This window comes from Sabethes cyaneus, chromosome 1 (genome assembly GCF_943734655.1).
Source record: "Sabethes cyaneus chromosome 1, idSabCyanKW18_F2, whole genome shotgun sequence".
In the NCBI taxonomy this organism is placed as follows: domain Eukaryota; kingdom Metazoa; phylum Arthropoda; class Insecta; order Diptera; family Culicidae; genus Sabethes; species Sabethes cyaneus.
This window is the reverse complement of record NC_071353.1, coordinates 73114592-73258770: the sequence shown is the minus strand read 5'-3', so window position 1 is coordinate 73258770 and position 144179 is coordinate 73114592. Positions and strand designations below refer to the sequence as shown.

Below are 144179 nucleotides of genomic sequence, written 5' to 3'. Positions count from 1 at the left end.
TTAATTTGCTTCAAAAAACTATTGTTTATGAAATATGACAAGTGTCCATCTTTCCCGCCCTACTATAAAAACGTACAAGCGAAGTGAAAAATCAATTTTTGGTTGACCCCCCCCCCTCCTCCGAATACAGCGGGTTTAATCTAAATATGACTTGCATAAAAAAATTGTGAAAATTTTGACTATCTCGATCATTTTGTCTTATTTTGTCATCAATCATTTGATTGATTAAAAATAATATATTAAGACGAGAACGGGAAAAGAAACAATTTTGCTGCGGAACAAATAAAACCTCTACTGCTCATATTTGGTAATGCTGTTTTCGTTCTTATCACTTCTAAAACAATTATAGACATTGACTCGGTCATTTTGTGGCATGTGTTGACTGGAACTACTGATTGGGATTGTTGGTATGAGCTTGACTGGGATAGGCTATAGGAAGTGGAAGATGTCTTCAAAGTGATATTTCTTATAAGCAGAGGTGGACACAGTTCCGCTAACCCGCTAACAGCTAATTAGCTCAGTTAACATTTTGGTAAGCGGTTAGCGTTTTCGTTAACTTTTATAGCCGTTTGTTACGCTAAATTTATGTACCGCCAACTTTTTTTAGCAGTAGGAAAATTGTTGAGAAATATGAAAATGTTCCTTTAATTCTACTATTTAGCTGGCTTATTATCGCACAGGTTTCAAAATTCCAAACTTTTGTACGTAGACTCAAATAAATCCATATTTAAAAAATTAGAGGTCTCCTTCATTCGCAAAAAACATCACAAGAGATTTTTCGATTTTCTCGGACATCACTTATTTTATAATTACATTGGGCCAAGCATCAATGTACATAATAAAGTTTTCTCAATAACCAAGGAAAATTAGTTTTTCATAAAACTTTCCACGGAAGCGTAAAACTCCAAAACAAATATTAAAGTAATGTTCTGTATTTATAAAAGTATATACAAAAGTTTTTAGAAAGATTTATTTATAAGAGTTTTTAGAAAGATTAAGAACGTTACAATCATATGCATGCATGAAATCATATGGAACAACCCACAATGAATCCGGATTGACTTTGCGGCTGAGTACTAAACTGTACTAACGCAACATTTACCGCAAAGTCACCCGCAAGATTTGAAACATCTCAAATCTTGCGTGTAACATTGCGGCAAAAGTGCTGCCGTTTCTTTTGCTGTTCGTGGTGATTAATGAAACGAAAAAAACGAAATGATGAAAATCATGTTTTTTTATCAAAATAATACAAAATTATAGATTTCTATCTAACATTATCTAAATATATCACAGTGGTGGACATAAGGGAATCAGCACTGGGGGTTTATAATGAGGGGGATCCCTAACAGGGGGAGATCCGAATAAGTAAAATGAGACGCGTTTCTCTTGCATTCAAACCGATTGCAGTTGTGCAAGTGACTTCGAGAAAAGAGGGGGGTTCCACCGAGGAGGAATACAGTGGACCCCCGTTCGTTTGAACGATTCCTCATGCAAACTAACGGGGTTAGTTTTTAATTTGAACAAATGGCAACCCTAAATATGCTGGAAATTGTGTGAACTGGTCACCCTACTCTTTGTTATTGTTTTGGTGGTTTGATTCAGTTGGAATTTGGAAGCAGCAAATATTTCATTCATCGATCGGATTACTATCATAATCGTTGGGAAAACGCAATGTGAAACAGATTAAACACGCTAGATCAATACAAACAAATCGCGTTTCTGCGCATTGTCTGCTTGAGCAAATGATGTCATGTTGAGAATGACATTTGAACCATTTTTAATTTGCACGTCGTGCAAACCAACGGGGTGCAAATTAAAAAGTGTTCAGATTACAAACGGTCAAACGAACGGGGGTCCACGGTATATGATAAAAAAACCTTTGTTTTCTTTCCATTATAGGGATTTTCATAGAGCAAACCGACGCATAATTAGTTACGTGAGTGAAGGGGGAGCTGACTGAGAAGAAACCGACAGGTAAGGCAACGAGAAACGTGAGTATCAATGAGTGCTCCGTCATAGTTCCACACGTTCTGGCTGTTCTTCATCAAACGTTTGTCAAACACATGTTTTTTGACATAAAAGAATTAGCGCAGGGGGGTTAAAAAAAGAGAGACAGTCTCTTACAAGGAGAGAGAAAGGTTCAAATGGGTAAAGAAGTGCGTTTCTATTGCATTTGGAACGAAAGCAGTTATGGCAAGTGGCTGGATTTCTGAAAGATGGAATACGGTGGCCACTAACAAGGAAAAGGTTCAAAAACATAAAAAAAATTTTGTCGATTTTTACGGATTACCGAGAAGAAGACAGATTTACAAGTGGCTGAGGAACAACATGAAGCAAACTGACAAAGGAAGTAGACAAGAAAAGCGTTTTGTTTCTTGCATTATGAAAATTTTCGTTACAATAACAGATGTACGACAAAGGGGCCAGGAGTAAGATCAAGCAATCAGCCAGTCAGAAATAAAAAAATCGATCCACGCTGTTTGACTAAAGGTAGAGGTATAAAGGTAAAGTCATCAAGTAAAATAACAAAAACTCACTTCGTTTTTGAGGAAAACATCTAGAATTTAGATGATATCAATCGATAAACAAAGCAGAGCCTTGGATATAATTTCCTTTGAGACTGGACCCTTGTTTACCGACAGACTTCACAGCAAGTTATTAGCGTACAGGGCAATTACGAGGTTAATGCCACAATTCTAGTGACTCTCGATTGACCGCCCAGCCGAGAGTTGAATTTATAATGACTGGCATATTAGGCCAGTATATGCATTTAAAGGGTTTCATGTTTGACCTGTAGGAATAATTCATTAATAAACTGCTAAATCTAGGCGAAATCTGGTGATATGGTAACGCTGCTTTTCTGGTGTCATCGAACGGATTGATTGTGTGTTCACTTTCCGTTTTGCGTCCGTTTTTAAATTTAGTACAAAACGGATCAAACGGATAACTAGCCGTAAACTCCAACGCTACCATAAAGTATTAATTGTGCGCAGCCCTTTACTAGATGCGCCACTACTGGTACGCTTATCCTACTGCTTTGAAAATTCATATCTCAGGAACCAATCATGTAGTAAAGCAAATATTTTTTAATGAAAAAGTAAATAACTTTTTTTTCGCAATTCAGAAAAAATATCATTTGGAAAAGCTTTCACAAGTTTTTTGACAGTGATAGAAAACTCCAATAAAAAATCGAAGTTGCTATGTCCTGCCACACAGAAATGTTTAATAGATTTTGTTTACACTTTTTAATGTGTTGTTGTGGTAAGTGGTATTATTCTTTACACATTTTTTGAGAATGCCTGCAGTTTTTTTCACAGAATTAATTCGATTAATTTTCCAGATATATACTTTTGACGTAGAACTACGTCTTTGTTTACTATACTGGAACTGGGTAGCACTTTTTGAAAACGAAAATAGAAATGTAACGTTTAAATGAACAATTTCGAATGCTAATAACTACTAAACTGCTGAACGAAACTGAACAATTTATATGTCGTTGGATAGATAAAATGATCAGCAATTTTATGAAGGGGGTAAGAGAGCAATATTATGGAGGGCGTAAGAGGGGAGCTCCTATACAAAGGAAACACAAATTTTCTCAAAACTCGAGAACTAATCAAGCAAATGGAACCAAATTTAGCGTGTGGAAATTTTAGAAGGTAGGATTTGTTTCTATGGTGTGCTAAGATCCCTTCGCCTTCTAAGAGGGGGGGCTCCCAAATGAAATACAAATTTCCTCATAAATCTCGAAATAATCAAGTAAATTGATCAAAATTTGGCATGTGAGGTTGTCAGAAGGCCCGATTGTTTTCTATGGTGAATTGAGACCCTTCTTCTCTTTAGGAGAGGGGGCTCCCATATAAATAATATACAAATTTCCTTATAACTCGAGAACTAATCAAGCAAAAGGAACCAAATTTGGCATGTGGCGTTTTTGGAGGCAAGAATTTTTTCTATGGTGAATTAGGACCTTTGCCTTCTTTAAGAAGGGATGATCCCAGACAAATGAAATTCAAATTTGAGTGGTGAATGCCCCGCCGGTTAAACCACTCTATAATAAACTAAACAACAACAACAAATACAAATTTCCTCATAACTCGAGAACTAATCAAACAAATCGAGGCAGATTTGGCATGGGGAGCTTTTGGAGGCATGAATTTATTTTATGATGGTTTTAGACTCCTCACCACAGAGTATGATGATAAGGACTCTCATACAAATAAAACAGAAATGTTTGCGTATGTGCCTTATTTTCTGCTATGTAACAAGCGGTGAGCTGTGAAAGCAAACTAGTAAAACCTTCTCGGAGTAAAAGACAGTGAATCGACGCCGCTAACTTACGTGCCTGTTGCCATGTCATGTCAAAAGAGAACACACATTTGATATTTGAATGACATTTGAATGGAACGTCATATTTGCGATGAACGTGCTTTGGCTTTAATGTTATTTGTAAACAATGGCCCTTTTAAAGGCCTCAAGCGAATTAAAGCAAGATTTTTGAAACATGTCAAGCTACGCATAATCATATTTAATACAATTATCTTCGGGCTGGTCATTCATTACTATTTCAACCTTTGCATCATACAAGATTTCTTTTAAAAATATCTCTATGTCTCAATGGTGACAGGCCGTGTACTTATGAACCCCCGTCCACGTATTTTCAAAGCCACCATTGCATCTCGAGCAGGAGCGAAGAGCAACATAATATCAAAATGTGTTATGGAAATCGAATAACTCATATCAAAATTTGGTCTTGTTTTGGCTGACATAGTTGGTAAAATAACAAAAAATAATATCAAAATTTTGTTCTTTTAAGGCCAAAAGAATAACTACTTGTGTTATGTGAATAACAAAGCAATAACTTGACTGAATTCAGAGTTTCGAATAGCTTATTTTAGTATTATTAAGGTATTGAATAACAAATGCAGTAGCATATGAGATATTAAAAAATCATTTTAGAAAATATTATAAATATCTAAAATCTCTTCATGAAAATTTATGAATTTCATCGTGTTTGCTAGCTTACGCTAAGAAAGTGCTCCATTTTCAAAAGGTGTTTTTTGGTTGATTGTCAACCAAGAAATGCATAATATAGAAAAATTTTGTTAGATACAGTTAGCATTCAACGGAAAATACTGCAATATTAATAGCTTTTTCACAATTAACTTGAATATCAAGCGAAATATGTATGTTTCATATATTCCCACAATTATGAATCAATAATAACTCGATTTTTCTCTATGTGTTCTAAGTAAAGAAAGTCGTCGATGATTCACAAAAAAGTAATGGAAATGGTCTGCGGGCTGACGTATTTATGGCCAAAGCATAGAACTTGAAAAGTGAAGTTGTTTATTTACTCTTTTAATAGTTATTTTTTATTGAAATAATCTTCGGAAGCATATTCGCATATTAACCGGCACAATGACGTTTTAGGTCGGAACTCAAATATAGATGCCGTTTGCAAAAACACTTCAAATTCACAATGAGCATGCTCACTCTGAAAAGGTTTTCATATGTATTATGCTTGCTACGTTGTACTTCCATATCGCTCTGAGCTCCTCCAGATTGCCTTGAAGTGCCAATTCAGAGTTTTCGTGAGCGAAATATTTCACGCTCTCGCAAGTCAGTTCAAAAGCTTTCAACTCAAAATTGTGCATCTTTGTAGCTGATTCTGGGTAGTAGGGGTAATAGGAGCATAATGGGCACCTTAACTTGATGACTGATTTAAGCATCCAAAATGACTGAATTTTTAAAATGTCATCTTTTGCATTGATTTGCAAAATTTAGTATCAATTATTAAACAAGTTTACAAGTTATAAAATAACTGTATATTCATGAAAATTGTAAGTGAAAGTCATGCTTCAAAAACCACAAATAAGTCAGTGTGTGGGGCATAATGAGCACCCTTATAAACACTTGCTTGGGAGGTGTATACAAGTACAACAAGCATAAACACACATATCACACATTATTGACCGCTATCTGGTTGAAGCCTTGCAATCGAGTCGCAGAGGTCTTAAAGCAATTGAAACAAAATTAAAATGACGCCTCTGAAGCACGCAAAGAAAGTTCCGGATGATGCTTCCGGAAGCCACGCAGCCAATCCCAACCAGCTGTATTTTGGTTTTAAAAACATAAAAATCCCATTTTCATCCCTTAGCTAATATGCGAGGCTTCCGATTTCACGGATAGTAATAGCGTAGCATCGAACCTCCATTTCCAAAATACGGTTCACTAGCACTTGTTCTTCAGCAGGAGTGAAAACGGTCTTAAAAGAACAGATTTGGAACACCTTCCGATATTGCCGCTTCGTATCTCTTCACATATGAGGATAGCGTCTGACGTGAAATCCCGTGGTGCTTGGCGGCTTGTTTCGTGGATGTTCCGTCTTGCCTTATTTTGGTCAAGACCGTTTGCAGGACCGATTTTGACCAATTCTGTCTTCCGGATTTTCTTTTATATGTAAGCACCATCACTATAAACAAGTACTGACGAGATGAACAAGAAAATTGACAAGCCTACTAAGATGAATTTGAGATTAGTTTATTTGACATAATGCGCTCGTTTCACCACAGATAGTAGTGCTCATCTCGCCCCTAGTCAATTAGTTAAAGTAAAAACGGATTCTTACACTAATTATAGTATAAAGTCTAAATTTCAACGAAGGTGAAACTTGCGGTACAATGTACACATCATGTTGTAGTGTACGCATAATTGATTAAAATGTTAAAACGATTGTGAAAGCTTATTTGGTAGTATGTATGTATGTATGTATGGGGATAGCCACCATCACCTCAAGGGTTTCCCTATGTATGCTAGTAGAATTACTGCAGAATCAAATTTATTTATCTAGCAATTTTCACGTCAATGCTGTTTGTGAAGAACCAAAAGGGATTGGGTGGATCTATAAGCAAAGTCGCTTACAAGATTCCACGGGAATATAAGATACGCCTTCCAGCCTAGACTTCCAGTTACTCGATAAATAGCTTCGCCGTGCAAACTTATCTTGCGTGATGATTTGTGTGCTAGAAGGGCGCGTCAAAAACCTCTCCGACCTTAAATGACTAGGGCTGGTTACTGCATCCCTCATCCAGTCTTTGATTCATTCGATACCCTGATGCTCCCTCCCTCCCCCTTACGATTGTAGTAGATATATAGATTTTTATGAATATGAATAGGCCAATATGTAAAAATATTATATAATAATGTAAAACGCATATAATCATATATATTACAATATTAAGAACAATAAAATCATACACTGTAATCTATTACGTATTGGAAACTTAAAGTCAAGTTGGTTGCGCTCCCATAGGAATTTGTGTTCAAACTGTCTAAAGGTCATTAATTTGAGGTTCACTGTTAATCCATGTGTAGGGAACGTGCCGAGTTAGATGAATCAGTTTAAAATTAAATCTAATGAAACTAAATTATTTGCTTCAGTGTACTGAAATTCCTTTGCATGTGTTGCGAGAGTTCGTCATACGAACGATAAGAGACAAAGAGAGAAATCATAAATCGTTCAATTTAGCTCTTACGCATACTGGGGCATGATATATTATGCACTTAGACAAAGAGTCAGTTTTTAGACGAACGTAGACTTTAATGGATGTGCTTATTTTGTGCTCCGAAGTGTTTCAGTTGAAATTGAAAGTGGCTGACACTGCCGGACACTACATTGGCGCAGAAGGAAGATGCTCCCAAAGGGTGAGTAAAGTTTCTAGATAGACTGAGTGAATGCACGATGGCGTCTGGCAGACGCTTATTTGACACGGATTAAAGACGTTTGTGCGCGTCTTTTTGCTTTGTAAATCCTACGAAAATTAGCTTTCGCACGTACGCATGCTTGCGTACATCATTCGTCGCCTTTATAGAATACGCTGGTATGCGTAGATTAGACGCCTCTGGGAGGGCTGTTAAAATGTATGATTCGTGCGCCTCTGGGAAGGCAGAATAATGTATTGAAATACGCTGGTATGCGTAGATTGAACGCCTCTGGGAGGGCTATTGAAATTCGTGCCTCTGGGAAGGCAGAATAATGTATTGAAATACGCTGGTATGCGTAGATGAACGCCTCTGGGAGGGCTGTTGAAAATCGCTCATGTGCGTATGAATCGCTTGTGTGCAAGGGACTGGCAACCCTATCCTTACTCTATGTGTTTGACAGTAGCCATCATCTACTGCCGGCGTGGGTATTATTTGCAAAAATCTGGCTAAGATTTGAAAATAATACCCGTCTGCCAGCATACTCGCTTTGCAGAGTGAAACGAACAGAACGTATAGCAGTGTCATTCTGTCTCATTTACGCATATGGTCAGATGTTGACTGCATAAACATGGCTGCCTAGCAGACCTGTGCTTGTGTGCGATAGACGCTTGTGCGCGTCTTACTTTATTGAAATGGTTTGGGTGCCTCTGTGAATGCTGTGAAAATTGCTTCTGTACGATAGCTCCCCTGAGAAGAACCTTCTAGTAAATAACTCGCTTGTGTGTGTCCTTTTTGTCAGCTTTTCCCCATATATTTCTCTTGAGTATTGAGATGAGAAGGGCGGAATACATCGATTTCACAACATTATTCTGGCAAAAGGATGATGCCAACACGATGATAAGGATAACGAAAATGTATAGAGTAATGACGAAATGAGTAATGAGTAATGATGATGGAAATGACGCAAATAAAGATGGTAATCACGAAAATGAGAATGGTAATGACAAAAATGGTTATGGTAATGAAGAAAACCATGAAGGAAATAACGAAAATAATGACGGTAATGACGAAAATGATGATGATGAAAATGGAAATGATGAATATGAAATGGCAATGACAAAAATGATGATGGAAATGACGGAAAGAAAGATGGTAATGACGAAAATAATCATGGTTATGACGAAAATGGTAATGGTAATAATAAAAGTGATAATGATGATAGAACTGACGGAAATGAAGATGGCAATGACGAAAACGAAGATGGTAATAACAAAAATGTTAATGATAATGACGGAAATGGTGACAGTAATGACGAAAATAAAGCTGGTAATCGTAAAAATGAAGATGGTAACGACGAAAATTCTAATGGCTATGAAGAAAACCATGAAGAAATTAACGAAAATGTTGACGATAATGACAAACATGAAGATGATGACGAAAATTAAAATGGAAATGACGAATATGAAGATGGCAATGGCGAAAATGACGATGGAAATGACGAAAATAAAGATGGTAATCGCGAAAATAAAAATGGTAATGAAGAAAACCATGAAGGAAATAACGGAAATAATGACGGTAATGACGGTAATGACGAAAATGATGATGACGAAAATGAAAATGATGAATATGAAGATGGCAATGACGAAAATGATGATGGGAATGACGGAAATAAAGATAGTAATGGTTATGACGAAAATGGTAATGGTAATAATAAAAATGGTAATGAAGAAAAAGGAGATGGTAATGACGAAAATGATTATGGTAATGGCGAAAATGGTAATGAAAATGACGATAATGATGATGGAAATTACGGAAATGAAGATGGTAATGACGAAAACGGAAATGGTAACGACGAAAATGATGATGGTCATGACGAAAATGATGATGGTCATGACGAAAATAAAGATAGTAATGAAAATCATGAAGGAAATAACGAAAACAATAACGGTAATGATGAAAATGATGATTGTGATGATGATGATGATAAAAATGACTGATAGTAAGGAGAATGCTGATGGTTATGATGAAAATTATAGTGATGTTGACGAAAATGATGATGATAATAAAATTTTTTAGGATAATTTACTAGAAGAGTAGAAAAGAGGGTGAATGTAGGGAACGTGCCGAGTTAGATGAATCAGTTTAAAATTAAATCTAATGAAACTAAATTATTTGCTTCAGTGTACTGAAATTCCTTTGCATGTGTTGCGAGAGTTCGTCATACGAACGATAAGAGACAAAGAGAGAAATCATAAATCGTTCAATTTAGCTCTTACGCATACTGGGGCATGATATATTATGCACTTAGACAAAGAGTCAGTTTTTAGACGAACGTAGACTTTAATGGATGTGCTTATTTTGTGCTCCGAAGTGTTTCAGTTGAAATTGAAAGTGGCTGACACTGCCGGACACTACACCATGGTTCATTTATCGTCACATTCAATATCACATCACCATTTTATACACTCCATCCAAGCAGGCAAGCGCTCATCTGCTTCTAACCCTGATTCACATCACATCATGCACTGCTGCTAAATAAGAATCACACACACTGGTTGCCAACACACGCTTACTACAAAAGTCATCATCGTCATTACCCACGGTCCTGCTAGGCAGCCATGTTTTTGCAGTCAACATCTAACCATTTGAGTAAATGAAACAGCATGACACCGCTATACGTTCTGTACGTTTCACTCTGCAAAGTCGGTATGCTGGGAGATGGGTACACTCTAAATATTCTGCACATAACTAATAGTAAGTTTCCATAAGAAATTCCATATGATTGTCATGAGCCGCATATAAACATAATCCTCCAAGAAATACACATAAAAATCATACGCGTATGAATAGTATGTGCAATTATAGAGATAAAAATTATACTCATATGAACAGTATGTGCTAATTTATCGCTTGCACATAAATGAAAACTGTTTGGCACATAAAGATCATTTACTGGGCACATTGCAAAAATCTATATGTGGGACACATAGAAACTATACGAAAAGTTTTCTCAGTGTAGTATTTGCAAATCTTAGCCAGATTTTTACAAATAATACCCACGCCGACAGTAGATGTTGGCTACTGTCAAACACATTGAGTAGGGATAGGGTTGCCAGTCCCTTGTCATTACCAGCTCGCTTTACCTCAATGCTCATACCGCTCTGTTCACGCACGAAAACAAATAAAAACTGCCATCAGCAACACAGTGTCAACATCCGGGACAGAAATCAGATAACGCCTTACACTACCACAGTCGTTTTCTTCACCGTAGCAAACGAATGCAAGCGTTATGCAATCTTCACGCACGATATAAAATCCGTCAGCATTCACTTTTCAAAATAAATCTATTTCACAGCAACCACCAAATGACAATTAAAAGTTGATATTTTGAGACAATAACTTAGCTGGTATTTTCCGCTACATTTCATTTTACATCAAGCGCCTATCGATCTAAATTGGCCGACGCCATTTTGGTGAACAGCACCACTTCTTCACTGCTCATGAAAACTAGGTAAAACCACATTTATTTTTGAAATTTCTAATTCATTTTAAAATTAGATCACTTTCTGCTAATTAGCACAACATGTTACAACACGTTACGCATTGAAAAACTTAATTCAAACAGGTTCAATTCCACTACTTGTACTATCCGGCAAACACGACCGCACTGGCTCACACTTCGAAGCGAACTGATGTAAAAGCTTATTTGGTAGTGCTCCAAAATTATATGTTTTTCATAGCTTGAGAACCACATTAAGTTTTTTAACACATCTCCATGTTTTAAAAGGAGAGATCACTTTTGTTGTGAAAAATAGATACTGTAGTATCTACAGTAGTGTATCGCGTATCACATTTTATTACAAACTAGCTGACCCGACAAACTTCGTATTGCCACAAATTAACCTGTGTTGTACATAAATCATGAATCTCGGATGATCTTTGTCACAATCTCGAGTTTTGCAAGCCCCCCAGTGGGCGGCGCTTCCGACGGCGGGTCACCGGCAACACTCGCGACCGTCTCGTCCTGAATGATCTAGTGTTACTATAGATAGTTTTTGTGGTCTTGTATTGACTAATGTTTTATGGAAGAGTCTCGAATTTCTCGAGTTCGATTAGTTATTGAGTTTCGCAAAAATTTCTGTTTTATTTGTATGAGAGTCCATATCCTCCTACCACAGGGGTGAGAGGTCTCTAACTATCGTAAAATAAATTCAAGACTCCAAAATCTCCCACATGCCAAATTTGGTTCCATTTGCTTGATTAGTTCTCAAGTTATAAGGAAATTTGAATTTCATTTATATGGGAGCTCCCCTCTTAATAGGGGAAGGGGTCGTAATTCACCATAGAAAAAATTTCTGCCATCTAAAACTCCCACATGCCAAATTTGGTTCCATTTGATTGATTAGTTCTCGAGATAAGAGGAAATTTGCATTTCATTTGTATGGAAGCCCACCCTCTTAAAGGGGAGATGGGCCATAACTCGCTTTCTAAAGAAGAGAGAGGTCTCAATTCACCATAGAAAAAAATCTTGCGTCCAAAACCACTTACATGTCAAATTTGGTTCCATTTGCTTGATTAGTTCTCGAGTTATGAGGAAATTTGTTTTTCATTTGTATAGGAGCCCCCCCCCTCTTAAAGTGGAGAAATCCATAGAAAATATACTATAGAAAATATTCTTGCCTACAAAAACACCCACATGACAAATTTGGTTCCATTTGCTTGATTAGTTCTAGAGTTATGAGGAAATTTGTATTTCGTTGGTATGAGAGCCCCCCCTCTTAAAAAGGTAAGGGGTCCTAATTCATCATAGAAAAAATGGTTGCCTCCAAAAACACCCACATGCCAAATATGGTTCCATTTGCTTGATTAGTTCTCGAATTATGAGGAAATTTGTATTTCATTTGTATAGAAGCACCCCCTCTTAAAGTTGGGAGGGGTCCTAATTCACCATAGAAAATATTTTTGCCTCCAAAAACCTCCACATGCCAAATTTGGTTGTATTTGCTTGATTAGTTCTCGAGTTGAGGAAATTTGAATTTCATTTGTATAGGAGCCCCCCCTCCTAAATTGGGTAGGGGTTCCAATTCATCATAGAAAAAATTTTTGTCTCCAAAATCATCCACATGCCAAATTTGGTTCCATTTGCTTGATTAGTTCTCGAGTTATGAGGAAATTTGTATTTAATTTGCATAGGAACCCCCCTCTTAAAGTTGGGAGGGGTCCTAATTCACCATAGAAAATATTCTTGCCCTCGAAAACTTTCACATGGCAAATTTGGTTTCATTTGCTTGATTAGCTCTCGAGTTATGAGGAAATTAGTATTTCATTTGTATAGCCCCCCCCCCCTCCTAAAGTGAGGAGGGGTCCCAGTTCATCATAGAAAATATTTTTGTCTCCAAAAACACCCACGTGTCAAATTTGGTTTCATTTGCTTGATTAGTTCTCGAGTTATGAGGAAATTTGTATTTCGTTTGTATAGGAGCCCCCCCCTTATAGTGGGGAGGGGTCCTTATTCACCATAGAAAATATTCTTGCCCTCGAAAACTTTCACATGCCAAATTTTGTTCCATTTGCTTGATTAGTTCTTCAGTTATGAGGAAATTTGTATTTCATGTGTATAGGATCCCCCCCTCCTAAAACGGGGAGGGGTCCCAATTCATCATAGAAAAAAATTTTGTCTCCAAATCACCCACATGCCAAATTTGGTTCCATTTGCTTAATTACTTCTCGAGTTATGAGGAAAATTGTGTTTCTTTGGTACAGGAGCCCCCCCTCTTAAAGTGGGGAGGGGTCCTAATTTACTATAAAAAATATTCTTGCCCTCGAAAACCTTCACGTGCCAAATTTGGTTCCATTTGCTTGATTAGTTCTCGAGTTATAAGGAAATTTGTATGGAAGCCCCCCCTTTTAAAGAGGAGAGGAGTTATAATTCCCCTTATAAAGAGGGGAGGGGTCTCAATTTGCCATAGAATAAATTCTTGTCACCGAAAACACCCACATGCCAAATTTTGTTCTATTTGCTTGATTAGTTGTCGAGTTATGCAGAAATTTGTGTTTCAATTGTATGGGAGCCCCCCCTCTTAGTGGGGGGAGGGGTCTCTAACCATCACTAAAACCTTTCCTGGCCCCAAAAACCTCTACATGCAAATTTTCACGCCGATTGGTTCAGTAGTTTTTGATTCTATAAGGAACACAGGACAGACAGACAGACAGACAGACAGAAATCCTTCTTTATAGGTATAGATTGCGTACTTTCGTAGAAAAGAGGGGTGTCCATTTCGCCCCGTGTGCTCATTATCCCCCTATGTGCACAAATCACAAGATACAGGAATTTAATGTTGTTTAGGGGCCATCCATATACCACGTGGACAGCTTAGAGGGGGGTGGGGGGTGTAAAAATGTCCACGCTTGTCCACGGAATGGGGGAGGGGGTATGGAAAATGTCCACGTACAAAAAATAGAAATTAAAAACATTGACCATTGATCAGTGATTGTTTTTGAGCTTAACGGGAAATTAGCAGTCATTAGCTTTTCGTCGGAGAGCCCAATTTCGGATGCAGTTCTTGGGCCCAAAAGCGGGATTCTGTTTATACTGCATTCTACTTGCGATTCTGAACACAGCGAATTAATTTTCATGAACAGAATTTTTGTTTCAAACAAAAAAACTTCTTTTGAAATTGGCAGAATCGACGAGGACTAATTATACCTTAAATAAAATTTTATCTTCTGAGGCATATGTTGACCTAAATACATGAACCGAGCATTACGAGAGCACATATCTGACATAAATCTTGTTGAAAAGATTAAGCCTGCGTTAGTACACTTAGATGTTGACTACCTAGCCTGGACGAATTCACGAATATTGTATCGCTTGCACCAAATGTGGATGGCATTTTGCCTCAACATCAAATGCAGCTCACCACAAAAAAGGTATCCATGGGCAACGTATTTCCAAAAGGATTCGCCTTCAGAAAATTTAACGAATCACATCGTCTCGGAAAGATCTTGTGTTGTGTTGAAGTAGACGGTCAAGCTGAAGTGCTCTGGTTAGACAAAGACCCCAGTAGCACACTCTAGGTCCATTTAGTTGAAGCAACCGAATTAAGACTGAAATGAGTCATATTTCGGCTACCACAACAACTTTGTAACAACCGTGCTAGTAGGGGATGCTCTGGACAAAGAAGAATCGTCAAGCGAAAGTTAAGCTGAAACGGACTTTCTTGTAGTCGATAATAATAATTTGCAGTAGAACATGAATTAAGATCCAAACACCTTACATACGGATTTTAAGACATTGAGGAAAATTGACGGAAAAACCATGGAAAAACTCAAATTTCCGCAACGACTAAAAATTGGTATGCATTGTGTCGGTGACTTTAGACTGGAGCTTCCTTTCACGTAAGCTTTTTCAATAAATATTGCATAAATGAAGTTGAAAACCAAACTGTAAAAATGTCCACGTGGACAAACAGGGGAGGAGGGTGGGGGTTGAGCAAATGTCCACGCTTGTCCACGGAGGGGGACGGGGGGGTTGAAAATTGGTATTTTTCTGTCCACGTGGTATCTGGATGGCCCCAAACAAGTTTTTATGTTGCCTTAAAGGGGGTGAAAGCGGGAGGGCTTCAACATTTTCCTACAAAAAGCTTTTAAAAGCTGTATTTTGATTGTTGTTTGTTCAAAAGGAAGAGTACAATGAGACGCGTTGGTTTGGTAGTGCTAGTTTAATAAAGACGTCAAAAACGATGGGTGTTTCACAACCGGAGCCGTTTCCAGGGTGTCGATTTCCTGGAAAACCTGGAAAATCAGGGAATATCACGGAATTCATTTTTGGATCAGGGAAATCAGGGAATTTCGAAATTGAATTATGGAAATTTTGTTTACCCGGCAATATTGTTGATCAACTTTGAAATCAAATCAATTTTCGTGTAAAATATACGCAGATTGATCGGTTGAATTAAAACTTGTTACATGTCTAGTGGCGATTCGATTATCTTTGAGTTTGCCGTAAATTTTTTATTTGTTTTGCGCCGTACAATTGTCAGACTTCACTCGCTGTAGTGCTCGAAATCGGCAATGGCAGGCCTCACGCACTTCACGGTGCAGACATCAAGAGTACAAAGCGGGATACAGACTTATTTACACGCGATCTACAGCGTTTTCACCAATTGCAGAATTTTACACTCAGAAACCCCAAGCATTGATCATCTTCCTTCAGTGTCCATGATTCATGTCCGTTAAGGGCTACCTATAGTTACTATATATATAGTTCGGCGGATAGAAAATCAGGCGAATTGGCATCCCTGATTTTTGAAATTAAATTTGAAATTATGGAGAAATGTGCAAGTTTTTACAGAAAATAATCGCTAGCGGGTGTTGAAAATGACTAGTTCTATGAAAATAAAGTGTGTTTATTAACATTACTCCCACGATTCGAATTTTGAAAAACGTTTGGCTCCGCTTTTGACGTTTGATTGGCTCCCGATTTTTGTATCCGCCGAACTATACACTCAAAATAAATTTCACGTCGAAATCATAGGAAAAGTTATGTGAATATTTTCCATTCAGCTTTTCCTGTACTATTTACGTGATTTTCAGGTAGTTTGCACGCATACTAATGCGTTAACGTGAAAATCAGATAGATGATATTATTTTTTCCAATAACAGTCATCTGAAAATCACGTAACTGCCTGTAGAGAAATTTACGTGATTTTTCACGTTGAAAGGACGTGTGGATTATTTTGAGTGTATATATAATAACTATAGGATTACCGGGAGCATTAACGTTCTGTAGAATTTGCGTTTATGCGAGTTGGCAATTTTTGGGACTGGTTCAGCTGGTTTCGTAATACGCAGAAAGCTTACAAGTTTCTCTGTTCTGACGTGATCCGCAGTGAGCATGCGACTCTTGGCCTGGTTCTTCTCATCTGTCCTTTTCTGGCATTCGACATCAAACAAGCTTTTACGTTCACCCTTATTCTGCGAGGCGAGTGACGTAACTAATTTGGAGTCATCGTCGATTGTCTTTCCCACGTCGTGCCTATCACTTCCCTCGTAGTTGTTGGCGCCATGGCGGATCATCCACATGGCCATGGCGGATCATCCTACTTACGTCTTATTCCCTTTCTTCCTACTGTTCTGCGATTCGTTGATCAAGCTTTCTGGTGTACTCCACTGCAACGTCATATGCCGTAAACCGCTAGATGATGAAATGCAGCATCCTCTCAGTGCGAGCCTTCGCCGATTTCGATAACCTTGCGTGGATCTTACGACGAGATAGTGGTCAAAGTCGCTAAGAAAAGACTGTATATTGATGACTTCCAAAAAGTATTGACCGTTAAACAGGATCGATCTGGGAGCTAGAGTCTTGAATTTTCAAGTCGTGCGCACCCCATAAATCCTTTCGAACCTGTCATAGAATTCATCCCTAGCAAAGCAAAGCAAAGTCTTGAGCATTAACCGTCACTAGACATTATTCTTCTTTATCGACAGACTTCGCAGCCGGCTGTTAGAGTACAGGAAAATTACGGGGTCAGTGCAACGATCCTACTGATTCTATCTAACAAAAACCGGCTAGCCGAGATTCGAACACAACTGGCTTGTTAGATCAGCATCGTACCTCGAAGCTAACTGGGCGGTTCAATTCGTCCCTAGTATCATCGAATTTATGATTTGTTGGTGACTATACGTTGATTAAGCTGTAGTTGAAGAATTTGCCTTAATTCTCAACACCCATATACGGTCATAGGACCGAACGGCCGACCACCGAACTACCTTCGAGTCAATGTTGCTCTCAAGCCTCGATAGTTGCAATCGGAAATCTTGATACACAGCTTTAGTCTTAACGTCGCATACTGTCCACCATTGAGGGTTAAAATATTTGCCATTTGGATATTTTCTAACAATACATCTAGCTAAAGTTTTGCCGTACCTCGAAGCCAGCAAAACGCACATTTTTATACTAAAAATCTTTGGTGAATCATCTCCTTAACCCCATACTTTTTGCAGCAAAGATAACAAGCTGAAACTTCCAGGAAAGTTTTGTTTTAGTTTAACTGAAAAACCGCAGACATGTGTCCACCTTCCAGCGGCAAAGTTACTAGTTTGAGCTGACTGAAATTTAGCAAGATTTGTTATGTCTACACGGCTGTAATTTTGTTGTATGTAACATCTTAGCTTTGTGCAAAAACAGGTCGATTAGATTATTTCTCAATCTTTGTTTCTTTGGATTCAAGTTGATACCTCAAACATAACCGTGCCTAGACTCGATAGAAGAGGGCGTTCTCGAAACGCTGGTAAGAAATAATTTAAGAATCTTTGATATGTGTTCTTAAAACATGAAGAAATCTAGCTTTAGTTTTCAGCAGCTCGCATAAGCCATGCTTAAAAACTTAAGCCAGAAATCGCCCAAATAAGCTTGATATTCGAATTTTGAGGGTCAGGGAAAAATATTTGAAGCATCAGGGAAAATCAGGGAAAGTCAGGAAATTTTATTTTTGGATTTGAGTCGACACCCTGTTTCACAACAAGGGACAGTTTTGGACTAAAGGGTAGAGTTGCACCAAATTTCGTACATGACTATTTTTGTATTTCGCACAGAATGGAATGGATAAGATTTGATTCTTCTGGTGTTTCGATAACATTTGGAAGCTACTTGTGTTAATTTCCCGGATGGCAAAGGAAGTTCTATATTATTTAATTAGCTTTTATCACGATTTTTGGGAATAATATGGCAAAATGGACCACTTCCCGAAGTCTGCACAAGACCATCACCAATAGATTCCTTGGGGGGCTCCGTAGCCGCAAGGTTACCGAATCTGCTTTGACAAGCGAGTGGTCGTGGGTTCGAATCTTAGTAGAATCAAGCCATTCGATGTCAAGTGACTTTAGCATGGGTTTATTCTCAGGCCCCTCCAATTTACCCTTCCTTCGTGCTGAATTCTATATTTACCCTCTGAAGCCTCTTGACAGTGCAAATGTCCCTCCTATAGTTAAGTGTACTGGTCAGAGGTACGAATGAGTCCTCACCAGGGACGGCTATAATATGGGATAGTGCTGGCAGCGAGGAATAAGTGGGTAAAGTAGATCAAGCTTTGAAGGAAGAGTAAACCCCAATACACACAAGCACGCATAAAAAAATTCAATAAGCATATCGCTTACTCAATAGCGAATATAGCAAATAGAAATACAGTGCAGGTCATACAGCAAACACCCGGGCGATATTACAATAGATCAACTGTACTGGTCAAAAACTGTACTGGTACTGGAACTGTACTGGAAAAAAATAGATTCCTTGCATTTTTTACGGAGGAATAGGTATCTTGTAAGATTCCAAACTAGCAGCTGCTAATTATTGAAATTACGAGCTCGTTTTTGCCCATTGTGCGCTGGGTGGGGTGCAATCGGCGCCAAACTTGTGATTTTTGTTTTTGACCAAAAATGAACAATTGACCATAATTTGTATTAAATACGAAAACATTATGAATGTGTATGAATGTATGAATTTTGAATCAAGAGGTGTACATTTTGTACTCGATTTTTATAGAATTAATGTTAGCTTCCTGTCAGTCCAAATCATGTTAAAATAAGCAACATATTGTTAAAAGAAAATATGACGAACTGCATATTAGGGTATGTTGCTGCTTCGTCGTAATTGCCTATTCCCGTCCTATCCAACACAAATTATTAAAAATATCAGCATTTTTATGACACACAATGCAAAACTAGTTATTCCCTAATATTTTAGTTTGTTGTCTATCATACGCGATCAATCAAAGTGAGCTGTATTCTATTTAAAAGCTTTAAATCATTAAAGATGTGCTACCAGGAAAATTTCCGACGTTTTTTATGCGACGAAAAAGAAAATGTCGACTAATCGTTTTAATTTCCGTCATTCATAAATGAAAATAACTCACGCAAGGCATTGTCGTTATGCTGCAGCCAGGAAAACTTGCCTGACCTGCAGAAATTTTGCAGAATAACATTTGTCATGCCGTCCTACACAAATACATGCGCGTTAGCTTCGTAAACATTGTTGTGATTTTTAGTTCGGACGATGAAAAATTTCGATGGACGAATTTTAAAACGGTACGACGTATTTAAGAAATAAAGTCAGTTGCGTAATTTCAATAATATGCTTTAATAATCGTTTTTCAGTGATTTCTAAGTTCACCGATCGGAAGGTAAGTGTGTTTTAGTCAAATCAGCATAAGAACTTTTGGAGTATTCATTAAATCCACCCAACAAATGATGAAAATTAGAATGGCTTTACTTACTACGACGAGAATTAGATATAATCCCTATCATGAACTTCCTGCAGTACAACACAACGCAAGATTCATGATTTTGTGCTGCTTTATATGGCAGTATATTTTATTCATGGTATCGGAATCGAATTTCTTTCCGTGCACTGCCGTTAGTCTGCAGCCGGGAAAACTGACCAGCAGAATTTTTGCAGAATAACATTTGTCATGATGTCCTACACAAATACATTCACGCTAATTTCGTAAACATTGTTGTGATTTTTAGTTCGGACGATGAAAAATGTTGACGGACGGATTATAAAACAATACGACGAATTTAAGAAATAAAGTTAGTTGCGCAATTTCAATAAAGGTGCATTGATCGGGAAGGTAAGGGTGTTTGAGTCAAATCAGCACAAGAACTTTTGGAGTCAACGTTAAATTCATCCAAGAAATGATGAAAATAAAGGTGGCTTTACTTACTACTCCGGATATTAGAAATAAGCCCTACAATATCTTAATTTTACATTGATCATTTAAAATCCTCTAGTTCTTAGATGAACGAATTTCGATACCGCACCGTGCACTGTACACTGAGCTAGTAGATTCTCTACGCTCTACACTTTTTACTTCTTGCCAAAATAACTCTATGGTGGACACTTTGCTTTAATCGGTTGATGGGCAGGGATGGCTACGCTCTCTTCTTTAACGGCTTGCTTTCTCAGGACATCAAGTTCGTCTCTAGGTTCAAATGATATGATCGAAAGGAAGAGCTATAGTTCTACACTTTCACAAAATTGTATATTGCTCTAGTACTTATCGAAATACCCAAATAATTCCTGACCGGTTGGGACTGAAAACTTCTGTCACTGTTTTCTCATTCCTCTAGTATGTCCAGTATTACTGTGTGCACACTAAAATCCCTAAAATAGTCATTTGATCAATCTGCCATGCAACGTTAATGCTTGTTTTCTTTCTTATATTTTCAGGTATTCTATTAAGACGATCAAATAAACAATGGTTAATAAATATTATATTCTTGAAAAATGAGAATTCGGCATAGTGTTGCAAATAACTCCATATAAAGAAAAACTTGCAACACCCACATTTTCGGGATTTTCTACAATTTCACGTAATAATTATTATTCCTCATATTTAAAGCTTAAAAGTGCTTAAAAGTTCTCACTACTTGCATTTGAACTGTATCTGTCGTAAGTTAAAGTACCAAGCTCGGACAAGTAACTCCGGATGACGGCATCAAAAGTGATCATTTTCTATTTATCACAATATTTTGATAATTGATTCCTTTCATGAATTCTGACCAGTAGCCCCGGATTTTGCGGATGAGTCTTGGATTTGGATGACTTGTCCCGGATTGATTGATTTTTTTGATCGTGTATTTATTTTTCAACTAGCTTGAAGCGCTCAGAGCAATGCAGGGGAGACAGAATTATTCTGAATTATTGCAAATATTGGCCGAAACGAATAAATACAAATATATGTATTACCACTAAAAATACTGATACTGATACTGCCACTAAGAATACTGATATGCAGTGCAAAACCAATTTTCTGTTCTTTTTTATTTGCCATATAATAGTCCGCATCCATCTAGAAATAATCTGGCCGGTTTATTTTAACGTTACACGTTCCTATACACAAATAAAAACATCAAATATTTCATTTAAATGAAATCATTCTAACGTTCTAGTCTCTATTGAATGGTTCAAATATCCTTCGCAAATGATCTCAGACATAATAGTTCAAACTTACCACATGACTAAAATTGAAAAAGAAAATCGATCGACTTGTGAGGCTAAGCAACTAGCTAAGCAACGTTCGTACATACATAATTGCAGTCAACTCTTAGTGAATGATCATCTATCTAGGAGCACAGTCGTAGAATGTAAACAGCCGAACATGTGTGGTAAACGTACGTCAGAATACACGTACATAAAACCGTCTGCATGCATGTGAAGAAGAAAAGGCAATCGACCGTTTGTCCGACACTGTCACTGGGTTAAGGTGAAGGTCATATATTCTCTATGCTGTTAGTGTTCTTGTCTGCGCCACGATGCCATCTGTTAGTCAGCTTTGCGCGATGCCGGGTGTGTTTCTGCTATTTTGATTTGAGTAGAATTTGTTGTGTGTGCATACGCATTAGTGTATCACATACAGGCATGTGCTGCTGTACTTCTAGTGCATTGCATTCGCTATACCTACATCCATTAAAAGCTCGTGCGCTAGAAATGCCACAACACAATATTATATACTGAAGGATCACCTTGCTTTTTAAATAGTTTTTCGCACAGACTGGTCCATTTTTTTAATACTTTCCCAATAATCTGTGTAGCCTAAATGAATTTTTTATTTTTCGGCTATTTCTGCTGCTTTTACCATTTTTCAACAATTGCAACATATCAACACTACTGGTACTGGTTGATTTTTCCTCACTGTAAATATATGTATGTATATATATATCCTGCAAGTGTCTTTGCTATGTACATACAAATGGTTAAAAGGAAATGCTGAGAGGATTTACTTTGCTGCTTTACGTAGTGAAAAAGCTTTCACATATGTCGGTCGACCTCAGATAGTATGCTTGCACCCTGGTGTATACAAATGTGAACAGGATATGCAATGCATACAGCAATGCATGCGCTGCATGTGCCATGGTTATTTTGCATCGTATTCTAGGCAATCATCCCACCAACTAACACAAATGCTACGAAATAGTTTCACTTTCAACATGTTGACTTGTGGATAGACGTACGGTTCACATGAAGTCAGTGTCCGCATGACGTTTTAGCTTCCTCTGTTGTATCTATGACTTGATAAGATTTTTTTTATAGGTATGCTGGGTACACTGTTTGAACTACATGTTTTAATACCATTAATACCATTCTGTGTTTGATCACTATTGAGTAACGAAATCTAAAAATACTTGTAAAACAAAGTTAACGAATATAACAAATCCTGCTTTTCACATTCACACTTCGGAAAGTAAATTAATGTTTTAAACTATGTTGATATATTACTTTTGAATATGTTCAAAGCTGAATAAGGCCATTACAAATTATTTTTAAAGTTTTTGTCTTCCCCCCCCCCCATCGCCCCCCCCCCCCCCCTGGAAATTGGCTTGAAAAATAAATGAGTACACGAGTGGAGTTAACGCTTCTAATACGAAACAAAAATGAAAATTCGAACAATGAAATTTCCGAAAATCGGCAGTAAATTTTTTCATTCTTGTCTTCCTTTTTGTAGGATTTTGCATGGAAAATAATAAGGCCATTACAAATATTTAAAAAAGTTGTTGTTGTTCCGGTGTTGGGCCACTGAGGAGGGGGCGAAAAAAAAACAAATTTCTTAATCGAGCAAAAAAATATGGATTTTAGGCATTTTTATTTTAAGTTTAAACGTGAAAACCAAATCTATTCATGCTTTTAATATATACGTTGTTAATTTCCATGCAAAAATCTATGAAAAAAAGACAAAAACGAAAGAAAATTTTTTAGCCGATTTTCGGAAATTTCGCTGTTTGAATTTCCATTTCTATTTCATGCTAGAAGCGTTAACTCAACTCGTACACTCATTTTTCAAGTTTTTCAGGTTGTGAAGCCCACAGACAATTGATTTTATAAAAAATATTTAACTCATATCCTACAAATTATTTTTTGCCCCCCGATTTTTCAAGCCAATTTCCAAGGAGGGGGCGACAAAAACTTTTAAAATGATTTGCAATGGCCTAGAAAATTGATTTTTTTTTTCACATTTGAACTTTAAGTAAAAATTCTTAAAACGCATTTTTTCCTCGATTAAAAAAGTCTGTTTTTTTTCGCCCCCCCCCCCTTTCAGTGGTTCAAAACTTTATAAAATATTTGTAATGGTCTAAATAGCTATTATAAAAAGCTTTTTCTGAAGTTGATTTGATTATTATCACCAGTTGATAGCAATATTACACCTATTTCGATTTCGAAGAAGATATTATACTAGTTTGATTAACAAACATCGAGTTTTCCTGTTTCACATAGCAACTGTCTACACATTTTGCCAAATGGAGAGATCTTGCGTGTATATTTTTTGCGAGCAGGTATATTTTATATATATGTGTATGTATATATTTTTTTCGTTGAAAGTGAAACTCGAGTTCTAATTCAATGTGATCTATTTTTGTTTTAGTTTTCCTCAGTGCCAAAAAATGCCAGTCAGTTATACATTCCCTGAGCGCGATGCACATCAAGCAGCACAGCTGAACTTGATGTGTTGAATGATTTACATATTGCGGCAGGGACAATTCAAAATAAAGCTTGTATAGATTATTTTTATAAATGCTCTTGGATGATTTTTTATATTTTGATTTCTATTCTTGAACATTTTAAATATAAAGATTAACACGTTCCGTGTTTGTTAAGCATTGCAGTCGGTAGCTATTGTGTTATAAGATCAAGAATAACAATGCAACTCCATTAGATTAAATGTGGTGGAAACGTTGCGTGTTGTTTCAAAAATGTGGCAAGCCAGAATAATTTGGTTTGTCTAAAAATTAATTATGAGGATGTGACAAGATTAAGACGTTAAAAGCATTTCAGAATAGAGCATAGCAATAAAATGAATTTGTCAAAACTCAACCACTATACCTTTCTACATACATATCAAGACCGAAATAGTTCACCAGAAAAGAAAAAGCCGCGTAAGCAATCTTTCAATGAGAGATTTGATTAGATCATTTTGTATACTTGATTATGATATACATCATATAGGATTCACTTTCTACATACAATAATGAATTTTATTTTATAGTTTGCAGAGTTATTAAACTAGTGCAGTGTTCCAAATTTTTCACTTGTCACCATTTTCTTTTGAACCCTCGTGGTTTGATGTAATTACTGCTTACATTTTAAGCCTTTGAAATATACTTTATATATGGTTACATATATGGCTCTTATATATTTTAACTGAAAATATCTTTTTACGTGGTCAGCATATGTTCTTATAGAAAAATCTTAATGTATATCATATCAAGTGATAGAATTTTTTAAATTAGAAATAATTATTTCACTTAAAAAATCGTGCATACTTTGACCCGCATACATAAATACGCTCAATATGGGCCAAAAAGACAAGTTTACATTCAAAGAAAACCCCGACTAACAAAACATAAATTTGAATAGGGACATACTTTGTATAGAATAGTTAAGATATTATCAAATGTTAGATTTTTCCTGAAAACACTTGAAACCACCAAAGTTTTGTTGTACGTGATGAAATGCTTTAATCTCTATTTGTAACTTACTACCCTTTTGTGGAAACACGTTTGAAAACCATAGAAATAGCGAATAAGGGAATTTAAAAAAAAACTATTTATTTCATTTACTAATAAGCGGACCAAACTCGTGTTTTTAGTCTTTGACCTTGAAATGCGGTCAGGCATTAATATTAATTTTTTTGAAACGATGGTTCTACAATTGAAGGAGGGACGGTAGGGGAAAATAATGAAAATTTTTTGGGAAAGGAGGGGAAAGAGTGGAAAGGAGGGGGGGGGGGGGTAATAGGCAGCTACGCTTAACAAGTTGTCGTTGTGACTCCTACCTTTTGTCCAATGCTGGAAGGTGCATGGGTCGAACCAAGCAAGCTATAAAGCTATAATCAGAGATTATAACCGGATTTGAATCCATAACACCCGCCAGGGCGTGTGGCTCGCTGGTACCCGTGTATCTTTGAACCATAGAGGCGCTGGTCCAGTTATGTTAGCGAAAAAATAAAGGCGCAGCTAGCGACTGGAAACGAGGCCTTTTACGGGCTGCGTTGCCAGCTTTTCTCACAAAACTCACTATCAACTAGACGTTGATTCTTCCAGTAGCCTTCTACGGAACGTTGAAGGAGAGCGACCCACGAGTTCTTGGATTATTCAAATCCTGCGGTCAATACATGGCGGTACTGAAATATGTGGCACAGGCGCATGATCTAAGTACATGCATATTTTTATCATGCTACGATTAAACTCTTCGCATCCGTTGGAGTTGTCAGATGCTAATTCAACACTCAATGCGATATATTTAAAATTAAATTGCAACGAAACTAAAGTAGATAGCCGTTTCAGTCTAAGAACGAACTGTAGAACAGTAGAGAGCTTTAAATTGGTAGATTAAAGCAATCAACTTCATCATATTTTTTAGGAGACATTTTATAAAAACACCACGAGAAACATTTATTTAAAAGCTCATTTATTTAAACTTATTTAAAAGTTACTAAATTTCATGAAGGTTTAATGCCAATGTTTAGTACAATATTTCCTCAGCTTTCGAATGAAAGTAACAGAATTGAGCTAGCTAGCAGAGTTTTTGTACCAGAGCTGTTTTAAGGCGAACAGAACCTAAAAGTAAAAATAAATATTAACTCTGTAACGATTGAGATTTGACCATATGTGTAGGATTTTTTTCATCAAATGTGGTCCTCTATTACCCTCAGAAATATCTGCACTAAGCTGCCTAACACCCGGTATTTAGCTCGAAAGCTTTTTCATTCAATTTCGTATTATGCTTGGCCGGGGTTCTGCCAGAACGAACCAAGCGCCAAAAACATTATTTTGAGTATTTCAAACTTGAACTTTATCGTCCCACCAACTGCTTGCAGCTGACCTAATAAATGATTTTATCACTCATATATTATAAACAGGATGTCTTTTATGCCCTGAGATTATAAAAATCCGTAAAATAGTATGTTACTATCGAAATAATTAACTTTTAGTTTTGGTATGAATGCACTGAGTTCACTTTGGCTGAATGAAAATGAAAGAATATTGTTTTCAGTTCAATCTGGTTGGGTGTGTTTTTACTCTATGTCGTTCTTATAAGGTTAAGAACAACTTATGATGCATGCAAAAATTCCATTTCGGTTTAACTAAAGATTGTTGAAGACTCTCAGCCTCTTTCTTGAATCCGGCTTAAAGAAGGGAGCATCTGGGTGATGGCTATACTTAAGCACTAGTATTCCGTATACGTTTATTTTCCATAATAAAACATCAGCGTGTTTACGTTTTTTGAGCCGAGGCGTCCAATCAATGTTCTTCTGGTGAGAATCCAAAACTTCTTCAGCAGACTCAAAAGTAACGTTTTCCGTTTTCTCCTGTTTCTAAAAAGTTATGTTCGAAGGAAATAAAAAAATTGATCAGTCAAGGTGAACCAGGTTCAGAATTACTTAGAGTATTATTACCTCTTGAATTTCTGTCCTCCATAACGAAGCCAATCTTATATCGCTGACAATTTCCGATTCTAAATCTTAAAGAGAATGAAATCCCTTAAACATTTTCTTTTCAGCCACGCTTAACTTCATTTTCTGTTCAGCCAGGGCGTATTTACCAAATATATGTTAATTATTAACACGGTATCATTATACAACGCATTGGCATTTTGTAACGACTATTGATAATTTTAATATATCTGACTTTTGGTGTTTTTCGCAGCATAATTTTTTAATTAATGAAAATACATTTATTTTAAAACAAATTGTACCTGGTTCCTTTTGGCTGAACGCAAACTTTAAAAATGCAGTACAGTTTTACCAACGCTGTTTTATGCTGCAGCGTAGCCGTAGAGCTGTATTCCAGGCTCCTATGGTTGGTTTTTGGTTCGCTCCGCTTGGATGCAATTTGGTTTGTTCTATAGTCTGCTACACAAAATTCATGTTTTAAAACTGTTGTTATTTGTCCGAATGGAACGATTATTTTATGGTCTATAGATTATCAGTTTTTACATCCAATGGAGTAAATAACTCAATTATTGGAAAATTGGCGCTCGGTTCGTTTTGGCAGAACCCCAACCACTTTGTCTTCAAACAAATTCCTATAAGAGATCTCCGAGGCAACATCGGAAAAAATCAATTGAGAAATGTGTTCCAAAGACACCACCCTTGAAAATTTACGCCTTTTTTACGACATAGCTAATGATGGTGCTTTTGTAAATCGACACCGTTGTGAATCATGTGGAAGATTCTCAATTGTTTTGCTTACGTTTGCTCATACAAAAAATACTCAAGATTTAAATAGTATCGGCAAAGTCATAACTGACATTTGTCACTGTTTTAATACTCGGTATGAAATTCCATGCTCGGTATAAAAAATCCTTAGTGTTGAGTAGAGTAACTAAGCAGAGTGGCAAATATATGCAATGCCTACTTTTCTGCACATGCGTTTGGCAGGTTGCCAGGTCATGCCAATTTTGACAGACATATACTGCCCATAAATGGAAGACAGTCACATCTGCAAAAACGTGCAACTATGAAAAACGCTGTTGAAGCCACGACAATTTTTCTTTATTATTGAATCTATTTTGTAAACAAATCGTCAAAATCGTCATAAAATCACTTGAATGTGCATAACAGAATACTTTTACAAGCAATTTGTTCAAAAGTTACCTAAAATTTGTTCCAAAACTTAGAAAAACTACCGAAGTTACTGATATGCGTTTATTTGTGCTTGAATAAGCAAGAATAAACGCATAACAGTCACAGCATGCCTTGATCCTTGCGTTGCCGGTGACTCGGCAGTATTTTCAAGATCAAGATCACAACAACGTTTGATAATTCACGTGCTCGTACCAATTCAATTGTTTAAAATGTCCTTTTTGACTCAAATCTCTTCCTGGTCTTTTCTTCTTTTTATTGTTACAACAAATGTTATCTTGAGTTTATAGTGAGGTCGCATGATGGGGTTTGTTTGACTCAGAAACTGGTCGCTTTCCTGTGTGTCCGGAACACACCCAGAACGTGTCCGAGTATGACCAGTGTGATCCTGGCCACTATATGTGACAACAAATGAACTTTTTCAAACTAGTTTGGCAATTTCGACTACCGACTTAGAGATGTCACATGTTGTATTTTAGTTAAATTCAGAAACTGATCCCCGTAAAGGTATCTGGAACATTCACGGACATGTTTAGATGTGGCCAATGACGTCTTGAACACTTTATACGACTACCAATAGTCTAGATTTGCAAATCCGTGTATTTATAGGTGTCACATGATGGGTTTGTTGTGATTCAAGTCCCATATATTCCGGAACTTGTTCCCACTGTAACTTCGGAATCGTAGATCCTATCCAAATTCTCCTCAATAGTGTTCTTCTAGGCCATAAAAACTTCCGTTTGGTAGTTGCTACAGTCGAATTGGTCCAAGCATTTCCAAAAAAACAAATGCTTATTGATATAGTTTTACTACTGTGACTGTTATGCGTTTATTTGTAATATGGGACTGACATAGTTTGATATTTTTTTCAACATCTTGGGAACAAACATAACTTTTTTGTTTGAAATATTGAAAGAACAGTTAATTTAAAGATGATTCCCAGGTTTATCTCAAAAATGTTGAAAAGTCAGATGGGACTGTTATGCATTTATGGGCAGTATAGCACCATTAGATATGAGCCATTCTCAATTTTGAAAAACTAACGATAAATTCACATTTGGCGACCGCAAAAACCTTCATATTAACATTTTGGTATAAATAAGTAAATGTAACCCTCCAGTTAGCTTCGAGGTACGATACTGGTCTAACAAGGTTAAATCTTGGCTGGGCGGTGCTGCTAGAGCCAGTAGGATTTTTGCATTAGAGTTCCGTAATTGTCCTGTACCCTAATAACCGGCTACGAAGTCTGTCGATAAAGAAAGGTCATGTCTTAAAGACATTTCTCGGGTAATTTTTCAAATAGACATATGTGACAATGAGAGATTCTCTTCGCGTCTCCTCTCTTCCGCTTTTCACGGCTACATGAATGCATAAAAACCTGATTTAATCCACCAGGAACCTTTGTTATACGGTCTTACTTGCTATTTGAGATAGAAATCGACACGTTTGGTTTACATGAAATTTTTGGAAATTGAATAAGTTTACAAAATTTGAAGCAAATAGAAGCACATATAAATTTTGATAGTTCCTTTTCTCATGAAATTGCTGAGTAAGTTGTTACTAATGAGGGTAAGTGCAAGTAAAAGTAAGTTGTAAGATGAAATATTATTTTTTAACATACACATTGCGTAGTAAAGGTCTAGTTTATAAGTTTTTAAACTATGCATAATTTAAAACTATGCATAGATTGGCATTACTATTTGATTCACAACAATAAATTTCATCAATTTTTATTAACCTACGATTACCCACGCTGTTGTATTTTGTACAACATGTGTAGGTTTTTGAATGCCATATTGTTATAAAGTTACAAATCGTATATTACGTATATACTAACGTATATTCTTCAGTAAACTTGTTATGAGCAAAATGTCAGAATTATTCAATGCATTAATACTTTAAATTGCTAGGAAACAAGATTAGCATAAACCGACATCACAGAAACGAAACAAGTAGCATGTGAGGTGTACCGCAATTGACTCCAACTGGAATTTTCTCTCGTTTCTTCATATGGAAAAATGGTGTCTGTATGCAGCAAAACTACCAGCAATGTAAAATGTTTAAGATGTATCCGTCCGTTGCGTTGGTAATAGAGTAATTCGGGGTCAAAATCAGGTTATTTTTTACAATTAAAGTTCTACAGTTTCTAAACAAGCAAACATAGAGGTATACTAAATTCAGCAAAGTTGTGTATTTTTATTATTTGTACAACTTTGTAATGCATGGAAAAGTCATACAACAATTACAAGAAGAGTTAGAATAGAAAAACTGATTTTACAAATTCATATACAATAAATAAGATTTTTATACCTTCACTGAAGAGATAAGAGGTTACTGTTTTCAGTAAAATTTCTTGTAATAATATGCTCTAAAAGTTTGCAAAACACATCAATGTGTTGTATTGAAACTGAAGAAAAATAACTTTTTTATTTCACTTTTGGGGGGATTAATCAAAATTCAAATTCTACCAGACGATAGAGCTTTCAATTTTAAGAAACTCTTCCAAAGGTTCGATAAACTTAAAACCAAGTTTTCCTAGTCAAAACTCTAGTGCGCACGTTTTCTTTGGTTTTGGGCTATTGTGCGCGCAAGTAACCGTGTTATAAAAGTTGGCGCGAGTGTTCGAGGGTTAATATCTTTTGACCGGTAAAACCAATTCTTATGAAATTTTGCATATATATTCGTAGTGTGAACACCTCTCGTTTGATATTAAAAAAATTGAAATTAGGTAAATTATCTTGGTTAAAATCATTATAAATTATTGTTAATTTTGGTGTGGTGTATTCGATTGCTCATAACTTTTAAATTAAACGTCCAATCAGAAAACCATTCAATAATGATCTATCCGGCTATATTACCTGCCAAATGAAACTAATAGCGCGTAAATCGGTTTGGCCATCTCTGAGAAACAGGCGTTCATTTGTACCTAGTCAAAACAGGTTTTTCAAGGCTAACTTTTAAGAATTTAAGAATTTTAAGAATTGCTGAACAATTTAGCTTTAACAAGAACTTTCATTTAACACTAAGATCGTTGAAATCGGTCATGTAGTTCCGGAGAAAACCGCGTCACGTAGTTTTCACATTTTTGCTTATAACTTTCAAATGAAAAGTCACACCACGAAACCATTTAATAGTGATATACTAGGCAATAATACCTTTCAAACAAAAGTAATAGCGGTCGAATCGGTTCAGCCACCTCCGAGTAACAGGTAATAGAAAATTCGGAGCGAACACACATACACACATACACACATACATACACACACACACAGACATTGCTCAGTTCGTCGAACCCTATCGATTGGTACATGTGACTCGGCCCTCCGGGCCTTGGATCAATTTCGTGTTTTTCGACCAATTTCTAAACCTTGGTTATATAGTATAACAAAGGTAAAAAGAAAATTTTCAAAACATTTAGCTAACTATTGACTATTGCAAGTTGATTGTGATATTACTCAGGTGTTTGCTGTAATCCATACTTCATGTCTTCCCTATAAACGTTATTGAGTGAGCAATATATGCTATTTAATGCGTAACTTGTGTGTATTGCATTTTTCACTCACTCAATAGCGGTTATTGGAAATAGAAATACAGTGCAGATTATGCAGCAAACACAGGCAATATCACAATAGATTAACAATACTGACCGCAGTGATGAGCCCACATGTGAAAAAAATCAGAGGGGTTGTGTATAAGACACAACCGCATATTCAACGTAGGACTACGCAAAGTTAATGTAAAGGTGCGTTTAGAATGGGCAATTCTGGCTACGTTGGGAATGCGATATGTTGCTAGTTTTTGCTCAATGTTGCTTTTGTCGCCACCTGCACATTTGTGGTACGTCGCCATAGTTACTTGGAAACATCAGCAACTGTTAGGAACAATTGCATGCCACTAGTTGCCAATCTAGTCACATCTTACTAAAAACACTTATGACCCATTCCAGCGTTACGGAACACTATCCCTACTATGCAGATCGGTGCCTGTTTCATTAAATCCCTGGCATTCTAGTGGAAAATTTTACAAAATAAATTTAATTTTTAAATTTATTTTACATGGTATTTGCCAGAAAATTGGTGAAACAGGAGGCGATTCATACGTTAACAATTGGTGCTAATTGTGTCCCGTAACGCTGAAATGTGTCTTATGAGAAAATTGATTGCTAATGGAAATCATAATACTCTTTATTGACAGTTATGATGGTTCAGAAAAGAACCATTTTGAAAGTTTAAAATTGACTGAAACGATTGGATTGACTACTTTGTGCAGTAGAGAAAAAGCATAGTGTTAGCATTACAAAAGCATTACATTACATTACATATTGCAGAACTTCGCATCGTATAAATTATAAGCAATCTGGCACATGCTTAACCGTTATTTAGAGCAGCGTGGGGTCGAAATCAGACATCATGATAATGCTGATAATTTAAGTTTTCTGTTTGACACTGTGAATTAAAGTAATGTATGGTATAATCATAAATGACATTCTTTTTCTTACATCTGATTTCCAGTGGCAACATTATCGAGTTGATGTCGCTTGTCCGAATATTTCAACTGAATTGTTTAAAGGGTTCAAGGGAAGAAATCACATTGTCTCTGGTTAACACAGTGGTGAATTAACACTACAGAGTAACAATTATTAAAAAAATTGATTTGGCTAATCAGAAACTCACTAGCCGTTAAAATCAGGTACATGGTGTCATCTCCTTACCGGTTGGTAAGGAAAAGCTCCTGGCACTAATGTCGATATGGAAATAACTTCATTACTGTCCATCTATGTTTCGCTGAGTGCAAGGATATCTGCCTGTCTGAGAACCGCATCGGTTGAAATATCTGCTGAATGTGCGTGCGTTTAGACTCTGTACATTCAGGCTCAGCAGTACAGCAAAATGGCTTACGTTAGATATAAATTCTAGAAGTTCAGTACCCAAAGTAACCAATTTGTGATTTTCCAGGCGCCTAAGTTCGTCCGTAATTCCTGGATTCTCGGTGATGCAGTTCCCTTGGCATGGTAAAACTTAAACATGCCTCTGTTATTCGTCAAGTAAAACCCTTCAATCGATGTAACTCTTGACATTCCCACGTACACCAACTGCTGTTCCTGTCCCTTGCCATACTCGTACGCGATTTCAGAAAATGTGCCGCCTTGACTCTTGTGTACAGTAAGAGCATTCGCACCTACTAAAGGAAATTGGATACGCTTGCACTTAATGCTACTACTTAGCTAAATATTTGCAGATCGCTTTTCAATAGGAGTCCAATCGGGCTGAAGAACGTCATGCTTAGAGTACACAGCGGGCCTCGATTTGACCCGCAAGACCTTTCCAATGGAGTCGTTTTCAAATTTGAGCAATGATAATAAAGCACAGGTTGCGAGTATTTCACATATTAATATTTTGATTTTTTTATAATATTCTATCCGGTAAGTTGAAAGCATGGAATGGTATATCCATAAACAAGCCGAAAATGTTTGATGACTGATCCCGTACCCTACTTTTCACATCTTTTCGGCTTCTATAGGACTCACCTGTTACGTTAGGCGATACGCTGGCCTCTACGTGAGCGGTCACCTCATGCAACACTTCAACGTTGGAGGGACCAGCTATTTCGTGCGATGCACCATCTAACGATGTATTGCCCACTTCAGAATACATTGAATCACTACGATTTCCTTTTCTTCTCAAATGGTAGAATTTACAGTGCTCTGCCACCATCAACGCTGGCCTCTTGCTGGTCCAGTTAATAATGCCTGGACGGATAATCACGGACTCGCTTGCGGTATTTACGCATATATTTTGCTTGAAGCAATTGAGACATTGTAGAATCAGATGCACAAAATCACTCACTTCTCACTTAAATTGATTGTATGTTATTAATAACAATTTCATATGGTAACTATGGCGACGATTGAACGAATACTGTAGGGAATTTGGAAAAATTGTTCAACTTTACGTGGAAATTCCAGAAGTTACATACAAAGTACAATCTTCTAATAAAAACTATACAAAAGGCTGATATTTTGTGATTCGAATGGTATGCAAACCATAAAAATATATTCAGAATTGGCTGAGCTATAAGCGTTCAAAATCTATCACTTTGTCGTGTCGCGGTCATTTTTGCTTCTCCAACGTGCCACCCTATTAAAGTAAGACGTAGTCCTACGTCAAAAATCTGTATCAATAGTTTCATTCACGGTCGTGCTGCCTAAAAGCTCTGTACACGAAACGTTGCTTTACTGCTGGCAACCCGCATTAATTGGAACTATACTCTAATTATAAATATTATCCTCTATCTTCCAATCTAGAACCTTTTGTGAAATGGTTGGGTACCATATACAAACTGTTGCCTGGTATAATATCAACTATATTAGCTATGGTTATTCGTCAAGTAACCATAAAAACAATGGGGCGTTAAGAATGTTCACCATACGAAAAGGAGTGATTTTCCGTATATATTTTTGAAATGTAGGATATGATGAACATAATAATAATGGTTGAACCATAATATAAATGGTAACGCCGTTGAAAAATTCTGCTTTTGGAATGTATTGTAACCTTTGATGTAATGGTGATTATAAGAGTATAGTACCGATATGATTATAATCATTTTCACAACTGTTTTCATCTATGCGAGAAGCCTCGTCACGTGCTGAAGCCCATCTGTTTCTGCAATCTGACAGACGTCTACTGCCAAATCGCATCGCACCTTAAATATTACATTAAGATCAAGCGTTTATTGCTGACGTTTCGCAGACGACTCTATGTTGGGTGTCGATTAACTTGACTGATTGTTACCAGAGTTGTTAAGCTTCCTTTTCATGCCGATGTTCCGCAAGTTTTTTACATCTTCTAGTTTTCTAGTAGCTAAGCAGTGTCACCTATTTTAATCAGTTGAAAATAAATGAGCCAAAAATGCACTTTTTTATTCATGTTTTCAAAATCTTTTGATCAGAACATCATCATGAATCACTTAACCATAGATTTAATTCACACAAACACAATTTACTGTGTTTCCGATAATAAATATAATGAATTAAGAATTGCTGTCCAAAAACGTACATTTTTCAGCTGCTGAAGAGAATCGCCGCCTCGCTACTAACCAATCCACCAAATTTTTCAACACTGATTTCAGCGATTTTAAAAGTCAAGCACTTAACATTCACATACCATATTATTCAATACAGTTTTTTCTACAATCTAAAGTTTTTTTACTAGCCGAAAGTCTTATTATTTTATAATAAAACTGAAAATAAATTCTGAATCGCCGGGACCTGTTCAGCAGTAGCAGCAACGACAGGCAAATTCGTTAACTATTGTGTTGCCAAAACACTGATTTGTTTCTGTAAATAAGAATTATAGGTTTGAAATTACCTGTAACCTCCAAAGGTGAAAACATGGTTCAATAGTTTCTAAGGAAATGTATGCTCATAATTATTTTTTCTTTATTAAAAACAACAGAAAAGAAAGCTTTTTCAATAATTTTCGACGATTCTCTGAGTGTTAAAGAAGCAACGATGTGTGCGCTGCTATGTTTGCCTCTTTTGTTCTCCCACCATCCTTATGAACAGCGAGTGAGACATCAAACTTGCAGTTTCCTATAAGAACACTACAGAATTATAGAGACGACGAAATTAGGTATTACTATCTTCCAATCTAGAACCATTAGTTCAATGGTGCCGCACCGTACTAAAACTGTTGCCTGGTTGATTATAGTTATAGTTATAGTTATAGTTATAGGTATATAGTTGATATTACTATATTAGTTATGGTTATTCAACAATTAACCATAAAATGTTCACCATACGAAAACGAGTGATTTTCCATACATATTTTTGAAGCGTAGGATATGATGAACATAATGATAATGGTTGAACCATAATGTAAATGGCATACGCCATCGAAATTTTTGTTTTTGTACTGTAACCTGTTTATTGTATGGTGGATTATAAGGATTATAATAGCGATATGATTATGACCATTTTCACAACTGTTTTCATTTATGAGGGCGGTGAGCAGTATGCTCCGATTACCAATTTAGACAGATGGCATTTTGCGCATCTACCGACCAAATATATCTACGCTATTGATTTCATGGTAAATTAACTCTGCCAACCGAAGTGACACTACTGTTTTCAAGCGTTTTTAGTTGATTATTTAAAAAACACTATTGTCATTAGTATATACATGTGTTTTGGAATTGTGTTTTATTTGTAATTGGTGACGTGTACGAAGTAACAGCCAAAGCCTGTATGGAACCGGTCGACGAGACGCAGGGTATTGAATAGCGTGATTTCAACAGAGAAATTACGTAAAAATATGGAAGATCTCGGTTTTAGAACAAACAAACAAAAGTCTACCTTGTAAAGCCACTGGACGAGGAGGTGCTGTTCAAAAGGAACCGAAATGCTTGTAAAAGAAGGTTTCTGGACAACTACATTCAAGTGAAAGTACCTTTTCCTGGGAATCAGTCTCAGTGCTGGTCCATGCGGTTCTATTAGTTCTACTTAGCGGCACCGACAGTTTAAACGGTTTAAACCAAGCGTAAGCAAGTATAAATATTAGTTGTGTATATCTTTTATACGAAAATCTTGTATATATTTAGTTATACATATTACTAAGATTTTTTCCCTGATACATCTTGTATAAGACCGAATACTGAACCGTTTTGTTTCACGCTTTCTGGGTAATGAACACGTTAATAAAAGAACAGCAACGGTGAGAATAGCTTTTTACCTTTGTTATACTATAACAAAGGTTTAAAAATTGGTCGAAAAACACGAAATTGATCCGAGGCCACGTCACATATACCAATCGAAAGGGTTCGACGATTTGAGCAATGTCTCTGTGTGTGTGTGTGTGCGTGTGTGTGTGTGTGTGTGTGTGTGTGTGTGTGTGTGTGTGTGTGTATGTGTGTGTGTGTATATGTGTGTGTGTGTATATGTGTGTGTGTATATGTGTGTGTGTGTGCGTGTGTGTGCGTGTGTGTGTGCGTGTGTGTGTGCGTGTGTGAGTGCGTGTGTGTGTAATGATTTTTTCTATCGCTTGTTTCTCAGAGCTGGCTGAACCTAATCGTTCGCTATTTTGTTTGAAAGGTATTATTGTCTAGTAGATCACTATTGAGTTGTTTCGTGATACGACGTTTCGTTTAAAAGTTATAAGCAAAAATGTGAAAACTACGTGACATGGGTTTCTCCGGAACTACATGACCGATTTCAACGATCTTAGTGTTAAATGAAAGCTCTTGTTAAAGCTAAATTGTTCAGCAATTTTTATTGAAAACAAAAAAGTAGTTTAAAAGTTTTGTTATGCTAATAATTATAGCCTGTTTGGCGATGGCCAAACCGATTTATGCGCTATTAGTCTCATGTGAAAGGTAATATATTCTAATGGATCACCATTGAATGATTTTTCGATTGGACGTTAAATTTGAAAGTTATGAGCAACGGTATACACCACACCAAAATTAACAATAATTTATAATGGTTTTAACTAAGATAATTTACCTAATTTCAATTATTTTAATATCAATCGAGAGGTTTTGACACTTACTCGCGCGCACAATAGCCCAAAACCAAAAAAACGTGCGCGCTAGAGTTTTGTCTGGAAAAACTTGGTCTTAGGTTTATCGAACCTTTGGGAGAGTTTATTGAAATTGAAAGCTCTATCGTCCTGTGGAATTTAAATTTTGATAATCCCCCTAAAAGTGAAATAAAAAAATTATTTTTCTTCAGTTTCTATATAACGCATTGATGTGTTCTGCTAAGTTTTAGAGCATTTTATTACAAGAAATTTTGCAGAAAATAGTAACCTTCTATGTCTTCAGCGAAGATGGAAAAAATTGTAAATGAATTTGTAAAATCAGTTTTTCTATTTTAGCTCTTTTTGTAATTGTTGTAAGACTTTTCCATGTATTACAAAGTTGTACAAATAGTAAAAATACACAACTTTGCTGAACATAGTATAGCTCTATGTTTGCTTGTTCAGGAACTGTAGAATGTTGATTATAAAAAATACAGACGGATATATTTTAAACCTTTTACATTTGCTGATAATTTCACTGCCTACAGACACCATTTTTCCATACGAAGAAACGAGAAAAAGTTCCAGTTGAGATCATTTGCTGACTTCACATGCTGCTTGCTTCGTTTCTGTGATGTCGGCTTATGCTGATCTATTTTCCTAACAATTTAAAGAATTAATGCATTGAATAATTCTGACATTTTGCTCATAACAAGTTTATTGGGGAATATACATTAGTTAAACAACGATTTGTAACTTTATAACAATATGGCGTTGGAAAACCTACACGTGTTGTACAAAATGCAACAGCGTGACTAACCGAAGGTTAATAAAAATTCATGAAAATTATTCAAGAAAACTCCATTTATGTGAATCAAATAGAATGGCATTACAAGAAATTATGCATAGTTCAAAAACCTATAAACTAGACCTTTACTAAGCAATGTATATGTTAAAGAATAAGATTTCCTCTTACAACTTCAATTTGTCCACCGATTTGGCCTGGTTCTGTAGGCTGCTCAATGTTTTGCACAAACTAATCCACCTCTGTGATAATTTTCATCTCCCGATTAATCAACTTATTTCGTCTGGTTCTGCAAGCCAGCTCTAATTCATCACCCTACTAAACAACCAACTTAGTCGATTCTAGTCGATGGACTCAGCACAGCCTCACATAGATATATTTCTCTGTAAAACTCCCATAAGTGTTGTTACAAGAATATGCCGATTAGTAGGAAGCAAAATAGGTGGCGGATAGGTACGCGAACTTACTGAATAGGGGGAAAAGTTGGAGGGATTTTTTATGGGGGCGTACAAAAATTCAGTTTTCAGGTCTGCTTAAAAACCCACCTTGTGAGTGAAAATATGTTCGCTCTGATCAAAATTAGTTTCATCGCTCCAATTTTAAAAGCAAAAAATCAATAGTTTAGCTCAATACTCTTATGATGGCATTCAAGACCAAAACTGATCTCGAAAACCACCATAAGAGTACAATAAAACTCACATTGTTGCTTGCGTCCAGTGGTAACAGTTTGAAGAACTAAAGGTAGCAAGAAGATTGGTATGCTGATATCCCCCCTTAGTCAACCCATAGCTTATAATAAGGTAAAACAATCAGTGACCTGCTTAAAACCGGTTCTTTACCCTAAGTATCACTTCATTACGTCCAAGCCAAACGAACTTCGAACTTGATGTTTTACCTTTGTTATACTATAACAAAGGTTTAGAAATTGGTCGAAAAACACGAAATCGATCCGAGGCCCGGAGGGCCAAGCCACATATACCAATCGACAGGATTCGACGAACTGAGCAATGTCTGTTTGTGTGTGTGTATGTGTGTGTGTATGTGCGCGTCGTAACTTTTCTATCGCCTGTTTCTCGGAGATGGCTAAACCGATTTGTTCGCTTTTACTTTTGTTTGAAAGGTATTATTGCCTAGTATATCACTATTGAATTGTTTCGCGGTCCGACATTTCGTTTGAAAGTTATAAGTAAAACCCGATTTAATCCACCTTGTGGTGCAAGGAACCTTTGTTATACCATCTTATATGTCATTTGATGTGGGCATTTCCAGCTCAAATATTATTTTTGCTTTGTATTTGAATTTGTAATTTTCATAAAACTGACAGAGTCAAATTATATACGTATCACTTTGAACTAAATTCTTATATAAACTGTTTCTTAAGCCCAGCTAGGCTCAGATGTGAAATCTAAAAATTATCTATTAGAGTCAACACATGCAAAGTATCCGATAACCGTGTAATCGGATTTGAACCAAATTTTGTCAGATTGTTCATTTTAGGGCAAAAATCTTAAATTTGGTGCCGATTGATATGATTAGTGGTAGTACCCCCTTTTTATCGAAATCGAAAATAGTCGAGTAAAAAATGCCTTTTTTAGCGTTTTGAGCTGGAAATATTCATACATATAACGAGATATCGTCTTCGGAACTTAATTCAACTGTTTGTTAATGCTGTGCTAGTTATCATCCATAAACGATAAGCGATAAACAATCTTCAGTGTGTATTTTAACCTACTAAATTACTTTATAGAACATATGAAAGCAATGAAAACAGCGTGTACAGAATTTTTGAGCAGAACTGATTTTAAAGTAGCTGTTAGTCTCGGGGTACAATGCTAGCCTAGCAAGCCAATCGTCGTATGTTCGAATCTCGACTGATCGGTGCCGTTACAGTTAATAGGATCTTTGCCCTAGCCCGTAATTTTCCTGTACTCTAATAACCGGCTGCGAAGTCTGTCGATACAGAAGGGTCAAGTTCTGAAGGACGTTTACACCCATGACTTTGCTTTGCTTGAATTTAAACTGGTTTCTTTAAACAAATCATTAAATTTCGCAACCAGTAAGAGATAGATAGTTACTATTTGCAACAAAGTTGCTTATTTTAGTGTGTTCTACAATTTTTGTGAAGACGCTATTTTTTTGGACGCGTTTCAAAAATAAAAATTTGTGTCGCCCTTTTAAGCGGATTCACGGTCACCCTAAAAGTATAAGAAAATGTGCTATATTTTATTAATTAACTGCTGCAAAGAAACACCCGTTGAAAAATTACACATTTTTACTATATTATTCTGTTTTTGAGGTTTGGTCCCATTAAAGGTTTGGTCATTAAGGTTTTCTTGAATAAATTTCATCAATCATTTTTAAATATCTTTTGACCAGTAGATCCAATCCTTACGAAATTTGGTAAATATATTTGCTCTCGTTTAATACTAAAACAATTGAAACTAGATACATTATCTTGGTTAAAATCGCTATAAAGTATTGTAAATTTTAACGTGTAACTTCAATTGCTCATAACTTTCAAACTAAAAGTCCAATCAAAAAACCATTCAATAGTGATCTATCCGGCTATATTACCTTTCAAATGAGACTAGTAGCGCATAAATCGGCTTGGCCATCTCTGAGAAACAGGCGATAATTATTACCATGTTAAAACAGGTTTTTAAGCATAACTTTTAAACTACTTGTTTGTTTTCAATAAAACTTCCTGAAAATTTTTATAATTTAGCAAGAGCTTTCATTTGGTACTAAGATCATTGAAATCGGTTGCGTGGTTCCGGAGAAAATCGTGTCACGTAGTTTTCACATTTTTGCTTATAACTTTTAAACGAAACATCGGACCACGAAGCAATTCAATAGTGATATACTAGGCAATAATACCTTTCAAATGAGACTAATAACGCATAAATCGGTCCAGCCATATTCGAGAAACAGGCGATAGAAAATGAGCTGCACACACACACATACACACACACGCACACACACACACATTCACACACACAGACATTGCTCAGTTCGTCGAGCTCTATCGATTGGTATATGTGATTCGGCCCTCCGGGCCTCGGATCAGTTTCGTGTTTTTCGACCAATTTCTAAACCTTTGTTATATACTATACAAAGGTAAAACCCGATTTAATCCACCTAGTGGTGAAAGGAACCTTTGTTATGCGGTCTTACTTGCTATTTGAGATAGAAATCGACACGTCTTCGGAACATAATTCATCTATTTTTGAAAATTGAATAAGTTTACAAAATTTGAACAAAATAGGTACACTTTTAAATTTTGATAGATTCCTTTTTCATGAAATTGCTGAGTAAGGATAAGTAAGTTGTTATTAACCTGAGTAAGTGCAAATAAAAGTAAGTTGTAAGAGGAAATCTCATTCTTTAATATATACATTGTCTAGTAAAGGTCTAGTTTATAGGTTTTTGAGCTATGCATAGTTTTCTGTAATGTCATTCTATTTGAATCACATCAATAGAGGTTTCTTGAATAATTTTCATCAATTTTTATTAACCTTCGGTTACTCATGCTGTTGTATTTTATACAACCCTTGTAGGTTTTTCAACGCCATATTGTTATAAAGTTACAAATCGTTGTTTAACTAACGTATATTCTTCAAGAAACTTATTGTGCGCAAAATGTCATAATTATTCAATGCATTATCAATTTGAATTGTTGGGAAAATGTATGCAGCAAAACTACCAGCAAATGTAAAATGTTTAAAATGTATCCGTCTGCTGATAGTCGAGTAATTCGGAGTCAAAATTAGGGTATTCTTTATAATCAAAGTTCATATACAATTCATATACAATAAATAAGATTTTTCTATCTTCGTTGCAGAGATAGAAAGTACTGCGCAAAATTTCTTGCAATAATCTCTATAACTTTGCAGAACACATCAATGTGTTATATTGACACTGAAAAAAATATTTTTTTATTTCACTTTTAGGGGGATTAATCAAAATTTAAATTGCACCAGACGATAGAGCTTTCAATTTCAAGGAACTGTTCAAAAGGTTCGATAAACCTAAAACCAAGTTTTCCCAGTCAAAACTCTAGTGCACACGTTTTCTTTGGTTTGGGGCTATTTTGCGCGCGAGTAACTGTGTTACAGAATTTGGCGCGAGTGTTCGAAAAGATAATACCCCTCGAACACTCGCGCCAACTTTTGTAACACGGTTACTCGCGCACAATAGCCCAAAACAAAAAAAAACCTGATTTAATCCACCTAGTGGTGAAAGGAACCTTTGTTATACGGTCTTACTTGCAATTTCAGATAGAAATCGACACGTCTTCGGAACATAATTCATCTATTAGTTAACGTTGCATTGTGTGTTGGTTTACATAAAAATTTTGGAAATTGAATAAGCTTACAAAATTTGAACAAAATAGAAGCTTACAAAATTTGAACAAAATAGAAGCTTACAAAATAGAAATTGCTGAGTAAGTTGTTACTAATGTGGGTAAGTGCAAGTAAAAGTAAGTTGTAAGAAGAAATATTATTCTGTAACATATACATTGCGTAGTAGAGGTCTAGTTTATAGGTTTTTGAACTATGCATAATTTCCTGTAATGCCATTCTATTCGATTCCCATCAATAAAGTTTTCTTGAAAAAATTTCATCAATTTTTATTAACCTTCGGTTACTCACGCTGTTGTATTCTGAACAACATGTGTAGGTTTTTGAATGCCATATTTACCAATCGTTGTTTAACTAACGTATATTCTTCAATAAACTTGTTATAAGCAAAATGTCTGAATTATTCAATGCAATAATACTTTAAATTGTTAGGAAAATAGATCAGCATAAGACGACAGCACAGAAACGAAGCAAGCAGCATGTAAGGTGTACCGCTATTGGCCCCAACTGGATTTTTTTCACGTTACTGCATATGGTAAAATGGTGTCTGTATGTAGCAAAACTATCAGCAAATGTAAAATGTTTAAAATGTATCCGTCAGTTGATAGTCGAGTAATTCGGGGTTAAAATCAGGGTATTTTTATAATCAAAGTTCTACAGTTCCCAAACAAGCAAACATAGAGGTATACTAGTTTCAGCAAAGTTGTGTATTTTTACTATTTGTATAACTTTGGAATACATGAAAATATCATACAGCAATTACAAAACGAACTAAACTAGAAAAACTGATTTTACAAATTCAGAAACAATAAATAAGATTTCTCTGTTTTCGCTGAAGAGATAGAAGGTTACTGTCTTCAGTAAAATTTCTTATAATAATATGCTCTAAAACTTTGCAGAACACATCAATGTGTTATATTGAAGCTGAAGAAAAATAATTTTTTTTATTTCACTTTTAGGGGGATTAATCAAAATTTAAATTCTACCAAATGATAGAGCATTCAATTTCAAGAAACTCTTTCAAAGTTTCGATAAACTTAAAACCAAGTTTTCCTAGTGAAAACTCTAGTGCGCACGTTTTCTTTGGTTTTGGGCTATTGTGCGCGCGAGTAACTGTGTTGCAAGAGCTGGCGCGAGCGTTCGAGGATTAATATCTTTTTACTCGTAAAACCAATTCTTATGAAATTTTGCATATATATTCGTAGTGTCAAAACATCTCGTTTGATATTAAAATAATTGAAATTAGGTAAATTATCTTGGTTAAAATCATTGTAAATTATTGTTAATTTTGGTGTGGTGTATACGATTGCTCATAACTTTCAAATTAAATGTCCAATCAAAAAACCATTGAATAGTGATCTATCCGGCTATATTACCTGCCAAATAAAACTAATAGCAAATAAATCGGTTTAGCCATCTCTGAGAAACAGGCGATCATTTGAACCTTATCAAAAGTGGTTTTTTAAGCCTAACTTTTAAACTGCTTATCCGTTTTCAATAAAACTTGGTATAAAGTTTAGTAATAGCAAGAGCTTTCGTTTGGTAGTAAGATCGTTAAAATTGGTTGCGTAGTTCCGGAGAAACGCTTGTCACGTAGTTTTCACATTAACTTTTAAACGAAACGTCGGACCGCAAAGCAATTCAATAGTGATATACTAGGCAATAATACCTTTCAAACAAAAGTAAAAGCGGTCAAATCGGTTCAGCCACCTTTGAGAAACAGGCGATAGAAAATGAGCTGCACACACACACATACACACATACACACACACACACACACACACAGACATTGCTCAATTCGTCGAGCTCTATCGATTGGTATATGTGACTCGGCCCTCCGGGCCTCGGATCAACTTCGTGTTTTTCGACCAATTCCTAAACCTTTGTTATATAGTATAACAAAGGTAAAACGTGCGCACAAGAGTTTTGACTAGGAAAACCTGGTTTTAGGTTTAACGAACCTTTGGAAGAGTTTCTTGAAATTGAATGCTCTATTGTCTGGTAGAATTTTAACTTTGACTAATCCCCCTAAAAGTGAAATAAAAAAATTATTTTTCTTCAGTTACAATATAACACTTTGATGTGTTCCATAAAGTTTCAGAGCATATTATTACAAGAAATTTTGCTGAAGACTGCAACCTTCTATCTCTTCAGCGAAGATAGAAAAATCTTATTTATTGTACATGAATATGTAATACCAGTTTTTCCATTTTAGCTCGTTTTGTAATTGTTGTATGACTTTTCCATGTATTACAAAGTTGTAAAAACAGTAAAAATACACAACTTCGCGGAATATAGTATACCTCTATGTTTGCTTGTTTAGGAACTATAGAACTTTGATTATATAAAATACCCTAATTTTGACCCCGAATTACTCGACTGTCAACAGACGGATGCATTTTAAACACATTACATTTCTCGGGTAATTTTTCAAACAGACCCATGTAACAATGAGAGATTCTCTTTGCGTCTCCTCTCTTCCGCTTTTCACGGCTACATAAATGCATAAAAAAGCAAATTTTCAACACATTTAGCTAACCAATAACTCCGGCAACCGATTCATGTAAAGCTGATGTGTTAAAAAACAGAAGAGAATCTCTCATTGTCACATAGATTTATATGAAAAATTACCCGAGATTTGCTGATAGTTTTGCTGCATACAGACACTATTTTTCCATATGAAGAAACGAGAGAAAATTCAAGTTGGGGCTAATTCCGGTACACCTTACATGTTGATAGCTTCGTTTCTGTGATGGCAGTTTGTGCTGATCTTTCCCAATAATTTAAAGTATTAATGCATTGAATAATAATGACATTTGGCTCATAACAAATTTATTGAAAAATATACGTTAGATAAACAACGATTTGTAACTTTATAACAATATGGCGTTCAAAATACAAAATACAACAGCGTGAGTAACCGAAGGTTAATAAAAATTATTGAAATTTATTCTAGAAAACTTTATTGATGTGTGAATCAAATAGAATGGCATTACAAGAAATAATGCATAGTTCCAAAACCTATAAACTAGACCTTTACTACGCAATGTATATAGTAAAGAATAATATTTGCTCTTACAACCTACTTTTACTTGCACTTACTCAAATTATTAACAACTTACTTATCCTTACTCAGCAATTTCCTGAAAAAAGGATCTATCAAAATTTATAAGTGCTCCTATTTTGTTCAAATTTTGTAAACATATTCAATTTTCAAAATTTTGATCTAAACCAACGCACTACGCAACGTTAACCAATAGATGAATTATGCTCCAAAAACGTGTCGATTTCTATCTCAAATATGAATTAAGACAACAACAACAACAGAGGTTCCTTTCACCACTAGGTGGATTAAATCGGGTTTTTTTTTTATTTATTGATCTTGTAAATTCCGTAACACCTTACGCAGTCCCATGGAGAGTCATGGAGGTCCTATTACGTTCCTCTGACCAGTAGGGAAGAGTAGTCAACAGTGAGACAACAGGAACAGTGAGTAAACGGGAATAGTTACGTCATAAAACTTTTAAGATCCATGATATTTGCATGAAAAGTTAAGTTTGTGAACTTGCTTCGCAAATAATGTAGTTTGAGAAAAATATGTTGATGTTTTAAAATATTTTTCAACAAAAATCAGTTTTGGGGGGGGACAAAGTAAAGTTTTTTGCAATAATTTTCAAGTGATTTTCAACAACAAAATGCTTATTAAATTTAAATTTAAATTTAAATTACTGCATGGCACCACATCGTAATAAAAGTTAATATTTTAAAAAATATGGCAATCTTATTGTTTGATAACTCCGCTAGTTCACTATTTTACATAAAACGTTCCTATTTGTAACGGTGAGACACAGAGGAAAATGTTTTTTGTGTTCAATTGCATCCATAAATCCATAAGGATTGACTGTAAATGAATACTTGAGTGTAAGTTAAAAGTCAGTTGTCCAGGATTGGTCCTTTATATGAGTATATGTGAACTGTATATGTGAACTGAATCGGAATTTTCAATCATACCCAACTATAATGTATGCTTTATTATTATTTATTTAGGCCATTACAAATATACAAGTTTTTGTCCTTCCGCTGTTGGGTCACTGAAGGGGGGGGGCGAAAAAAAAAACAAAGAGATTTTATTAATCGAGCAAAAAAAAATGATTTTAGGCATTTTTATTTAAAGTTTAAACGTGAAAACCAAATCTATTCTTGCTTTTAAAATATACGTTATTATTTTCCATGCAAAAATCCTCGAAAAAAGACAAAAACGAAAGAAAAAATTTTTCGGCCCATTTTCGGAAATTTCGTTCTTCGAATTTCCATTTTTGTTTCGTGCTAGAACTCAACTCGTACACTCATTTTTCGAGTTTTTCAGGCTGTAGAACCCACAGACAATTGATTTTATGAAAAAATCAGAGGGATTGTGTACAAGACACGACCGCATATATAGGTGACGCAGGACTACGTAAGTGTCTTTGTAGTGATAGTAGCATGTATTCATGCTTGTAATCATTCGATTCTTCATGTATACATGCTATATGCAACATATATACATGCTACATGCGTTGTATGTAACATTTATCAAAGTAGTAACATTGTATACGTTCAATTCTCAAAAGATAGTGCATTTGATTTTGTTAAGATGCACAAATTTTTGTGCATCTTAACAAAATCAAGAACACAAACTATTGCTTTCCTGCTACCTTACTGAAATTAAAGATTGTTTTTATTACCCATGGTTCCCCACGTTGAAGGGATTTTACCAATTCAATCCTATTTTATCAACAGCACATCTTTTCACTACAATTCTAATGGAACGACAAGCATGCGTATTCGCACAGAGTCGTATTATAACCGAACACTACAACAGCTGTAGTACATTTTTCCAACACAGATATCAAATTCGCCGAGGTTTAATCGTCTCGCAGTAAAGAATTTGCGATCTGTTGGGACAATGGACTTGTGTCATTTTTTCTGGCACACTTCCCTAACACAGACATCAAATTGGACTAGGTTTAATCGCGTTCGTAAGAAATTTGTTGGTGCGAAAGGGCCTTGTCACTCTTTCTGGCATATTTCCCAAACAAGGACATCAAAATGGTCTAGGTTTAATCGCGGTGTTAAGAAATCTTGTTGAAATGAGGAGACTTTGTCACTTGTTTTGGCTTACTTCCCAAGCACAGATATCAGATTGGTATAGGTTTAGATCATCGTAAAGAATCTTCCAACCAATCACAAATCGAGAATTCTGGTAAAACATAGGTTCATTATTTTAAATTCTTCAATAGTTCAACATCAAGAATCCATACTTTTCTTCATTTGGGTCAATTCTTAGAAGATTTTCCGATCGATTGGTGTAAGAATATTCAAAATCGATCGGAAAACCGCTGAGCTATTAGCGCTCAAAACCTTTCATTTTTCGTGACGCTCGCATTTTTCGATTTTTTGGAATGACACCCTATCTCAAAACTTGCCGTAAGACGTAGTCCTACGTCAAAAAAATTAACTCATACCCTACAAATAATTTTTTTGCCCCACGATTTTTCAAGGCAATTTCCAAGGGGGTGGAGGGGTGACAAAAACTTTTGAAATTATTTGCAATGGCCTTACTAGCTGACCCGACAAACTTCGTATTGCCATAAATTAAACTGTGTTGTACATAAATCGTGAACCTCGGATGACCTTTGTCACAATCTCGAGTTTTGCAAGTTTCTGGGGAGTTCATGGGTGTTTTAATATACAAATTTTCCTCACAGTAAAATAAAAAAACTCCCACATTGCTTAGTCTGATAAAGTAGAGCGGATTGCATTTAAATATTCGCCATCATTACAAACCATTTCGCCGAATACCATTTTGCGGAACACCAATTCTCGGTGGACCATAACGCGGAATATAGAGTTTCGCAGAATACCATTTCGCGAAAAACCTTACGCGGGATGTACCATTGCACGAAAAATCTTTTCGTAGAAAGTACCATTTCGCAGGGGTGACCCAACTGAAGGAAAGTAATAGAGGTCAGTAGATCTAGGAAAATAAATAAACCTAGATAGAGGTGATCTCTGCGGCGCTTTCGATGGCAGGTCGCCGGCAACACTCGCGGCCTGTGGCTGTCTCGCGCTGAATGTTACTATTGATAGTTTTTGGTGGTATTGTTATTGACTAATGTTTTATGAAAGAGTCTAAAATTTCTTGAGTTCGATTAGTTTTTGAGTTACGCAAAAATTTCTGTTTTACTTGTATGAGAGCCCTTATCCCCCTACCACAGGGGTTCCTGCCTCTAAAACCTCCCACATGCCAAATTTGGTTCCATTTGCTTGATTAGTTCTCTAGTTATGAGGATATTTGTATTTCATTTGTATAGGAGTCCACCCCGCACTATTGAAGGGGGAGGGAATATAGTTCCCCTCCAGAGGTGAGCACCGCTAATCAGCTATCCGTTAACATTTTAGCTAGCGAGTAGCACGTTCGCTAAGTTTTAAATGTGCTAGCGCTTCTATTAGCTTCTGATAAATATAAATACTACTAAATAAACCACCAGCCACTATTTTTTGTAAATAGTTTCTGGAAATAGTACAACTAGCCATGAATGAACTATATTTGCTCGCGTCGCGAATAGCAGCAGGTGTTATGAGAAAATTTGCATTTCATTTGTATGGGAGCACCCCCTTCCTAAAAAGGTAAGGGGTCCTAATTCATCATAGAAAAAATTCATGCATCCAAAACACCCACATGCCAAATATGGTTCCATTTGATTAATTAGTTCTCGAGTTATGAGGAAATTTGAAATTCATTTGTATAGGAGCCCCCCCCTCCTAAAGTGAGGAGGGGTCCTAATTCAGCATAGAAAAAATTCTTGCCTCCAAAAACCTTTACATGCCAAATTTGGTTCCGTTTGCTTGATTCGTTCTCGAGTTATGAGGAAATTTTCTTAAAATTCTTTTAAAGGGAGAGGGGTCATAATTCCCCTTCAAAAGAGGGGAGGGGTCACAATTCACCATAGAAAAAATTCTTGTCTCCAAACACACCCACATGTCAAGTTTTGTTTCATTTGCTTGATTAGTTCTCGAGTTATGCAGAAATTTGCGTTTCATTTGTATGGGATTATGGGAACACCCCCCCCCCCCCCCCCCTTCCTCTTAGTGGAGGAGGGGTCTCTAACCATCGTAAGAACCTTCCCTGGCCCCAAAAACCCCTATATGCAAATTTTCACGCCGATCAGTTCAGTAGTTTTCGATTCCATAAGGAACATACGGACAGACAAACAGAAATCCATTTTTATAGGTATAGATTTGTATGGGAGCCCCCCCTCTTAGTGGGGTGAGGGATCTCTAACCATCATAAGAACCTTCCCTGGAACCAAAAACCTCTACATGCAAATTTTCACTCCGATCGGTTCAGTAGTTTTCGGATGACGGATGACTGAGTTATAAGCGTGCAAACTATAACCACTTTTCGTTACATGTTCCCTTTTCGTTTTTTTAAAGTGTACCCCAATATAGAAATCAAAGAAGTAGTCCTACTTCAAAAGTAGGCTCGATTTCCAGGTTGAATACGTCGTTGAATCTCCTTACTCGAATTATTGTCGGCGGCGACCAGAGATTCCAAATATACGAATTCATCATCAACCACTTCCATTTCATCGCCGTCAATAGTCTCTGTCCGTGGGAGGCAAACATTGCTTTCTCTGGAGCCTCTTCCTACCTTATACCTATTTAGTTGTAAAACGGTACCAGAACTTTAAATTGGCAGATAAAAGCAATCAACTTTATCACACTTTTTTAGGAGAAATTTGATGAAAACTCATTGAGAGACACTTGTTTTATAGCCTTTGCTTCTGAAAACTTACTATATTTTATGAAGTAGAAAATATAAGGGCAATGTTTAGTACAAAATTTTTTCAGCTTCCGAATTGAGTTAGATAGTATACTTTTTATGCTTGAGCTGATATAAGGGAAACAGAACCGAAAACTAAAAATGTTCAATAACACTGTTACGATTCAGATTTGACCATATGCATAGAAGGATTTTATTAGTCAAAAAATGTCCTCTATCACCTCCTAAAATATTTGCACCAAGTTACCTAACACCCTGTATAATGAACGGTCCTTCCAGCTTCCTGGTCTTTTCCGACTTCATTACTATTGATCGCAATACTATTTCCGAGCAATATCAGTTATTGACGTTATTGGACGAGAAACGATGTTCTCAAAAGCCCTTTTTTAAGGGGACATAAACGACTAAAAGTTTTACAAAATTCACACTTTATTTCACATTTCGATTCTACAGACAAAAGACAAAATATTAAATTGCAAACAATTTTTTTTCTTATTAATCTTTCTTCTCAAACTGTTTTCGTTTACAAAGCTCAAAAGCTAAAAAAGTTTTTCTAAACTTCTGATAACGAAACAAAAAAAAGTTTTTTCCAATACGATGAAAAATACGAGTAAAAGGTACCGTAATCCGGGAACTAATCGATCGCCGGAGTGAAAGTACAAAGGTACAAGTGAATATATTTTAATTTTTGGAGGTATTATGAAATGAAATTTAAAATTTGTTTATGTTCGATTGTAGTCACTTTAACCAGTTTTGGGTCATTCGTGACTTCTGCGGGGTTGGGATTTGAACCCGGGTCCTCAGCGTGAGACGCGTGAATGCTAACCTCTACGCCGGGGCTGACCCCTAAAACTTTTTTTGTTTAATATGTTGTACAAATCAGCTGAAGGTTTCTTTTAATAACAGTTCTTGAAAAATTACTCATTTACTTGCTTTTTAAGTGATATTCATCTTTACAGCATATTTGTTTTTTTACATAGTAAACCAACATATTGTTCAAATAAACATAAACATTAACAAACATATTAATAAACATTAAACATATTAACTCAAATCCAGCCGATAGTTTGCGATCCAAAACAGTGATCAAATAATTATAAATTTTTTTCTTGAGGAATATGTTTCAATTAATGTTTATGGGACATTAATTTATCAAACGCAAGGTATTTGTCACATGGCAGGACAAGTGCATCCGTTGCAGTAGCATCTTTATAAAGAAAAACTTGAAATTTCCGATTCGATTAGATTGTACCAATAGCTGCGCTAATAATGGTTTAATTGATTTTGGTGTTCCTTTAATTGTGGTTGGTTAGGTTAGGTTAGGTTGCTAGGTGAAAAAACGGAGCAGCGCAACTATTGCAATGAGCGTCTTCCAGGTGTATCTATATTAGTGCCAGATTTTAGAAAATCGCTATTTTAGCAAATATTGCTTGAATTTTAAATGGTGTAGTCTAACAACCAATGCTCTCAAGAACTCGTGTTATATAATGAACGTAATTGTTTTGTTTGAAATGCCACGGTGACGAAAATATGCATTAATAATGAATATTAGCGCAACTACCCTATTATTGAATCAAGTGAGAAAAATCAATTTATCATAAAAGTACCATGAGAACGAATGTTTTGCCTTTCTACTATATAAATATATAGTATAAAGGTATAGAAATCACTTGGAAAACCGGAAATGGAAAGAAGGTCCTGCGGGCCAAATGTCATATACCATTCGACTCAGTTTCGAAAACTGAGCATTTTCTGTGTGTGTGTGTGTGTGTGTGTGTGTGTGTGTGTGTGTGTGTGTGTGTGTGTGTGTGTGTGTGTGTGTGTGTGTGTGTGTGTGTGTGTGTGTGTGTGTGTGTGTGTGTGTGTGTGTGTGTGTGTGTGTGTGTGTGTGTGTGTGTGTGTGTGTGTGTGTGTGTATGTAACGCTTTCAATCTCACTCACTTTTCTCGGAAATGGCTGGACCGATTTTAATGTTCTTAGTGTCAAATGAAAGGTCTAGGTGTCCCATAGCTCACTATTGAATTTCATACTGATCGAACTTTTAGTTCAAAAGTTATGTATAAAAATATGAAAAATATGGGACTTAATTATCTCATAGGTCCCTTAACCGATTTGAACAAACTTGATTGCTATGATGAATGAAAGAGGAGCCTTGCAAACCCTTAACTTCCAAATTGCATGACGATTGGACTTGTAGTTTATAAGTTACATAAAGAAATGTGAAAAAATAGTATTTAACCGTTATGTGTGCGACAAAAAAAACACCTTTAGCAGGGCGACAAGGGTACCCGGGTACCCACAATTGATATTGTTATAACATCAACAATTTTAAACCGATTTTGATGAAATAGGTGTCATTTGATTCGTTAATTTATCTAGTTTTGAATCATTCGGCCGTTTGGCCATTAAAAGACATACAGGGCCCGAAAATCCGAAATTCCGATAGAGTGTCCGCTGTGGGATAGAAAACTGATTGTATTGCAGGAAAATCAGTCATGCGAATTTAAAAACTCTAAAAATTCATACAATGAACTATTTCATGTAATGAGATGAATCAGGTTGGCCATTCCGGAGTAGGTTCCTGTGGGGTCATGGGTGGCCAGTCTAGGATTGGAAGTAAAACCTAGCAATATGGGTATCAAAGTTCTTGGAATTAGTTCGGTAGGTGATATTTTTTACATTTCGAAGTATTTTGATTGGTTATTTCGAAAATGGTTTCTACGGGGTCACAGATGATACCGCAGGATTCAAGATAATGCTTAGCATTATCAGATCAGTTCAAAACGTAGAACCATCCGTTATACATTTGGAATCAATTCCGAAATTATTAATAAGTACTAAACTGGCCATATCAGTTCAAAACATCTAAGAGATCCGCTAAACCAATTCTAGTATTGGGTTATGTACCCAACTGGCCATCTATAACCCTACAGGAACCCAATTCTGGAATGGCCAATGCGATCTAAAGTCACCAATTTATATAATAAGATGAAAAAAGGGTCCACAATGTCAAGTTCAAAGCTTATAGATTCGCTGAAAGCTGATATTCTTTCAAAACAAGCGGCTTCCTACGTTTTACCGGACGTTGCTCCGGAATTATCGATTCCCGGGAACTACATATCATTTGATGGCCAAATGCTTTATCTAATCAAAACTAGATAAATGTACGAATCAAATGCCACTGGTTTCATCCAAATCGGTTCAAAATAGCCAAAGTTATGAACATAGCAAATCATGGGTACCCGGGTACCCTTGTCGCCCTCCTACGTAATAAAAAAATTCAAGTGCCTCTCATTGCTAATCCCCTTTATGGATATGCACCAAAAAACCTCAATAACTTAAGATCAACGAGTTTTACAATGTCGCAAAATTTCAATGACGTATGTTTTAAATTGAATGAGTTATAACTATTTTAAAACTGAAAAGGTACCCGGGTACCCTGTTGCACACATAACGGTTAAAACATATTTTTGTAACATATAAGCATTAATTCAATGAAAAACATCACACATTTTATTATTATTTGAAAATTGCTGCTGAGATCTATCAAACGAAACCGAGTAATTTAAAATCGGACGGTTCATTCAAAAGTTATTCAAACTTTAACACTTAAGCACCGTGTTTTAAACCGTTAAAACGTGTGAAATCAAAACGTATCAATCAAATGTTGATTGTATTCAACGTGTGTGATGTATGCGTGTATGTATGTATGTATGTATGTATGTATGTATGTATGTATGTATGTATGTATGTATGTATGTATGTATGTATGTATGTATGTATGTATGTATGTATGTATGTATGTATGTATGTATGTATGTATGTATGTATGTATGTATGTATGTATGTATGTATGTTTTTTTTTTTTTTTTTTTTACCGGTTGGGAAATCTGCTGAGCGCCTTAGAAGATACGGTACTATCAGACACCTGAGAAGATACCTCAGGGAGTGGGGTTTAGGTATCCCGACCCCCCTAATGGGGCATGAGGATCCCGACCCACTAAAACCCTACTCGAGTCTCCAGCCTCAATCCCCCCTGGCACCACCTTATCGGTATTACTTCAGGGAGGGGCTATTGTGCTTAATGCACTCGCTTAGATAACTACTGGACTATGGTAGTTAGGCTGTTTATTCGCCGTTGATCGGCTCTCCAGTGGTTTTGTAGCTCGAGTACAATCTGGGTAGCAGCCGCATTGACCGCTCCCCAGATGTCCGAGCTGGAACACATCTTTTGGACTAAGTTATCCGGGGTAGTGTCCTGTCCGCTCACTGCCATCATGCTGCTTCTCGCGCCCGCGAAACGAGGGCATATGAAGAAAGCATGTTCTGCCGTTTCCTCAACATCCACGCATTCGGGACACGCGGGGGACTCCGCATGCCCAAACTTATGCAGATACTGTCTGAAGCAACCATGCCATGACAGAATCTGTGTCAGGTGGAAGTTGACTTCGCCGTGGCGCCTGTTGACCCACCCAGATAGTTCCGGGATAAGTCGGTGTGTCCACCGACCTTTTGTGGAATTAGACCATGCCCGCTGCCATGTGGTCATCGAGGCCGATCTTGTGGTACTCCGTATGCCTCTAGTTCCTCGTTGGTTGAAGCACTCTACGTCTTCGCTGATGATAATGCCAATAGGCATCATACCTGCTAGGACGCAGATTGCGTCATGTGAAACTGTGCGATACGCACTCGCCACTCTCAAGCACATGAGACGATAGGTGCTTTCCAGCTTGGCTAGATAGCTTTTGGTACCTAACGCCGATGACCACACCGGTCCGCCATACCTAAGTATAGACTGGACCACGTTGGCTAATAGCCTTCGTTTGCTGCCATATACCGCAGAGCTATTAGACATCATACGAGACAATGCCGAAATAGCTGTGGAAGCCTTCTTGCAGGCATAGTCGACGTGGCTCCCGAACTTGAGCTTGTCGTCGACCATGACTCCCAGAAGTTTTAAGGACCGCGTTGACGAAATAGTGCAGTCCCCGACGCTGATCTTTGCTTGCTGTACCGACTTGCGGTTGTTCACCACGATAACCTCCGTTTTATGATGCGCTAGCTCCAGTTTCCTGGATCGCATCCAATCTTCAACAATGCTTATAGAGTGGGCAGCCGTCAACTCAACCTCTCTGATTTATATGCCGACGATATGAAGCTCTTTTTGGAAATAAGAAATGAAGAAGACATCAATGTATTCCAGAACGAAATACACATATTCTACATATGGTGTAAAAAAAGCTTATTAGAACTTAATGTAAAAAAGTGCAACCTTATATCATTTAGCAGAAAAAGAATTACACCGGAAATATCAATCATATTAGGAAATCAAATAGTAGAAAAATGTGAAAAAGTTAGGGATTTAGGAATTATCTTAGACTCCAAACTAACTTTCATCGACCATTATAACACAATAATACACAGAGCAAACAACATGCTAGGTTTTATTAAACGCTTTAGCTATAATTTTTCAGATCCATACACCATCAAAACACTATATATTGCTTATGTGAGGTCAATACTGGAATACTGCAGTATTGTATGGTCTCCTTTTTCAATCACGCACGAAGAAAGAATAGAATCAGTACAAAAACAATTTCTCTTATATGCTCTTCGTAAATTAGGTTGGACAGCATTTCCTCTTCCATCATACGAAGCACGCTGCATGCTTATAAATATACAATCATTAAAAGAGCGTCGTATTTATGCAATGGTCTCATTTGTAAACGATATCGTTTCGCACCGTATTGACTCAGCAACACTTTTATCAAAACTGAACTTTTATACACCTACCCGGCAACTTCGTAATCGAAATTTATTTGCCATAAGCCATTATCGTACTAATTATGCAAAATTCGGTCCACTAAATCGTATGATGGCAGCGTACAATCAATACTGCGAAACCATTGACTTTACAATGTCTCGGCATAGACTTAAACATCACTTTAATTCAATACGTAATCATAACGCGTAGATAACGAAACAAAGGAATAAGAACACTTTTTAATCACCATCTAATTATAAGACTTCTATATAAGAAACTGTATATGCATTATACTAGTCTACATCGGTTGACGAAATAAATAAATAAATAAATAAATAAATAAATAAATAGATAGATTCACCATAGACTTCCAGGGTGATGTCATCCGCAAAGCCGACAATCACCACCCCTACCGGGAACTTTAGGTTCAACACCTCGTCATACATGACGTTCCACAACACCGGGCCCAGTATGGAACCTTGCGGAACCCCTGCGGTGATTGGAACGCACTTCTGACCCTCCTCCGTGTTGTAGCATAGCACACGATTCTGGAAATAATTTTCCAGGATCCTGTACAGCGACACCGGCACTTGGACGTTCCGAAGCGAGTTGGCTATGGAGTCCCAGCTAGCGCTATTAAACGCATTTCTCACGTCGAGCGTGACAACTGCGCAATAACGAATACCTGTCCTCTTGGGCTGGATTGCCACCTCGGCTGTCTTAGTGACAGACAAGATGGCATCCACCGTAGATTTGCCTTTTCGGAAGCCGAATTGGTTCCTTGACAGACCGTTTGTACCCTCAGTGTACTGTACGAGTCTGTTAAGGATAACCCTTTCCAGCCCCTTGCCGGCAGTATCGAGCAGACAGATCGGCCTATATGACGAGGGGATACCCGGAGGTTTTCCCGGCTTCGGCAATAGGACCAGATTCTGTCGTTTCCATCTGTCCGGGAAGTTGCCAGCTTCCAGGCATCTACTCATTACTGCCCCGAATAATTCGGGAGCCTCCAGAATAGCCGCTTTAAGGGCCATATTCGGGATTCCGTCTGGTCCCGGTGCCTTGCTCACCTTTAGGGATTTAGTGATCTCAATGAGTTCCTCGTTCGTAACCGTCACTTCCTCCCCGACCTCCAAACCACCGTCGCCCACGTTACTTTGGATGTTCGGCCCGGAGACCGACCATCCTACGCTATGGTCTGAGATACTGGAACGTCGGCCGTGGGACGACTCAGCGGCCTGAGGCCAGGGCCTTGGCTCGTGGCGCGGAAAGAGGCCCTCAATGATCCGCTCCAGCATCTCTGGCGATCTCTCTGCGGGTGCCATCACGCCCTTGGCCTTTGCCATTACGATCCTGTAGGCATCACCCCACGGGTTCGCATTGGCACTGGCACATAACCTTTCAAAGCAGGCTCGCTTGCTAGCTATTATCCCACTCTTAAGCGCTGCGCGTGCAGCAACTAGTGCTACTCGACATTCTGCTCTGCCCTCGTCCGAACGAGCTCTTTGCATAATTCTCCTTGCACGAAAGCAGGCTCCGCGGAGTTCCGCAATTTCTTCTGTCCACCAGTAAACCGGTGACCTACCATACCTAGGTCGGCTTTTCCTAGGCATGGTGGCGTCACACGCTCGCGACAGCACCTCAACCAAATAATCAGCGTTCGGATCGGGCATATCGCGATCACCGCACTCTCTTCGGATCGCTTCCACAAATACTTCAGGATCGAAGTATGATGTCTTCCACCCACGGGTGGTTGGAGTGTTGGCTCTACCCGCCGCCTGCCGCCTCGTTATCTGACCAACACCATAGCGGACCGCCTGATGGTCACTGTGAGTGTAGCCATTGTCTACCCTCCAGTCTCCTATCAGACCAGGGCTGCCGAATGTCACGTCGATAATAGACTCTGCACCATTCCTGCTGAAGGTACTTGTGGTGCCGACGTTGGCCAGGTCTACGTTGAGCTTTGCCAGAGCCTCAAGCAGAATCCGACCCCTATGCTTCGTGCGACGACTTCCCCACTCAACCGCCCAAGCGTTGAAGTCGCCCGCCACAACCACCGGCCTTAGACCAGTCAGCGCAACTGATACTTGGTCTACCATCCGCGTAAACTGCTCGATCGACCAACTCGGCGGAGCATAACAGCTGCAGTAGAACACTCCACCCACTTTGGCAACCGCAAATCCCTCGTCTGCAGTTGACACAACCTCTTGAACCGGGAACATGCTTGTCGTCCATATAGCCGCCAACCCGGACCTATCCGAGACCCAGTTACCGTTTCCGGCAGGGATGCGGTATGGGTCCGAGATGATGGCAATGTCCGTCAACGACTCAGTAACTGCTTGGTATAACAGCTGCTGGGCCGCATGGCAGTGGTTCAAGTTTAGTTGCGTTACCTGCACTACGCCCGTGTTTTAGTCGCAGGCGCGCCTGCCGGGAACTTTGAGCCTCCTGTTGTGTGCTTAGCGTCCCGTTGGCCTGTACATATCAGGCACTTGGGCGGCGCCGAACAGTCCCTCGCTATATGGCCCGCACCGCCACATCTTCTACACAGGTGGCTTCTGTCAGGCCCCTTACAGCTCCAGGACTTGTGCCCTCGCTCAAAGCACCGGAAGCAAGCCTCCGGCTGCTGGAACACGCTCAGTGGGCATACGGACCATCCCACCTTCAGCTTGGCCGCTTTCAGGGCTGTATTCCCGTCTACCAGTGGAAGTCTTATTGTAGCTACCTGGGTTCCCGCCGGTCCCTTGCGCAGACGAACTGCTTCGGTAGCCACCACCACGTTACATTGCTCCTTGAGAGCTCGTGTCAGTTCGACCGCTTCAGTGATCTCGTCCAGGTTTTTAAGCTGGAGAGTCAGCTCAGGCGTCAGTGCGCGGATCTGTATGCCATCACTAAGGACCTTTTCTGCCAGCACTTTGTAGGCAGAACCCTTCTCAGTGGCATCCTTTTTGAGCTCAAGGATCATGTCGCCGGTGCGGGAGCGGCGGATACTCCGCACATCCGCGCCAAGACCCGTCAGCTGCTCGTCCCCTCTCATGGCCTTCAAAACTTCTGCATAGCTCAGCCCCTCAGTTTTGAGGATAAGGGCATCGCCTTTGCTCCTCTTTTTTCTGGCCACTTTCGGTGGAGTTCGATCCTCCTCTTTCTTCCTGGCCTTCTTCTTTCTCACTGTTTCCCACTGATTGTCGGGAGCTAACTGCGTCTTATTACCCTCGGAGGGTTTCACAGTTTGCTTACGATCCTCAGCGATCAAGCGCTTCTTCGGGCCCGTGGGGGTTTGTTCCCCTGGGGACTGCCTTGCACGTTTAGTCGATATCTTATCACTGGACTGCTCCGTAGTCACAAGGGCTACGGTGTGGTCAGTCGTTGACAGGCAGGCATCCGTTTGTACAGACCTCGATACAAACGCCTTTTCTATCACTTTTACTCGCGCTTCGAGTTCGCCGTGTTCCTTCGTCGCAGCACGGATGGTTCCCCGAAGCATGAGCAGGCTTTGTTTCAGGTCCTTCGCTAGGGTGCTGCGGCCTGCCACAAACTCGATAATGGCATCGAGCTGATGAGACGCCGCTACCACTCTCGGTAGCATGTCTCTCTTTCCTTCCACTGCTTTTATTAGCGACGGGCCATTCATCGCTGCGTCCGGCGTAGATGCAGTTGGAGCGACAGGTATGCCGCTTCCCTTTCCGCTTACGCTGGCGCTTCTGCTCGTATCCATCGGCGGAGATCGCTGGATACCACCTCTTGCGAACGGATTATCTAGTCCGTCCGCGCTCACTGAAGTAAAGTTTTTTTGATTTTGATTATTCATATAGAATCCCACGAGTTGAGGGGAAAGAAGAGTCCGCCGCATCAGAGCCCCTCATGATGCGGTAAGGGCTGATTACTGTGGAGGGCGCTCTGGTACTCCACAGGCTCCGTTTGAGGCTGGGTATTTATAGAACCCCCCCCACCATTCATCCCTCGGCACGGGTCGCATGACACCTTGGATTAGGGGTTTATCCATTCTTGTTTTTACTTTTAGCCATGGATAACAGCTATTCAACCATCCTCCTTTTAGGGGCTTTGGACCCTCTGCTCAGGTTCTCAGTATTTTCAGGTTCATCGAACATGCTTCTACCGAGATCCGTCATTTGCAGGCGGAGTTGTATGTATGTATGTATGTATGTATGTATGTATGTATGTATGTATGTATGTATGTATGTATGTATGTATGTATGTATGTATGTATGTATGTATGTATGTATGTATGTATGTATGTATGTATGTATGTATGTATGTATGTATGTATGTATGTATGTACGTATGTGTGTATGTGATGACAATTTGCATTTTTTTAATTTGCATTGAAATTCAAGAAAAGTGAGAAACATGTCAATTGTCTGAAGTTTTTGAAGCCTCTTCGTGGAATACGAACTCTGAAATCAAAGAAAAGAAAAAACTTTTTCTGACTAAATTCCACTATTTGATATTTTTTCGCGACAGATACGTAAGTATACGCTTTGAAATAAGACACTGATGAAGACTGCACGTCGTAGGAGAACTACATATCTGTTGCAAATAAATATTAAATAGTGGGATTCAATCGAAAAGTGTTTTCTTTTCTTTGATTTCAGAATTCAATTGTCATTTTCTTCACTTGCTGTTATTCACAATTGTACAAGAAAAGCAAAAAGCGAAGAAAAGAAGTTAATTTAAGCATGTAGGAATAGTGGTATTTGGGATTAAAAATACTAGTGAGTTGATTTTTCCAAATAAATTTATACAAATTTCAAACAAATTTTGCGCATCAATAGATATTCTTTTCAATCAATAGATACTAGAGCTTAGAAATGTTACATGAAAAATAGGAAGTAAACGTTGCACGGTAGTAATTTGGTAATATTTGTTTTCGTTTGTGACATTTTAAAGGACAGATGTCTTATGTCATGTATCATGTTTTAATAAATAAATCAAAAATGACAAGCACTGGACATCATATCGATCATATTTCCCTTTCTCAAGCATGTTTATGGCGCAGCTTTTGCACTATTTTTCGACCTCATCTTGTTTTCCTAACCCTCTAACATTGTAAAAACGATGCGATCAAGCTAATCAAGACTAATGAATGAAAGTACATTCAAAAGAAGCTTAAGTTTTGATTTTCATGCAAAAATAATTATCTGAAGGAGCGCCAGCTAAGAAAAAGTTCAATTTCTCTTTTTCATATCTAATGCTCTATTCAGTTATTTTTTCTAATTCAGATATATTGAAAAATTGAAGCCAAGCAAACTAATAGTAAAATTTCGAGATTAATCATTTTGTTGTCCATATCCTTTTTCTTCAAAAGCGAAGTATAATAATAATTTTTCTAAACTCTTGTTTTTCAAAGATGCTATCTTTTGAACGCATGGTATGTATTAATATCAAAATATCAAAAAATCTGCTATGAACACATATTTCATATTGTCAATTTAAAAAAAGTTTCGTATGTGGCTCTGAAGCCCGAAAGTTAAGGCCGACCGATTATAAAACTAAATAAGGTGTTCATCAAGTAACATAAATGATGCTTACAAGTATTTACGCACCCAAGGAAAGAAAATATAATTATTCTACGCAATACGTCGTGAATTTTACTGGCAAATAAAGATTTTGAGGAATACGGAACGGATATGTAAAAATATAGTCAAGTTAATTATAGATGTTCCTGATTATTAATGATTAAAGGCTAGGTCACGCCGCTAGGTGGATTAATTCGGGTTTTACCTTTGTTATACTATAACAAAGGTTTAGGAATTGGTCGAAAAACACAAAATTGATCCGAGGCCCGGAGGGCCGAGCCACACATACCAATCGACAGGGTTCGACGAACTGAGCAATGTCTGTGTGTGTGTATGTGTGTATGTATGTGCGGAGCGCAACTTTTCTATCGCCTGTTTCTCGGAGATGGCTGAACCGATTTGTTCGCTATTACTTTTGTTTGAAAGGTATTATTGCTTAGTATATCACTATTGAATTGTTTCGAGGTCCGACATTTCGTTTAAAAGTTATAAGTAAAAAAGTAAAAATTACGTGACACGATTTTCTCCGTACCCAAATGACCGATTTCAACGATCTTGGTATCGAATGAAAGCTCTTGTTAACACTAAATTTTTCGGATAAATATTATTGAAAACAAACAATCAGTTTAAAAGTTATGCTTAAAAAACCTGTTTTGACAAGGTAATAATTATCGCCTGTTTCTTAGAAATGACTAAAGCGATTTAGACGCTATTAGTCTCATTTGACAGGTAACATAACCTAATAGATCACTATTGATTTGTTTTTTGATTGGACGTTTAATTTGAGAGTTATGATCAATTGAATACAACACATTAAAATTTACAATAATTTATAACGATTTCATCTAAGATGATTTCTCTAGTTTGAATTATTTTGGCATCAAATTAGAGATTTTAATGCTACAAATATATCTGCAAAATTTCAGAAGAATCGGTTTTGCCGATCAAAAGATATTAACCCTCCAACACTCGCGCCGACTTTTGTAATTCGGTTACTCGTGCGCACAATGGTCCAAAGCCAAAAAGACATGCGCATTAGAATTTTGACTGGGAAAACTTGGTTTTAGGTTTATGGAACCTTCGGAAGAATTTCTTGAAATTGAAAGTTCTATCGTCTGGTGCAATTTAAATTTTGATTAATCCCCCTATAAGTGAAATAAAAAAATTATTTTTCTTCAGTTTCAATATAACACATTGATGTGTTCTGCAAAGTTTTAGAACATATTATTACAAGAAATTTTGTTGAATACAGTAACCTTCTATCTATTAAGCGAAGAGAGAAAAATCTTATTCATTGTATATGAATTTGTAAGATCAGTTTTTTCTATTTTAGCTCTTTTTATAATTGTTGCATTCCTTTTTCATGTATTACAAAATTGTATAAATAGTAAAAATACACAACTTTGATGAATATAGTATACCTCTATGTTTGTTTGTTTAGGTACTGTAGAACTTTGATTAAAAAAAAAACCTTAATTTTGACCCCGAATGGCTCGACTACCAACAGATACATTTTAAACATTTTATATTTGCTAATTATGTTGCTGCATACAGACACCATTTTTACATATGAAGAAACGAGAGAAACTTCCAGGGCCAATCGCGGTACAACTCACATGCTGATTGCTTCGTTTCTGTGATGTCAGTTTATGCTGATCTATTTGCCCAACAATTTAAAGTATTAATGCATAATTATGACATTTTGCTCATAACAAGGTAATTGAAGAACATACGTTAGTTAAGCAGAGATTTGTAACTTTATAACAATATGGCATTCAAAAACCTACACGTGTTGTACAAAATGCAACAGCGTGAGTAATCGAAGGTTAATAGAAATTGATGAAATTTATTCAAGAAAACTTTATTGATGTCAATCAAAAATAATGGCGTTACAGAAATTTATGCGTAGTTCAAAAACCTATGAACTAGACTTTTACTACGCAATGTATATGTTAAAGAATAATATTTCCTCTTATAACTTGCTTTTACTTGCACTTACTCAAATTAGAAACAACCAGCTTACCCTTACTCAGTAATTTCATGAAAACAGGATCTATCAAAATTTATAGGTGCTGCTATTTTGTTCAAATTTTGTAAACTTATTAAATTTCCAAAAATTTAATGAAAACCAACGCACCACGCAACGTTAACCAATAGATGAATTATGTTTCGAAGACGTGTCGATTTCTATCTCAAATAGCAAGTAAGACCGTATAACAAAGGTTCCTTTCACCACTAGGTGGATTAAATCGGGTTTTTTCCATAGTTACCATGTAACATAATATTCTGTTAATTTTTTTTCTTTCGAACTATTTTTTTTATTTATATTCAATCATATAAAATACATACCACCTAACTATAAGTGTTGTGGCGAATAACAATGGATTACTGAAATATGTGAGGATACAACTTTTAAATTTTCATTTGAATTTGAAATAAATAAACCTAGATAGAGGTGATCTCTCCGGGGGGCTGCCCCGCCTCCGCAGTTGCCGGCGCTTCCGGCGGCATGTCGCCGGCAACACTCGCAGTCTGTGGCCGTCTCGCCCTGAATCATCTAATGCTACTATTGATAGTTTTTGGTGGTATTGTTTTTGACTAATGTTTTATCAAAGAGTCTAAAATTTCTCGAGTTCGATTAGTTTTTGAGTTACGCAAAAATTTCTGTTTTGTTTGTATGAGAGTCCTTATCCCCCTACCACAGGGGTGAGGAGTCTCAAACCATCATAAAAAAAATTCGTGCCTCTAAAACCCCCCACATGCCAAATTTGGTTCCATTTGCTTGATTAGTTCTCTAGTTATGAGGATATTTGTATTTCATTTGCATAGGGGTCATAATTCCCCTCCTAAAGAGGGGAGGGGTCTCAATTCACCATAGAAAAAAAAATTGCCTACAAAAACACCCACATGCTAAATATGGTTCCATTTACTTGATTAGTTCTGAAGTTATGAGGAAATTTGAATTTGTATGGGAGCCCCCCTTCTAAAAAGGTAAAGGGTCCTAATTCATTATAGAAAAAATTCTTGCCTCCAAAAACACCCACATGCCAAATATGGTTCCAATTGATTGATTAGTTCTCGAGTTATGCAGAAATTTGTGTTTAATGTGTATGGGGCCCCCCGTCTTAGTGGGAGGAGGGGTCTCTAATCATCATAAGAACCTTTCCAAAAGCCCCTACATGAAAATTTTCACGCCGATCGGTTCAGTAGTAGTAGTAGTAGTAGTTTTCGATTCTATAAGGAATATAACGACAGACAGACAGAAATCCATTCTTATGAAGTACTAGCTGACCCGACAAACTTCGTATTGCCACAAATTAACATGTGTTGTACATAAATCATGAATCTCGGATGATCTTTGTCACAATTTCAAGTTTTGCAAGTTTCTGAGGAGTTCAACCTTAGATGATTCATTTTGTCAGTTAAGTAACTATGAAAGTATCGCAGGTAACCAATAAGCATCACCAATGCTATTCAAATTTAGGCCAATAAGCATTTAAGTCGCTTAAGTATAGAATGCTAGATATGCTGATTTGCTGCTTATGTTAATGCTTATCAGTTACCAGGAATGGGTAGTTTAATATACAAATTTGCAATTTTTCCTCACAGTAAAGTATAAAACAACTCCCCTGTCCCCTGATTGCATAGCGAGAAAGCGGATAGCAATATTCGCTATGATTGTACATTTCCCCGAATATCATTTTGCGAAAAACCTTAAGCGGAATGTACCATTTCACGGAAAACTTTTTTGTGGAAAGTACCATTTCGCGATCCTCTCGTTACTCGCTGTCGCTAGTTCCAGGAAACTCAGGTAGACCTAGGAAAACAAATAAACCTAGACAGTAGTGATTTCTGCGGGGACTTACCTCCCCCCAGTGGGTGGCGTTTCCGATGGCGGGTCGCCGGCAACACTCGCGGTTGTCTCGTCGTGAATGATCTAGAGTTACTATAGATAGTTTTTGTGGTCTAGTTAATGACTAATGCTGTTAAGATCGACTGAGGTACATATAATGTATTGCGGATTTTCGGCTTTCCAGTCAGTTTTATATTGAAAATGGCTTTTTTATATATATTTTTGTAAGGCCAAAACGAAAGGCCGAAACGTCAGGCAGTATAAAAAAGCCGTTTTCAATATAAAACTGACTGGAAAGCCGAAAATCCGCAATACAGTTAATGACTAATGTTTTATGGAACAGTCTCGAATTTCTCGAGTTTGATTAGTTTTTGAGTTTCGCAAAAATTTCTGTTTTATTTGTATGAGTGCCCATATCCCCCTACCACAGGGGTGAGAGGTCTCTAACTATCATAAAATAAATTCAAGACTCCAAAATCTCCCACATGCCAAATTTGGTTCCATTTGCTTGATTGGTTCTCAAGTTATAGGGAAATTTGAATTTCATTAGTATGGGAGCACCCCCCCTAAACAGGGGAGGGGTCTTAATTCATCATAGAAAAAATTTTTGTCTCCAAAAACACCCACATGCCAAATTTGGTTCCATTTGCTTGATTAGTTCTCGAGTTATAAGGAAATTTGTATTTCATTTGAATGGAAGCCCCCCCCCCTCTTAAAGGGGAGAGAGGTCATAATTCCCCTTCTAAAGAGGGGAGAGGTCTCAATTCACCATAGAAAAAAATCTTGTCTCCAAAAACACCTACATGTCAAATTTTGTTCCATTTGCTAGATTAGTTCTCGAGTTATGCAGAAATTTGTGTTTCATTTGTATGGGAGACACCCCCCCCCCCCCCTCTTAGTGGGGAGAGGGGTCTCTAACCATCACTTAAACCTTTCCTGGCCCCAAAAACCTCTACATGCAAATTTTCATGCCGATTGGTTCAGTAGTTTTTGATTCTATAAGGAACATCCCGACACACAGACAGACATACAGAAATCCATTTTTATATATAAGATGAAAATCGCGTTTTTAAAGGACTGGCGTTTTATTTCGACTAGTTTGCTCCACGCGGCACAGTGGATCCTGAGCCATACAAAACCTGGACAAAAATAAAAAAAAATGTCCGAAGATGCTGAAAATATCATTTTAGGGTAATTTTGAGTCGCTGAATCTGATTTTTGCATCTAAAATGTCCTTAAATTATCATATGAACGTCTAGGGTTGTTAAAAAAAATTTTAATACTGCAAATCATACTTTGTTTGTCTGTATATACATTTTTTGTATTCTGAGCGCAAAAGCAACGAACTGAATTACTAAAATTATAATAAATTGTGCAAGCTCATGTATCCAATACATAACTGTGTCTCAATTTGAACGATTATTTCATATTCACGTATGTTTTGAAACAAATTAAAACTGTTTTTAGCCAACAGTGTTTCTTGTTATCCTTGGAATTTTGAAGCAAGTTGAAAGATATTGATAGATAACAAAAGTAATGACCTAATATAGAAGGCGACACATGAATCAGAGAAAGTTTTCGTTCGATTTCAGATATTTGAGATGATTAAGAAATAATAGTCTTTTGAGTTTATTGAAACGATGAATTTTTTAATAAAAATTTACTGTATTGTTAATCGTTATCATCGTCTTGTAGCTTCAAAAGTGTTTTAACATCTTCCGATAAATCATTGTTTCGTTCCTTTTTTGTGGAGCCCAAGAATGATCGGATCTAACGAAATTAGCAACCCGTTAAACCCAACCCAACAGCAACCCAGTAAATTCGTCATTTTCGGGAATTAGACGCCGTATCTCTCTATTCATATGCTCATGCATGCAAAATCTGTAGAAATCTAAAATAAAAAAAAATATTTTTGTCAAAGTTAGGCCATTACAAATCATTTTAAAAGTTTTTGTCACCCCCCCGCCCCCTTGGAAATTGGCTTGAAAAATCGGGAGGCAAAAAAAAAATAATTTGTAGCATCTGAGTTAAATTTTTTTTATAAAATCAATTGTCTGTGGGCTCTACAGCCTGAAAAACTTGAAAATTAGTATACGAGTTAAGTTAACGCTTCTAGCATGAAATAGAAATGGAAATTCAAACAGCGGAATTTCCGAAAATCGAACAAAAAAATTATCTTTCGTTTTTGTCTTTTTTTCGTAGATTTTTGCATGGAAATTAATAACGTATATATGAACAGCAAGAATAGATTTGGTTGTTCACGTTTGAACTTAAAATAAAAATGCCCAAAATTCAATTTTTTTTTGCTCGATTAAAAAATTCACTGTTTTTTTTCGCCCCCCCCCCCCCCTTCAGTGGCCCAACACCGGAGGGACAAAAACTTTTTAAAATATTTTTAATGGCCTTATTATTCCAGAAAACTACCCTTAGAACTGAACATTTTCAACAAGCTCAATTTTTCTACATCGTGAAATTTTTAGAACATATAAATCAACCTATTTCCAAGTAGAAAACCACGTTCAAAACTGCACACCCATGATAATTTGTCTTACTTTTAATCAGATAAAAATAGATACATGCCGACGCGACGGACGGTGCACCGTCACCGCGGTGGCTCTCTCAAATTTTATAGTTCAGCTCACTTTGCAGCATAATATACTTGCTTCAATAGCAGTTCCTTTTTATTCACATGTTTTTATTGCCGATTTACAGGCAATACAATTTTTACAACTATGCTTTTGTATATCAAAATAATAATTTGTTGATTGTATATTAACCACTTCTCTCAGAAATGTGCATAACTGTCTATAGAATCGATAGTAATTTGACTAAGATTTTAATTATAATGTGATTCCAACAACCGTAAATGCAGGGATCATCAAAAATGCATAAAGATAATTATATGATTTAGCGTCAATAACTAAGCTGCTCACAACAAGGTCTAAACGATCATAGTTTCCACATAATTCAATCGTGTATGCTTATGACCAGAATAATCACTAAAATGTAGAGGTTAGATACGATAGTTTTTTACATTTTTATTTCAATTTTCAGAATCCGTCGGAACAAGTTGTACAATAACAGCGGTGTTTGCAATCCAAATAGCCATACAATGGTAGACACACAGCATTTTTGTTTACGATGGAACAACTATCAAAGCAGTATAACATCTGCTTTTGAAAATCTACGAGATGATGAAGACTTTGTCGATGTGACACTTGCTTGCGATGGACGAAGCCTCAAAGCACACCGCGTCGTCCTGTCAGCATGCAGTCCCTACTTTAGAGAACTGCTCAAGGTAAGATATTATAATAATTTTTAAATAGTTGACGAACTTTAGGTCTAATATGCTAAAGAATTATTATAACAGGATCATTGCATGTAACTAAACCTGTGCCCTTTCACTATTTATGAAAAAGGTTATCAAGTAATGATAAAGCCTTCGGAATGAGTACGTAACTAACCAAAGAGCACGTTTTAGGTGTCTTTTATTTGGATTCAATTTTGCCAACAACGCACATTACTACAGTGTGTAAAAGAGCATTCATTCCAAAACGTGAATGCAACAGTGCAACGTTGGTGCATCGATATTGGTGTTATTTAAAAGTATCCGTTTTTTATTTTTCGTATACTCTTGCTGCACGTCACGTGCAACTACAGTCAAAGATCGAAAAAGTTGACTTGAAAGTAGGACATGCAATCAAACCAATAAGAAAAAAAAACAATAATTTGAGAAAGTGTCCTTCAAAGCGCTTAAAATGAGATTCCTCGTTATTCAACAAACTGCAGCTACGGCAGCGCAGCGCAATGCAATTGAACGATGCAGAAACACATCGTCATCACCGCCAGCATCATGAAAAGGTATAAGGAGAGATTTCACTGAAATATTTACCCTTCTCGTATGCTATGCTTGAATTTACAATTCACATTATTGTATTTATGGCGATTCGCATTTCGGCATAGGGGCTGGAACGAAAACGAAAGTTTGCCTAATTATTTAAACATCTGGGTTGTACAGACAACAATTGCATTATTGCTCAAAGATCAGAGTTTTTATATCATTATATGGTTTTATTAATATTTCAAGAACCCGTAACTTCAAGTTAGTTGCGCTACTCAAGATGTTCAAAACTGAAGATACATTTATATGAAACGACCGTGTCTATGTCTATAGAATATCACGTAAATAAAGTTAAGCAGATGGCACATTATAATATGCATTTTATTCTTTTTCTATCAAATCGTATACAGAGTACGCCCTGCAAGCATCCCGTAATAGTACTTCAGGATGTAGCATTCACAGATCTCCATGCGCTCGTGGAGTTCATTTACCACGGCGAGGTGAATGTTCATCAACGATCGCTTAGCTCTTTTTTGAAAACCGCAGAAGTGCTGAGAGTGTCTGGACTGACACAACAACAGGCTGACGAAACTCATAATGTAAGTTTCGATAGATTAATGCTAACATAATTTAGAAATAAAACATTGATCTTTTTGGTACGCATATATTATTCGTAGTATAAACGTAGTTGCAATATTTATACATCATAAATATTGCAACTACGTTTCTTTAATTTCATGAATTACTTAAATCGATTCCGTTACTAAGTTCCAGTATATATATAGCGTATATGTATATAGCGAATGTAACAATACTGTACTTTTAGTTAAGTTTTGAATTGTACATGCGACATTTATTTGGTAAATAACACGCACACTAGGTTAGTTTTTACTCTAAAATGAGTAAAACGGTAATTAATTTGGTGGTTCCAGACCTACTACCCATTATATTCATTACATATTATAGTTATCACTACATTCACCAAATATTACAATATTTATTTCTAAACACAAATTAGTCATTTTGAGCCGAGTGAAACAAATTAGGTTTCTTGAAAAAAAATTAAAGAAAAATCATATGATAAATCTAATAGTAATAAAAAAAGAAATACAAAAAGAAGGTTTGTTGTAATCTAGACTTTCAAAATTCAATCGTCTTAATCTCAAGAAACTTTTGCTTTGGCAGATTGGAGAAGAATACATTGAAACTCAAAACAGAGAAAACGTTTAAATCTTATTCTATACTTTTTAAAAATTAATTCCAAGTGTCTAGATCGGAACTAAACAGGAAGAAAGGTAATTATGGAAGGCTTCGGATATTTAATTAAGTTAAGGTAATGTAGTATAATGTGCCCCCTTAAGAATAATTGGATATATTTCAAACGAGCTTCCCAAGATTAACGATACAACTACGAATATATGTTAATTTTTGAGTTTAAAACCAATTGCAACTGTTTATTTCCTTTGGTGTTGTAGAATAACATTGCTAGAAGTTATTTAAAAACGACGTCTAAAATTTGGGTTTGTCGTCTATGCGGGCAATATGCCCCAGCTGCAGTAGAATACACTTCACGTTGTGTTACAAGTACACTGAGAAAACTTTTCGTATAGTTTCTATGTGTTCCACACATAGATTTTTGATGTGCCCAGCAAATGAACTTTATGTGCCAACTGTTATCGTTTATGTGTTATATGGGCACATATGGGCATATTGCACCATCGCAAATGTGGCATATTGGCTACATTCGACATGACGGAAAAATATTAAATAATTAAGCAAACTAAGTGTTTCTCACCGGTTTTTCGCCAGAGATAATGTTTTAGAACGTCATTTCACGCAATCGAATCGGAACAACAGGTTATTTAAAGATTTTAACCACAAAAAAGCTTACATAAACGACGCAAAAAATTACATCGGAAGCTGTTAGAAAACAAATTTATTTTTCTGTTGGTTTGCCAGCCAGTGACAACTGCCAAACTTGCATATTAGGCTTTTTTTCTTCAAATTTTTAAGTGTCTCGTTAGTTTTTCATTTTATTTGCGCTAGTTTAGGAATAAATGAACTGGGGCGTATTACCCACCTGGGGCGCATTATACATATATCCTCTAATATTTTAGCTAACATGTAGGGTAACCAACCTATCTTGGGCCCCTTCATCAGCTGTACATAATTTGGACACTTCCATTTGATTTTGCTGTAAGTGTCCAATTTATGTACAGCTACTGAGGGGGTCCAAAATACGTTGGTTACCCTACTAGCTTTGTGAGCTTTTGGAAATTTTAAGTGTTTTTCGCAAAGCTGTGTTTTTAAGATCGGTGATCAAAACATGTTTTTGCCTTTCTACTATATAAATATATAGTATAAAGGTATAGAAATCACTCGGAAAACCGGAAATGGAAAAAAGGTCCTGTGGGCCGAATGTCATATACCATTCGACTCAGTTTCGAAAACTGAGCATTTTCTGTTTGTGTGTATGTATGTGTGTGTGTGTATGTGTGTGTGTGTGTGTGTGTGTGTGTGTGTGTGTGTGTGTGTGTGTGTGTGTGTGTGTGTGTGTGTGTGTGTGTGTGTGTGTGTGTGTGTGTGTGTGTGTGTGTGTGTGTGTGTGTGTGTGTGTGTGTGTGTGTGTGTGTGTGTGTGTGTGTGTGTGTGTGTGTGTGTGTGTGTGTGTGTGTGTGTGTGTGTGTGTGTGTGTGTGTGTGTGTGTGTGTGTAACGCTTTCAAACTCACTCACTTTTCTCGGAGATGACTGGACCGATTTTAATGTTCTTAGTGTCAAATGAAAGGTCTAGGTGTCCCATAGGTCGCTATTGAATTTCATACTGATCGGACTTTTAGTTCAAAAGTTATGTATAAAAATACGAAAAATATGGGACTTCATTATCTCATAGGTCCCTTAACCAATTTGAACAAAATTGATTGCTTATGGAAGAGGAGCCTTGCAAACCCTTAACTTCCAAATTTCATAACGATTGGGCTTATAGTTTGAAAGTTACATAAAGAAATGTGAAAAAAAAGTATTTAAAACATATTTTTGTAACATATAAACATTAATTCAATGGAACACATCACACATTTTTTTATTATTTGAAAATTATTGCTGAGATCTATCAAACGAAACCGAGTTATTTAAAATCGAACGGTTCATTCAAAAATTATTAAAACTTTAACACTTAACCACCGTATATTAAAAATGTCAAAATGTGTGAAATCATAACATATCAATCAAATGTTGATTGTATTCAATGTGTGTGTGTATGTATGAGTGTATGTATGTATGTATGTATGTATGTATGTATATATGTATGTATGTATGTATGTATTTTTGTATGTATGTATGTATGTATGTATGTATGTATGTATGTGTGTATGTATGCATGTATGTAAGTGTGTATGTATGTGATGATAATTTGCAATTTTTAAATTTGCATTGAAATTCAAGGAAAGTGAGAAACATGTCAATTGTCTAAAGTTTTTGAAGCCTCTTAGTGGAATACGAACTCTGAAATTAAAGAAAAGAAAAAACTTTTACCGACTAAATTCCACTATTCAATATTTATTCGCGACAGATACGTATGCGCTTTGAAATAAGACACTGATTAAGCACGACCTGCAGGCGAACTACGTATCTGTCGCAAATATATTAAATAGTGGGATTCAATTTTTTCTTTCCGTTGATTTCAGATTACAATTGTCATTTTCTTCACTTGCTGCTTCTCACACTCACAATTGTACAGCAAAAGCAAAAAGAGAAAAAAAGCAGTTAACTTAAGCATGTAGGTATAGTGGTGTATAGGATTAAAAATACTAGTGAGTTGATTTTTCCAAATAAACTTATATAAATTTCCAACAACTTATATAAACAACAAACAACTCTTTCCAATCAATTGATACTAGAGCTTAGAAATGTTATATGAAAAATAAGAGGAAAACATTGTACGGTACTAATTTTGCACGATTTCTTTTCGGTAGTGACATTTTAAAAGACAGAAATCTTATGTCATGTACCATATTTTAATAAATAAATCGAATTGACAAGCACTAGAAATCATATCGATCATATTTCTCATTCTCAAGCATGTTTATGGCGCAGCTTTCGCACTATTCGACCTCATCTGGTTTTCCTAATCCTGTAACGGGAAACATTGTAAAAACGATGCGATCAAGCTAATGACTATCCTTTCATGAAAGTACATTAAAAAGAAGCTTAAGTTTTGATTTTCATGCAAAAATAATTATCTGAAAGAGTGCCAGCTAAGCAATAGTTCCATTTCTCTTTTTCATATCTAATGCTCTATTCAGTTATTTTTTCTAATTCAGATAAATTGCAAAATTGAAGCCAAGCAATCAATCATTTTGTTGTAGGTATCCTTTTTCTTCAAAAACGAAATATAATAATAATTTTTCTGAACTCTTGTTTTTCAAAGATGCTAACTTTTGAACGCATGGTATTAATATTAAAATATCAAAATATGTGCTATGAACACATATTTCATATTGTCAATTCAAAACAAGTTTCATATGTTGCTCTGAAGCCCGAAAGTTAGGACCGTCTGTAGACCCGTTAGAAGGTTAATTTCTAATTTTCTATATGTGTTCATTCAAGTCTGCAAAAATTATCTTTTGTGTTTACATTATGTTTCTATAAATCGCGTAAATATTATAAAACTAAATAAGGTGTTCATCAAGTAACATAAGTGACGCTTACAAGTATTTCTGCACCCAAGGAAAGAAAATATAATTATTGTACGCAATAGGTTGTGAATTTTAATGGCAAATAAAGTTTTTGAGGAAGACGGAACGGATATTTAAAAATATCGTGAAGTTAATTATAGATGTTCCTGAGGAATTAAATAATGATTATTGTGGCAGTAGAAAGGCTAGATCACGCCGCTAGGTGGATTAATTCGGGTTTTATGTTATGATGAACCGATATTTTTCTTTAAAAAATTCTATTTTGCTTGTTCTTTCCATCTACAAGATTTACTGACATGGCCAGGAGGCACTAAATTTAAGAAACAAAGAAAACAAAAATTAGGTACCGTCATCCGGGGATACTATCAACACCAGGGTTACTTGCAACACTTCAGTGCATCGCGCTTTTGACAGCTCTAACGCATTTGTTTGTTAACATAACCATTTGTACCCAACGCCATTTTAAAGAAGGGACATCATCATTGTTTTGCTTGTTTTTATACGATTGGAAAGTAATTTCACTTTCAGAGTAGGAAAAATGGATGTGCAAAGTTGCGTCAGTTCATTGACATGAAATTATTTTTTATCGTTTGGTTCCTGTACACAATTAGTGCATCATATAAGCTAACAAATAGCAACTTTGTGCTTTGTTTATATTTTGAACTTGGAAAAGAAACGATGAATTCGTGTTGCTACTTCCAATATGGCGCGGCTTGCAGCACTTGTAAAAAGGAAAATTATCGTAATAGACAGTATGTACAAAGTAAGTTTGCAACTGTACGATGCTATTTTGTCTACCGCCATCTCCAGAAAAATTAAAATTGTGAAAAATTCCATGTGCCTTCAAACGGCAATTTGGAGTTTGCCGACATGCTGCATTTTCACCGAATATCTTAAAAAAAATGATAGACGAAATTGGGAAACAAAAAACGCCTGCAGTATCTCTTGTTTTACTACAAATACATTCAAAATATCTAAAACTAGTCATTCGCGGTTCAAAATCAAACATAAAATCATAAGAAACGCAAAATCAGAAAAGTGTTGCAAGTAACCCTGTTTACTGGGTAACTTGCAACACCCCTATTTTTGGTTCATTCTACAGATTCATTTAGTTTATATTTTTTCTCATAATCATAAATCAAAAGTACTAACCACTATGCAAGTTTTGGCTACTTATACTTGCACCTAAACGGTATACTTCAAAAGTTATACTAAATCAAAGTTCAAAAGTGTTGCAAGTATCCCCGGATGACGGTAGTAGAAAGGATAGCATTAGGGGTAATGTGTATAATGTGTCCCAACTGGGAAATAGAACCTAGTTCGTTTATTCCTAAACTAGCATAAATTAAAATGCAAAACTAACTAGAAACCTTAAAATTCAATGAAACCAAACTACTATGCAAGTTTGACAGTTGTCAAGCTATCAAACCAAAAGAAAAATAAATTTGTTTTCTAACAGCTTCCCATGTAATTTTTTTTCGTCGTTTCCGTAAGCTTTTTCGTGGGTAAAATCTGGAAATATCCTGTTGTTGCGATTCGATTGGGTGAAATGAAGTTCTAAAACATTATCTCAGGCGAAAAACCGGTGAAAAACGCTTAATTTGCTTAATTATTTAATATTTTTCCCGACATGTCGAATGCTACCAATATACCCCACTCGCGATGGTGCAATATGCCCCATTACAGATGTGGCATAAATAGATACGGGTAAATAGATACACGGAGAATAATCTAATAAGTTTGATTTAAACATTAATTTGGTTGATAAACAAAAGAAAAATGAAACTGTTTTGAATTAAATTTTTGTTGGCTCTGAACAATAATTTCGGTTTATTAAAAAAATGTTTTAATGTTGGAATTAAGCTTTGACTTATATATTATTCTAAATACTGATTTTGCTTAAAATTACCTAAAATTTGGTTAGTGCTAATTAATAGTTTGTCTGTTTCAAACAAAACAAAATTTATTTTATATTTCAATTAACCTCTAATTATTCATTGTGGATCATTTCAACGCATTATGATGCTTGTACTAACTGCAACCCAATTTTTTGTTTGAAATAAACCAAATAAACTGAAATGTTAGTTAGGAACAAAAGATTCCAGTGGTTTTGATTTCTCTCATGAATGCACACATCCCATTAAAGTCGCAACTTCGCCGACTTCTACCTACCGGGATTATTCGTTAGCGGACATCAAGTAAAAATTAATTTCGATTACGTGGTGCAAGTGTATTATAAAAGCTAAATCTAGCTGTCCCAAATTGATATTGAGGCACAGAGAACAGACATCCAGGCTGGCATACCCAACCTGTGTAAATTTTTGTAACGGCCATTTCGAAATAACCCCTCGTTCACGTTAAAGTTACCCGAAGTTACGCCTCACATTTGTTAGTTTGGCGGTTCGTTTGATGGCGGCGCCACCCGCAAGCATCTGTCAAAACTGAAATCCAATATATTTCTTTCCCTTTTTTACTTATGCAAAAACCACAAAAACATCAAATGCTCATTAGTAAACAAACCGAACGATGGGAATGGTACAAAGGTTTGTTGATACTATCGAAACTAGTGTGGTATCGATAGTATCGTCAAACTTCATTGTTAAAAATGATTTGCGATTTGTGACACACACGTGGCAAAATTCCGTCTCCTTTTGATGTTATCGTGTTGTTATACTAATCATCATTATTATTACTGTTGATGTTTGACTACTGTTTTACCTGACTCACTGCGAATATGCGTATTATTGAAATAAAACGTAACCATACGTTTTATTCGTTTATAGCGCATATGCAGTTAATATCGATAACAAACGATTTTTTGTAAGTTGTGCTTTTGTTATAGCATTTAATTTGTAAAAAGTTGCATAAATAACAATTCAGTTTCACAATACAATTATTGCGTACTACTCGCACTTGAAATATAACGTTTAATTAGGTTATTTTTAGTGATCAAAATTAACGATATTTTCGATACAAGGGCGTAATTTTTCGAAACCTTTCGAACCAACACGATCCCGCAACACAACGCATATTTGCAGTGAGTCAGGTAACACAGTAGTTTTGTTCGAAATAGTATCCGTCAAATCATCGATAAAAAGCCCCGTAATATCGATAGTTATTTCAAGTGTTATCTCAGTATAATCAATATATATAGAATGTCAGTGTCGCTGCAGTGCGCGTGGCAAACATCATACATATTCAGATAATGTATTTACATTATACTTGCATATGTGTGTGTGCCTGAGATTCAGCAAAAGGGGAATCTCATTGTCAAACTTTGACAACCAGTTTAAAATTTCGATTATGGCTGCCAAGTAATGTAATTGTAAACTTCGCTTGCTTCAAATTTCTGAAAAAATCGGTGCAAAAAGACTCAGTTGAGGGATTCAATTCATCCGGACGAAAAGAAAATGAGCGTTTAGAAACATTTCACTGGCATGAAAACACAGCGATGAGCGCACTGATGACAGCACCAACCAGCGCACAGATAAAGAACAGATAAATAACAATAAGCAACTTTGACAATGAAGTTCCCGATTCACAGACTTGATACAGATTGTTAGCATCATGTTTACCACAATGAGTCCTGTAGAAAATCAGCGACACTGGCATTCTATATATATTGATTCTACTGTTATCTCTCATCGTTAATTGACGGAAATACTTGACGGTGATTGACAGTCAATTTAGTTTGGCGATTCGTAGGCTAGGCGGCGTTTCTTAACTGTTGTAATTTTAACGGTTTTGCGTTTGAATTTTTACACAGAAAATTACGAAAAATTTGTTCAACTGTTTTACCTGACTCACTGCAAATATGCGTATTATTGAAATAAAACGTAACCGTACGTCTTATTCGTTTATAACGCATATGCAGTTAATATCGAAAACAAACGATTTTTTATAAGTTGTGCTTTTGTTATTGTATTTAATTTGTAAAAATGTGCGTAAATAATAATTCAGTTTCACAATACAATTATTGCGAACTACAGCCACACGAAATATAACGTTTAAGTACGTTATTTTTAGTGATCAAAATTAACGATATTTTCGATACAAGGGCGATATTTTTCGAAACCTTTCGAACCAACACGATCCCGCGAGTACAACGCATATTCGCAGTGAGTCATGTAGCACAGTAGCTTGGAGGTTTGTTCTCTGTGGTATAAATATGATAAAATTTCTCATTAGATAATAAATATGTATATTATATAAGCAAAGAATTCTTTATAAAAAACCCGAATTAATCCACCTTACGGCGTGACCTAGCCTTTCTACTGTCACAATAATCATTATTTAATTTCTCAGGAACATCTAAAATTAATTTGACTATATTTTTAAATATCCGTTCCGTATTCCTCAAAATCCTTATTTGCTAGTAAAATTCACAACGTATTGCGTACAATAACTATATTTTCTTTCCTTGGGTGCGTAAATATTTGTAATCGTCATTTATGTTACTTGATGTACAACTTATTTCATTTTATAATATTTACGTAATTTATAGAAAAATAATGTAAATACAAAAGATAATTTTTGCAGACTTGAATGGATATATATAGAAAATTAGAAATCAATTCTCTGACGGGTCTACAGACGGCCGTAACTTTCGGGCTTCAGATGCACATACGAAACTTGTTTTGAATTGACAATATGAAATATGTGTTCATAGCAGATTTTTTGATATTTTGATATTAATACCAAAGTTAGCATCTTTGAAAAACAAGAGTTCAGAAAAATTATTATTATACTTCGCATTTGAAGAAAAAGGATATCTACAACAAAATGATTATTCTCAAAATTTTACTATTAGTTTGCTTGGCTTCAATTTTGCAATATATATGAATTAGAAAAAATAACTGAATAGAGCATTAGATATGAAAAAGAGAAATTATTATTTATTTGACTAACTATTGACGTAAGACATTTGTCTTTTAAATTGTCAATTAAGGTATTATGCATGACTTCAGTTCGTAATTGAACTTTTTCTTAGCTGGCGTTCCTTCAGATAATTATTTTTGCATGAAAATCCAAACTTAAGCTACTTTTGAATGTACTTTCATAAGAAGATAGTCATTAGCTTGATCGCATCGTTTTTACAATGTATCCCATTAGAGGGTTAGGAAAACAAGATGAGGTCGAAAAATAGTGCAAAAGCTGCGCCATAAACATGCTTGAGAATGGGAAATATGATCGATATGATTTCCAGGCATTTTTGATTTATTTATTAAAACATGATTCATGACATAAGACATCTGTCCTTTAAAATATCACTAACGAAAACAAATCTTACAAAATTACTACCGTGCAACGTTTACTTCCTATTTTTCATATAACATTTCTAAGCTCTTGTATCTATTGATTGAAAAGAGCATTTATTGATGCGCAAAATTTGTTTGAAATTTGTATAAATTTATTTGGAAAAATCAACTCACTAGTATTTTTAATCCTATACACCACTATACCTACATGCTTCAATTAACTGCTTTTCTTCGCTTTTTGCTTTTTTTGTACAATTGTGAGTAACAGAAAAAAATGACAATTGAAATCTAAAATCAAAGAAAAGAATAAACTTTTCGATTGAATCCCACTATTTAATATTTATTTGCAACAGATACGTAGTTCGCCTACGACATGCAGGTTTCATCAGTGTCTTATTTCAAAGCGTATACGTATCTGTCGCGAATAAATATTAAATAGTGGAATTTAGCCGGTAATTTTTTTTCTTTTCTTTGATTTCAGAGAGTTTGTATTCTACTAAAAGGTTTCAAAATCTTCAGACAATTGACATGTTTCTCACTTTTCTTGAATTTCAATGTAAATTGAAAAATTGCAAATTGTCATCACATACACACATACATGCATACACACACATACATACATACATACATACATACATACATACATACATACATACATACATACATACATACATACATACATACATACATACATACATACATATATACACACATACTTCACACACATTGAATAAAATCAACATTTGATTGATGTGTTTTAATTTCACACGTTTTAACGGTTTAATATACGGTGCTTTAGTGTTAAAATTTTAATAACTTTTAAATGAACCGTCCGATTTTAAATAACTCGGTTTCGTTTGATAGATCTCAGCAGTAATCTACTATATAAAAATGGATTTCTGTCTGTCTGTCTGTCTGTCTGTCTGTCTGTCGGGATGTTCTTTATAGAATCAAAAACTACTGAACCAATCGGCGTGAAAATTTGCATGTACAGGTTTTTGGGGCCAGGAAAGGTTTTAGTGATGGTTAGAGACCCCTCCCCCCACTAAGAGGGGGGGCTCCCATACAAATGAAACACAAATTTCTGCGTAACTCGAGAACAAATCATGCAAATAGAACAAAATTTGGCATGTGGGTGTGTTTGGTGACAAGAAATTATTCTATGGTAAATTGGGACCCCTCCCCTCTTTAGAAGGGGAATTAGGACTCCTCTCCCCTTTAAGAGGGGGGGCTTCCATACAAATGAAATACAAATTTCCTCATAACTCGAGAACTAATTAAGCAAATGGAACCAAATTTGGCATGTGGGTGTTTTCGAGGGCAAGAATATTTTCTATGGTGAATTAGGACCCCTCTCCACTTTAAAAGGGGGAGCTCTTATACAAATGAAATACAACTTTCCTCATAACTTGAGAACTAATCCAGCAAATGGAACCAAATTTGGCATGTGGGTGTTTTTTGAGTCAAGAATTTTTTCTATGATGAATTAGGACCCCTCCCCACTTTAGGAGGGGGGGCTCCTATGCAAATGAAAAACAAATTTCCTCATAACTCAAGAACTAATCAAGCAAATGAAACCAAATTTGACATGTAAGCGGTTTTGGAGGCAAGATTTTTTTCTATGGTGAATTACGACCCCTTCCCCTTTTAAGAGGGGGCTCCTATACAAATGAAATACAAATTTCCTTATAATTTGAGTACTAATCAAGCAAATGGAACCAAATTTGGCATGTGGGGCTTTTAGGGGGCAGAAAATTTTTCTATGATGAATTAAGACCCCTCCCCTGTTTAGGAGGGGGGCGAAGGGGTCCCATACAAATGAAATTCAAATTTCCTTATAACTTGAGAACTAATCAAGCAAATGGAACCAAATTTGGCATGTGGGAGATTTTGCAGTCTTGAATTTATTTTATGATAGTTAGAGACCTCTCACCCCTGTGGTAGGGGGATATGGACTCTCATACAAATAAAACAGATTTTTTGCGAAACTCAAAAACTAATCGAACTCTAGAAATTCGAGACTCTTCCATAAAACATTAGTCAATAACAAGACCACAAAAGCTAGATCATTCAGAACGAGACGGCCGCGAGTGTTGCCGGTGACCCATCGTCGGAAGCGCCGCCCACTGGGGGGAGGCAACTCCCCGCAGAAATCACTACTGTCTAGGTTTATTTGTTTTCCTAGGTCTACCTGGGTTTCCTGGAACGAGCGACAGCGAGTAAGGAGAGGATCGCGAAATGGGAATTTCCACAAAAAAGTTTTCCGTGAAATGGTACATTCCACTTTACGTTTTTCGCAAAATGATATTCGGCGAAATGTTGTACAATCATGGCGAATATTACTATCCGCTTTCTCGCTATGCAATGAGGGGACAGGGGAGTTGTTTTCTACTTTACTGTATAATTTGTATATTAAACTACCCATTCCTGGTAACTAATAAGAATTAACATAAGCAGCAAATCAACGTATCTGGCATTTTATACTGCACGTTGTTGTATATTATGTTTTTGACTGCATAGGTGTTGTAAATTGGCATCTAAAATTGTATTCAAATTCTTCGTGTCGGTAATTAGCTGTAAATTAGCATTGTCAGCACTATAAGAAGGTTATCAGTAAAGTAGCTGTATATTTTGCCAAAATAGCATTTAATTAGCATATAAGGCGACTTTAATGCTTATTAGCCTACATTTAAATAGCATTGGTGATGCTTATTAATTACCTGGGATGCTTTCATAGTTACGTAACTGAATCATCTAAGGTTGAACTCCTCAGAAACTTGCAAAACTCGAGATTGTGACAAAGATCATCCAAGATTCATGATTTATGTACAACGCCAGGTTAATTTGTGGCAATACGAAGTTTTTCGGGTCAGCTAGTTTTCAAATAATAATAAAATGTGTGATGTTTTTCATTGAATTAATGCTTATATGCTACAAAAATATGTTTTAAATACTATTTTTTCACATTTCTTTATGTAACTTTCACCTCGCGTTGTAACGTCACTGCGGGCGGCCGGACGGATTCAAAACATGTGAGACATAAGTAATAGCATCGAAACCTTAAGACATAGCATAATAGTAGCTTCAGAAAAGTTTCTTCATTTAAAAAGCACTTTCTAGTGATTAAAAAACATTCGGACACTAGGGTGTCCCTAAGCAGATACAAAAAATATTTTCTCTATTTTAAGTCAGAAATGATTGCTGTCTACAGAAAATTTGTAGAAAAACTAATTTCAAGAAACTTCGTTGAATACTGAAGATTTATATTTTTTACATGAAGAATGTCATAGAGCCAAACTCTTAGGGACACCCTTAAAAATAGTTTTTTTGATTTAGCACTTTAATAACGCTTCGTACGCCTTTTAGATGTTCTAAGAAATTGGCAATAGAATTAACCTGCACATTTTCGTCGAAGATAGTAGAGATCTATCTTTTTTCCTTTAGGAGCTATCCCTTGTTTCTTTTATTTATACATGTTCACCTACGGTTGTATTTATAATAACTTTTTTTAGATTTTCCACATTATACCCTAAGTTGTACATGGTGGAATATAGCATAAATTAACTCATAAAAAACAAGTGAGTTTAGCTGCTCATAGCTGCTCTCCCTCGAGATACACCCCCTTAAAGAGTACATGTAAAAATAAAAAAGCCAGTGATAGGGTCTAAAGGGAAAAAGATAGTGCTCTACTATTTTCGACAAAAATGTGCAATTTAATTAGATTACCAATTTTTTAGAACATTCGCAAGCCATACGAAGCATTATTAGAGAGGTAGATCGAAAAAAATATTTTTAAGGGTGTCCCTAAGAGTTTGGCTCTATAGCTTTTTTCATATAAAATATATAAATCTTTAGCATTCAACAAAGTTTCTTAAAATTAGTTTTTCTATAAATTTTCTGTAGATAGCAATCATTTCTGACTTAAAATAGAGAAAATATTTTTTGTATCTGCTTGAGGACACCCTAATGTCCGAATATTTTTTCACCACTAGAAAGTGCCTTTTAAATGAAGAAACTTTTCTGAAGCAACTATTATGCTATGTTTTAAGGTTTCGATGCTATTACTTACGTCTCACTTTCTTAGAATCCCTCCCACTGCGCGACGTAATTTGTGAAGAACCCCACAATTACGTAGGCAAAATAGTGAAAAGACAAATTAACAACACGGTTTTGGATTATCCTTTATACACAGAAGGCAGCAACAACGATACTTAACGAATATTAACTGAACAGATTTTTCGTGACGTTACAACGGAGCTACGACCCTCTCTGTGTAGAGCAGAGCGTTGTAACGTCACGAAAAGTAAAATCTGTGTAAAAATTATCTTCACTAATTATCGGAATTCTGAACATAGCAAGTTGTTCAGCATTCATCTCTTATCAAATCATAGAAGAAAGTCTTTAGATAAAATTTGAAAGAGAGCAGAATTTCCATATTTTTTAACAGAAGAACCAAAAGACGAATTTCTGGCGCGTTGTAACGTCACGCTAGATATTTGCTTTCCAAAACAATCTAAGTAAGGCAAATGCTATTAATTTGTTCATTTTCAATAGGAAATTTTATGCTCTTTCCAAATATATAATAATATTTGGGGGTTTCTCAACGATTTTCTTAGCTGAAACACAAATACTGTGCAAAGAAATGTCAAAACGTTGTAACGTCACGCCGGAATGTGTCATTAGAAAGTGTTCTAAAACAAGTAAATACAGTGATATAAACTGTTATGCACATTTCTTAAAAGAAATAAGGCTTCTTAATTTCCCCCCTTAAAAAGAAAATGACGAAGAAAAATAAAAAAACCGACATGCCTTAACTTTGAAAAGTTTATTTTAAAAAATGCAGAATTACTTTTAGTTACTAGCTTTTCTAGCTGAAATTATGTATAAATTAATTCTTTAGAGAATATTTACTTTATTTAGCAACAAATTTGGAAACGAATTGAAGTTAACTTAGTAAATGAAAATAGATGTAAAATTTTTAGCGTCTTTTCAACCGCAAATATTAGAACTTTACTTTGCGCATACCGTTAGCTGAACAGTTGAAGTTAGATAACAATAAGCTGACTCGATTAAATTATTAATTAATTTAATAATTCAATATATGGCCAGAATTAGTATCAACTGACATTAGTTAAACAAATATAGTAGGAATCGTAGAACAAATGGGAGTAGTTGAAGCAGGCTTGGTCTTGAACTTTTGCTTGGGTTTGGGCTTCGGTCGAACTCCATCCTTTCATACTGATGTATGACGTAACAGAATCAAATGTGTAGCTTGTACGGATGCCTTCCCAGCGACGATATCTGGGATCCCTGGATTACTGCAGGTAATTAGATCAAGGGAAACAACGAGGCACAATTGGCCTTGCCAGCAGTAAAAGAGATTTCGTAGGCTGCTCGTACTTACAGAAAATCTCATGCCGAACTGTCAACGCGTGAGTGTTGACAAAAGCAAAAATACTTCCTTCTCGTTTTTTCTCACGCAAAACCCTAAACAATATCAGCAACGCTGGCATCGCCAATAGAATCATTCAGTTTAAATCAAAGTACCATTTAACGGGAAATTAGCATTCATTGATTTTTCGTTGGAGAGCCCAGTTTCGGAAGCAAGTTTTGGGCCCAAAAACGGAGTTCTGTTTGTAAACCTGATTTAATCCCCCTAGTGGTGGAAGGAACCTTTGTTATACGGTCTTACTTGCTATTTAACCCTTTAAGCCCGAGCCCACACAATTGTGTGGGTGAGATATGATTACTTTTAAAAAATTTTCCTTTCCTTTCTAAACGTCGTACTTTTACATATATGGCACCAATCTCTTGTGTAAACATCGTAACTCGTAGAAAAAATAGAAAATAGCTGAAAAGAAGTTTTCTTTCGTGGTTGGATTAATTATTGTCTAGTCTTCAAAATCTTGTGAAAACAGCAAAAAGTTTTATCTGACGTATTTTCTTATTGAATCCGTATTTCGAAATTGCTTAGATAAAAAATTATTGGTAATAAGTATTTCTAATTGATGTAATTAAAAATTTACGGAAAATAACTTTTACAACTTACTTATGCACGTTGTTTTTCATACCTACACAATTGTGTAGGTTCGGCCTTATTGTATACCTACTTTTACCTTTACGTTCCCGCCAGGACTTCAATAATTAGTGTACTTGCCGTTACACTTTTGGCTCTATCTTTACTATTTTTTGATCGATTTTTATACAACTTGTCTTCAAAGAACCACCTTAGATTGACCTTCACTGAAAAAATATTTTAGCAAATTTTGGATCCATTTTCCCGGAGATATTCCAGATCGCAGTAGGATTATTTTTTCACGTCGTAAGTAACAGATGAAATGAAACGAAATCTGCTGCTGCCATCTCATTTTGAGTCAGTAAGAATGAATACATTATACTGTAGAGCATTCGTTCATGTTCCACACTACGGAACTTCCGTTTAGAGTACTACCGGAACCTAAAACTGGTCATTTATAAATTGTAAAATAACAAAGAAGTGTGGCAAATGATGTATTCAACTACGGGATTTTCTAATACAAATTCTTGGATCAACATTTGAATGTTTTTAAGCCAATCTGGACGTTCCGGTATATCTGTTGTATTAAGGTTAGTAAAAACTTAACTTGCAAAAAGTTGCGTGTATTTCCATAGCTACGTAGCAACCGTTCCGCTGCTGCAGAAACTGAAGTCTATGAGCCTCGAAGCGATGATGTCGCTCCAAACTAAACGGGGTCAACCCTATTCAACTCTGTGGACTACTTTACACAAAATAATTAGGTTTTAATGTTTTGTTTTTTCAAAGCCTGGTTTGGTATAGTCCAAAAAGGGTAAAAAATGGTAAAAATAGGGGAAAATGAGCAAAATGGGGCACTTCCCGATGACATACAGGAAAGCGGTGAGCACCATGCGATTCTCCGGAAAATTTTACATAAGATCACGTACATTTTATCAGCCTGCAGGCCATATCTTAATTGCATCCGTTTTTACCTTTGTTATACTATATAACAAAGGTTTAGAAATTGGTCGAAAAACACGAAATTGATCCGAGGCCCGGAGGGCCGAATCACATATACCAGTCGATAGAGCTCGACGAACTGAGCAATGTCTGTGTGTGTGTGTATGTGTGTATGTGTGTATGTGTGTGTGTGCAGCTCATTTTCTATCGCCTGTTTCTCGAAGGTGGCTGAACCGATTTGACCGCTGTTACTTTTGTTTGAAAGGTATTATTGCCTAGTATATCACTATTGAATTGCTCTGCGGTCCGACGTTTCGTTTAAAAGTTATAAGTAATAATGTGAAAACTACGTGACACGCGTTTCTCCGGAACTACGCAACCAATTTTAACGATCTTACTACCAAACGAAAGCTCTTGCTATCACTAAACTTTTTACCAAATTTTATTGGAAACGGACAAGCAGTTTAAAAGTTAGTCTTAAAAAACCACTTTTAATAAGGTTCAAATGATCGCCTGTTTCTCAGAGATGGCCAAACCGATTAATGCGCTATTAGCTTTATTTGGCAGGTAATATAGCCGGATAGATCACTATTGAATGGTTTTTTGATTGGTCGTTTAATTTGAAAGTTATGAGCAATCGTATACACCACACCAAAATTAACAATAATTTATAATGATTTTAACCAAGATAATTTACCTGATTTCAATTATTTTAATATCAAACGAGAGATTTTGACACTACGAATATATATGCAAAATTTCATAACAATTGGTTTTACCGGTAAAAAGATATTAATCCTTGAACACTTGCGCCAACTTTTGCAACACAGTTACTCGCGCGCAATTAGCCAAAACCAAAGAAAACGTGCGCACTAGAGTTTTGACTAGGAAAACTTGGTTTTAAGTTTATCAAACCTTTGAAAGAGTTTCTTGAAATTGAATGCTCTGTCATTTGGTAGAATTTAAATTTTGATTAATCCCCCTAAAAGTGAAATAAAAAAATTATTTTTCTTCAGTTTCAATATAACACATTGATGTGTTCTGCAAAGTTTTAGAGCATATTATTACAAGAAATTTTGCTGAAGACTGTAACCTTCTATCTCTTCAGCGAAGACAGAGAAATCTTATTTATTGTTTCTGAATTTGTAAAATCAGTTTTTCTAGTTTAGCTCTTTTTGTAATTGTTGTATGACTTTTTCATGTATTACAAAGTTATACAAATAGTGAAAATACACAACTTTGCTGAAAATAGTATACCTCTATGTTTGCTTGTTTAGGAACTGTAGAACTTTGATTATAAAAATACCCTGATTTTAACCCCGAATTACTCGACTATTAACTGACGGATACATTTTAAACATTTTACATTTGCTGATAGTTTTGCTACATACAGACGGCATTTTGCCATATGAAGTAACGTGAAAAATTCCAGTTGGGGCCAATAGCCTCACATGCTGCTTGCTTCGTTTCTGTGCTGTCGGTTTATGCTGATCTATTTTCCTAACAAATTTAAAGTATTATTACTTTGAATAATTCAGACATTTTGCTCATAACAAGTTTATTGAAGAATATACGTTAGTTAAACAACGATTGGTAAATATGGCATTCAAAAACCTACACATGTTGTTCAGAATACAACAGCGTGAGTAACCGAAGGTTAATAAAAATTGATGAAATTTTTTCAAGAAAACTTTATTGATGTGAATCGAATAGAATGGCATTACAGGAAATTATGCATAGTTCAAAAACCTATAAACTAGACCTTTACTACGCAATGTATATGTTAAAGAATAACATTTCTGCTTACAACTTACTTTTACTTGCACTTACCCACATTAGTAAGAACTTACTCAGCAATTTCATGAGAAAAAGAACTATCAAAATTTGTAAGTGCTTCTATTTTGTTCAAATTTTGTAAGCTTTTCAATTTCCAAAATTTTTATGTAAACCAACGCACAATGCAACGTTAACTAATAGATGAATTATGTTCCGAAGACATGTCGATTTCTATCTCATATAGCAAGTAAGACCGTATAACAAAGGTTCCTTTCACCACTAGGTGGATTAAATCAGGTTTTTCGGCTCGTTTTTGCCCAAAGTGCAATGGTATAAGATAAGGCCGAACCCACACAATTGTGTAGGTTGCTAAATTTAGCAAACAGTTGTTGCAATGTATAGAATATACTGGTTTTGGTATCTCGAGAGATAAAAAAAATTTATATTGATCCAAAAACCAAAAATATCGTAGCTAAAACCCTCCGTGCTTAAAGGGTTAAGATAGAAACCGACACATCTTCGGAACATAATTCATCTATTGGTTAACGTTGCGTAGGGCGTTGGTTTACATAAAATTTTTGGAAATTGAATAAGTTTACACAATTTGAACAAAATAGGAGCACTTATAAATTTTGATAGATCCTTTTTCCATGAAATTGCGGAGTCAGTTCTTATTAATGTGAGTAAGTGCCAGTAAAAGTAAGTTATAAGGGGAAATACTATTCTTTAACATATACATTGCGTAGTACAGGTCTAGTTTATAGGTTTTTGAACTATGCCTAATTTCCTGTAATGCCATTCTATTTGATTCACATCAATCAAGTTTTCTTGAATAAATTTCATCAATTTGTATGAACCTTCGGTTAGTCACGCAGTGGTATTTTGTACAACACGTGTAGGTTTTTGAATGCCATCTTCTTCTTATATATAAAAGAGGAGTGCGAAAGTTCGACCGCGCATCACTTGAGAACGGAGCGTCCGATTTGAGTGGTCTTTTTTTATTGTGTTCGTTTCCACCACCGCTATGTCTTTACGGCGAGAAAAATTGAAAAATTTACTGAAGAGATTGGAAAACTCGAAAAATTATTTTTCTATATTAAACCTGCAACACATTGAATGCGCTGTATTACTGGCTACTATGATCATCGACCGATACCACGTACGATTTTTACCAGCGCCGTTACCGCGGTAAACAAACACATGTTACCTTCATTTAAATCGCCACATGTAACAAAGAGGGATATTCTTGCTATTAACCATTTTTGTGAACTTGCAAGATCAGAAAATAATCAGCGTTATGTAATACGTTGTAGGTATAACTTATTGATAAGCCTAAGCTCAAGCCTAAAGTGTCAGTAATGAAATTCATATAAATGGTTGAAGCACTAAATTGATTAAATTGACACTTCCCAATCGCCAAATGAAGAATACCGATTTCATTGCACCCCTAAAAAGCAAAAAAAGTGCACAAAATTATGCTTTTGTGTTAAATTGTTTTAGTGCGTGAATTACCAAAGGAACTTACTTACTTACTTTAGTGGCAACGGTCCGTTACCGATCCTGCGCCGAACGAATTATAGTCCTCCAGTACCGTCGGTCCTGGGCTGCCGTTCTCCAATCCTCACGAACACCAGCTGAACGTGCATCGTCTTCGACAGCACATACCCACCGGGTGCGGGGTCTGCCTCGGAGTCTACGGCCTCTTCCTGGTTCTCTGCTGAAAATAGTTTTGGCTACTCTTTCATCGGGCATTCTGGCCACGTGTCCAGCCCACCGCAGCCTGCCACATTGCACTACCTTCACTATATCAGCATATTTGTATACTTGGTACAGCTCGTGATTCATGCGTCTGCGCCACACTCCATTTTCCATTTTGCCACCAAGTATAGATCGCAGAATTTTACGCTCAAAAACCCCAAGCACTCGCCGATCAGCTTCCTTTAGCGTCCATGATTCGTGTCCGTAAAGGGCCACCGGGAGGATTAGTGTTCTGTAGAGCGCCAGTTTTGTGCGAATTTGCAAACTACGGGACTTCAGCTGGCTACGTAATCCGTAGAAAGCCCGATTCGCGGCTGCAACTCGTCGTTTCACTTCGCGGCTTACATCGTTGTCACATGTCACGAGTGTACCAAGGTATATAAATTCCTCCACTACTTCATATCGTTCCCCATCTAACTCCACCTCGGCACCAACACCACTTGAGCTCCCACGTTCCCTACCAGCAACCATGTACTTCGTTTTGGCGGTATTAATGGTAAGTCCCAATCTCGCTGCTTCCCTTTTAAAGGGCCTAAAGGCCTCTTCTACTGCTCTACGGTTGATTCCGATGATATCGACGTCATCCGCAAAACCAAGAAGCATGTGAGATTTCGTGATGATAGTTCCATTCCTTTCCACGTTTGCTCTTCGTAATGCACCTTCCAAGGCAATGTTGAATAGCAGGTTAGAGAGTGCGTCCCCTTGCTTCAGTCCATCCAACGTCACGAAAGCAGCTGAGGTCTCACCCGCTATTCTAACGCATGATTTGGATCCATCCAGCGTCGCACGAATCAGCGTAACTAGTTTCGTCGGAAAACCATGTTCTAGCATTATCTGCCACAGCTCATTTCGTTTAACTGAATCGTACGCCGCTTTAAAATCCACAAACAGATGGTGTGTCTGCAAGTTGTACTCCCGGAACTTGTCTAGCAACTGGCGCAGGGTAAACATCTGATCCGTCGTGGAGCGACCCTCACGAAAACCCGCTTGGTACTCGCCGACGAAGGACTCCGCTAACGGTCTCAGTCTGCAGAACAGGATACGGGAAAGCACCTTGTAGGCAGAATTGAGCAATGTAATTCCTCGATAGTTTTTACACTCCATTCGATGTCCCTTTTTGAAAATTGGGCAAATGAGGCCATCCAACCACTCCTCCGGCATTTGTTCTTCCTCCCAGATCCTGACCATGATCCGGTGGATTGTTTCGTACAGCCGCTCGCTCCCCGCTTTTAGAAGTTCAGCCGGGATACCGTCCTTCCCAGCAGCCTTACCGTTTTTCAGCTCACTGATTGCCTTCTTAACCTCCTCCTGTGTTGGTGGCTCCACAGCTTGACCATCGCTTACAATTTCTATCCTGTCCCTGCTGATCTCCTCATTTACCTCTCCATTCAATAGTGTCTGGAAGTGCTCCTTCCACCTGGCTGCTACCGCCGTTTTGTCGGTAAGCAGGTTGCCAGCACTATCATTGCACATCACAGGCATGGCAAAATTCCTGCTTCTCACCGTTTTATAGAAACTCCGTGTGTCGTTGCTGGCGTATCGCTCCTCTGCGCCGGCAAGCACGTGCTCCTCGTACTCGCGTTTCTTTAGACGATGGATTCTTTTTTCCGCAGCTCTAGTCTCTCTGTATCTCTCTCTGTTTTGACGCGTTGCCGCAGTGAGCATGCGACTCCTGGCCTGGTTCTTTTCGTCTGTCACTCTCTGGCATTCGGCATCAAACCAGCTGTTACGCTGTCTTCCACGCGTCGTGCCTACCACCTCTCTCGCTGTTGTTTGGATGGCACCATGGATGTTCCTCCACAGCCCATTTATATCTTCTTCTTCTACCTGCTGTTCTGCGATTCGCTGGTCAAGCTTCCTGGCGTACTCCACTGCAACGCCGTCTGCCGTTAACCGCTGGATGTTGAAACGCAGCGTCCTTTCAGTGCGAGCTTTCGCCGTGTTCGACAGCCTTGCGCGAATCTTACTCACTACGAGATAGTGGTCAGAGTCGATATTTGGTCCACGAAAAGACCGTACATCAATAACATCCGAAAAGTGTCGACCGTCAATCAAGACATGATCGATCTGAGAGCTAGAGTCTCCATTTGGATGCCTCCAGGTTTGTTTCCGAATATTCAAACGTGGAAAGTAGGTGCTACAGATGGCCATCCCTCTGGCCGCGGCAAAATTTATGAGCCTCAGACCGTTATCATTGGTCGTCAGATGCAGGCTATGTCTTCCAATAACTGGACGGAAGAATTCCTCCCTCCCGATCTGCGCGTTTGCATCTCCGATGATGATTTTCACGTCGTGTTTTGGGCACTCTCCATAGGTCCTCTCAAGCTTGTCGTAAAACTCGTCTTTAGCATCATCGGATTTATCATTTGTCGGTGCGTATAAGTTGATTAGGCTATAGTTGAAGAATTTGCCCTTAATCCTCAACACGCATATACGGTCATCTACGGGCCTCCACCGGATAACTCGTTGCTTTTGTTTTCCCAACACTACGAAGCCGACTCCATGTTCAGCTTTCTTACCGCCACTGTAGTAGATGTGGTACTTAAAAGAAGTGCCTGCAATAGGGTCTACTGCACGGAACTCCCTTTCTCCGGAATTTGGCCACCGAACTTCCTGAATAGCAGCGATCTCCACTCCGAGTTGATGCAGCTCTCGAGCAAGCAAGCCAGCCCGTGCCGGTTCATGGAGAGTTCGGACATTCCAGGTACCAAGTTTCCAATCGTTATCCCTTAATCGTTTCCTTGTCCCTTGCCGTGTCCTATACCGATTGTTCCGTCCTGAATTTCTTTGTTCGTTGTTCGTGGTAATTGAGTTTTCGGTATACTACCTCACCGGGGTCGCGATACCTACATCCCGCTGATGGGTCTGCCATCTTAGGTATAGCTTGCGGGATACAGCATTTCATATTCAGCCGCCCGTTACGAGACAGACGCTGTGTGAGCCGCCCCTCACCTGGAGAACAGGCGCTCTAGTTCGCACCTCCTAGCTTAGCTGCTTCAGTAATTACATGAAGCATTTCCGGGTAAGGCCATCGACCGTCATCATTTGACTTAGATCTGCGTGGAGGCGCCAGGTGGGAGCTTGAGAGAGCCAGAGCTATGTTTGACGCTCCTTCCAGGTAACTCTCTCCATTTCATACCCAATAAGGAAAGGAACAATAAGAATAAAAATTGATTCAAGGCAAATGGGTACTTTTATTAGTATTTTCACATATTTGAGGAGGCGGTTAGAAATGAAATTAACACATTAATTCATTTTGTGAAATAATGAAGCTAACTGGATCCGTAATTAATACTAACGTAGATTGCGAATTACAGTTATTGAGATTCGGCAATGACAATTGTATCGCTTAATTTAGGGGGATTAGGGGCATAATGAGCACACGGGGCGAAATGGGCACCCCTCTTTTCTACGAAAGTATGCATTTTGCAGCATCATACGGCATGCGAAACACTGCTGTAAGTACTACAGTATCAATTTATCAAAAAATGAGGGATCTCTACTTTTGAAACACGGAGTTATATTAAAAACTTAACTAGGTTCTCAGACGCTGAAAAAATTATAATTTTGGTGCACTACCAAATAAGCTTTTACGATCATTTAAATATCTTAACCTATCGAGTGCACACTGGAACACGATGTATACATTGTATCTCAAATTTCACCTTCATTGAAGTTTTGATTTTCTACTGTAATTAGTGTAAAAACCCATTTTTACTTTAATTACTTGACTGGGGGCGAAATGAGCACCCTTAGGTGGGGTGAAACGAGCACTATGTCGCATTAACTAACCTGTCAGTTTCTTTGTTTATCGCATCAATGCTTGTTTACAGTGATGGTATGAATATGCCAAAGGAATCCGGAAGACATAATTGGTCGAAAAAGGTCTTGCAAGTGGCCTTGACCACTATAAGGCGAGACGGAATATCCACAAAACAAGTCGCCAAGTACCACGGCATTCTGCGGCAGACGTTAGCTCGGTATGTTGGGCCATACGAAAGGGCAATCTCGGGACAGGAGGTGGACCAAATTGATTCCTTCAAAACTGTTTTCGTTCCCGCTGCAGAACAAGAGCTGGTGGTCCATATTTTGTATATGGAGATTCGATGCTACAGTATTGCTACCCATGAAATAGGAACCCTCGTATACCACCTGCCAGAGGGAAATGGAAAAGCATATGTCTTCAACACTAAAACACAGCTAGCTTAAGCGTCATCCGAAACATTCCTTGTGTGCTCTAGAGGCAACCTCCCCGGGGTCAATTGGCTTCAAGCGGCTTGCGGTCAACAAGTTTTTCAACGTTTTTACACGTTTTATTTTTGTGTATGTGTGGGTGTGTATGTGTATGTGTATATGTGTTTGTATATGTGTATGTATGTGTGTATGTATGTGTATATGCATGTGTGTGAGTGTGTGTATGTGTGTGTGGTAGATGACTTATATACAGTATACACCCTTCAAGCATGTGTTTATTAGGGTGCTCATTATGCCCCAGGGGGTGCTCATTGTGCCCCACACACTGACCGATTTTTAGTTTTTGAAGCATGAATTTAAATTGCAATTTTCGTCATCATGTCAATTATTTTTCAATTTCTTAACAGTCTGCCTTTGATTATCGATAGTGAATGTATGTTTTGCAATGACGACACTTTAAAAATTCATTCATTTTGGGTGCTTAAATCAGCCAACAAGTTAGGATGCTCATTATGCCCCTAATACCCCTATGTCAATCAATTTATTAATCAAATAAAAAAAACATATTGCATGACTGTTGTTGGTTAACTTAAGAACCAGCATACAGAATAGGAAGATGATAATGGCACGAGTACTTTTGCGTATAAAAAGTGTTTGAGAGCGTTACATAGAACAATGACATGTTTCAGCATCATCATTTCAGCATTCTGTGCTCAGGAATGCTTTAACGTATATTGCAAATAATTAGACAGCAGACTAAAATAAGGTGCTGTTTATGCCATAGAATTCAATTTTTACAAAAAAATAAGTTAACAATCAGCAGAATTTATGACATAAGGTTCGAAGCAACTTCCACCAATTCAACCATTGGGTATTGGGAATTGGCAAACCACCTTTTGAACTGACATGTCTTCAACGTGTTGCCCATAACAAATTTTGAGATTTTTTTACTAATGCCTTAATACGATTGAAATCTGGTGTTTAATCGACTCAAGACACGTTGAACTCCTTAAAAAACTACAAAATTCTACTTATACCAGGTCGGTGTTAAATCAGACCGGACCAAGTCGCAAAATTTAAAAAAATGAGTTAATGACAGCAAACGATCTAAAATTTCCTAAGCTATATCTTACTCTAATCAGACTACATAAATGTGGTAAACAGCCAGAGTTATGAAATGTTTTCGAACGATTGATAACTATAAACCATACAGAGCAGCAAACTTTGAACGCGTTTTTCCCGAAATCAGAGTTTTGTCACTTGGTTCGGTCTGACTTAACACCGACCACCTGTAATACACTCCGTTTTATAAAAACCGGCAGTTCTCTCAGTTAATCTAAAATTTACAATCTGAAACATTCAGTCCAATTTGTGGCAGTACGAAGTTTGCCGGGTCTTCTAGTATTGTTATAACGTTGTTTAACTAACGTATATTCTTCAATAAACTTGTTATGAGCAAAATGTCAGAATTATTCAATGCATTAATACTTTAAATTGTTAGGAAAATAGATCAGCATAAGCCGACATCAAAGAAATGAAGCAAGCAGCATGTGAGGTGTACCGCAATGGACTCTAACCGGAATTTTCTCTCGTTTCTTCATATGGAAAAATGGTGTTTTTGTGCAGCAAAACTATTAGCAAATGTAAAATGGTTAAACTGTATCCGTCTGTTGCTAGTCAAGTCAAGTTGCTAGTATGTAGTCAAAATTAGAGTATTTTTTATAATCAAAATTCTACAGTTCCTGAACAAGCAAACATAGAGGTATACCATATTTAGCAAAGTTGTGTATTTTAACTATTTGTACAACTTTGTAATACATGTAAAAGTCATACAACAATTCCAAATAGAGCTAAAATAGAAAACCTGATTTTACAAATTCACATACAATAAATAAGGTTTTTCTATCTTCGCTGAATAGATAGAAGGTTGCTGTCTTCAGCAAAATTTCTTGTAATAATATGCTTTAAAACTTTGCAGAACTCGTCAATGTGTTACATGGAAACTGAAGAAAAAATTTTTTTTTCACTTTAAGGGGGATTAATCAAAATTTAAATTCTACCAGACGATAGAGCTTTTAATTTCAAGAAACTCTTCCAAAAGTTCGATAAATCTAAAACCAAGTTTTCCCAGTCAAAACTCTAATGCGCACGTTTTTTGGTTTTGGGCTATTGTGCGCGCGAGTAACCGTGTTACAAAAGTTGGCACGAGTGTTCGAGGGTTAATATCTTTTGACCGGCAAAATCAATTCTTATGAAATTTTGCAGATACATTCGCAGTATCAAAACCTTTCGGTTGATACTAAAATAATTGAAACTTGTGTTGTTCACGATTGTTCCTAACTTTCAAATTAAACGACCAATCAAAAAACAAATCAATAGTGATCTATCCGGATATATTACCTTTCAAATGAGATTAATAGCGCATAAATCGGTTCGGCCATCTCTGAGAAACAGGCGATAATTATTACCTTGTCAAAACAGGTTTTTTAAGCATAACTTTTAAACTACTTGTTTGTTTTCAATAAAACTTTCTTGAAAAAATTAGTGTTAACAACAGCTTTCATTTGATACTAAGATCGTTGAAATCAATCATGTGGTTCCGGAGAAAATCGTGTCAGGCAGTTTTCACATTTTTACTTATAACTTAAAAACGAAACGTCGGACCACGAATCAACTCAATAGTGATATACTAGGTAATAGTACCTTTCAAACAAAAGTTAAACCAAACGAATCGGTTCAGCCATCTCCGAGAAACAGGCGATAGAAAATTAAGCGCACACACACACATACATACATACACACACACATAACACACACACACACACATACACACACACATACACACACACATACACACACATACACACACACACACACACACAGACATTGCTCAGTTCATCGAGATCTATCGATTGGTAATGTGATTGGGCCCTCCGGGCCTCGGATCAACTTCGTATTTTTCGACCAATTTTTAAACCTTTGTTATATACTATAACAAAGGTAAAAATGTAAATGTAAAAATTTTCATGAGCAAAATTTTTGTTTCAAACAAAAAAACTGCTTTTGAAATTAGCAGAATCGATGACGACTAATTTCACCTTAGCAGAATCGATGACGACTAATTTCACCTTAAGGTGAAATTAGTCGTCATCGCATCTGCCAATTTCAAAAGCAGTTTTTTTGTTTGAAACAAAAATTTTGCTCATGAAAATATATTCGCTGTGTTCAGATTGACAAGAAAAATGCAGAATTTACATTTTTACAAACAGAACTCCGTTTTTGGGCCCAAAAACTGCTTCCGAAACTGGGCTCTCCAACGAAAAATCAATGACTGCTAATTTCTCGTTAACGGCAAACCTTTCTTTTGCTCTATGAATTCATCACTGCGACCAGTATCGTTGATCTATTGTGATATCGTCCGAGTGTTTGCTGTATAACCCGCACTGCATTTATTTTTGCTATAATCGCTATTGAGTGAGCGATATGCTTATTGAATTTTATGCGTGTTTGCGGGTCGTACAACAAACACCCGGGCGATATCACAATAGATCAACGATAATGGTCGCAGTGATGAGTCCAATCAGAAAAAAAGATATACCCATTTTACTAAAACAGTAATTGAGTGTTCGTTGGGCCATGCTCCAACTTGAATGTTAAAATCCTATTGAATTTTTCAGCTTAGAAATTTATAACAACTGTCAATCGCGTCAGTTAGTCTGGAGTGCAGTTGTGAACCAATGAGGTGTAAAAAGATATGGTAGATGAAGACATTTGATGGTATTAGTAGCAAAAAATCAAGAAACGACGTCAAACTACAAAAACAAACCGCGTCGGACAATGGGGTTTGTTTTTACCTTTGTTATACTATAACAAAGGTTTAGGAATTGGTCGAAAAACACGAAATTGATCCGAGGCCCGGAGAGCCGAGCCACATATACCAATCGACAGGGTTCGACGAACTGAGCAATGTCTGTGTGTGTGTGTGTATGTGTGTATGTATGTGCGGGGTGCAACTTTTCTATCGCCTGTTTCTCGGAGATGGCTGAACCGATTTGTTCGCTATTACTTTTGTTTGAAAGGTATTATTGCCTAGTATATCACTATTGAATTGTTTCGAGGTCCGACATTTCGTTTAAAAGTTATAAGTAAAAAAGTAAAAATTACGTGACACGATTTTCTCCGGACCCAAATGACCGATTTCAACGATCTTGGTATCGAATGAAAGCTCTTGTTAACACTAAATTTTTCGGATAAATTTTATTGAAAACAAACAATCAGTTTAAAAGTTATGCTTAAAAAACCTGTTTTGACAAGGTAATAATTATCGCCTGTTTCTTAGAAATGACTAAACCGATTTAGACGCCATTAGTCTCATTTGACAGGTAACATAACCTAATAGATCACTATTGATTTGTTTTTTGATTTGACGTTTAATTTGAAAGTTATGATTAATTGAATACAACACATTAAAAATTACAATAAGTTATAACGATTTCATCAAGCATGATTTATCTAGTTTGAATTATTTTGGCTTCAAATTAGAGATTTTAACGCTACAAATATATCTGCAAAATTTCAGAAGAATCGGTTTTGCCGATCAAAAGATATTAACCCTCAAACACTCGCACCAACTTTTGTAATTCGGTTACTCGCGCGCACAATGGCCCAAAGCCAAAAAGACATGCGCATTAGAATTTTGACTGGGAAAACTTGGTTTTAGGTTTATGGAACCTTTGGAAGAATTTCTTGAAATTGAAAGTTCTATCGTCTGGTGCAATTTAAATTTTGATTAATCCCCCTAAAAGTGAAATAAACAAAATATTTTTCTTCAGTTTCAATATAACACATTGATGTGTTCTGCAAAGTTTTAGTACATATTATTACAAGAAATTTTGTTGAATACAGTAACCTTCTATCTATTAAGCGAAGAGAGAAAAATCTTTTTCATTGTATATGAATTTGTAAGATCAGTTTTTTCTATTTTAGCTCTTTTTGTAATTGTTGTATTCCTTTTTCATGTATTACAAAATTATATAAATAGTAAAAATACACAACTTTGATGAATATAGTATACCTTATGTTTGTTTGTTTAGGTACTGTAGAACTTTGATTAAAAAAAATGCCTTAATTTTGACCCCGAATGACTCGACTACCAACAGATACATTTTAAACATTTTATATTTGCTGATTGTGTTGCTGCATACAGACACCATTTTTACAAATGAAGAAACGAGAGAAACTTCAAGGGCCAATCGCGGTACAACTCACATGCTGATTGCTTCGTTTCTGTGATGTCAGTTTATGCTGATCTATTTGCCCAACAATTTAAAGTATTAATGCATTGAATAATTATGACATTTTGCTCATAACAAGGTAATTGAAGAACATACGTTAGTTAAACAGAGATTTGTAACTTTATAACAATATGGCATTCAAAAACCTACACGTGTTGTACAAAATGCAACAGCGTGAGTAATCGAAGGTTAATAGAAATTGATGAAATTTATTCAAGAAAACTTTATTGATGTCAATCAAAAATAATGGCGTTACAGAAATTTATGCGTAGTTCAAAAACCTATAAACTAGACTTTTACTACGCAATGTATATGTTAAAGAATAATATTTCCTCTTATAACTTGCTTTTACTTGCACTTACTCAAATTAGTAACAACCAGCTTACCCTTACTCAGTAATTTCATGAAAAAAGGATCTATCAAAATTTATAGGTGCTGCTATTTTGTTCAAATTTTGTAAACTTATTTAATTTCCAAAAATTTAATTAAAACCACGCCACGTTAACCAATAGATGAATTATGTTCCGAAGACGTATCGATTTCTATCTCAAATAGCAAGTAAGACCGTATAACAAAGGTTCCTTTCACCGCTAGGTGGATTAAATCGGGTTTTTGAGTTTGACGTCACACTTCATCGAGATTGGTCGATTTACGATTCCACCCACACCATGATGAAATTTCTTCATTGCACTAACACCACTTAACCAACATTGCTACACATGTATATATCACATTGGTCGTGAACTACAAACGGTTTGATTAGCATTAGCATCCCAAGTAACAATTTCAGTTTTAAGATACACTTGAAGTGATTTTCAGCATTTGCTCCTTAAAACCGATCATAAAACTTTTAATTCTGCAAAACTGGGATAAAACGACCATAAAACTCTTATAAAACTAGGGAGGCCCACACTATAGAAGGTTCTCAAGAATATTCCCAAAGGTTCTCTTAAAACTTATAATTTTTATCGATGTATATTTATAGTGACTACCAAGAGTCAAGTTGAGATTGAAATAAAAGCACAACATTTTTTGTCTTCACGTAAATGCCTATAACTTTTTTATTATTCAAGCAATCAGTTCAAAACTTTCCGGAAGTAGGGTAAGGAACGAGTTAAGCAGTGTTACCTATTTTAATCAGTTGAACATAAATGATCCGAATATGCACTTTTTTATTCATATTTTCAAAATCTTTTGATAGGATCATCTTCACAAATCACTTAACCATACATTTGATTCACACAAACACAATTTACTGAGTTTCCGACAAGAAATATGATGAATTAAAAATTGTTGTCCAAAAACGTACATTTTTCAGCTGCTCTTCAGCAATCGCCACCTCGCTACTAACGAATTCATCAAATTTTCAGCACTGATTACAACCACTCTGAAAGTCAAGCACTCAATATTCACATACCATATTATTCAGTCTCTTTTTTTCTATTATCTAAGGCTTTGTAACTAGCCAAAAGCTTTATTATTTTCTAACAAAACTGAAAGCAAATTCTGAATTGACGGAACTTGTTCACCAGTAGCAGCAGCTGCAGCACAACTGATGAACTATCGTGTTGCCAAGACACTGTTTCGGTTCTGGAAATGAGAATTTTAAGTTTGAAATTACCTGAAACCTCCTATGGTGAAAACGTGGTTCAATACTTTCAAGAGAAATGTATGTTCATAATTAATTTTTCTTTATTAAAAACAACACAAAAGACAGCTTTTTCAATAATTTTCGAAGATTTTCTCAGTGATTTAATAAAGCAACGATGTGTTTCAATGTTATTTGCTTTGACAACACTGTTCTGATCGTTTGTACTCGGATCGTTTGTACTGCTATATGCTTACCTCTTTTGTTCTCCCACCATCCTTATGAACAGCGAGTGAGACGTCAAACTCGCAGTTTCCCATAAGAACACCAGAGAATAAAAGAGACGACGAATACCGTTTGCCGAACGGTGCGGTAAGTGTATGCCCCGATAAACAATTTAGACAGACGGCATTTTACGCATCTATGCCGATACGCTATGCCGATTACGCATCAGATGCCGATTAGTAGGTCGCGGATAGGAACGCGAACTTACTGAATAGGGGGAAAAGTTCGAGGGATTTTTTAACGGGACGTAAAAAAATTCAGATTTCAGGATTGCTTAAAATAGCACCTTGCGGGTGAAAATGGGTTCGGTGTGTTCAAAATTAGTTCCGCCGCTCCAACTTTTAAAGCGAAAAATGGAAAGTTTAGCTCAACAATAGTGTCTTCCAATGGTAACAGCTTGAAGAACTAAAGATAGCAAGAAGATTGGTATGCTGATATCCCCCACTTAGTCAACCCATCGCTTGTAATAAGGTAAAACAATCAGTGACCCGCTTAGACTGCTTAAAACTAGTTCTTTACCCTAACCCGCGTCGCCGGAAAGCACAATCGAACCAAATTTATTTAATTACATACAAAGCTACCATTGATGCATCATCACCGGCACCGAATGATGCACGGGCCACCGGCACCGTCCTTCCTCAGCATAGTTGGTCCTGTACATTTTTATTGTTTTGTAAAATCTCTGATTGTACACATGAAACAGTTTTCAAAATATTGGCCAGATTTATGCTAAACTTCCGTTCATAAGATCCATATGTTTTCAATTTTCTCCAGGTTCAGACACCCGTTTTGACAGATTGGTTGTTTACGCTAGAATGTTCTTTCATAAGAACATGATTTCTCTTTCAAGAATATACGGTTTTAAGAGAGTTTCATGGCAGTATTGTTAAGATAAAACAATCTTGCAGAAGAATGTCTTAAATTTTTGCCAGGACTATTGTTAAGATTGAAGGAACGTCATTTTTCAGCAGAAATCAAGTATCCTTTAAAACCGCTCATAAGATGAATTACACTTAATAATAATGCAGTTTTATGGGTGTTTCTTCAAGTCTACATCAGTCATACTTCAGAAATATTAATTAAATACAATAAAATTCACTTGAGGAAAACATTATAAAACCTGATAGACTTTGCAATGTTCTGATAAAACTACTATAAGAAATGAATAAGACCAATTTGCTATTGGATTTTTACTTGGGATATGAGGTTGCACAAATCGTAATAGTAGGGCAAGGTAAACAATAAGGATCATTAGAAAGCTTTATTCAATAATAAATTATATATGGTAGAATAATCTAAAAGTAGAACAATCTCACCAGCATTCCATCGAATGAAATATAATTACGTCATTTGAGTTTCCATCAATACATCTAATATTTTAATCTAATAATCTAATAATTTAGACTTGTTACGGCCAAACTTTTCATTGTACAGTAGGAGATGCTTGATGAGCTAAAACAAAACAAATAATTGAAATAATATATTCCACTTAAGGTGATTTATGTATTTTGGACAAGCGTTACGCATACTCTATTTTGGACATTTACGGCAAAATCAAATGGAAATGTCCAAAATAGCGTAAATTACCCTACCTGCCGTGTGGCTCAGCCGTCTGCCCAAAATCTCAGATCAGGCATTTGGGAACCACGCAGCATCGCACCTCCTAGCTTAGTTACTCAATAGACATAGAATATTACGTAGGAGCTTGGACTGGCAAAAGCTGTGTTGGTCGCTTTCTAGTTTGCCTTTCCCATTTCATACGCTCGTGAGAAACCAAATAGTTTGATTGACCACAAAATAATTAAATAAATAAAATTACTACATCTTTTAAGAATTGATTGGTATCAAAATTCTTACAAAAATTGGTTGAATTATCAGCGTTCAAAAGCTTTCCTTCTTTGATGACGCTGGCTTGAATCTAAATTTTAGATTGACAACCCGCGGTAAGACGTAGTCCTGCGTCAAAAAATCTTTTTTCTTTTCTTATTTCTCCACCGGTTCACGGCTTCAAAAACCTCAAAGCGATATTTTATGATGATAACCGTGCTTTTGTTATCTTAACCAAGGCCTGAATATCTTTTTCGTCTGAGTACTTGAACTTTCAGGAGCTTGATTTGGGTTTTCAGGTTTCGTCAGTCTTGATCACCTTTTACCTAAATAACCAACTAGTTGGGAAACCTTTTGGGCTGGAAATTCCCTTACCCAGCGGTAATGTACGGCTAGTCGTTTAGTACGGTACGAAATATACAAAGTGTGGGTAAAACAATGCAAAACGATATGAAAACCCGATCAAAGGAAAATAACAAATTTATAACAGGATGAGTTCTTAATAACTAGTTAATAACTTAATAACTAGGTTTTATATTTTTATATTTATATTTTATAAAATCTCCTTTGTGTTTTGTTATAAACTTGGTTTCGTTAGTAGTTAAAATAACAAAAATTGTAATAAAATCCGGTAGGGGAAAGTAATGGAAATTTTTCTTTTGGGAATGGAGAGAAAAGAGTGGAAAGGAAGGGGGGGATAATAGGCAGCTACGCTTAACAAGTTGTCGTTGTGACCTATCTTTTGTCCAATGCTGGAAGGTGCATGGGTCGAACCAAGCTATAATCAGAGATTTAAGCGTAGCTACCTATTATCCCCCCCCCCCTTCCTTTCCACTCTTTCCCCTCCTTTCCCAAAAAAACAAAAAAAATCCATTACTTTCCTACCGTCCCTCCATCAATTGTAACAACCATCGTTTCAAAAAAAACCTGATTTAATCCACCTAGTGGTGAAAGGAACCTTTGTTATACGGTCTTACTTGCTATATGAGATAGAAATCGACATGTCTTCGGAACATAATTCATCTATTAGTTAACGTTGCATTGTGCGTTGGTTTACATAAAAATTTTGGAAATTGAAAAGCTTACAAAATTTGAACAAAATAGAAGCACTTACAAATTTTGATAGTTCTTTTTCTCATGAAATTGCTGAGTAAGTTGTTACTAATGTGGGTAAGTGCAAGTAAAAGTAAGTTGTAAGCAGAAATGTTATTCTTTAACATATACATTGCGTAGTAAAGGTCTAGTTTATAGGTTTTTAAACTATGCATAATTTCCTGTAATGCCATTCTATTCGATTCACATCAATAAAGTTTTCTTGAAAAAATTTCATCAATTTTTATTAACCTTCGGTTACTCACGCTGTTGTATTCTGAACAACATGTGTAGGTTTTTGAATGCCATATTTACCAATCGTTGTTTAACTAACGTATATTCTTCAATAAACTTGTTATGAGCAAAATGTCTGAATTATTCAAAGTAATAATACTTTAAATTTGTTAGGAAAATAGATCAGCATAAACCGACAGCACAGAAACGAAGCAAGCAGCATGTGAGGCTATTGGCCCCAACTGGAATTTTTTCACGTTACTTCATATGGCAAAATGCCGTCTGTATGTAGCAAAACTATCAGCAAATGTAAAATGTTTAAAATGTATCCGTCAGTTAATAGTCGAGTAATTCGGGGTTAAAATCAGGGTATTTTTATAATCAAAGTTCTACAGTTCTTAAACAAGCAAACATAGAGGTATACTATTTTCAGCAAAGTTGTGTATTTTCACTATTTGTATAACTTTGTAATACATGAAAAAGTCATACAACAATTACAAAAAGAGCTAAACTAGAAAAACTGATTTTACAAATTCAGAAACAATAAATAAGATTTCTCTGTCTTCGCTGAAGAAATAGAAGGTTACAGTCTTCAGCAAAATTTCTTGTAATAATATGCTCTAAAACTTTGCAGAACACATCAATGTGTTATATTGAAACTGAAGAAAAATAATTTTTTTATTTCACTTTTAGGGGGATTAATCAAAATTTAAATTCTACCAAATGAAAGAGCATTCAATTTCAAGAAACTCTTTCAAAGGTTTGATAAACTTAAAACCAAGTTTTCCTAGTCAAAACTCTAGTGCGCACGTTTTCTTTGGTTTTGGCTAATTGCGCGCGAGTAACTGTGTTGCAAAAGTTGGCGCAAGTGTTCGAGGATTAATATCTTTTTACCGGTAAAACCAATTATTATGAAATTTTGCATATATATTCGTAGTGTCAAAATCTCTCGTTTGATATTAAAATAATTGAAATCAGGTAAATTATCTTGGTTAAAATCATTATAAATTATTGTTAATTTTGGTGTGGTGTATACGATTGCTCATAACTTTCAAATTAAACGACCAATCAAAAAACCATTCAATAGCGATCTATCCGGCTATATTACCTGCCAAATAAAGCTAATAGCGCATTAATCGGTTTGGCCATCTCTGAGAAACAGGCGATCATTTGAACCTTATTAAAAGTGGTTTTTTAAGACTAACTTTTAAACTGCTTGTCCGTTTCCAATAAAATTTGGTAAAAAGTTTAGTAATAGCAAGAGCTTTCGTTTGGTAGTAAGATCGTTAAAATTGGTTGCGTAGTTCCGGAGAAACGCGTGTCACGTAGTTTTCACATTATTACTTATAACTTTTAAACGAAACGGCGGACCGCAGAGCAATTCAATAGTGATATACTAGGCAATAATACCTTTCAAACAAAAGTAACAGCGGTCAAATCGGTTCAGCCACCTTCGAGAAACAGGCGATAGAAAATGAGCTGCACACACACACATACACACATACACACATACACACATACACACACACAGACATTGCTCAGTTCGTCGAGCTCTATCGACTGGTATATGTGATTCGGCCCTCCGGGCCTCGGATCAATTTCGTATTTTTCGACCAATTTCTAAACCTTTGTTATATAGTATAACAAAGGTAAAAATATTAATATTAATGCCTGACCGCATTTCAAGGTCAAAGACTAAAACACGAGTTTGGTCAATAAAATCCGTTCAAAGCATATCGCAATTCTATCAAATTACGATATGATTTGATCAAGTTTATTTCAAGATGAGTTATAGAAACCAGCATTATGCCCTGATTTATAACTAAAATGTAACAAACCGTCTTATAAGTAGCAAAACGAGATAGATTCTTGGTAAAACATTTCCTGTGTCGTAAGTTTTGCTATCACATTTATAACACACTGCAGTGTAAATAGAAATATCGACTGTAGCTACAATTCTGTAATATTTTTGTTAGAATCATCTGATTGGGAACCTCTCATGAACAAGTACTTTTTTGATACCGTAATAAGCTCCCGTTTAAAAACGCGCGATTTTTTGTTTGTTGGTTATATGAATGACATTTATATGACAAACATATTTTTTTGTTTGTAAAATAATATATGCATATGTATCAAAAAATGTGTCAATTTACCGTTATCGATATCACACTGAATAAATTTATTTTCCAGTTAGCACAAGTACAAACACCCACGGGCTCTGACAGCCGAACACCAGTAGGTCATCACCATCCCAGTTATACGGACAAATTAGTAGAGGATGCATTGTTTGCCCAAAACGTGCCGCCTTCGTCACATTTGAATAATCTTCACCACTCTCCTGCAGCGCACGGCGGATCCACAGTAAACCAATTACTTAGGAGAGCGGCAGCCGCAGCCGCGTTACGACGCGAGCGAAACAATTCCAATCAATCTGATGAGCTTTCACTAAAACGCCATCGAATGTCAACAGAGAACAATATGCTGGGCAATAATAACAACTTAGATGTAGCGAGTCACATGCCGCAAATTACTGCAACGGATTTTTCCACAACTATGAAGACAAACAGCAGTACTCCGCTCTCTCCGCATATTAAAGAACAACATCGACATGAGAGCAATAAAACACCCAATGGTGAGTAAAAGTAATCAATAAACAGCCCAATAAATTTAATTTATTCGTGTGGTTTCAAACAGGTAACAATAATAACAGTATAAATATCAACAACAATACGAACAATTTGAATAATAACAACAGCAACAACAATCTAAACACTCATAGTAAAGAGAACCCATCCTCAGAGCCGTTGACCGGCAGTCTGGGCAGTATAGCCACCAACGGAGGAAGTTTAGGTTCGAATACCGACAAAGAAAGCCTTACTCCATCACCGTCTGTACGCTCCAATGACGATGTTAAATCGGAACCCATGGAGTTAGTGTGCAGTTCCAACGTTGAACATGAAAACAGTTCCGATTCAATCATCGATGAGCCACATGGCATCCAGCATCCAGCAGATATTAAGAGATCAATCAGGTAACAATCTTTAGGTTATATATCCACTATATTTCATGTCTCAAAACTATGTAAAATCCAAATCTTGGATAATGAACACAGATGTTGAAAAAAACATTAAACCTTTATTAATAAAAATTCTTATTGTAATTGAAAACAATGTTATATTAGGACCAACCTAAAATTTATTGATAAATACTTTGGGCATCCTGTAGTTAAAACAAAAGATATTTTGCACAGCTCAATTACAATTATACTGCTTGTAATCGCATAAATGTGTATATGTGTATATACTTTCATCATATATATTGTTTTCAAATTAAATGAAAATTTTGTTTACTGCATTATTGATTAATAGCATTAAATAAATTTCACAAAATGTGATCATATTTTTTATTCAGAACATATATAATTATTTCACATATGTCAAACGCGGCAATTTACAACAGTTTTCAACTTTGAGTGCAAGTAAAAACTTATTTACAACACATTTGTGGATATTTTATAATTATGAAATCATTAGGTATGGGATAGAACAATGGCATATATAGCGAAACAATAGCAGCTGATGTGTAAATTATTAAATAATTGATAATGTAAAATGCGGTAACAATCAGGATAAACTTGAATTATCATAAATCAGTTATTTTGTTTACTATTAAACATGTATGTTAAGCTTCTTTTATTTGTATTGATTACGGGCGGGAAAAATTTTATTGACGAAAAGGTCACAGTAAATTTAACATTCATTTTTCAATAATCTCCAAAGAAATACAAAATCAACATAATGGTTGGCAGGTTTTAACGAGAAAACTGCCGTACTCTCCCAAACTAGATTGAAAATACACACATAAATACAAACTTCTTACGGAACTATTTTCCGTGAATTTCTGAACTTATGCAGTTATTTTATCAATTTTAGCAAAAATTCGGTATCTTGAAGCCGCTTTGGTTAGAAAACAATACAAACTCTAAATTTTTTAATATCAGTTAAGTTGCAATGACCCATTCCAGCGTTACGGGACACTATCCCTACTATGCAGATCGGTTCCTGTTTCATCAAATCCCTAGTATTCTAGTGGTAGGTAAAGTACTCTCTAAACAATTATTTTACAAGGTATTTGTCGAGAAATTGGTGAACCAGGAGGCGATTTACAGGATAACAATGGGTGCTTATTGTGTCCCGTAACGCTGGAATGTGCCAAAGTTCATTGGTGATAGACTGTATGCGTATAGTGTTCGACAGGAGTTACGATGTTTTTCGCTGCGACCGCTGCCGGTTAAACAGTCCAAAAATTTCTGGAGGTGGAGTACTACTTGCAGTTCGTCGCGAACTAAAACCGCACGTTATCCCGAACGATGCTTGGTTAGGCGTTGAACAACTGTGGGTTGAAACCAAATGATCGTTGTCTGATCGTTCCCTCTTTCTGTATGCGATATACATACCACCTGATCGCATCCGCGATACAGCCTTGTTATCGGCCCATACTGACTCGGTTGCCACTGTGTGCTCTAAACTGAAGCCGTTAGACGAAGTCTTAGTTATCCCTGCTGGATTCGTACAGTACCAACCTGCTGCGGCAATTAAACTACGTCAAGAATACTAACGGACGGATTCTTGATCTCTGCTTCATAAGCAATACTGAATGTCCCTTTAGTCCTTGCCGACGATTTGAAAATCTACTATCGAATCAGCTCTATCGCCGACGCCCACGTGCTTCAGCAACAGTTACACAACTTTGCAGACTGGTGTTGCACAAACCGCATGAAAGTGAATCCGAGTAAATGTGCCGATATTACTTTCTCAAGAAAAAAAGAACCTATCTCTTTCGACTACAAGCTCTTGGGTACTAGCATTGGAAGAACTAACTGCATCAAAGATCTAGGCGTGCTATTAGATAGCAAACTATCGTTCCAGCAGCATATTCATATGTAATCGGGAAAGTCTCTAGAAATCTAGGTTTCATGTTCCGGATCGCTAAGGACTTCAATAACATCTATTGTCTAAAGTCTGTGTCTTTATACTGTTCACTGGTGCATTCATCTCTCGAGTATTGCTGCCAAATTTGAAATCCTCATTACCAAAAAGGAGTTCATCGTATCGAGGCTGTACAGCGTAGGTTTGTGTGCTTTGCTCTTCGGCGCCTTCCATGGTATGGAGGGATCCATTCCGGTTACCCTCCTACGAAAGTCGTTGCCAACTAATCAGTTTGGATACATAAGTTGTCCGTCGCAATGTTGCCCGTGCTGTTCTCGTGTCTGACGTCCAAACTGCTAGAAGTGCCCAGCATTGCTCAACAGTATTCGGCTACAGGTACAACCAGTGGCGACTCGTGGGGGTTTAGCTTACCTGTTCAACCAGCGAAAAATACAAATTAATACGCAACTTTTTTTATTATCGCATTTCTATATTTTAATCATGAAACAAACATTAGGGGTTTTCACCGTAGCGCTTGCCATGTTGCGTAAACGGTGTATTTCGTGTATATACTGCCGCAATTCGCATTGCAGTTCCAGTTTCTATGGAGATGGAACTGTTATGCGAGTAGCGGCAGCATAAGTATGCAATACTCCGTATTCGCAACATAGCAAGCGCTACGTGAATATCCCTATTTATTTAAATAGCAACGGAATATGACGGTTTACTTTACCAGCAAACTGGTCTCTGAATTTTAATTACAAACCGAAAACTTTTGGTTTAATTTACCTATTGAACGAAATTCAAGAATTACCACCTTACTGCGATGCGCGCACTAAAAATGAACGAGTTAATGAGAAAATTTTGCGAAAAATGCATGTCAAATCGCCAACCGCGCTCTATTTCCAAATCCCCTTCGTACCAACACATTATTCCTGGTGCTAATCTCTAAAGTAACGTTCAAACGTCGTGTTGAACGTTTTGTTCATTAGCTTCCTAACTAAATAAAATATGGAATCAAAGCGCGTGCCATAGGGATATGTGGTAGTAAGTTGTTCAATGCTGAAGATGAACGAGACAATAAAGCGCCCGCGCTTTCGAGTAAAAGCTGTGTCACATTCTCTTTTTATCTCCTTCGTACCAACACATTGTTCCTGGTACTAATTCAGTATCAAGAACCAATACCAGACAGAGGTTGGAAAACTCGCAAAATGAATAGATACGCCGAGCATCGGCAAACGGTTTTTATCATGATAAAACAGCTACGCGAGTGGTTCAATTCGCCTATAACAATGAGCAACATACACTCACGCTTCGTAGCATCGATGAATATACGAATATCATGAGCAACGCAAAAGTGCGAATGGACGCTTTCTGCTGCTTGTAAAGCCACTAACACTACTTTAAACTATTCCCTTTTCGTGGTAATATTATTTTGAATAATTTCCGACGTCCCGGGCATTCTATATCCGAAAAATCGAACACACTCAATGTTCAATATTCAATTTTTGAACGAATTTTGATGTTCACATTGAGGTTCTGTTCGTGATAAAATTCAAAGCCGATGCGTGCATTATCGGCGAGGCAGGCGAATAGTGTATGTTCATGAGGGATGTTCATCGATTCAAATGATCACTTTTTCGCGAATTCTCCAACCACTGCACATAAGAAGGACTCCATATAAAGTAGCGGCCGAAATTGCCGAATGTAAAATTTCACATTTTAGCACATGCTTAAACGCGGTTTTGTAGTAAATTGTCTATATTTTTATGATCCGCGAATAAAATTTTGATAGAAAAAAATATCATGTAGAAATAAGCCGTCAAAGTTGCCCATTTCAAAAGTTTGAAAAATAGGTCATTTTAAAAAAGTCAAAAAATTAAATACTTATCGCGGATGTAAATATTATTGTTATATATAATTTTAAAACTGATACCTTAGCCTATTAAAAAATGAAATGAAAACAAATTTAAACTCAATGAGGTGCGCGATAGGCTACTTACAATAAGAATAAAATTCTCATAAACTTTAATCAAAAAAACAACTCTTGTCGCCGCAGTTTCTTACAGTGCGTCTGAAAGCTCGAAGTATGTTGTATCAACCAGCCCGGTGTCACCAATACACTCTCACATATGATTTGACAGTACCCCCATACTGATGGGCCCCTCGTTGCTGGGCCCCAAACAACAATGGCCGCTCCATATATTTTCTATGAAATGATTTCCCGCCCAGTGTTTTGACGTTTTAGATTGCGGTCATAGAAAAATGGCGGCGTGCCGGGTGGTCGGTATCAACACATGAATTAAAAGTTTGCTATAATTTGACGTTTTCAAAAAAAAAAAAAATTTTAAAATTGTCATATTTTTAGCAAGTCTTTAAAATTTTAAGTACTCTTTCAACAAATTTGATTATCTTTCTTACTAAATTTATTTAGTACCTGAATGAAGAGAGTTTCAATGAGAAAATGGGAGAGTCCCTGCGAGAAAGAAATTTTTTTTTGTCAAGCAAATATTTATATCGGACACATTTGATCATTTTTCCCCAAATCACCCTAAATATGAGTTCTTATAAGTTTAAATCATTTCTTTTGTAACAAATATAACCTAGAATCAATTTGAAACTAAAAAATAATTTTGGCCAAAAATCGCAATTTTCCGACTATTGTGCACTGATACCAGAGGAATAATGCGTTGGTATGCTTGTGCATTGAGATCTCGAAAGAAACGTTCAAATGTCGTGTTGAACTGTTTGCTCATCAGCTTCGTAACTAAACTAAATTCGTATTGCATTGCACATGCGTCGGTGCAAACAAAATTTGGTCGGGCTGAATTTTGTTTGCCTGTCCTATGAACAGGTTGAACATGCGGACGAGTCGCCACTGGGTACAACCAAGAACTCTGAGAAGTCAACTTCTCGCACGGCGGACGAATTACGACATGTACTGTAATATCGTTGGGCTTCTTCGGTTATTTAATAGAGTTGCAGGAGGTTTTGACTTCAATTTGTCCAGAGAAGTGATCAAGTGTAATGTTGAGACAATTCTAATTAATTACAAAGGCATAGTGATATCCTGTTGATAATAATGTAATAAATAATAATTCAATTGCTGTGCATAGCTATATAACACATCATATTGATTCTAGTTCAGATTACCCTAACTCTGAATAGTTTTTTCCCAATCAGCTCTCCTCATGAGGATGAAATGGATAACAGCATACATTCCCACACGGCTCCTCCCTTCTTGATATCACCTGGAGATAACAAATTATTTGCGCCGCCAGGATCATTCAATTTCTCCATGGCTGCACTTGCGGCGGACCCAACAGCCCTTGCAGGTTAGTACAATGAATATGTATATAATTATAAGATTGGTTTTTTTTTACTTGTGATATTTTTCGTATACATTCAAGGTAAAAGTATTATCATAGAACATAACACATATGTTCTTACAACATTAATACAATTATGTTCTTACAACTTTAATACAATTACGTTTTCACCAACCGGTCTCGGGCCTATCCCATCGACAGGGTGATGCCCAACTAATTGCTTCAAAGAGAGCGAATTACATTTTCAGCCGCATTAGCCTGGAGAGAGGCGTCCCGATGGGAGCATCATCTCCATTCATCATTTGTTGATCAGATGTTATGAACATTGACAACCAGTTGGGCATCAACCAGTTTACCCGAGCCCGGCCAAAAGGCAATTATTTTTATGCTACCAAAATTAAAACCATCTGGTATAAATGAGCACGTTATCGAACCCTCTGTTGGAATTCACTCTGCAATGGTATTGGAAATTTATGGTACGCAGCAAAAGTAACTGAATCAACTCTCAAGTTTGACTGAAGTTTTTGGAGCATCTTAGTAGAATACGAACCCTAAAATTAAAAAAGGAGAAAACTTATCCAATTTAATTCTACTATGTAGATTTTATTCACGACAGATACGTATTTCGCCTACGACTTGCAGGCTCCTTCAGTATCTGTTTTCTCTAGTTTGAAAATATATAGGCGTCACTGCTCGAAAAAATTGATAGCCCTACATAAAGGCGAATATAAAACGCATTTATCGCATACAGTTTTACCCCTATTGACCTGCTAACAGTGTTTATTTTCCTCAGTTTTCTACTCTTCAATACAATTCATTCATAAACTGCAGGCCTGAATGATTGCTCGTCTAACCTGTCAGTCAACTTTGTTGTTCTTGACTTACAACATAGGTCTTAAAGTTAAGTTTTTCAAAATGCCTGCTTTTCAAAATGTCCCACAACCTAGTTGAAGGAAATTAATTAATACTTCGGAACAATGTTTAGGTTTATTGAAGTTTTATTAACGATTGTCGACAGTTCAAAATGAATGATTCACATTTGATTTCATTAACTATTGTCGAGAATGAATGAATGAATGAATGTAGAAAACAGCACGAACATGAACGCAAGTGATTCGCTCGAATCGTTGGTTTCAGGTTGGCAATGCTGAGTTTATTTCATCTGTACTAGAAATAGCAAAGAATGAGCAGTATGTTGTATCAATTCAGGTGTACATAGCTTCTTAGTAACCAATAACCAATAACGATGTTTGAAATCTGCAAAGAGCAGCGGTAAAATTAAGAAATTGTAAACAAACTGCATTTGTGTAACTAAACGGTAAATTTTTGTGCGACCATTTCTGTAGTGAGTCAATGAATGCTATAGTTGACCGCAGGAGCTATTTCTTTTAAACATACATTTTGGACAAGTACACTGCCCATAAATGGAAGACAGTCACATATGCAAAAACTTGCAGCGGCGAAAAACGCATTTGAAACCGCAACAGTTTTTCTTTAATATTGAGTAAATTTTGGAAACAAATGGTCCAAATCATCATAATATTACTTGAATGTACATTATAGAATACTTTTACAAGCAATTTGTTCACAAGTGACCTCCAATTTGTTGCAAAACTTATAAAAACTACCGAAGTTACTGATATGCGTTTATTTGTGCTTGAATAAGCAAGAATTCGCTATGTGCGCGAAACGGTACTGCCACCTTCCCAAGTTTGTTCTATTTGTGAAGTCTGTGCACAGGTTTGTTAAAGAGTGAAAAGGATAGACAAAACTTTGCACCAAATCTTCACAAACTTTCCATATGGCAGTTCCATGAGAGTACAAGAGATCGATTTGTGCTTACATAGCGAATAAACGCATAACAGTCACTCTGAACTCTGAAGATAAACTTCCAGTTCCTAGCATTTTCTGCTTTTATTTGTAATTTGTTATCGTGGGGTCGCATAAGGGGTTTTGTTCAACTCAGAAACTGGTCGCTTTCCTGTGTCAGGAACACTCCCAGAACGTGTCCGAGTGTGACCAATGTGATCCAGGACATATTATATGACGACAAATGAACTATTCTGAGCTAGTTTTGCACCTTCGCGTACTTAGAGATGTCACATGTTGTATTTTAGTTCTATTCAGAAACTGATCCCCGTAGGGGTATCCGGAGCATTTCCGCATATGTGGTTAGATATGGTCAATGACGTCTTGAACACTTTGTGCAACTACCAATGGTCTAGTTTTGCAAAATCGAGTACTTAGAGGAGTCGTATAATGGAATTATTGTTCATTATATTGTATTATATTGTACTGTGGTTCAAGTTCCATATATTCCGGAACTTGTTCCGACTATAGCTTCGGAACCGTCTATCCGCTCCAAATTTTCTTCAATAGTGTTCTTGTAGGCCATAAAATCTTTCGTTTGGTAGTTGTTGCAGTCAAATCGGTTCAGGAATTTCCAAAATCAAATGCTTATTCATATATTTTCACTACTGTGACTGTTATGCGTTTATTTGTAATATGGGACTGACATAGTTTAATATTTTTTTCAACATTTTGGGAACAAACATAGCTTTTTACCTTTGTTATACTATAACAAAGGTTTAAAAATTGGTCGAAAAACACGAAATTGATCCGAGGCCCGGAGGGCCAAGTCACAAATACCAATCGATAGGGTTCATCGATTTGAGCAATGTCTGTGTGTGTGTGTATGTATGTAATGATTTTTTCTATCGCCTGTTTCTCAGAGATGGCTGAACCGAATCGTTCGCTATTACTTTTGTTTGAAAGGTATTATTGTCTAGTAGTTCACTATTGAGTTGCTTCGTGACACGACGTTTCGTTTAAAAGTTATAAGCAAAAATGTGAAAAATACGTGACACGGCTTTCTCTAGAACTACATGACCGATTTCAGCGAACTTAGTATCAAATGAAAGCTCTTATTAAAGCTAAATTATTCAGTAATTTTTAATTAAAAACAAACTGGTAGTTTAAAAGTTATGCTTAAAAAACCTGTTTTGACAAGGTAATAATTATCGCCTGTTTCTTAAAGATGGCCAAACCGATTTATGCGCTATTAGTCTCATTTGAAAGATAATATATCCTAATAGATCACTATTGAATGATTTTTTGATTGGACGTTTAATTTGAAAGTAATGAGCAACCGTATACACCACACCAAAATTAACAAAAATTTATAATGATTTTAACCAAGATAATTTACCTAATTTCAATTATTTTAATATCAAACGAGAGGTTTTGACACTACAAATATATATGCAAAATTTCATAAGAATTGGTTGTAGCGGTCAAAAGATATTAACCCTCGAACACTCGCGCCAACTTTTGTAACACAGTTACTCGCGCGCACAATAACCTCAAACCAAAGAAAACGTGCCGTTTTGACTGGGAAAACTTGGTTTTACGTTTATCGAACCTTTAGAATAGTTTCTTGAAATTAAAAGCTCTATCGTCTGGTGGGATCTAAATTTTGATTAATCCCCCTAAAAGTGAATAAAAAAAATTATTTTTCTTCAGTGTCAATATAACACATTGATGTGTTCTGCAAAGTTATAGAGCATATTATTACAAAAATTTTTGCTAAAGACATTAACCTTCCATCTCTGCAGCTAAGATAAAAAAATCTTATTTATTGTATATGAATTTGTAAAATCAGGTTTTATATTTTTGCTCTTTTTGTAATTGTAGTATGACTTTTTCATGTATTACAAAGTTGTACAAATGATAAAAATACACAACTTTGCTGAATATAGTATACCTCTATATTTGCTTGTTTGGGAACTGTAGAACTTTGATTATAAAAAATACCCTAATTTTGACTACGAATTACTCGACTACCAGCAGACGGATACATTTTAAACATTTTACATTGGGTAGTTTTGCTGCATACAGACACCATTTTTCCATATGGAGAAACGAGAGAAAATTCCACTTGGGGTCAATTGCGGTACACCTCGCTTGCTGATTGCTTCGTTTCTGTGATGGCGGTTTATGCTGATCTATTTTCCCAACAATTTAAATTATTAATGCATTGAATAATTATGACATTTTGCTCAGAATAAGTTTATTGAAGAATATACGTTAGTTAAACAACGATTTGTAACTTTATAACAATATGGCGTTGAAAAACCTACACGTGTTGTACAAAATACAACAGCGTGAGTAACCGAAGGTTAATAAAAATTGATAAAAATTATTCTAGAAAACTCTATTGGTGTGAATCAAATAGACTGGTATTACAGGAAATTATGCATAGTTCAAAAACCTATAAACTAGACCATTACTAGGCAATGTATATGTTAAAGAATAAGATTTCCTCTTACAGCTTACTTTTATTTGCACTTACTCAAATTAATAACAACTTACTTATCCTTACTCAGCAATTTCATGAAAAAAGGATCTATCAAAATTTAAAAGTGTTCCTATTTTGTTCAAAATTTGTAAACTTATTCAATTTTTAAAAATTTTATGTAAACCAACGCATTAGGCAACGTTGACCAATAGATGAATTATGTTCCGAAAACGTGTCGATTTCTATCTCAAATAGCAAGTAAGACCGTATAACAAAGGTTCCTTTCACCACTAGGTGGATTAAATCGGGTTTTTGTTTGAAATATTGAAAGAATAGGTAATTTAAAGACGATTCCCAGGTTTATCTCAAAAATGGTCATATGGGACTGTAACACGTTTATGGGCAGTACAGTAGGAAATTGAACTGGAAGTAATCAGGAATAAGCTTTGAACAAAAATTGACTTGATCAAAAATTGTGCAAATATAGTATTATATTAATTCTGTACCAAAGCAAAACAAGGCCTTGGGCTTAGACATCTTTAAGACTTGAACCGATTTCGCAGCCGGTTATCTGAGTACAGGATAAGTACGGAGTTACTGCAACGATTTCATTGACTCCAGCCGCAATATTTTTTGTTTTATTTCTGATTGGCTTGTTTTGTTTAAAATGGCACCGAAACAAAAAGCATTTCGGGAGCGCGTTGTTCACTTTTACGAACTGCCACAGAAATCTCGGCAAAAACTATACGGTACAATATTTACAAAGCGAAAATGTTGCGGCAACGACTGTTTACCATTTCCTTAGATGCCCAACAACTATTCGCAAAATCGCAAGCAAGGTAGTTGAAGACCAGCCAAATTTATGGACACAGAAGGACATCGTTCTCTTTCTCGTTTCTTCAAAAACAAGCCCTTTGGTTTGGCCATCAATTAAGATGTGCCAGACGAATGTTTGCAGAAAATTTCTACAAAAACATCATGCAGATGGACAATACGTGTTTTGGCCGTATAAAGCATTATCGCATTACGCCAAAAAACACAATCGTTCCTGAATACTCACTCGATCCCATTTTTACCCAAAAACCACGATCGACAAATCTGTCTCAGTGCGCCCAATCGAAGATTTCTTCGAGATTTTTACTTCGTTGATGTACAAAAATAACTGGAGAGCCACGAATTGCAAACAGTTGATTGGTAGAATCAAGAGATTCATTCGCAAAGTTGATATGACGGCCGTACAACGCTCCTGTTTGGACATCAAATGGAAGCTTCGCCGAACAGCCGATCACGGGCCGTTTTCAAATGTACACATTTTTTTTTTCAAATTCGGTAAATCAGATCTTCTCCATGTACCTTTGTCTTTTTTTGACAGATTGAGAAAAAAATTCCAAAATTTTAGTTGTCACCCGTTATAGAAGTTCCACGCCAAATCGTCCAAAAAAAGTTGAAATCTGAAATGAACCTCTTTGATTTGGATGAAACTTTACAAACGTGTTTGATAGGAAGAAATATGCACCTTCCATTTGGAGCCATTTTGATTCAAGACTCATTTTTAAAAAGGGCGTATTTATTTTCATGTGTATTATATTTGAAAGATTGTATCTCGAAAACTATCGATTTTACAAAAACTAGGTCTAAGCAAAAGTTGTAGAAAATTGATCTCTAAACATGAAAAAAATATGCACTAAAAAAAATATTTAACCAATTTTTCCAAAGATTTGAAAGTAAAACTTAAAATCAAGATATCAAAAATATAACATTTTTGAAAATTTTTAAATTTTTTTAGGGAAAATAGAAGTAATTTGCAAGATTTGCTTTGTTTTATCATGTAGGCCCCCAGGCCACTGCAGCCCAGTTCCGTTTTAAAGCTAGCGCAAATTAAATACAACATTACCGATGAGTCCTAGTACTTTATGGAATCGCCCTACTATGCAAGAGGCACATGTTATAAAATTAAAGCGAAAATAAAATTGTTTTTATACAGTTTCCGGTGTTATTTATTGCATTTTTCCATAAGCTTTTATTCTTGTTAAAATGTGTAAATAACCGGTTCTTCCGACTCGATTGCCTGAAAAAAGCATAGCCTTGGATTTTGGTTATAAACGTCTTTACGACTTCACCCTTCTTTATCGACAGACTTCGCAACCGGATCTTACTGACTCTAAAATATTATCTGGTAAAACACGATAGGAAACATTCGATTTAGTTTAGTACTTATATATTATTTCTCCCATTTTCCCTATCTGGTATACAAAAAATCCCAGTTGCGATGGTATTACACTTAAGGCTGTGCGAGATTGACTTTTTCGGTGTCGAGACGAAACGAAACGAAATTCAAGCTCAATTTCGATCAGGCGAAATTAATCGACACGAAATAATGACCAATTTCGAACTCTCGAAACTAAACGAAATTACATTTTAATTTCGTCCAAATTTCGCGAAATTGAACGAAATTTCTATATTTTTTTATTGAGGAAATGATAGGCTGGAACCTGGAGCGGGAAAAGTGCCAAACAGGAATGTCTTTAATTATAGACCTACTTACCTTGATCTGCGACACAAACCAGACCTCTCTTGGCTCTAACAGGCTCTTTTTGAGATACTGCAGTCTGCGTCTTATTAGTGCTCCGCAATTGCAGAGCAGGTGTTCCGAGGTTTCGTTCTCAGCATTACAGAAGCGAAAGACATCATCTTGTACAAAACCAAGATTTTGAAGATGATATTTGCACGGATAATGTCCTGTCATAAGACCGGTAAACGTGCTGAGATCTCTCTTATTGAGACACAGCAACTTTTGAGTAACTTTAGTACTCGACGTTGTAAATCAGCCGCAGATGCTGATAACTGAAAGGAATCGTAGCATGACATTCTAGCATCCTTGATACATAAAGACCCGATTTGACACCTTCCTCAGTTCTTAACTCAGTTTGCTTTCCAAGTCAATCGATAGCTTAAAAAAAATTTTATAGCAATATTCTCTCTAAGAGTCGAAGGAAACAGTAGAAGAAAGCAATGAAACATATGCGTTTTATAGTATTTCCAGAACGAGACAAAACGTGGAAAGAGCGAAAATAAGATTCGGGGAGGGGCATTAAAGCAACACTTATAGGTTCAAAATCCGTTCTTTTTACCAAACTGGGAGATCCACGAATTGAATCAAGCTATAATGGGAGCCAATTATAATCGGATTCAAACCCAAATTTTCTGTCAAGCCCCGTGATTCGCAGTTATAGGCGGATGCACATGTTAACTAGACTTGGTTTTTGCAGCAGAAGTATTTTTTTATGCAAAAGTTTGACTTTGAAATGAAAATGTCCAAAATGTCCATAACGCCTTTTCAAAATAGACAAATCACCCTATTTCGTTTTTTTATTATTGTTCAAGTGAGAGAGTCAGGGTTGACGATTACTGTTGTATCAAATTCCTGTCGACTCCGATTTTGTCACGTCGAATGTCACCCAGGTAACCAATAAGCATCACCAATGCTCTTCAAATACCAGCCAATAAGCATTTAAGTCGCCTTAAATGCTATTTAAATACCATTTTGGCGAAATGTACGGCTACTTTACTGCAAACCTTCTTGTAGTACTGAAAATGTCAATTTGCAGCTAATTACCAACACGAAGAATTTTATTAGAATTGTAGATGCCAATTTACAACACCTATGCAGTCAAAGAGCTAATATACAGCAACGTGCAGTATAAAGATTTACTGCTTATGTTAATGCTTATTGGTTATCTGGGCACTTTGCTCGACTGATCTACTTTTGATATTATGTAAGTCCCATTCGACACGATTTTGTTGCGCAACTCAGCTCAGTCAACCGTTAAAAAATGAGTGACTCAACCATCAGCGAATGACAAGCGAGCTGTTTTATTTTGATGGTGCATTGAGCCGCTAAGCTACCCGTTCTTCTCATACTCGACACTCGACAGTGACTGATTCGAGTCGAGTTGCTCGACATAACTTACATAGTTGAGCCCTATTGTTGTGTTGATATTTCATGTTCAACGAACGTTACTTGAATGGTGACTGTGAAGAGAATACAAACATAAATACGATGCACACAATTGAAACAAATATCGCGGTCCAATCTAACAATGAGAGATGCGCATAACCGCATTTCAAGATTCCTTAAGTTAGTTGAGGCCAGCAACCGATTGATGCAATGCAGATGCATTCAAGTGCATTTGTTTTTCCGTAATAATCTGAGAGAGCAAAGGCGAAAAGGATCTCTCATAGTTATATTGGACCTTTTAATAAGACCTTTTAATAAGTTTAATAAGTTTGACAAATCTTGCAAACTGTTATAATTCCATTACCTAGAATTCGGTTCGAAATTTCGCGAAATCTCGCAAATGACGAAATTTTAAATTCGGTTTCGCGAAATTTCGGATGAAATTTGACGAAATTCAACGAAATATTTTTAAGATTTCGCGAAACTGGAATTTCGCGAAATTTCGCGAAATCTCAGGTTAAGCGAAATTGTACGAAATCATTCGAAATCTCGCACAGGCCTAATTACACTATCGCCATGCCGCTTCGCAAATATGGCTATAAACATGACATAGTATGTTCTACAACTTTTGTCAAAGACACTTTTTTTAACGCTTTTGGAAAAACGAATATTTGTATTACCCTAATAGGTCAACCTATTAATATAAGCGGCCCAGATGGTCGCGACGTGCTACGCTGCTTTAACAAGTCGAATCTCAGCTAGGAGAGGTTATTAGAGTCAATAAGATCGTAGCACTAGCCCCTCAATTGTCCTGAGCTCTAGCAGCTACCTTGCCTACGAAGTCTGTCGAAGTTTTGAAAACGGATTGTAGCATCCAGACTTCATTGAATAAGCGCTATATGGTCACTCTTATAATGTAAAAAGATGAGTTATATTTTATTAATGAACTTCTCTGTAGACAATATATATTGATAATTTGAAATGAGCTTAGAATGTTCTACGATAAACTAAAAAATGGTAAAAAAATTCAATAGTCAATGAACTAGATTAGATGTGACGAAAAATATCGAATTAAAAATAAATTCAATTGCCAAATCGCCTAGTTTCGAGTTCAGGAAAGAAAGAGATAACTATTGATGAGCACAACTTAATATTATTAATATTTAATATTTTTTCTATTGTTGGCACCAAAATTTAGTATATTTAGTATCAGTTGGGAACAATAAATAAAACAAGTAACATCAATAATTTATCCGTGAAGAGCAGTATAATAGCAAAAAAAGTTAATTTCAAGCACTGCTTTGGAGAGCCAAATTCGTCCACTTTAAAAATCGATTCTCTTATTATTTCGAAAAATTAGCATTTTGAGAATATATGTCTGAAGCCATTTGAACCATATCAAAAATTGAAAAATGAAAACTAAATGCTAGTTTTATTAAACCATAGCTAGTTTATTTGCGAACGGGACTTTCAGTTTGGCTTAAACAAGCAGATAGTGGAAAAACTGATTTCGCATATAATGCTAATGTAGTTTGCACCTTCAGAAACATTGTTTATGTTGATTGATTGCTATTTCATAAAAGATTAACGAGTCTCGAGCGTTTTTGCTAGCGCCTTAGAATATATATCAGACGCACTAACAAAAAACCTCTGATCACTGTCTTTCATGATAAATCTACATTATAGATAACTAATGGTAGTGGTTCGAAATTCGATTTTGGGTTTTTTGCCAAGTTATTAAGGTTTCCGTCCGCTGTGCGCAGACATTTTTAACGGGATGCCATTTAAAAGGACGCCTTTGCGGGTGTGTATCATAAAAAAAATTTCAGAAGGATATTTTCATACTTCTATGAAATAAGCATTCACGTAGTAATGACTAAAATGATGTAGTTTTCAAACTACTTGATTATTAATTCCATCGTTGTTTTTACCACAATACAGGATTCAACACGCAGGCACTTCAAGCTGCAGAACTTGCTGGTTCGCCACAAGGTAAGTTAAACTGTATAATCTTTACAACTTGACTATCTGATTGTGAATTCTATCTCTCACATTTGTTTACTAGTTGATTTATTTAAAAACACATTAAGCCCAAAAATATATATTTTCCATTTTCCAATTTTATATTCGAATATAAAACTAATAATTATAACAAAAGAAAAAAACGCAAGTGTTGGCTTAAACCACTTATTAAGAAAATATGGATACAAAGTTGCTTCAGCTAATTTCTATTTTCTGTTTTCAATACTATACGACCTCTTTTCAAACCATGCAAAAACGTTTCAAATGAAAGCTAATCAGTACAGTTACCTTTTCCATATTTTCTTCAATGACCAAAACTAATACGACTACCACATGAAGGCAAGGTGAAATGTTTATCACTTAAAAAAATAACCGCGGAACGTTGGAATTGACCTAAAACCGTGTATATAGTTCAGTTTGTTAATTCCGAAATTAGCTTAACCGAAAAGGTTAATTGGGATAATATCAGCGACCTTGTAAAATAAGTGGTAAAAAATTTATTTGCAATTAATATTGGTGAAAGGTTTGTCTAAGATAAAATATGATATTAGTGAACATTTTATTTGACCAGATACAGAAGACGCGTTTCTTTCATTGCTCCATTGAATCACGAATCGAGCGTCCACCATCATTTCCAAATTACTAACCTAGAACTAACTGTACTATTCCATTCCCAAATACTAATCTTTTACTTATTTTCATCTCTTATTGATCCGTACAACGATAATTTAAATAGAACCTACTCAAAGAGAGACAAATACCAATCGTTGGGTTTTAGTTCAGTACTCGTGTTCATTTGTTCACTCATTTTTTGATTGTTATTGATTGTGTGTTACATTCATTTTTTTGTTTTCGGTCAGTGTTTTTAATTATGGTATAATTGTGATTTGGAATTCTGATACTACGTGTTATGGTCGTGTTAATTATTAAACGTCGTGTTTGTGTGTTTTACTTATAATATTGATATCTACTGCAAAAACTATATGTGTTTTATTTTTATTTTAATAATAAATTGCTGCATTTAATAAATCATGTTCAAGTCTAGCAAATATCCAATTGGTAATTATGAAGGAATGAATTGTCATTATATTGTTTTTTTTTGTGACAGTTTCATACACTACTGCAAGCAAGTGCACACGCAGCTTTTGCAATTATGACACAAATTTGATAACTGTACTAATCCAATAAAAAATAATAAACTTCCACAGTTGGACAAAATCGACTACAAAAACAACGATCAAAAGATTTCAACCGAGTATCGAAAAATTTCAACTTACTAACTAAATAATCGAAAATTTCCTCAGTGAGTTGTAGCACATTGGCGGTAGCTCCGATACTAATATGAATAATATACTCGAAAAACAAACGAAAAAAATAAAACGACAAAGGCATGTATATATAGCATTAGGAAAATTGGCTGTAAGGAATTGTGCGGAATTTGTACATAGTAAGATAAAATACATGAACAAAATTGGAAATGGAGATTTTGTCAGAAAAAAACATCTACATGCTAAGTATTTTCATTAATTCAACAAAACCATTTAACTATCCACTGTATTAGTTTAGGTTAATCAATGTTGAATTGCTGAAAGTACAAATATATTCGCTAGTTGGTAAGCAGGAGTACTTTATTTAGAATGGAAATAGATCGACGCTTTAATAATTTTGATTTAAAGGTTTAATTACATTACTAATGGTTGATGGTATTGCCATTTGTTATACGTAAATGTTCGAGAATTTGATGTACATTTCGTTTATTTTGTTTTTGTAAAGGATTATTGAATTAAAATTACACGTTATATACATTCGCAATTAAAACTATGATTCGGCCTTACTTACAATATCAATCAAAACGGTACTGACTTAGAATATATAAAGTTCACAATTGGTGAAGGATTTTTTATATTTGCCTGATTGAAACAAAGCAAACATATTCCTTGTTGAGTAATTTGGGCTAATATGCGACGTATTTTATAACTTCTTCTGTCGTCAGGTCGACTGACGACGATCAAAAAATTCAACGAAAAAACATCTGAAAACTACAATGCACCTTCTCCAACGTGTTCGATGCTGACTCCTACACTGGCCAACCCGATGCTCCATACGTTACCACTGAACCAACCAGGCGAGGACTTCCGTTGTGATCCATGCAATAAAAATCTATCGTCGCTGACGCGCCTAAAACGACACATTCAAAATGTTCATATGAGGCCAACAAAAGAACCCATATGCAATATTTGTAAACGAGTATACAGCTCTTTGAATAGTTTAAGAAACCATAAAAGCATCTATCACAGAAACATGAAGCCACCAAAAGAGGACCATAATATACAGACAAATACTGGCCCTGCCCCGCCACAAACTTCCCTGGCAAGCATGTCTGTTGCAGTGGATCAAACACATCAGTATTTTTCAATTAATCAACACAGAGCATAAAACAAGTTCTTCCATCCACACCTTGCATCATAGAGCATTGTAACCCTCAAAATGTTATTCCGAATTATAAAAATAATTATAATTAACGAATCATTCTCACAAATCGTAATATTATCATTTGCACAAAATGTGGTAGTGCTTTCAAGAATATAGCAAAAAGAATCGTTTGTTATAAATTACGCTTACAGTTTATGATGAAGCACGACCTGATTCGTTCGAATAAAAGACGTATTTATAGTTTGCAGTGAATCTATTACTGTCTTTTACGTACTGTAACACACAGGCATGAATATATTGTAAGTAGACAAATTCTAAATTCAAAGCAAAATTGGAAAAAAAATTGAGACACTAGTGACTTAAAAAATTGAAATCAGGCTTAAAAAATTAAAATTATTTTTTTAAATTACTTTTCTCCCAAAATCCGGTAAATAATAATTTTGGCTCCTTTTCTTTAACCCTTAACTTTTCCGAGCATAAAAAGTTGGGAGAAGAGAGATGTGAACGACTGAGGTATCCACACACGTACATAAACATACTGATACAAGACATATTTACTGTCGATTTATTGGTCGCCTTGAATAAATCTAAATTCTACGTTTTTCAATTAGATCTACCTACTAAAGAAAAATAAATGTTATGAAATTGAGCCGTGTATTTATTATCTTGTTCCCCGCTTAAACTCAAATCATCGAGAACCGTAGATGTTATGTTATCAATGTTGTTTTTGCTGACAGAAATGCCTTGAAAATGGAAAATATTATATAACATTTATCATTTGTGTTCCAAAAAATTTTTTGTTTTATATTCGGGAAATTTAGATACTATCATACCAATATGTTCTTAAAATCAAGTCACTAAAATATGCCTGAAATTAGAAGAAAATCAAAAATAAACCACACAGAAATAGTAAGTCACTATTGTCTCTCTTTTCTTTTCCCGGTGATGCTGCTTATCAATCCATTCTGTCGTACACGCGATATGAATTGCACTCTATTATTACATGGTCGGATGGTTGGGACCCACACGCACACACCTGATGGGGTGGTGATTGCAGGTATGAGCTCGGGACGACCATCATCTCCATCGGACATGAATCACGGCAACAGCAGTGGAGTGAACAGGTTGACACTACCGCTACCGCTAACTGCGTGCCATCGCTGTGACGTTTGCGGTAAATTGTTAAGTACAAAACTGACTCTCAAGCGGCATAAGGAGCAACAACATCTTCAACCGCTGAACAATGCTGTATGCAATCTATGCCACAAGGTTTTTCGCACTCTAAACAGTCTAAATAACCACAAGAGCATTTACCACCGCAGACAAAAACTGCTTCACCATCACCACCAGCATCACAGCCAACATCCGTTTGCATCAGTAGCTGCTGCTGCAGCAGCAGCTGGTGCAGCCAGTCCGCTTCATCATCCATCGCCGCATATTTTGCTGGGCGACACAAGCGGTGCTGGCTGTGATCTAAAGCATAATATGGCGAAATTGGAATTTCTCTAAATGCCTTTATCCTAATTCGTACATGCTTAGTAAAAACAACGCCCATGTAGATGTTAGAGAAATCACGAAATTCAAGCGCCAATCTGCGTCAATTAAATCAAAACAAAGCGAACACAAAAATCTTACATTGTTGACAATGTAGACAAATGACGTTAAGAAAACACATGCAAATATAAAAATTGTTTGTGGGTATTCTTCTCATAGTCAGAAATACTCAAACTTAGTTGCAAGTAGTAATACAAACGAATGTATGCTCAGAATCCAATCGAATATTCTTTGTAACCATTAACGAGAGATGTTCTGTCGCCGATACATTAATATTTGCTTTTTAACTATAATTCCAAGCTCATCGATTGTTGAATTATCCTTTGAAGTTCTTTGTATTTATTTAGTTATAATTTCACTTAAAATTATATTAAACAAATATTATATTTTTACGACTACTTTGCATAAACCATCAAATATTTCAAATATGGTTATAGGTGTTATACAGCTGAATAGAGTTCTTTATTTTTATATACAAGTTTACTTATCCTGAATATATTCAGACATATATATATAGCCACACACACACACACCACACGCACCACACACACCACACGCACCACACACACCACACGCACCACACACACCACACGCACCACACACACCACACGCACCACACACACCACACGCACCACACACACCACACGCACCACACACACCACACGCACCACACACACCACACGCACCACACACACCACACGCACCACACACACCACACGCACCACACACACCACACGCACCACACACACCACACGCACCACACACACCACACGCACCACACACACACACACACACACACACACACACACACACACACACACACACACACACACACACACACACACACACACACACACACACACACACACACACACACACACACACACACACACACACACACACACACACACACACACACACACACACACACACACACACACACACACACACACACACACACACACACACACACACACACACACACACACACACACACACACACACACACACACACACACACACACACACACACACACACACACACACACACACACACACACACACACACACACACACACACACACACACACACACACACATATATATATATATATATATATATATATATATATATATATATACACGCATTTATTAAACCCTCTCAGTTACATACATTTTTCCGTTTTCTATATACATCGTGTTAATGTGTCTCTATAATCTTTAGAGATACAAATCATAACGAGCTTACATAATATCGAAGAGAAAAATATAAAACGAAGCATTCTACTCATACGGAATCATGTTCTAATGCTAAAATGTAAACATGGGCATTACTTAAGCTTGCTTACTTAAGATGAGATAAGAAAATTTAAATCTCTATTGAACAACATACTTAAATTCTCGGTATCTGTTTCCCTTCACTAAAACTTTTATTGTTGAACAATTTTAATTGTGGTTCGGTTTATGTGCAATATATCGGGTTTAATGTTTGACTGCATTTTGCAAACATTGCTTGATTGTTACTCACATTGAAAAAATTGAGCATTGTCTTCTCTGTAAAATTTAATGAAATGTATTTTTTTTTAATGTAATCCGAGTATCCAGAGTTTTGAACGTAATTGTCCGGTATCCTTATGCCAGGCCAATTATTGCATAAAAGTAAGTTCACAATCATGCGTTTGTTTTATTTTTCAAGCTAACCATGCTTTTAAAAGATACCTTCCCTCCTGTCATAGTTTGGGCACGTCAATTATTATCTTAACTCATTATGACCCAGCGTCCATTGAAATTATTAAGATTCATAAACTGAGATATAATAGGTTAAATGAACGATGACACGACATGATTAAAGTATCCAATATATAAAAAAACTGTTGAAAATTGGCAAAATCAAAGCCGCTTAAAGAACAAACATTTTGATTATTAAACATCTTGATTATTTGATTTCACTGATAAACTTCCAAAGCGTTGAGTTTTATTTTGTGTAGGTTTGGTTTGGTGGTTTAGTCACTTTTTGGCATTTGTCCATAATTTCCGCTTAAAATCGAGTTTTTGGCAATCGAAATACATCGCTGCAAAGGTTTAACATAAGCCATATTTCGAGGGAACTATTATCTATAATAATCATTTAAGTAAAGAGTTTTTTTCATAACTGATATTTAATATTCTATTCAGATACTCAAAAACAACTAATAATAAATAAAACTTGTTTACAAAATCATGCAACATCGTCAAGCTCAGGCCATTATCTTAGAAATATATGTTGAACTTACATAAAAAACTGGTCCTCTATATACAAATTTACCTACGATGGTCTGATACTCCTGCGATATATAAGTTCGCCTACAATACTTTCAGCAACAACCTAGGATTTTTCCATACAACTGTTCTTTTTTCAAGGTATGTACTAAACCCTCTCAGTTTTCTATACACATCCTGTTGATGTTAATGTAACGGCGGGTCTTCGTCTACTTTCCCGACAGGCACGAAAAATAGTGTTAGAACCATCTCTGATGCGAACTACGCTCAAACTAATACTTGGCATCAATATTTATGGATTGTCTCTTCATAATCGACAAGAAGCAATGTAAGAAAACCACTATTTTTTTAAAACTAAAAGTCCTCTTAAGTTTTCTATCCGCTTTGAATATGACGAAGAGAATCGGTTCAAAATTTGAGCTCCGATTCAAACTACTTTTTTTTCGTGCAAGTTGTTCGTGCGACATAACGAATATACATTCATAGATTTTTGTAAATAATTGTGTTTGTCCATGAGAGACAAAAGCAAATCTTGTTTTGTCGAAGTGCAGTGTCCGTGTAACTACCGCTATTCAAAAAAAAGCAAGTTGCGCAATATTGTATCTGTCCAAATGGATGTACATGTACAGACAAGAAGTAAAAGATACATCTCGTGCCAAAAACTCGATTACTCGTGGATATATTTCTTTAAAAACTTGAAATAAACTTTGAATCGTGATTACGTATGACGAGGTGCCCCGTCACCCTATTTAACGCTTTCTAGTGTCGTATAATGTGCGCTCAAATAAAGCAAGCCAACCATGACTAAATAGCTGGCCTGATTTGTACGACAGTCGCCTTTCAAGCATTTGTCTTACTCTATCTGAAGTTGTTACTATATGGACTTACCATAGGGTCCTTTTATGGGAAATATTTAGTTTATGGTTTTAGCCACTGAATTCAGAACACGTGTTTTGCCACAATCGAACTCATAATGATGTGAAAAGTTAGCTGGCACAGAAAGAAGATTGCAGTGCATGCACTTAGATGGCACGAATTATTAGGCCCAGAAATTGCGGTGGTTCGACCCTAACGAAATTTTCCTTCAATTAGGCCATACGAAAGCCTACGAAAGGAACAACAAAAACGAAAGAAATTTTTTTGCCGATTTTCGGAAATTCCATTTTTTGAAGTTCCATTTCAGTGCTAAAAGCGTTAACTCCACTCGTACACTTATTTTTCGCGTTCTTTAGGCTGTAGACCCCACAGACAATTGAATTTATAAAAAAATAACTTATATCCCACAAATTAGGCTTATAAAAATTTGGAAAAAAGTTTATATCCGGGTCTCAAAATATTGTTGAGGTGGGGGGGCAAGAAAAAAATAATAACTCAAACCTCCAATAACTTAACATAAGAGAAGAAACCAGTGTTTATTTTTCCGTATTATTAAAAATCTAATACAAAACTTTTGTACAATACATAAATTTTAGTTCAAACCGAACCAAACTTCAATATTTTTCGACCCAAGCACATAAAGTAAGCATCCTGTTAGAGATGAACCAGCTTGATAATAGCTTGAAACACTCCACTCACAGAATACCTAAGAGAGCCTCAAACGTATAACTTGACCTTCATTTAAATTTTGCTTTGAACATACGTGTCTCTCGGTTAGTTGCCGTGTATTTTAAAATAATCCAAATCCGTGTCATTTACTAGTTCAGAACTCGATAACCACGAACTAATATGAATATCAAGGCATTCCTCAGCTGATGTTGGTTCTCCAACAATTACCTTTATATTAAGAATGCAAACCATTTCGATAACAACACTTTGACAATCGCAACTCTTTGACATCTTTAATTCCTTCTAAAAAAGCAACATAAATTAATATGACTTGTTAAGTTGTGGGGGGCTCCGTAGCCGCAAGGTTATCGAGTCTGCTTTGACAAGCAAGTGGTTGTGGGTTCGAAGCTTAGTAGAATCAAGCCATTCCTTGTCAAGTGACTTTAGCATGGGTTCATTCTCAGGCCCCTCATTTACCCTTCCTTCATGCTGAATTCTATATTTACCCTATGAAGCCTCTTGATAGTGCAAATGTCCCTCCTAATAGTTAAAGTGTACTGGTCAGAGGTACGAAGGAATCCTCGCCAGGGACGGCTATAATATGGGATAGTACTGGCAGTGAGGAACAAGTGGATAAAGTAGATCAAGCTTTGAAGGAAGGCTAAACCCCAATACACACAAGCACACATACAATTTAATAAGCATGTCGCTCATTCAATAGCGATTATAGCAAAAAGAAATGCAGTGCAGGTCATACAGCAAACATCCGGACGATATCACAACTATACTGGTCGCAGTGATGAGTCCACACATGAAAAAAAAAACATGACTTCATTTGATGTTAAGGGGGCATAGTACTTTTGACACCATATTTTTTGCCTTATTTCAAATATTTTTTCTCGATAACGCGAAAAGTGAATCGATTCGGGTTTTTTTGCATTCTAAACATTGCACTTTATACTAATATTTACAAGTTTGTTTGCATATGTGAACCTCTTCCCCTCTCCCCTACGGCTCCTTGAACATGATCATTCGAAAAAAAACATGATTTGCGGTACCATGGATTAGCGCTGGTGGGCTCATCCGAATTGAAAAATTCCAAAACGACATGAAAGTATATTAAATTATCTCGTGTTTGACCCATCCTTTTTTTTAAATTCGAACGCATAACAAAATGGCGGACTTTCAAACGTAAAAGTAAGGTTTTTAGTCGAAAAAATTGACTTTAAACATTTCAAAAAAATACAAAAATTGTAATATCGAAAAAAGGATAGGTCAAACACTAGATAATTTTGTTGGCTTTGAAACAAAAAAAGAATCATGAGAATTGCTTGAGCCGTTCTTGAGATATTTATGGTACCGACTTTCAAAACCTGGTTTCGAGAAAAACGACGTTGAAGTTTTTATTCGCTGTGTAATCGCTCCAGACATGCGCGGTACAAATAGCTGTAACTTTGCCAATTTTTAGAATTCATCGAAATGACTTGAAACACATATAGTCAAAATGTTAATCTTTCGAAATAATCAATAAAAAAAAATTTTGATTTTTTTAAATTGAAAAAGTACTATGCCCCCTTAAGGTCGGGGAGACTATTGTTCCCAATGATAATCATAACATGCCAACCAACAGTCAGAAAATTTCAAGTTTCGAACACTTCAGTGACTGCATGTATCCAATGCATGGTAAAAATTGAATCTTCAAATTTTACGTCCATAACATCCAAAATTAGAGTAGCCGAGTACCTACACTACGGTATAAAACGACCAATTTGGAGCCCCAAAAGCTGATATTCCGGAGTATTTGTCGTATTTCTTCGGTTGAAATTCGGTTCTCTTAAAACAAGTTGCATTAAAATGAAACAAAATTTAAAGCAAATGGATCCTAAAGTCTGAATGCAAGCACCCCAATTTTCGACGTCCGGAACTTAAAGGTTAGACAAAATAGTCGCCTGTGACCTGCAGCAGGAATCAGAAAGCTCAGTTAGTGAAAGAAAGTTGTTCGAGACTAACGGGATAATTACTTTACCTTTGCAAATACCTAATAATTTAGAGATGTAAACTCGTTGAACTGTAAAAAATCTGCTTATCACTAAAGAATGCAATATAATAAGAGATCATTCAATAATGACGTCCATTGCTTATGAGGGGAAGGGTTTTTTCAATTTTGTAACAGATTGTGACAAAGGGGGGAGGGGGTCTAGGCAAATGTGACACCCGTCGAAAAAAATGGCATTTTCATCAAAAGGCAGCAAAACTATGTTTCTCAATCATTCATCACTCATTGATTTATTTCGATTTTCGAACTTATTGTTCCAGCTGACGGCGCTTGAAAGTCAGGCACAATTTTTCAATGTTAACTAGATAGACCACACGTTAGGGACGATCAAATATGACGTCCACCAAATTTCTGTCCTTTCATTTTTATTTTGAGTTTGTGTGACGTCCAAAGGGGGGGGGATGTTGAGTTTTGTGTCACAAACGGACAGAGGGGGGAGGGGGGTCTAAAAAGCAGAAATTTGGTGGACGTCATATTTTAATCATCCCCAATATGACACTTTATTTTTTTGCCCCTTTACATTTCGATAATTTTTGAAGGGGGGGGCAAGGGGTTTCCTGCAAGGCGTATCAGCGCGTAGTAGCCAGTGATTACTTTTGTAATCATTTACGAATTAATTAGGTAATCAAAGGTAATCAGTATAGTAATCAATGATATTCTTAAGCAATCATTGGTAATCATGATTAACTTTTAGTAATCACAAGAGATTGATTACTGCTGGTAATCAGAGGTAATCAATAAAGTAATCAAAAGTAACTTTTTTCAAAGGTGCGTAGTAATCATTGCTGTTGGAAACCCCTTAGGGGGGCGACATAAACTTTTTTTCAAATTTGTATAAACCTTATTTTTTGCCCCGCGATTTTTCAAGCCAATTTCAAAGGGAGGGGTGACAAAAACATTAAAACTAAGTTACAATGGCCTTACAAAGGTTATTGAATTAAAATGAAAATATATGTCATAATGTGGAAATATTACTTGTAATATTCAATTCCATGCTTCTTCAATATTAGAACTGACCGAATGTGGGGCAGCTTTGAGCGAAATTGAATATTGATATGAAAAGGTCGTTCTGTTAATACTGTTGTGCAATGATGATGATGTTGATCTTCAGCATGTAAACTAATATCTAATGGTTATCTATCAGCAACAACTACCCGAAAAACCCATTTTTTGTATTTAACTCCAAAACAATTTCTTATTGGCCGGAGCAACTACAACATATGATTTATGCATAACATATAAAAAGAATTGGTTGATTCTTTCCTTACATTTACGAACCAACAATTAAGATTCAATGCAAAATAGTAGATATCTTCATTACTTTTTAGCTTTCTTTGCAGAAATGCAAAACTATTTTAGCGTCAATTTTGTAAGAGCAGTCATCATTACAATATATCTAAACAATCTACGTACATGTAAAAAATGGCTCGTTGGCACACTTGACAATTGGTAACTGTCAGTAATTATATACAAATCTAACTTTTAAAGCATTATTCCGATGGAAAAAAGGAGTAGCAATGTTTATGAGTTGTTCAACGACTGACTAGATTTAACGAGAGAAAAACGTAAACATAATGTTTTTGTAAAGAGAAATAAGAGGAGCAAGAAATGCATTCAAAATTTTGTAGTTACCACAAAAAATAGTATTAGACAAGGTGATTATTAATGTTGAAAAGTAGTAAAATCTTGCTCCTAGCTTGTAACCATGGGGCGAAGCAGAAAATACACGAAATTAAATCTTAAAAGAAAGATTGAAAAAACACTATACACCATTTATAGCAAATTGGAATGTGATTTATTTCGAAACGGAAAATTTATACAAAATTCGAAATCCAAAATTTTTATTATCTATATTATTTATGCAAAAACAGGTTTGTGATTGTCTAAAAGACTGAAAATTTTAAAATTTATATTTTTATCATAAATTATCGGATTGGGCTTAAAATCAATAAGGAAAACGTAATATAAAATAATCAAACAAAAGTCTGATTTTGAAAATTTAATACCAAAATTACTATTAATTAAAAAATATATTTATAAAATTGAAATCTGGCAATTTTAGAAAGACTTTAAATTTATTCTATTTATTTTCTGTTATATATGTTATGATTATTTATTTTATTCTCAATAAAAAAAAACAAACACAAAAATAAAATCTCATTTCCTCTTCTTTACAAAACATTTTACATAAATGTAGTCCCTCCGCATACGTTAACTGTTTCATCAAGACTACAGAAAACACTATGATAAAAATGTAGATAAAAATACATTGTAAATATTCTATCTTACTACGCAATGTATCAAGCCGACTTACTAAAACCAATTAAAAATAACGCTTAATCGAAAAAATACACACCCGAACAAAATCGTTCAAGCCTAAGTTACGGAGAGAAGATTTTCGTTTAGTCTCTGATAACCGACCTGCTTAACCTTCCCTACCATAGAGCAGATTAGCAAAATGATATATGAACAGAAAAATGAATTCAACACTACCCATCAACTTCTCAATACAGTTCATAATAACGATATAGCTACTTCTGATTTTCACTATGTCTACGCAAAGAAATCAAGATACAAGTAGAATACAGATTTTAGGGATAACAATTATAAACTATAAACATATAAAATGTTTAATTTGCAAGTATCACACTGAATAGCTCATAGTAGAATAATTTTTATACGTTTTCAAACTTATTTTATGATGCTATAGATAATTGTTCATAAAAACGGTATAAAAGATTAGCTTCACTCTGTGTTAATGCTTTATAATTCAATTCCAAGTTCGGCATTTCTACATGTAAGAAATTTTGTTCCTCCTCTAATTGCAAAAAGTAAGAACAGAATAAACATTCTTAAGCAGAATGCACACACAAATTAACATTTTAAATAGTAGAATTGTATAATATACGATCTGAATATATTCTTTGGCATCTCAACAAAACATACACTTGCGAGCGAGCAAAGAGTAAAAAATAAAAGCGGAAACTGAAAATCGAAAGTATAGGATACAATATTTATTTACATGAACAAAAACTTACTATGAACAAAAGCTAAAATGATCCGCAAAGTAAAATATCAATATATTTCTTCTTAAAACTACCGTTAAATAAGCATTTACAGAACATGTTTATTTCAGTGAAACATTCAGAATACTAACATATGATAAATATTTTTACAAATATACGATAAAAAATAAACTCTAGGGTTTTACTTTATTACAAATGACAGCAAAAATCGATTTCGCTAGATAATCTACGGCAAAAATGAAGCTCAACAATCGATTATTAACAAAAAAGCAGCATATCGTCACCAATTTAGTTAACTCTCTAGCGTCTTGAGAAACATAATGCTAGATGTCAGGGAGTCAGCGAATGTGTCACGGTCAATGAAGGAGAATCAATTACACTCCTCTCACTGTCTTCATTCTACACTATCTATCGAGGCTGTCTCTTTGTCTATCTATCATCTTCCACGCTATCTGGAAACGTATTCACAATCTGTCTTTATCTTTTCTCACCTGTGGCCTAACCAAAAAATACAAAAATAAATTTAAAAACAACAAAAATTCCTACAAATTCAAAAATCATAAATACGGGTAGTTTTTGGAATATTTTTTCATATGTCTTATTCCAGGCTGCTCTCCTAAGAAACTGTTTTCATGTCAGCTGTGTGGTAAAGTATTATGTTCAAAAGCATCGTTGAAACGACATATTGCTGACAAACATGCAGAAAGACAGGAGGAATACCGGTGCATCATTTGTGAGCGAGTATATTGCTCTAGAAATTCCTTGATGACCCACATCTACACCTATCATAAATCCCGCCCAGGGGAAATGGAAATGAAGGATATTAAATTCTTCTAATGCCATCAACCGGCATGCATGCCAATAGTTGCCATCATGGAACACAAATTTAAGCAAACACTTAAACAAAACAATTGATCATAGAAGCAAAACCTCTGTAATACAATCACATGTAGCCTACACTAATAGTACATAAGTGGTGATATCGTCAAATACTATTTCATCGACTGTCGGACATGCAGAGGGCTCATCGTTAAATAAGTTCATCGCCTACCAATACAAAAGAATAACAGATTATCAAAATCTGCATAGCAACCCGAAGAAGTCCAAATGGTACATTACCGTTCGTCAAGGTTAGAATTCTACTTTTCGCTACCAACAATTTCACCAGATACTTAAGATTCTACTCTCACAAAATAGTTCTTCTGCTAGATTCAACAATGCTATTTTACTTGTATTCAATTGTTTCATGATAAAATAGATAGATAATACTAAATCAGTTGAAATTTTAAGACAAGATTTGAACGCCATATGAATTGAAGTATTTAACAATTTTTCTTTTTTGATATTCTCTATTGCATTGCACCTACTACTTACTATCAGAAAAGTATGTCTAATACCAACAACGTAGTGTAGTAGTTTCTCTCTTCAGTAGAACCAAACAAATCATCCATAACCAATTTGCATACTGTCCATATAGAAACACATAGAAACTTACTGCAGAGCAAAGAAATGGTATATATCCGCCTCAGGATACAGCGTTATCTATTGCAACTTTTCGGCCGAATAATTCTTGAACATTGCAATGAGTGCAGCAAAGTAACCTGGTTTCATGCGCTGTTCCTTATTTTATTAATTAAAAATACCATTGATATTATGAACAACAATAAAAAGCAGGCTTCTACAACAGTGCGTGTAGTTTAAAAGCATAAAAACATTGGTTGCTTCCATAAAATTTCATCTTGTAATGATGTAATGATAGTCTTATTTATTTATTAAGTGTGTATGTTGTGATATTCGTTATGTGTTTTTTGTGCATGCTTTTACATAATAATATATGTCTGCTCTATTGCTAAAACCTATGTAATAATGGTTAGTTGTAAAAATATTAACTTCATGAAACATGACGTTCAATTGCTACGAGTTAAACATAAACAGGATGCTGACTACATGCTATCATTCCTAGATGGTAGGTATCATAGTACTTTTGTTGGTAGCAAAAAAAAACTAGGCGAGAATTTATCTATCTGTTTTATTGAAAAAGCACTCAATTTTAAAATCATCATTCGGCGCTTTCCATTTGAATCCTACATGTTAAAAATATAACCGATGCATTAGATACCTAATAATAAGAAAATCCAACGCGTCATTTAGCCGCTTTCGCTATAAATGTAGCTTAGATTGTTATTTTGCATATTGATAGCTGTATTTGCATTGATAACCAAATCGAAATGGCCCAAATTATACCTACATTTGTATTGACTTGCACAACAGAAATAATTTAATAAGTTGATATTTCGAATTGTGTTCGATTTGTTTTTATCCATATCAAGACATTTTGCATGTTTTCAGTAAATAATAACGATCGGAGACAATTATTGTTGCTTTGCCAATGTAGCAAGTGAAACGTTACTTCGGATGGATGTTGCTTTTTGTTTTCGTTTGCCATAATGTCCGATCATCATCGCATGTAAGTGAATTACTCTATTTATTCTTTTTTCTCTTATTGTTTTCATTTTGTTTCTCTTTAATGCCGGTTTTTTGGTTTCAATTCTTTATGAACAGAAAAACTCCTTCCCGTTGAATATTTTCTAATTTCTTTATTCAAATAATTTACGTCTGAACAGCTTTCAAGCATAATTGCTAGTATTGATAAAAGTTGACTAAATTGTGATTATTCATTTTCCTCTCAGCAGGATCACAGGGAGCTGTTTCAGCTACATCCTCTCAGCTAACACCACTACGGATGCCGCCACCAACAAGTGGTGGAATCAATGAACCACAAGAATGTCCGTACTGTCGAAGAACCTTTTCCTGCTATTATTCACTCAAGCGACACTTTCAAGATAAACATGAGCAATCGGACACACTATATGTGTGTGAATTCTGCCATCGCCGGTATAGGACAAAGAACTCCTTGACGACGCACAAAAGTTTACAGCATCGTGGATCAAGTGGAATGTTGAAGCGATTACTAAAAACGTCGGCAATAAAGAATGTGCTCGGTGGTGGAAGCACTAATGGTAACTCAGGTATACACGGAACAACTCACCCCCGACCGCACCTGTTCGATTTCGCCGCAGAGCTCGGTCAACCTCCACCAGGTATACAGTAAAATGATGTCTCCTGGCCATATCCTGTGAGCAAACTAGGAAAACAGTGCAGTTGATGATTTAATCATTTGAGTGTACACGATACCAAATAAGTAACTGACACATTGTCCATGTCCATGGTTGTCAAGTCACACATATACAATCAGTGCCCGGTGATAGACATAGTTTAAATACATAGACCTTATACAGCAATTCCATGAAAAATCGAAATTTGAAAATGCTCCGATGTTGTTCAAAGCTGATGTACCTTTTTATTTTTTCTTGAAAAAATTAAACTTTTTTCACGTGACATTTTACATTTTCGGAAAAAAATTAAGAATGGGAACATTTGGTCTAAACTTCTATAACGATAAACAAAACCTTTCATCTAGAATAAACGAAAAACAGATATTTGGTTTGTTTTCGCACTAAAGCAGATTTTTCTTATTGAAATTTTTATCTTTTTTTATCTAACTTCTTTCAAATTCTTTCATTTGCTACTTTTCAATCGGTGATTGTATAATTGTGCAATAATAATACGTTTTCAAAACAGGTAGATAGACAAAAGTTACGATATCCTAAACTAGCGCTCAAAGAATCAAATCCAAAAGGACCAAACAAAAATTCAAAATATTGGATGGCGTATTTTTGTGCATCTTACTGGAATTTCCAAATCAACGAGGAAACGAGAAAAATATTCTATTTAATTCTAATTCTAAAAAATATAGAAAATATGTGCGTCTGTCTGTAACATTTGGAATAGAATTTAATGGAGTTCCTCCATTTTCCTCATTTTTTTTAATATTGCTATTTAATGTGGTTTTAACCAATTGGTCATTCACCACGCCATTTTCCTCATTTCCGCGATTAAAAAATCTCATATTTTCAGAAAAAAAGGAATAAAAGTAAGTACAAAATTTTTGAATATATTCGGAGTAATAGCATATATCTTTTTCGTGGAATAGCTTTATGTATATGGCTTCCCTCTCCATTTTGACACAATTTCTTTCAAAATTACATATCTTACATATCTTTTTGGTGTAGAATAGCAAATGTGCAATATTTATTCATCAAATCAAAAATACAATTCTAAGTTGTAATTAAAAATTCAACATTCTTAGGCATTTTCCTCATCTCTTGTTCATCATATTAGAAACAGGAAAACTCATCTTTACCCGATAACTTCTTGACTCTGATTGTCGTTTGAATAATTTTTCACGCAAGTTGAATCGATAAATTTGAAAAACTAAATCATTAATTTGACGGATGTCGCGCCAACTCGACCAAAGGTTGGCATTACCCACTCAGAATTCAATGAATTCAACTTTGTGCGTGTAAAGAGTTCAAATAAATAAGCAACTTTACATACTTAGTAATAGCTTTGCGTAGTGGCGATATCGTAACCAATGAGGTGCTGCTGAGGTGCGATTATTGCTAGTTGAAAACATACTTAATTTTTCCAAAATTGATCCAGACCAGCATTTGAAAAAGGCTTTTTCGAATAAGTTTTTCGATAATTATGAAACCTACAAAAAACGATATTCTAATTTATGACAACAAAAAATGCTGAAAAAAATAAAACTAAATATCCACACTAAAAAAACTTATCAGTTTGACATACTCCCGGATAAACGAGAATATCTCCTGTGTTTGCTGGTTACGGAAAATCTCGAGATATTTCAGAAAAACTAGAAAAAATTTTCCATTGAATGCAAAAGGTTTTGTATAAAAATGGTACAAGGTATGACCATTTGAATATTGTCAAAATTGTGCCTGCCCCAACTGTTTTGTGTTTTGGACATGAAAAATTTTTTCAGTATGGACATTTTCATTAAATATGCAAAAAATCATAAATTTCTAAGGTGGCCTATTTGGAAAATCGATTTTAAGTTTTTTGAAATATTTTTTTTGTGTAATAATTTAGTTTTATTTAATTAGTATTAAAGTATTTGTTTAATGGAAATTCAGGATATTTTCAAAAAGTCACCTATAGATAGATCACTTTTTTGTAGATCCTATAACTTATATTTATATCCTATAAAAATTATATTCAAAAGAAGAAAAAATTAAGCCCTTTCCAAAAGTTAGTCTGGAACAATTTTGGAAAAACTAAGTGTACAAAGTTGCTTATATACATGAATACATTCTACACAGACAAAGTTTCATTGAATTCTGAAAGGGTGGTACCAGCCTCATAGACGAGTTGGCGCGAAATACACCATCAGCTTATTATATTACCACTTATTGCGAATAACATGATTCGCATGGTATTTGATAAGATAATCTCTAAATCATGTTTGAGTTCTAAGTTCATTCTTGATAGCATAACGCAACCTTTAAAAAACTGTTGTGGCTAGAATTTGAGTCCATCTCAATACTACCGCAAAATTAAATTAATCTTTTTTTAATTACATATTTTTCTTTTTTTCAACTATTTTCGTTGATAGTGTTGGGAAAAATGATAAAAACATGGATATTCATTTATTTTGAACATAATAGGGTGATTTATGTATTTTGAACATGCGTTACGCGGACATTTCCATTTGATTTTGCCGTAAATGTCCAAAATAGAATACGCGTAACGCCTGTCTAGAATGCATAAATCACCCTATATTTGTCTATTCTACCGATAATCCATCGGTTTTTGATTTTACTATGAACGAAGTTAATAATGAACGCTGAATTTAGTGGTTAATTAAATGGATAGCGCCCGAAAGTGTCAGAACAAGGTAGGGAAGGAATAATGTAATGTAGTATGTATTAGGGTGCCATTAAATCAAAGTGATTGTGCCATGCTTGTAAGTAAACAATCAATCCTTAAATCAGACATGTCATGTCATACAGGGACGTAAAATGTAAATGGGACAAAAACTTGAAGACATTTACAATTCTTGCTTGCTACCAGTCTTGCGACATGTTACTGATACACAAGCACCGAAAAGAAATGCAAGAACAACGAAAACATCTCTTGGTCTACGTGTCATACACTCTTCGATATCGGGGAGAAAATGTCACCAGTCTTGGAGACACTTTTTTGTATTCTCTTTTGCTGTTGCTTACGTGAACCAAACATACAGCTTTCCCCCAAACAACACGGTTTTAAATAAAAAGGTCCCCAATACACCTTATTCTCTATCACTGCTACATACTATTCCAACTACAACTGTAAGCAAAAAGCGACAAATGCATGTCATTTCTACACGACATTTTGTATGAATGGTCGGCTGACATACGAAAATGTTTGCTCATCATAATGTACGCATTCGGGCTAGTCACGACACGTGCAAGAGATAGGCACTGTCGATACAGAAACAGTACAGAGCGATGGTATTGGATAGCGTCTGACATGGTATTGCATGCTGGTAAATGTAAAGAAAAAATATAACCGTTTCGGTCCCTTAACAGTTTTATAGTTTTAACCACTCCATCGACATCTCTATATCGAGCTGCAGTGAACGTCAGCGACAGCATGTCCTGGGCTCAAAATTTGACAGCGGGCCCAAATCAGACTGCTGGCAGTTGAGTGAAACGGAGTGCTTACATGCTGTATTTTCGCACACACGAGATGTTGGCGGCGAAAGCATGGTTGCCTGCCGATGGGGTGCTTTAACAGCAAAAACCTTCACAAATTAATTTTGTAGCAGGCTTCATCTGCTGTGTTTTGCTCAGTATATACTCTTTTGACAGCAGCGCCTCAGCGAAATAGAAATCTAAGAAGTGGTGTGTAGGGTAATTGTAGCGTTAATTATTATTACAATATTGATAAAGAAAGTATATCCACAGACTAACAGACGTAGCACTTCGAACAAATTTTCTAACCAAACATCGTTTTATTGACACCCCTAAAACTTGGAAAAAACACTAGCATCACCTGGTGCAATCTTCACGCTACGCAGAGTAGGTTGCTATAAATTTAGCAATGCTATAAATTTAATTGTATAATATCTGACATCAGCGCCAGCGCAGGCGAGCGCCGTTCTCGCGCAGCGATTGTTGTTTGAGTCTTGGCTTAAGCGAAAATTTGAAATGATCGTTTTTATTGATGATGGAATGAGGCTTCAGTGTTGCGTCTGTTAGTCTGTGGTATATCCTTTGTATTTAAAGTGCAATAAGGCTACAATATCGTTGGTAGCAAAAAAGGCGCTCTATTTATTTTTGAGACGTCATCAACATAGAGCTAGCTAGTGGATCGTCACCATTTACCATGCTCTTGTGCCACTTGTCGCCAATTTCCCAGGTATCTCAGGAATCGCAAGTCGCTTGGGTCTAGTTAAGCCGCTCTGTTCCTGGTGCCGTCATGTTCTTCCGGCATGTTTACGACGTGTCCTGTAGGATTTGGCCAGATGTACGATGGGCATCTCTCCCAGCACTGCCTGTAGCTTGTAACTAATATGATTTCAGTCAATCTCCGGTTTCCGTTTGTACTCCGCCAAATATCGTTCCCAGCCAAAAAGTCATTCTTCCGTTCAAACACGGCGATGATGCGTTTGTCCTTCGTGAGCAGCGTCACGGGTTCCAATCCACCAAAGAACTACCAGTCTAATAAGGGGTCTAATAGTCTAATAACCAGTCTAATAAGCTTCTTAACCGTAGCGTTTAGCGATGGGCAAAATAGGCCTAATGCGCCACCAACCATTTTTAGACACAAATTTCTCGCGCAATATGTGAAAAGGGCCTATGTGAAAATGAAAGATTCTCTTCGTGTCTCCTCTCTTACGTTCATCACGGCGACATAACTGCATTCCAATGCAATTTTTCTTAACTAAACTTAACTTCTTAAATAGTTAAGTTAATAACGCCAGCAACCTTTTCATGCAAAATTAATTCATTCAAGTGCATTTGCATCGCCGTGATAAGCGGAAGAGAGGAGACGTGAA

The 144179-nt window shown here is 36.1% G+C and overlaps 1 protein-coding gene and 1 non-coding gene across 2 annotated transcripts; both read left to right on the top strand.

Moving 5' to 3' along the window:
* Positions 1-69121: 69121 nt before the first annotated feature.
* Positions 69122-127282, top strand: LOC128732762 (broad-complex core protein). The gene is made up of 7 exons (XM_053826112.1): positions 69122-69307; positions 70261-70449; positions 106997-107438; positions 107501-107837; positions 112918-113069; positions 123260-123310; positions 126831-127282. The coding sequence occupies exons 1-7, from the start codon at positions 69122-69124 to the stop codon at positions 127280-127282; spliced, it is 1809 nt and encodes a 602-aa protein (XP_053682087.1).
* A 13397-nt stretch (positions 127283-140679) lies between these two features.
* LOC128733225 (U4 spliceosomal RNA) lies at positions 140680-140821 on the top strand. The gene has a single exon (XR_008411901.1). It is a non-coding gene; the product is annotated as a U4 spliceosomal RNA (small nuclear RNA).
* The last annotated feature ends 3358 nt before the right edge of the window (positions 140822-144179 follow it).

Excerpts from the sequence above, each read along its gene's own strand:
- LOC128732762 (XM_053826112.1), top strand. The coding sequence starts at position 69,122 with ATGGTAGACACACAGCATTTTTGTTTACGATGGAACAACTATCAAAGC. Across the intron at positions 70,450-106,996 it reads AGGCTGACGAAACTCATAAT|TTAGCACAAGTACAAACACC; the intron begins GTAAGTTTCGAT and ends TTTATTTTCCAG. Across the intron at positions 123,311-126,830 it reads ACTTGCTGGTTCGCCACAAG|GTATGAGCTCGGGACGACCA; the intron begins GTAAGTTAAACT and ends TGGTGATTGCAG.